Below are 127,762 nucleotides of genomic sequence, written 5' to 3'. Positions count from 1 at the left end.
GGCCTGATGATATCCAAAGTCTCCAAACGAGTGAGCTCCCCTCTATCTTCTCAAGCAAGACGTAAGGCACCGGGCACGCCCGGAAATAGCGCGGCGTGGCTCCTGGTTCGATTTGGATACGGGCTACAGCCCCTTTTATTTTCCCCAAACCGGGCTGGAATACATCTGGGTATCGTCCTAGCCCCTCAGTCAACCCTCCAGAAACTGTTTGGAGGATGTGCTGCCACTGCAACCGCAAATGGCGCAACCAATCCTGACCCAACAGGCTGGGCCCATGGCCGCGCACCACGATAAGTGGGAAACACCCCTCCTGGCATCCATAAACAACAGGGGTCATCATAGTTCCTGCAATGCCCAATGGTTCCCCCGTGTAGGTGGCCAACCTGGCCTGTTGTCGGTTAATGTAAGGGTCTGTATCCCCGCTTGATGCGGTTTAATGTCCTCTGGGCGATCACGGAGACCACTGCGCCAGTGTCCAACTCCATCTCAAGCGGGTGACCATTGACCCGTACTGTCACTTTAATGGGGGCCACACTGGGCGCTGCCACACAATGCAGCTGCAGGCAGTCATCCTCCATCTCCACGTCCTCGGGAGTAGTCGCCGCAGGTTCATCCAAATGAAAGGTACGGCCCCTGGGCTGGCCCCAGTTTCGGTTGGAATGACGGCGCCTCTGGCGCCCCCAGGTCCGGCGTCCGTGACGGGGCCGGCACCTACAAGTCTGACACGGACATGGCTCCTCATCCATTGGTTCTGGAAAAGGCTCCCTTCAAGGAGGAATATCTGATGGCCACTGGCGTCAATCCGGACGTCGCCTCGCCCAAGGTACAGCAGGGGTGCGGGGGGACGTTTTCGGACGGAAGGGGTTGCGCCCCAAGGCATGCACCTCCATTCCCTGTAGCTCCTCCACTCCTCGTTCTGCACTCTCTCGGAACAATACTATTTGAATGGCCTGTTGAAAAGTCAATGTTGGCTTGGCTAACAAATTTCTCTGGGTGGCCGCATTGTTAATACCGCAAACCAAACGGTCGAGTAACATTTCTGACAAGGTCTCACCATAGTCACAGTACTCCGCAATCCTGCGTAGCCTGGATAGAAAGTCGGCAAGGGATTCTCCTGGGGTCCTCTCAGCGGTATTAAACAGTTGGACTATCATGGATGGGGTTGGGTTAAAATGTTGCCCCACTAAGTTCACAAATTCATCAAACGTTTTGGTGTCTGGCGCAGCTGGGTACATAAGGCTCCTAATCACTCCAAAAGTATGCGGGCCGCAGGCGGTGAGCAATATGACCACCTGGCACTCGTTTTCGGTGATGTTGTCTGTCCGGAAATAGTAACGCATCCTTTGTGCGTACTGGTTCCAACTTTCCAGCGCAGCATCAAAAACATCCAAACGTCCATACAGAGGCATGGTGTAATAGAAAACAACTTCCAACCTGTATCCAACAAAAATCCAGGGAGGTGGCTTCAGCAGTGTAGACAGCTATTCACTTTAACCCTCGTCGCCAGTTTTGTGAGGGCCACGAAGAATCCAGCACAAGTTTTCAGGATACAAAGAAATAACATTTATTTACAATAACATATATATATATATATATTATATATATACAACAGCAGCAGCAACTTCCCTTGCTGCCAACTCCTCTCTCTCCCTGGTTCCAAACTGGCCAGCTCTATTTATGCAGGGAGCCTGCTAATGATTTCTCCGCCTCCCTCATTGGGGAAGCTCATACTCCCACAGGATTGTGGGATTGTCATTAGTCCCCAGCCAATGGTAAGCAGGCAGGTTATAACAGTCTCAAAGGGTTTTTTCCGACGGATAGATGAAATGATTATGGCATTTGTGTGTGTGTGTGGGGGGGGGGGGGGGGGGGGGGACAGCCACAGCCGAGAGAATGAGGGGATGGGGAAGGAAGCCAGACAAGGAATGGGTGGAAATGGAGGAGTCCTCCTATATTGGAACGACCCTCCGAGCCGTAGCCACGACAGTGCTTCCATCCCCCGGCAAAGTACACATCCAGCCCAGTGGTGGCTGCTACATTAAAAACCTGGAACCAGATGAGACAGCACTTTGGCTTAACTGAGGTGTCCACCATGGCCCCCATCTGCGGTAACCATAAATTCCCACCAGGCATGCTAGACGCCACTTTTAAGAAGTGGCGACAGGACAAGGACACTCGCTTTAGGGACTTTTACACGGGGGACAGACTTGCATCTCTTAACAAGCTGATAGAGAGACTGGAGCTACTGAACGGACAGGAGCTCTGACATTTACAAATTGGAATCCTTCTCCGCAAGGAGATGACGAAGTATCCTAGGGCCCTGAGTGACACAATGGTGGAGGAACATTATGGAGAAGGAGAACTATGGGGACATTTACAGACGACTGTTAGAAAGGGTGAGGACACCATTAGACGGCGCAAGACAAAAATGGGAGGACAAACTAGGGACGGACGTAGGGTGGGGACTTTGGAGTGAAGCACTGAGCAGGGCCCATGCCACCTCCTCCCATGCAAGGCTAAGCCTCATACAGTTCAAAGTGGTGCACAGAGTGCACCTAACCAGAACTGGAATAAACAGATTATTCCCGGAGGTGGAGGACAAGTGTGAATGGTGCCAGGGCGGCCCGGCCAACCACACCCACATTTTCTGGGCTTGCCCCAGACTTGTCGGGTTCTAGACTGCTTCCTTCGAGACGATGTTGAAGGCTATGAGGGTTCTGGTGGAGCTGTGCCCAGAGTGGTAGTCTTCAGGGTTTTGGATCAGCCAGAACTACATATGGGGAAGAGGACCGACACCCTTTCTTTTACTTCCTTAATCACATAGAGGTGGTGGTGGTGGTGGTGGTGGTGGGGGGGGGGGGGGGGGGGGGGGGGGGGGGACAAAAGGGGAACATGGAAGCCCTTCCATTACCTTTTTAGCTATGCGACCCTTCACCTTTTATTTTATCGCCACACTCCAGTGCCTTTTTGTGTACACTGAGGGAGCATTCAGAATGTCCTTTCGGGATTGTGGGAGGAAACCGTAGCACCCGGAGGAAACACATGCAGACACGGGGAGAACGCGTAGACTCAGCACAGACAGTGACCCAAGCCGGGAATCGAACCTGGGTCCCTGGCGCTGTGAAGCAACGGTGGTAACCACTGTGCATGTTTCAATCTTTTTAACCAAAACACAAAACTTATAGTACATAGAACAAATTCAACAAAGCAAATACAAATAATTTTATAACTGTACCCATATATGCAAAGCCCATGGTCTTACTTCTTACTTGCCCCTTACTCACCCCAAGATTCATCTTACATGATACGATATCTTAAAGTTATTTATTTACATAGGGAACAACCATAAGTCTGCCAAAGTCCTCTGGAGAATTCTCTTCATCACCAGCTATTTACAGAGGTTAAATTTCATGCACCATCCCTCTGTTCCTTGTTCTGGTTACTTTTCAGTACTTTCAAGCTAATTTACAGGATTACTTTATTTTGCAATAAGGTACTGTGTGACCCATTGTAGATTGTTCTACTTGTTTAAAACTAAGCAAGCTTCAAGCTTCCGATTCCTCATAAGATTCAAATTGAGATTATGGCTCATCTGCATTCCAGGTGATCAATGATTACATTAGTTCTTTACTCTGCTTACAGTGCAGGTCTATCTAACGGTCATTTACTTTTAAAAAAAAATAATTTTTATTGAAATTTTTACAAAATATAAACAGCTCAACTCTATTAACAAAATAACCGCGGTAACACCACAAGAACAATTCCCACCCAAATTCAAAAGCAACTACAAACAAGAGAAAAAACAAAACAAATAAATACCCAACGACAAAAGGGAAAGAGATAACACCAGCCACATCCCACAGACCTATGTACACAGTTCTCCCTCCCCCCGATCCAAACCCCCCCCCCCCATCCCTCCCTCCCCCCCCCATCCCCCCCCCCCCCACCCCCCCCCCCCCCCCCCGGGTTGCTGCTGCTGCCGGCCTATTTCCCTACCGTTCTGCCAGGAAGTCCAGGAAAGGCTGCCACCGCCTAAGGAACCCTTGTACTGATCCCCTCAGGGCAAATTTCACCTTCTCCAATTTAATGAACCCCGCCATATCATTGATCCAGGCCTCCACGCTTGGGGGCCTCGCATCCTTCCACTGAAGAAGAATCCTCCGCCGGGCTACTAGGGACGCAAAGGCCAGAACACCGGCCTCTTTCGCCTCCTGCACTCCCGGCTCCACTGCAACCCCAAAAATTGCGAGTCCCCAGCCTGGCTTGACCCTGGATCCCACCACCGTCGACACCGTCCTTGCTACCCCCTTCCAAAACTCCCCCAGCGCTGGGCACGCCCAAAACATATGGCCGTGGTTCGCTGGGCTCCCCGAGCACCTAGCACACCTGTCCTCGCCCCCGAAAAACCTACTCATCCTCGTCCCGGTCATGTGGGCCCTGTGCAGCACCTTGAACTGTATGAGGCTAAGCCTCGCACAGGAAGAGGAGGAATTCACTCTCTCCAGGGCATCCGCCCACGTCCCCTCCTCAATCTCCTCACCCAGCTCCTCTTCCCATTTACCCTTCAGTTCCTCCACCGAGGCCTCGTCTACCTCCTGCATCACCCGGTATATGTCCGAAATCCTCCCTCCTCCGACCCACACCCCCGAGAGCAACCGATCCCGCACCCCTCATGGGGGCAGCAAGGGGAACCCCTCCACCTGCTGCCTGGCAAACGCCCTCACCTGCATGTACCTAAACATGTTCCCCGGGGGGAGCACAAACTTCCCCTCTAACTCCCCCAAGCTCGCAAACCTGCCCCCAAATTTTGATGGTAGCCGCCACCACCGGGCTCGTGGTATACCTTGTTGGAGGGAGCGGCAACGGCGCCGTTACCAGCGCCTCCAGGCTCGTGCCCACACATGACGCCGCCTCCATCCTCTTCCATCCTGCCCCTTCCGCGTCCATTACCCACTTACGCACCATCGCTGCGTTGGCAGCCCAATAGTACCCACAGAGGTTGGGCAACGCCAGCCCCCCCCCATCCCTGCCTTGTTCCAGGAACACTCTTCTCACCCTCGGAGTCCCATGCGCCCACACAAATCCCGTGATACTCCTGTTGACCCTCCTAAAAAAAGGCCTTCGGGATAAGGATGGGGAGGCACTGGAACAGGAACAAAAACCTCGGGAGCACCGTCATCTTAACGGACTGCACCCTCCCCGCCATTGACAGCGGTAACATATCCCACCTCTTAAACTCCTCCTCCATCTGCTCCACCAACCTTGTGAGGTTCAGCTTCTGCAGGGCTCCCCAGCTCCCAGCCACCTGGACCCCTAGGTACCTAAAGCTCTTCCCTGCCCTCTTCAATGGGAGCCTACCAATCCCCTCCTCTTGATCCCCGCACCACAAACAACTCACTCTTGCCCAGGTTCAACTTATACCCCGAGAAACCCCCGAATTCACTAAGAATCCTCATCACCTCCGGCATCCCCCCCACCGGGTCCGCCACATACAGCAACAGGTTGTCCACATACAGCGACACTCGATTCTCCTCCCCACCCCGCACCAGGCCCCTCCAGTTCCCTGACTCCCTCAATGCCATGGCCAGGGGCTCAATCGCCAACGCGAAGAGCAAGGGGGACAGGGGGCACCCCTGTCTCGTCCCCCGGTACAGCCGAAAGTACTCCGACCTCCTCCTATTTGTGGCTACACTCACCATCGGGGCCTCGTAGAGCAGCCTCACCCACCAGATAAACCCCTCCCCAAACCCAAACCTCTTCAACACCTCCCACAAATACTCCCCACTCAACCCTATCAAAGGCCTTCTCCGCATCCATTGCCACCACTATCTCCGCCTCCCCTTCCATGGCCGGCATCATAATGACATTGAGGAGCCTTCGCACGTTCGTATTCAACTGTCTTCCCTTCACAAACCCCGTCTGGTCCTCGTGAATGACTCCGGGTATGCAATCCTCTATTCTAGTGGCCAGGATCTTTGCCAGCAGCTCAGCGTCGGCGTTCAGCAGCGAAATCGGCCTATATGACCCGCACTGCAGAGGGTCCTTGTCCCGCTTCAGGATCAAGGAAATCAGCGCCTGTGACATAGTTGGGGGCAAAGCCCCCCCCCCCCCCCCCCCCCCCCTCCCTTGCCTCATTAAAGGTCCGGACCAACAGGGGGCCCAACAGGTCCAAATACCTTTTATAAAATTCCGCCAGAAACCCATCCGGCCCCGTCGCCTTCCCCGACTGCATGCTCCCTATCCCTTTGACCACCTCCTCCAGCTCGATCGGCGCCCCCAGTTCCCTCCACCTGCTCCTCCTCCACCCTCGGGAATCGCAGCTTTAGCGGTCATTTACTTTGGCTAAGTTTCCTTAGTGAGCTGCAAACTGCACACACCAGGTCCTAGTTTCAACTAAAAATCTTTCCAGCGGGGGTGGCCCAGTGGCACAGTGGATAGCACTGCAGCTTCACGGCACCAAGGTCCCAGGTTTGATCCCAGCTCTGGGCCACTGTCCGTGTGGAATTCACACATCCTCCCCCTGTTTGCATGGGTTCGCCCAGACAGCCCAAAGATGTGCAGGGTAGGTTGATTGGGCATGTTAAATTGCCCATTAATTGGAAAAATGAGTTGGGTACTCTAAATTTATTTTAAAAAAACTTTCCAGCAAATGCACAGATAAATTTAAACCAGAAACCTTCTTAAGCTCCACCCATCTCCTCAATGATATACCATGCTCTGACATTACCTCAAACTGACCTTTAGGTTAATTATTCCTGATTTACAATTTCTTCTTTCATCTGAGAAAGTAAATAGGGGTCCCCTGAATGTTTTAAAATAATTGAGCTCCAACTGCCTAAACAAAAATTCTTTGGACTGCCCTTGTTCTTGCAAGCTTTTCAGACATCATCTCCAGTTCTTTCGTTAAGTAAGTTCACCTGCTGTTTCATAGCTCTTATCTTTCTAGCTGTTGACCCCTTAAGACCCCAAACTACTAAATGGAATAGGCTGTAACATTGCTTTGATTACATTTAGCTGATTTCCTACAGTTAAAGTTAATTTCAAAAATTAAAATTTATATGCTAAAACACATGAACCATGAATTGAATATTTGTACCAATGTGCCCTGCCCTTTGCACCCACCTTAGAGAACACTGGAGAGCTACATTGGAGTTTACAACATGAGGGAATCCTCTAGCTTGGACATTGAAATTCATATTTTTCTCCCCCATCAGGTCACATTAGGTCAAGGTCAGCAGAAAATACCATTGCTTAGCCACTGAACATGAAATCCAGGCCATTTTAGAGATATTTTAAGGGCCATGAGGAAAAGGCAGGTGAATGGAATAACTGAGTTGCTCTGCAGAGAGTCAGCACAGACACGATGAATGGAATGGAGCTGGAGAGCTTGTTAAGGGAAAGAAATGGTTTCTGCAGACTGGCATCAAATGGTTGATTAACATGATGTCACAGGATGGTAAACTTGTCAAATTTGCAAGCCAAGGAGTTTGAGGAAATCAATTTGTTTGTGAAATAAACAGGAGTTTTGAAGAACATAAAACATACAGTGCAGAAGGAGACCATTCGGCCCATCGAGTCTGCACTGACCCACTTAAGCCCTCACCTCAATCCTATCCCCTTACCCCAATAACCGCTCATAACCTTTTTGAGTATTAAGGGAAATTTAACATGGCCAATCCACCTAACCTGCACGTCTTTGGACTGTGGGAGGAAACCGGAGCACCCGGAGGAAACCCACGCTGACAGGCGGAGAACTTGCAGACTCCCCATAGACAGTGACCCAGTAGGTGCTGTGAAGCCACAATGCTAACCGCTATGCTACCATGCTGCCCCAGAAGACTTGGAAGTCAAGGTGATGAGCCCCTGGTTATATGTAATGGGCAAGAAACATGAAGAGGGATGAAACTGACTCAAATGTTTTGCCACATACCTGTCCAATTGAATGGAAATGTCAAAACCATGGCAATTCTCTTTTATTTGATCACAGAGATTTAGTTTCATGTTTGTCCTCAAAATCAAAAGACAGGAGGCTTTCAGGTCAGGGAGAAAGAACTGAATCCCTCAGGACATCCCTGTGGAAAGGAGAGAAAGAGTCAGGAACAAACTTGTAAAAAAAACTAAGGAGTGTTAAGAATTTAAACTGACTGAGTAATCTTATAAAGTGTCTGAAAACTATTTTAATTTCTCACATGAACAAAAGGGATTAGCAAGCCAGAATGAGGAGGTGATCATCAAAGAAGGTATTGGTTATTAACAGCAATCAGCCACAGTCCCACCCAGGAAGAAAACAATATATCAAAGAGGAAGTCAGCCAAGTGATAGCAGGAAGCTCAATCTGTCCCCACATCAAGGGGTAGCCTATATCGTTGTGGTTAATATGTTGTGGTGAATGTGATTCACACCGGATTATAATCTGTATATACATGTGTCTATATTGTAAGTGCAGTTGCACTACCTGTCCTCCAGGGGGAGTAGCTCTGGGAATGCTTGAGTTGTACGGGGCTTCTCCCTTGGCTCTGCCCAGGACTCCTCCCCCGGAAGCTGCTGTATAAAGATCAGTGCCACATGGTCAGCCGGCCAGTTCACCGAAAGTTCAATGGCTAATAGGCTGGCTCTGTTGTGAGTATATTAAAACTGCTATTCTAATCCTACAAGCACGTGTCTGTAGAATTGTTGGTTCCAACATATGTCAATGACAAAATTAGCAGAAACTGCAAACTTACTAACAGCCAAACATTATGTGGCTCAGCGTCAAATTCTATTTCATAATACACCTATGAAGTCCCTGACTGAAATTTGTAACAAAACCAGAAAATTCTGGAAATACTCAGCAGGTCAAACAGCATCTGTGGGAGAGAAAGAGAGAATAAAAGTTAACATTTCTGATTGATTATTTTTCATCAGAAGTTGGTGATTTTATTTCTTTTTTTTTTACAGATGCTGCCTGACTTGCTGAGCATTTCCAGAATCCTCTGTATTTATATACTGCAGAAATACAACTTGCTGTTGTTTTCCTTTTTTCTGTTCTTTAGGGCAGAATTTTCCCTATGGACTTCTGAACCTTCCTGTCTGGGTCAAATGGGGTCAGTCAGAAGCCTGCACTGTGTGGGGGAAGGGTCACTCATCCGTGATTTTCCCCAAGGCAGCTTATCATTTCTGCCAAGGACATGATTCTAGCATAAGGCCCTGGCACAAGACATTCCTGAAGCCTGATAAGATCAGATCTCATGACCTATATCTAAAACCAACTGTCTGAGGAAAGGTTAAGTGAAAGGCCAGAATGTGGCTTACTTCATGGGGTTCGGACGGAAACTGGAGAGATCTACCTTGAATATCTCTCCATTGTAAAGTGAATATCCAAAAGGTGATTGGATCATACCATTCACCAGCCCTAGAAATAAGGCATATAAATGGGCTCCCACAAGAGGAGGGAAAAATATTTTGGGCAGAGGATCCATGCTTCTTGAATTCAATCCGTGCTGATTTTGGATTACACTTACACTTAGTTTAAGAAGACTGAGAGCGGAAGAGACTGCCACCTCCAGAGATTATCGCCATGCCACTTCTTCCCTCTATTTGTCAGATCAGGGACCAGGTTCTGAGAGGGCTACCAATTTATGGAGAACAGCATCTCCTACCTGCTTCCCCCAGCGGCTTATCTGATCTGGGACCGGTGAACCGTTCTCCACTGTTATATTATGTATTTTCTGCCTATCTAGTTTACATAGTGTTTCTTGACTTTTACTTCTTAATGAACTGGTTGGAAAACACTGATGACTTCAACTCCTTTTTTGGGGAAACTGCGACTCCCCGGACTAAATTTTACACCCCCTCCCCCCCCCCCCCCCCCCACACTCCCTCCTCGCCCCAAAACTTTGAGTACTACCCCAATCCCTTGCCCACTACCAGCGCAATTCTCTTCCCACTGACCCTATCCCAAACTCCTGTTCACGAGCCTCTCACCTCAATCCGCTGCCCACTGTTTACTATCCCCTGCTCCCAATAGTTTGTCCACCATCCTCTATGCCCCCCACCCACTGTCACCCCACCTGAATTTGCTGTCCAGTACCTTCCTAACCCAATCCCTGTGCTAAACCCCACTCAAATCTCTTACCCACCATACACTACTCACGCCACAATCCCCAGTTTGCTGTCCTCCTCCCTGCCCCTGTGTCCACTTTTCACTGTTCATTCTCTTCCAACCTTGTCCTGCATCTCTCCTCATGACCTCGCTCTTTTCCTCAAAACCCCTCATTCTCTCCCGCTCACACTACCTGTTTATTTTTCCATCAGCCAGTCCTGTTTCAAGTCTCTTTTAAGTGGGGACTGGCTCTCTGCAGGGACAGCTGGTGACACCGTTTATTGGTGGATGGGGTGGTGTTAGCTGCACCAAAAAATGGAAAAATATTGTGCTCCATTCTAGGAGCATTGACTATCCTTCTTGGCTGACCATGCCTGCAACCATGTCTGTTCCTGGGCCATTTAGGCTGTCAACGCATGCCACAATTAAGAGTATATTAGCCTGAATTTATCAAATGAAAGCGATCTTAATTGTCTTTAGAAAGAAAAGCTGGAGGATGCGGGCATCGATCCCGCTACCTCTCACATGCTAAGCGAGCGCTCTACCATTTGAGCTAATCCCCCGAATGATGATGAGGGCACCAAAATGGCTGAAGAATGAACATTAACTGCAGTCAATCCAATTCTTTAAAGCTAAAGGTGAAGGGTGGAATCTGACACGAAAACAGAAAATGCTGGACACACTCAGGTCTGACAGCTGTCCAGCATGTTCTGTTTTACCTCAGAGCTAACACGAGGAGGCGCTGCTTTGGGACCCGTTAAACCATCGCTCCGGCGCCCTGCGATTCCAGGAGTCCTGATAGGAGGGGTCTGGGGGCACCAGCTTTGATACTTGCCACGGTGGAAGGTCTCACACGTCGTTCACTCCGGCCTGAACTTGACCGTTTGACGGAGGTGCGGGAGCAGCATTTGCTCGGTTCTCATGACCATTTAATTGCCTCCGAGGCTGCCCATGTCGCGATGGATGGAAAAAAAATGATGTCCTTCGAGCCGGAATCGAACCAGCGACCTAAGGATGGCCACGGAACAGCTACAGTCCTCCGCTCTACCATCTGAGCTATCGAAGGCGCTGGTGAGCCAGCTGCCTCGTGCTCTCATGTGTATACGGAGAGGACGAGTCATCTCGTCATTGTGACTCATATTTGTCAATGAACCAAGAAGCGGGCGCAGGCGCTCTCCAGCCTTTCACTGCTGCCCCGTGGGCTCGAGCTTCTGAGTCGGTGTCAAGCGGGTTGCGATGTGCAGTTCATCGAACATCCTCCGCTGCAAATGGTGATTTTAATTAACACGTTGTGCAAATGGAGGAGGAACTTGTAGCTACTCAAAAGTTAGATTTCAGGTACTTGGTCATGGACACACGGGGCGGAAGGAAGGGAATGACTGAAAGCTGTTAAAGCACAGGCTCCATATAGAATGTCCAGGATCATCAATGCAGAGGAGCCTGCAATTGTCAGGCAGCAATGGAGTGAGTGCAAATAACTTTGGAGAAAGAAGAGTTTTCACAGGCTTTTGCTAACAAGTCTATAATGTGATATAAGGTCAGAAGTGGGGATGTTTGTGGATGACTGCACAACGTTCAGCACCATTCGCGCGACTCCTCAGATAATGAAGCAGTCCATGTCCGAATGCAGCAACACCTGGTTGGGCTGACAAGTAGCAATTTATATTCGTGCCACTGTGCCACACAAGTGCCAGGCAATGACCATCTACAAGAGAGGATCTTGGACACCACTCTTGACATTCAATAGTATTACCATCGCTGAATCCCCTACAATCAACATCCTGGGGGTTACCATTGATCAGAAACTGAACTGGACTAGCCAGATTAATACTGTGGCTACCAGGGCAGGTGAAAGGCTAGGAATCCTATGGCGGGTAACTCACCACCTGAACCCCCCCCCCCCCCCCCCCCCAAAGCCTGTCCACCATCTACAAGGTACAAGTCAGGACTGTAATGGAATACTCTCCACTTGTCTGGACGAATGCAGCTCCAACACACTCAAGAAGCTCAACACCATCTAGGACAAAGCAGTTCACTTGATTTCTCCCCTTTCCACAAACATTCAAACTCTCCACCGCTGACGTGTACCATCCACAAGATGCACTGTAGAAACTCACTAAGGTTCCTTAGACAGCCCCTTCCAAACTCACGACCACTACCATCTAGAAGGACAAGAGCAGCAGATTCCTTGGAACTCCACCACCTGAAGGTTCCCCTCCAAGACACTCACCATCCTGACTTGGAAATATATCACCATTCCTTCACTGTCGCTGAGGCAACATCCTGGAGCTCCCTCCCTAACAGCACAGTGGGTGTACCTACAACTTGAGGACTGCAGCGGTTCAAGAGGCAACTCACCACCACCTTCTGAAGGGCAATTAGGGATGGGCAATAAATGCTGGCCTAGCCAGTGATGCCCACACCCAACAAATGAATTTTTAAAATTACTCTATAAAATTCCTTTTTGAAAGTCCATACCGCACTACCCTCACAAATCCTCTTACTCCATAAAATAACTCAATTAAATGGATCATATTCAATGTACTTTTCATGAATCAGTGTTAACTTTTGTTAGTCCATACTTTTCCAAATGCTAATTGATTTTGCCTTGGATAATTGTCTCTAACCATTTTACTACCACCGACATTTGGCTGACTGGCCTGTAGTTACTGGGTTCATTTTGCTCCCTTTCATTTTGAACACGGTGCAACATGTGGAATTCTCCAGTGCTCTAGGCACCATCCCCCATATCCAAGCATAATTGGAAAATTGTGACTTGAGCCTCTATAACTACCACCATTAGTTCCCTCCCTAACCAGGAATGCATCCCAAATAGACTTTTCTACATTGAGGACTGCTAACCTGGTAAATGACTCTGTATCAATTTATATCTGATCCAATATTGCTACTGCTTCCTCCTTGCTCTATTGGCAACATCCTCTTTAGTGAAGACGGTCTTTGTGGTAATGGTATTCTAATGATGGGTAAAATGAAACAATAAAGATTCGGACATTACAAGTGTCATTTTAGAAATTTAGCGTTTATGAAGGAACACTGAGTTAGTTGGACTTGGAGGTAATAAAAGCATGCACATTTCAGTGACAGAGGGCTGAGGTTGAAGCAGGAGAGGACAATTTTCTAAAATTGAAGTAAGCAATCTTATTTGTGGATGGAAATGTCAAAGTTTGAAAACTCAGCTCAATATAATGTCCAGGAAGGATGATTGAATCTGCGGAAAGAAAAGGGGAATATGTTGGTAAAGTCTTCACTCCTCCCATTTGTGCCTTATTCAATATTTGATGTCATTGTGATAATCCAGAAGTAGTTGACTACTTATTATCAGAGCAATGATGTGGAGATGATGTGGACTGAGGTAAGCACAGTAAGAAGTCTTACAACACCAGGTTAAAGTCCAACAGGTTTGTTTCAAACACGAGCTTTCGGAGCACTGCTCCTTCCTCGGGTGAATGGAGAGGTATGTTCCAGAAACATTTATATAGACAAAGTCAGAGATGCCAGACAATGCTTGGAATGCAAGCATTTGCAGGTAATCAATTCATTACAGATTCAGAGATAGGGGTAACCCCAGGTTAAAGAGGTGTGAATTGTCTCAAGCCAGGACAGTTGGTAGGATTTTGCAAGTCCAGGCCAGATGGTGGGGGGTGAATGTAATGCGACATGAATCCAAGATCCCGGTTGAAGCCGCACTCATGCGTGCGGAACTTAGCTATAAGTTTTTGCTCGGCAATTCTGCGTTGTCGCGTGTCCTGAAGAGCGCCTTGGAGAACGCTTACCCGGAGATCAGAGGCTGAATGCCCTTGACTGCTGAAGTGTTCCCCGATTGGAAGGGAACATTCCTGCCTGGTGATTGTCGCACGATGCCCGTTCATTCGTTGTCGCAGTGTCTGCATGGTCTCGCCAATGTACCACGCTTCGGGACATCCTTTCCTGCAGCGTAAGAGGTAGACTACATTGGTCGAGTCGCACTAGTCTGTCCCGCGTACCTGGTAGGTTGTGTTTCCATGTGTAATGGTGGTATCCATGTCGATGATCTGGCATGTCTTGCAGAGATTGCTCTGGCAGGGTTGTGTGGTGTCGTGGTCGCTGTTCTGAAGGCTGGGTAATTTGCTGCAAACAATGGTTTGTTTGACGTTGCACGGTTGTTTGAAGGCAAGTAGTGGGGGTGTGAGGATGACCTTGGCAAGACGTACATCTTCATTGATGATGTGTTGAAGGCTGCGAAGAAGATGTCGTAGTTTCTCCGCCCCAGAAAAGTACTGGACGACGAAGGGTACTCTGTCAGTTGTGTTCCGTGTTTGCCTTCTGAGGAGGTCGGTGCGGTTTTTTGCTGTGGCGCGTTGGAACTGTCAATCGATGAGTCGAGCGCCATATCCCGTTGAACGGCAACAAGTAGATAGATAAGTGACAGTATTGAGGAATGGAGAAATAAAGATAAGCTATTTTTATAGATGCAGTGGCTATGTTCAGATAGATGCGAATTGAACCACAAAGAGCCAACCATACACAGGTACAAGGAACGGAGCGGCAGTGGAAAATCATCAGATGAATATGAGTACTATAAGTGCTGTGGCAGTTCAAGGGAATGGTCTCATCTTAAGGCAGCTGGGCATGGATAATTATTGAAATCTTTCCCACATCTTAAGTACAAATATACACTGTTGGGGGACCGAGGGTTCTGCGACAAAATTGAAAAAGTATTGAGGAATATGTAGGTTTTAACTGCACGGGGAGGTGTCGAAGGCGGTTGTCTGGGAGGTTTTAAAGGCGGTGGTGAGGGGGAGGTGATCTCGTTCAAGGTTAGGCTAGACAAAGAGGAGAGGTCAGAGCATCACAGGGTAATAGATTAGATGCTGGAGGTAGATAGGGGATTTGCAGAAGATGGGGACCCAGCAAAGTTGGAAAAGAGGAAGGAATTCCAGGCAAGCTTTGACCGACTATCTACCAGGAAGGCGGTACGCCAATTGAGGCAAACAAGGGGTGCAGTTTTCGAGCATGGAGAGAAGGCAGGTCAGCTCCATACGAAAGCTGCGGCAAGGGAAATTGTCCAGGTGCGGGACAGGGCAGGGACGTTAGTGGTATCTCCAGATCAGATTAACAAGGTCTTTAAAGAATTCTATGAGAGATTGTACAGGTCAGAGCCACCTTGGGAAAGCCGGGAGATGCAGGAATTTCTAAGTGGACTGGAGTACCCGAGGTTAGGGGAGGGGGACAGGGCTACAGTAGAAGGTGCGATAGTGGAGCAGGAGATAAAGGATGCGATTGGGAGGATACAGTCGGGGAAGGTGGCAGGGCCGGATGGGTTTCCGGTGGAATATTATAAAAAATTCAAAGATAAGCTGGAACCACTGATGGTGGGGATGTTTGAGGAGGCGATAGGGAAGGGGGTGTTACCACAAACATTGGGGCAGACATCGATTACCCTGTTAAGAAAGATAAGGATCCTATGGAGTGTGGGTCGTATAGGCCCATAACACTTTTTAACGTGAACACAAAGATATTGATGAAGGCACTGGCATGTAGGCTAGAGGAGTGCCTCCCGAAGGTGATAGATTATCATAGAATTTACAGTGCAGAAGGAGGCCATTTGGCCCATCGAGCCTGCACCAGCTCCTGGAAAGGGCACTCTACCCAAGGTCAACACCTCCACCCTATCCCCACAACCCAGTAACCCCACCCAATACTAAGGGCAATTTTGGACACTAAGGGCAATCTATTATGGCCAATCCACCCAACCTGCACATCCCCGGACCGTGAGACACATGGATATTAGACTACAGCCAGCTATGCTGGCGATCTACATGACCGTTGCTGTTGTTGCGGATGCACGGCAGTGAGAACACCAGGGTCGGTCTGACAAATTAAGTTCTTTACCCGTCAGTCTGGCCTCAATAAAACTCGAGAGGGATTTGTAGGTATAGTATTATTTATTTTTAAACAACTTGCAAGGCTGACCCGCTCTATAGAGATTCAGAACACATGCAGTCTTCTGAAGCCCCAGAAGCGAGTGAAGTCGGTGACAAAGAGAACTCTGCACATATCATTCAAATGGCATCAAGTTTCACATACAAGATTCCCATAGGTCATCCTATACACCTCCTGACCTGGCCATATATCCTGATTGGCTCACTTCGCATTCCTCAACCCTGGGCCTCTTGTTACCCAGCATCCTTTTCCCCACCCTGCACGAGGCTCCCCCCCACCTCCTAGCCATGCTTTGCTGAATCCCTTTGTTCTTTGTCTGTGAGCTCACTACCATCAGACTGGCTCACATCTACATTATTCTAACTAATAATCCTATGTTATATCACATTCGTTTGTTCAATTCCTCAGGTCCAGGAAGGACCCTGCATAACAGTAACTTGCCCAGAACAACAGGGACCGGCCAGCGAGGCTCTAGTGGTGGCATGGTGGCACAACGGTTAGCACTGCTGCCTCACAGCGCCAGGGACTCAGACTCAACTCCAGCCCGTGTAACTGTCTGTGTCATTCGCCTGGGATAGGTGAAGATCAGACGAGGTTTGTGAGAGGGACGCAACTCTTTTCGAACATTAGGAGGGTATTGAACGTGATTATGGCACCGGCGGAGGGGAAGGAAACAGAGGTGGTTGTGGCATTAGACGCCGAGAAAGCATTTGACAGGGTAGAATGGGAGTACTTGATGGTAGTTCTGGAGCGGTTTGGGATTGGACCAAGATTTGTGGACTGGGTAAAGCTACTATATAAGGAGCCGAGGGTGAGTGTCCGCAGAAATAAGATCAGCTCGGAATACTTTCCTCTCCACCGTGGGACTAGGCAGAGTGTCCTATGTCCCCCTCTGCTGTTTGCATTCGCGATTGAGCCATTGGCCACCGTGTTAAGAAGTTCAGGGGAATGGAAAGGGATAGTGCGGGGGGGGCATAGAGCATAGGGTGTCCTTATATGCCGATGACTTGTTATTATACATGTCGGAACCGAGTGTGTCAATAGGGGGAATACTGGAGCTGCTTCAGGTATTTGGGTCCTTCTCGGGGTACAAGTTAAATCTAGAGAAGAGTGAATATTTTGTAGTGTCTCAGCCAGGGGTGGGGGCAGGGGTGGGGGGGGGTTGAATTCCGTAGGGCAGGGACTCACTTTAGATACTTGGGAGTGCAGATTGCTCGGGATTGTGGGGGGATCCGTAGCTACAACATTTCTAGTTTGGTGGGGAGAGTGAAAGCTGATCTGGCAAGGTGGGATGGTCTCCCTCTGTCATTGGCGGGTCGGGTACAGGCGGTTAAAATGAATGTGTTGCCGCGATTTCTGTTTATATTCAAAACCTGCCGATTTTCCTGCCAAAGGCATTTTTTAGAGATTGAAGGGATGATTACCTCGTTCATATGGAGAGCGGGGCCCAGCCTGCGGCAAGGAGGGCACGGAGGAGCAGCGACCTAGCCACCCCCACCAGGAGAGCGTGGGCTGCGACGAGCGGTGACCCGGACGGAGCAGCGGGGACCGACCCAACCGCCCCCCCCCCAAACCGGTAGCGACCACCACGAGGCAGGAACAAAGAGACTCTGAACCAGAAGCCTCTCTCTCTCTCAATCTACCCTGGGTGAGTGAGGGGAAAGGAAGAAAAAGAGAAGAACTTTTACAAAACCAAAACTTAAAAGAAAACTGTTAAAGAGAGGGGAGGGGGAAATATATACATATATATATATTTTTATTTTTTATTTTATTTTTCTCTCTCTCTTGCACTCTCTTGTCCCATCCAAAACAAGCCCACCTAAGAGGAGTTGTATAAAAGGGGGAAAAATCAAGTAGCAAAGGAAAGGAGGGAGGAGGGAAGGAAAAGGGAATAGACAAAGAATAGACAAAGATAGGGTGCGGAAAAGGGGGGGGGGGGAAGAAAACAAGGGGAGAAGAAAAGAAGAACGCGAAGGGGGAGGAAAAAATGCCAGAAGAGAGCCAGAGCAGAGGGAGAAGGGGCACCAGAGGCAGACGGGGCAAGGTGCCAGCCAGCTCAGGTGAGCGAATCGGCTCACGAAGCGGCGGAATGAAATATCGCCGCATCGAAAAGAGCCGGACCGACAGGTGCACCCCCCCCCCCCCCCCCCCCCGGGCCAGGGGGAGCTGGAACTGGAAGGCAGCCTTTACCGAGGCGCTGAGGGAGCATCAGCAGGTAAACAAGGCAGAGGTGAAGGCAGAAATAGAGGCCACAGTGCAGGCCATGACAGAGGTGCAGCAGGCCCTGACCAGACTAGAGGAGAAATTGGATACCCAAGGGTAGAAACTGGAAGCCCATGAGGCGACCATTAAGGAGCTGGAGAAAGCAGCGACCGACATGAGCGACCGGGTCACGGCCCTGGAGAGGGAGGTGACGAGACTGGGCACAACACAGTGGAGCCTAAAGGGCAGAGTAGATGACCAGGAAAACCGCTCAAGAAGGCAAAATGTCAGGATAGTGGGCCTGCCAGAGGGGAGCGAGGGTAGAAACCCCACAGCATACATGGCCGAGATGCTGGGCAACTTAGTGGGGAGGGAAACCTTTCCCAACCTGCCAGAAATGGACAGAGCTCATCGGTCGCTGCGCCCGAAGCCCAAGGCAGGAGACCACCCGAGAGCAGTCATAGCTAAACTGCACCGGTACCGGGATAGGGAGACAATCCTGCGCTGGGCTAGGAAAAATAGAGCTTGCAAATGGGAAGGGCACGCCATTCGAATCTATGAGGATCTTGGGGCAGATATAACTAGGAGGCGGGCTGAGTTCAATACTGTAGAGCAAAAGCAGCTCTCCACAGGAGCAGAGTGCGTTTTAGAACATAGAACAGTACAGCACAGAACAGGCCCTTCGGCCATCAATGTTGTGCCGAGCAATGATCACCCTACTCAAACCCACGTATCCACCCTATACCCGTAACCCAACAACCCCCCCCCCCCCCCTAACCTAACCCTTTTTAGGACACTAAGGGCAATTTAGCATGGCCAATCCACCTAACCCGCACACCTTTGGACTGTGGGAGGAAACCGGAGCACCCGGAGGAAACCCACGCACACACGGGGAGGACGTGCAGACTCCACACAGACAGTGACCCAGCCGGGAACCGAACCTGGGACCCTGGAGCTGTGAAGCATTTATGCTAACCACCATGCTACCGTGCTACCGCGTTTTGGTATGCTGTACCCAGCGAAACTCTGGGTCACATACCAAAACAGGGAATATTTCTTTACAGCCCCCGCTGAGGCGAATAGGTTCGTCGAGGAGCATGGGCTGGAAAACCACCAGCGAGGGTAGGGACGAAGGGCCCCAACTACACGCCGACGGGGGGGGGTGGGGAGGGGCGAGGCAATGCCAGCCCCCCCTCCCCGGCAAGAACACCCAGAACAAAGAACAACCCACTGCCCGAGGGACCGCTCCAGGTGGCAGGCCAGGCCCCAGCACGAGGGAACGAGAGCAATGGAGAAGGGAGAGCAAGCGAGAGGAGTGCAGGGTAGGATGGGGGAAGAGCGGGCAGAAAACCGTAGAGGCCAGGCAGGGGAGAAGCGAGACAGTAACTCCCGAGAGGGAGGCCACCGTACTAGCAGGGAAGCTAGTGCCGGGGGCACGCAACAAAGCAGGGCCGCAGCGCACCCCCAACAGAGGGGAAGGCGCCAGGCAGGGGAGGGGGGGGGGGGGGGGGAACACCCGTCAAAGTCAGGAGAGCAAACGGGGACAGGAATAGGGGATAGAGGGGCAAAGGAGGGGTATTCGGGGGAGGCGGGAAAAGGGAGAGACCGGGGGGGGGGGGCACACAGGGAGCGAGAGACCGTGGAGGGGGGATGCAGGGAAGGAGGGACAAAAGAGGCCAGAAAAGGAACAGGGCTATAAAGTGTCACAACCAAGGGCTCGAAACAAGGAACCGCTGCAAGCACCCACCCAGTACGGTCTCTGGGCGAAGGGGGCCCCCAGAGTGCAGGGGACTACCCGCGTGGCGGACACACAGTGGACGGCCATGGCGGGTGCCCCCGGGACAAGGGGAAACCCCGGAGCGCAGAGACCCGATCGCATGGGGAGAGCAGCGACAGCGGCCATCATGGACGGCCCCCTGACAAAGGGAAACCCCGGAGGGCAGGGGCGCGTCCACCAGATAAGTATGGTTAATCCCACAGGAACGAGGGGGCAGAAGCCCCCCACCAGGATAATCACCTGCAACGTAAGGGGACTTAACGGCCCAGTGAAGAGATCCAGAGTCCTCACCCACCTCAGAAATATGAGGTCTGACATAGTCTTCCTCCAAAAGACGCATCTGAGGGAGCAGGACCAACTGCGGGTAAGAAAGGGCTGGGTGGGACAAACCTACCATTCCTGCTACGGGACAAGGGCCAGGGGGGTGGCGATCCTGATCGGCAAGAGGACAATGTTTAGGGCGACAAAGACGGTTACAGACCTGGGGCGGCGGTATGTCATGGTCAGCGGGGCCCTGGATGGGGCACCGGTAGTTCTAGTCAACGTGTACCCGCCCAACTGGGACGACACGAGCTTCATCAAAAAGACCATGGCAGAAATCCCGGACATAGCGGCGCATCGACTAATGATGGGGGGGGACTTCAATTGTGTACAGGATCCAAAGACGGACAGATCAAACCCCAAAACGGGGAAAACCTCAAACATGGCAAGGGAACTCAGTCACTTTATGGAGCAGATGGGGGCAGTGGACCCCTGGAGGTTCGCCCACCCAGGGGAGAAAGAATTCTCCTTCTTCTCCCCAGTACACAACGTGTACACCAGAATTGACTTCTTTGTGGTGGGGAAAACAGTGCTTCCAGGGATAGACAGAGTGGAATACTCCGCAATTGTGATATCAGACCACGCTCCACATTACATGGACGTGCAGCTAGAGACAAGAAGGGCCCAGCGCCCCACATGGAGGTTGGACGGTGCCTTACTAGCTGACAAGGCCTTCAGCGAAAGGATAGCGCGGGCCATAGCAGAGTACAAGGAGAACAACCAAAACGGGGAGGTCTCACCCTCCACGTTCTGGGAAGCGCTAAAGGCCGTACTAAGAGGGGAAATCATTGCCTTCAAAGCGCAAAGAGATAGTGTGGCTAGGCAGAGCTGGTCGACTCCATACTGGAGGTAGACCGTAAATACTCCGAGGCCCCGACCGTAGAGCTCCTGGCGGAGAGAAAAGAACTACAAAGGAACTTTGACCTGCTCTCCACCAGGAAAGCAGTGCACCAACTCCGCCAGGCGCGCGGGACCCTGTACGAACACGGAGACAAAGCCAGCCACCTGTTGGCACACCAGCTGAGAAAGCAGGCAGCCACCAGAGAAATTGGGCAAATCAGGGGTACCAGAGGCACGTTGGAAACAGAACCAGAGAGGATTAACAAAACCTTCAAGGCCTTCTACCAAGAGCTGTACACCTCAGAGCCCCCAACGGGGAAGGCTGGGATGAACCGGTTCCTTGATGGACGGACATACCAGTCGGAGAGGGCAGAAAACGGGACCTGGAAGCACCACTAGCAGTGGGAGAGATCATGGACAGCATTAGCTCCATGCAGACGGGGAAGGCGCCGGGACCGGATGGATTCCCGGCGGACTTCTACAAAAAATTTGCGACAGCGCTGGCCCCACACCTGCGGGAGATGTTCACAGACTCGCTAGCTAGGGGCACACTGCCACCCACGTTAGCACAGGCCTCAATCTCGCTGATACCTAAGAAAGACAAAGACCCAACGGAATGTGGGTCTACAGACCCATCTCACTGCTGAACGCAGACGTCAAAATACTGGCCAAAATCCTAGCCCAAAGGCTAGAGGACTGTGTATCCGAGGTGGTCACAGAGGACCAGACGGGCTTCGTCAAAGGTAGACAGCTTACCTCGAACATCAGGCGCCTGCGGAACGTGATAATGACCCCCTCCGGGGAGAGAACACAAGAGGTGATCGTCTCCCTGGACGCAGAAAAGGCCTTCGACAGAGTCGAATGGAAATACCTCATAGAGGTACTGGAGCGGTTCGGGCTTGGAACAGGGTTCACCGCTTGGGTAAAGCTCCTATACAACGCTCCTATGGCGAGTATACAGACAAACAACACCAACTCCCGGTACTTCCAGCTGCACAGGGGCACCAGGCAAGGATGCCCACTGTCCCCGCTGCTGTTCGCACTAGCAATCGAACCGCTAGCAATCGCGCTCAGGGCAGCAAAAAATTGGAGGGGGATCCGTAGGGGAGGCAGAGAGCAGAGAGTCTCACTCTATGCAGATGACTTGCTCCTCTACATCTCGGACCCACAGAGCAGCATGGACGGAATCATTGCGCTCCTGAAAGAGTTTGGAGCCTTCTCGGGCTACAAACTCAACGTGAGCAAAAGCGAGATCTTCCCAGTACACCCACAAGGGGGGGGGGGGGGGGGGGGGGGGGGGGGCAGCACTAAAGGGGCTGCCGTTCAAACAAGCCCAACACAAATTCCGCTACCTGGGGATCCAAATAGCCCATGACTGGAAAGGGATCCACAAATGGAACCTCACCAGTCTGACGGAGGAAGTAAAAAAGGACCTGCAAAGATGGAACACACTCCCACTTTCCCTCGCGGGGAGAGTCCAGATGATCAAAATGAACGTACTGCCCAGGTTCCTCTTCCTGTTTAGATCCATTCCGATCTACTTCCCCAAGGCCTTTTTCAAAGCGCTGGACAAACTAATCATGTCGTTCGTAAGGGGGGGTAAAAATGCTAGCATCCCAAAGAAGGTCCTACAAAAAACAAAATCCAGGGGGGGCTAGCCCTCCGAAACCTACAATTCTACCACTGGGCGGCGACAGCCGAGTGAACATCCAGGAGCCAGAGGCCGAATGGGTGCACGCGGAGGAGGCCTCCTGCGTGGGGGCCTCCCTCCGGGCCCTCGCCACGGCAGCACTCCCATCCCCACCCAAAAAACACTCCAGCAGCCCAGTGGTAACAGCCACCCTCCAATCCTGGAACCAACTGCGGCAGCAATTTGGCCTGACCAAAATGTCGGACAAAGCTCCCATCTGCCAGAACCATAGGTTCACACCAGCACTGACTGACGCCACCTTCAAAAGGTGGAGGCAGGACGGAGGGACACTGACAGTCAGGGACCTATACACGGACGCCAGGATTGCTACACTGGATGAACTGACAGAGAAATTTCGGCTAGCCAGGGGGAACGAGCTACGGTATCTGCAGCTCAAAAACTTCTTACGAAAGGAGACAAGGACGTACCCACAACCTCCACGACCGACACTACTGGAAGACCTACTGGACGCAAGTATCCTAGATAAAGGAAACTGTAGCGACATGTATGACCGACTGGTAGAAAGGGCCGACACCGTACTGGACGCAACAAAAACTAAATGGGAGGAGGACCTGGGGATTGAGATAGGGTGGGGACTCTGGAGCGAAACACTGCATAGGGTCAACTCCACCGCCATGTGCGCAAGGCTCAGCCTGACGCAACTAAAAGTGGTACATAGAGCCCACTTAACAAGAACCCGTATGAGTAGGTTCTTCCCGGAGGTGGAGGACAGATGTGAACGGTGCCAAAGCGGCCCGGCCAACCACGCCCACATGTTCTGGTCTTGCCCCAGACTTGTGGAGTACTGGACAGTCTTCTTCGAGGCTATGTCCAAAGTGGTGGGGGTGAGGGTGGAGCCATGCCCGATAGTGGCGGTCTTCGGGGTTTCAGACCAGCCAGATCTATTCCCGGGGAGGAGGGCGGACACCCTTGCCTTCCAGGGTGTCCTCCCTGATCGCCCGCTGTATGATCCTGTTCGGCTGGCGGTCAGCAGCACCACCCAAAGCTGCAGACTGGCTGTCCAACCTCTTGGAATCTCTCCAAATGAAGAAAATCAAATTCGCCATCCGAGGGTCAGACGACGGCTTCCACAGAACGTGGGAGCCAGTCATGCAACTGTTCCGGGACCTGTTTGTGGCCAACGAACAAGAGGAAGAATAGCCGGATGGCCAAGAATCAGGGGAAAATGGTCGGGAGTCGGGGGAAGGTATCCGGGGCTTGGAGGGGAGAGATGGACTGGGAGGGAGAACGGCTAAACCTGAGGAGGGAGAGGGAGGGGCAAACCACGGGGGGGGGGGGGGGGAGGAAGTCAGCTAAACCTGGGGAGAGGGAGGCGAACCGGGGAGGGGGGGGGGGGGAACGGGAGAGGAGGGCCGGCGGGGGGCAGGGAAGCGGGAGCCGGAGGGAGGACACGGGATGCCAAAACGTGCATGACATATCCAGGAGCGGGGAACGAGGAAACTGGAGATGGAGGATGGGAGGAGAGGCAGAAGCGGGGGCGAGCGTGGGACGGCAGCGAGACCCGTGCGGGAAGGGCGGGCGACAACAACACACAGCGCAGCCAAATATCGCACACTGTGATTTTCTCTCCGGCACCCAAGGGTGTGCTTGCCCCCCCAGTCTCCCCCCCGCGCAGGCAGTCGCCTACTTATGTGGTGTGGGTAATTTTGCCAGATGTACAGAGATGCCGCTGTCGAGCTGGTGCACAATACTCCACCAGTTATTCCATTTCATATGTTATTGTATTTTTTTTTATGTTGGGGTGTGCCCTTCTCTAAATGTGTGTATATATATATATGTGTTTCTTATTCTGTGTACATAACGGTAATTATACCTTGTTCAAAAAAACCCAATAAAAACATTTATTAAAAAAAAGAAGATGGCTGCCCCCACGGACAACACGAGGCAGACTACGCGTCCGGAGGGGGCGGAGCCGGCAGGCACGCAGCCATGCTGCGGGGTCTGTGGGCCTGTGAGTCTGAGAGTCGGGCCTGCGACTTGGAGGATTTGGACCTGGACAGTCAAACTTTGGCGAAGTGTCCTTTCTTGCTGCAGTCGCTACAGGTCGCGTTCCAAGCTGGACAGTGCTGCCTGGGGTGCTGGTGTTGGCTGCAGAAATAGCAGGGTAGCCCCCCCGGGTTGGGCGGGCAGCTGCGCGGCACAGGCCTGGGGTACTCTCTGGTCGGGGGTCCACGAGGGGGTCACGTGATCAGACGGGAACGCGGTGAGGCTTTGGAACGCTACTTCTAGGGAGGTGGCTAGTTTTACCGTCTCTTCTAGGTCGAGGGCGCCTTTCTCGAGCAGGCGCTGTCTGACGTAATTGGACCTGACTCCAACCACATAGGCGTCCCGGACGGCGAGTTCCATATGTTGAGAGGCCGTGACAGCCTGGTAGTTGCAGCTTTGAACGAGGACTTTGAGGTTGCATAGGTACTCCTCCAGCAATTCCCTGGGACATTGGCGGCAAGTGGTGAGGATATGCAGCGCGTACACCTCGTTCACCGGCCTTACGTATAAGTGCTTCACCATCGCGAGGGCGTCCGCGTATGTGGAGGCTTCCTCGAGTTGTACAGAGATTTGATGGCTCTTCGGGCGTGGAGGAGGCTCAGCTTCTGATCGTCAGTGACGGAAGGCGAGGAGAAGGCGGCGAGGTAGGCCTCGAAACCGTGGAGCCAGGGGAAAAAATCCCTTTGGCTTCCGCGGCCTGTGAGTCGAGTTCCAGTCAGTCAGGTTTGAGGGCCGATTCCATTGTGGTGTTGTAGTCGATTAAATTGATACGACCATCAATTCACGCGAGACTGAGAGTTGAAGTGAACAGTGGCTTTAATCGACTAGAACAGTGCCTGCCTGCAACTGATCTGCTAGTGAGAGGCCAGCTGCTCCTTGTACCTCCCATCAAGGGGCGGAGCCAGGGGCGGAGCCCACAAGGGCACCAACATGATACATTCTGTGTAATATTGTACAGTGGTCCATAGGTGGAACCCACATGGGCAACAGCGTGATAGTGTAATACAGTGGTGAATGGGTAGTACATTACGTTCACCACAGTGGAGAAGGTACGGAGCTGGGTCAGAGGGGTTGATTCCCAATGGGTCAGAATGAAGGAGAGTTTGTGTAGAAGGTCGGGATTGAAGGTGCTAGCTATAGCGCCGCTCCCGCCAGCCACGGGGAGACACTCAGGGAGTCCGGTAATAATAGCTTCATTGAGAATCTGGAGGCAGTTTCAACAGCACTTCGGGTTGGTGCAGGCCAAGGGAAATGCCGATTCGGGGGAACCACAGATTTGAGCCAGGGAAGTGGGCTGGAAATTTTCGGAGATGGGAGGAGAAAGGAATTAGGACACTAAAAGATTTGTTTCTTGGGGGTCGGTTTGCAGGATTGAAGGAGCTGGAAGCGAAGTATGGGCTGGAACAGGGGGAAATATTGAGATACATGCAGGATTGAGACTTTGCCAGAAAGGAGATACAGAGCTTCCCAGTAGAGCCGGCTGGCACATTGCTGGAGGAGGTGCTGACAATAGGGGGACTGGAGAAAGGGGTAGTGTCGGCATTTATGGGGCTATTTTGGAAGAGGAGAAGGCACCGCTTGAAGGGATCAAGGCGAAGTGGGTGGGAGAGGGGTTCTGGTGTGAGGTGCTCCAGAGGGTGAACGTCTCCATCTCGTGTGCGAGGTTGGGCCTGATACAGCTGAAGGTGATGTATAGAGAACACCTTAGAAGGGCGAGGATGAGCGGCTCTTTGAGGAGGGAGAAGATGTGTGTGAACATTGGGGGGGGGGGGGGGGGGGGGGCGCAAACCTTGTTCATATGTTTTGGTCCTGTCCAAAGCTGGAGGATTACTGGAAGGAGGTTTTTAAAAAAATAAATTTAGTGTACCCAATTCATGTTTTCCAATTAAAGGGCAATTTCAGTGTGGCCAATCCACCTACCCTGCACATCTTTGGGTTTTGGGGGCGAAACCCACGCAAACACGGGGAGAATGTGCAAACTCCACACGGACAGTGACCCAGAGCCGCTATCGAACCTGGGACCTCGGCACGTGAGGCAGCAGTGCTAACCACTGTGCCACCGTGCTAACCACTGTGCCACCGTGCTGCTCTGGAAGGTGGTTTTTAGGGTAATCTCTAAAGTGGTGCACGTGAAACTGGACCCAAGCCCTCAGGAAGCCATATTCGGGGTGTCGGACCAGCCGGGGTTGGAAACGGGTGCGGAGCCTTCGCCTTGTTGATCACCCGAAGGTGGATCCAGTTAGGGTGGAGATCAACCTCTCCACCCTGTACCCCGGAGGGGAAGGATGGAGGGGTTCTACAATTCCTGGGCGTTGTTCATTATGCACTTCCGAGGATTGGATTACATCGGACATAGGAGTGGGGCGGCTGGGAGGGTTGGGGGGAGGGGACTGTATGTGTTAATGGTGACTATGGGTGATTCCTGATTCCTTTTTGTCATTTATTTATGTTAACATGCGAGCTAGTGTCTGGGGGTTTGGTGGGAGGATGGGATCGTTGTTATTGATATGGGGATTGACATTACATTCATTACTGATTGTTGTTTATTGTTGGGTGTAAATTTGGGAGAAAATATGAAAAAGGAGAATAAAAATATTTTAAAAATAGAACAAACATAAAAAGGTAGATGGTATTATTTACCATGCAAATGCTGCAGATAGATCTCAGAGGTTCAGGGATAAAGTATCATGCTCATCATTATCAAGAGCTTTGGGAAGATCCCAACAACTTCAAAAGAGAAATGACAACAGAAAAATATTACAATTTATTTGGTTTACCTGGCACTTATTTATCTGCTGATACTGCAGTAGATGCACCGTGGTGAGCACTGCTGCCTCACAGCTCCAGGGACCCGGGTTCAAATCTGGCCTTGGGTGACTGCGTGGAGTTTGCACATTCTCCCCGTACTCCGGTTTTCTCCCTCAGTACAAAGTGGGGGGGGGGGGGGGGGGGGGGCGCGGCTGGGAGGGTTGGGGGGAGAGGAACTGTGTGTGTTAATGGTGACTATGGGTGATTCCTGATTCCTTTTTGTCATTTGTTTATGCTAACATGCGGGCTAATGTTTGGGGGTTTGCTGGGAGGATGGGGTCTTTGTTAGTGATATGGGGATTGACATTGCATTTGTTACTGATTGGTGGATTGGCCATGTTAAATTGCCCCTTCGCGTCCAAAAAGTTAGGTGGGGTTACTGGGTTACCGGGACAGGGTGGGGACGTGGGCCGAGATAGGGTGCTCTTTCCAAGGGCCGGTGCAGACTCAATGGGCTCAATGGCCTCCTTCTGCACAGTAAATTCTATTATTTTTTTGTGAGTGGAGAACGTAACAATGAAACTTACTTTATGATGTAGACAGATCTTGCTGTCTTAAACATATGCATTCTAAGATGCACAAAGAAGAGAGAGAAAGAGCCTAATGAAAATGTTTTTGTTGTGCCAGCTTGGCATGCAAATGCGGTACCTGGGCAAATATGCGTGATTTCCAAACTATTTGTCGTATTGGTTCACAGGATGTGGGTTTCACTGGCTAGGCCAACATTTACTGATCATCCATAATTGCCCCTGAGAAGGTTGTGGTGAGCCACTTTGTTAAACTGCTCTAATCCATGTGATGTAGGTAAACCCACAGTGCTGTTAGGGAGAGTGATCCTGGATATTGACACAGCAACAGTAAAGAACAGTTATATTTCTGAGTCAGGATGGCGTTTGACTTGCAAGGGAACTTGCAGGTGAAGGTGTTCTCATGTGATCTCTGCTGTTGTCCTAGGTAGTAGAGGTCATAGTTTTGGAATGTGCTGTCTAAGGAGCCTTGGTGAGTTGCTGCAGTGCATCTTGCACATGGTACAGATTGCTGCCACTTTGCATCAATGGTGGAGGGAGTGACTGCTTAAGTGGTAGACGGGGTGCCATTCAGATGGGCTGCTTTGATGGTGTTGTGCGTCTTGAGTACCGTGGGAGCCGCACCTATCCAGGAAAGTAGAAAGTATTCCATCACACTGCTGACTTATGCCTTGTAGATGATGGACAGGCTTTGGGGAATCATGAGGTGAGTTACTCTCTGCAGAGTTCACACCCTCTCATCTGCTCCTGTAGCCACAATATTTATATGGCTGATCCAGTTCAGTTCCTGGTCAATGGTAGCCCCCAGAATATGATAGTGGGAGATTCAAAAATGGTAATATTCTCTCTTGTGGAGATGGTCATAGCCTGACACTTTTCTGTCACGAATGTTACTTGCCACTTGTCACCCCAAGCCTGAATATTGCCCATGTCTTGCAGTATGTGGCCATAGACTGCTTCAGTATCTGAGGAGTGCAAATGGTGCTGAATATTGTGCAGTCAACTGCAAACATTGCCACTTCTGACCTTAAGATGGTTGAGTTGGACACTACCCTGAGGAACTTCTTCAGTGATGTGCTAGGACTGAGATGATTAACCCCTAACAACCACAACCATCTTTCTTTGTGCCAGGTATGACTCCAAACAGCAAGATTTTCCCCCAATTCCCAATTACTAAAATTTCTTTTAGGGGGTCCTTGATGCCACACGTGGCCAATTGTTGCCCTGATGTCAAGGGTAGTCAGTCTTACCTCACCACTTGAGCTCAGCCTGTGTTTGGGTCAAGGCTGTAATGGGGCCAGATGCTGAGTGGTCCTGGTGAAACCTAAACAGTGTCAGAGAGCAAGTTATTGCTGATAGCACTGTCGATGACCCCTTCCATCACTTTGATGGCGTTCCCACTGCCCCCCTCCCCTCTCTCTCTCTTCTGTTTTGTTTCTCCCCACTCACCCACTTTGCTTATTGGTTGCTGGTCACAAACAGGTCTTGGAACAGGCTGGTGAATAGCCTTCAAGTGTTGTGGAAGCCTTCCTCTGATTCCCAGATGAGGGGCTGAATTCTCCGCCGTCGGGATGCTCCATTCTGCCGGCAGCCCGGGGGTTTCCCATCGGCGTGGGGCTGTCCCACAATGGGAAACCCCATTGACTAGCCGGCGAAATGGAGAATCCCGCTGGCGTGCTGAACCAGAAATCTGGCCCGTCGAGACGGAGAATCCAGCCCAATGTACTTTATTTTCTCCAGTTTAAGAAACTCTGCAACATTAGACAGCCAGACAGCGGCTCTGGGTGGCGCTGTTGATGGACAGTCGAGCAGGAGTCTGAAGTGGGCCATTAGGGAGCCAAAGGCTAGGGCGTCTGCCCATCTCCCCATGGCTGCTCCAATACCCTGAAGACCACCACTAGTGGGCACGGCTCCACCCTCAGCTCCACACCGTGGACATGGCCTGAAAGAAGGTCGTCCAGTACCCGACAAGCCTGGGGCAAGACCAGAACATGTGGATATGGTTGGCCAGGCCTCCTTGGCACCTTTCACATTTTGGATTGGATTGGATTTGTTTATTGTCATGTGTACCAAGGTACAGTGAAAAGTATTTTTCTGCGAGCAGCTCAACAGATCATTAAGTACATGGGAAGAAAAGGGAATAAAAGAAAATACGTAATAGGGCAACACAAGGTATACAATGTTACTACATAAGCACCAGCATCAGATGAAGCATACAGGGTGTAGTGTTAATGAGGTCAGTCCATAAGAGGGTCATTTAGGAGTCTGGTAACAGCGGGGAAGAAGCTGTTTTTAAGTCTGTTCATGCGTGTTCTCTGACATTTGTGCCTACTGCCCGATGGAAGAAGTTGGAAGAGTGAGTGAGCCGGGTGGGAGGAGTGTTTGATTATGCTGCCCGCTTTCCCCAGGCAGCGGGAGGTGTAGATGGAGTCAATGGATGGGAGGCAGGTTCGTGTGATGGACTGGGCTGTGTTCATGACTCTCTGAAGTTCCTTGCGGTCCTGGGTTGAGCAGTTGCCATACCAGGCTGTTTTGCAGCCAGATAGGATGCTTTCTATGGTGCATCTGTAAAAGTTGGTAAGAGTTAATGTGGACATGCCAAATTTCCTTAGTTTCCTGAGGAAGTATAGGTGCTGTTGTGCCTTCTTGGTGGTAGCGTCGACGTAGGTAGCGTCATTTATCCTCCACCTCTGGGAAGAACCCACTCATTCTTGTTTTGATCATGTGTGCCCTGTGAACCTTTCGCTGCAGCAGGCTCAGCCCCACACGTGTGGAGGTGGAGTTCACCCTGTGCAGTGCTTCAATCCACAATCCACCCCCATCCCCAGTTCCTCCTCCCATTTCTCCCTTGTCTCATCAAGGGGAGTACATACAGTTAGAATTACAGTTACAGTACATCTTTAGAAATATCTCTTCTAGTATCAGTCTGTACAATTTTTGATAAACAATTTTATTAAGGCATTTTGGCATAGTAAACAGCAATACAAAAGTGTGCAAAGAACAATCAACATAGTGCAAAAACCAGCTCCCCTCCTCCAAGGACCCGCCTAACTACCCCCCTAATCTACGTTACTCTAACCCCCCACCCCGCTGACGATTCATTTTCCACTAAGAAGTTGATAAATGGTTGCCACCTCCGGGCGACCCTCTGAGTGAACTTAATCCTCTCCAGACTGTGAAAGCTCGCCATATCCGATAGCCAGGCCTCCAACTCCAGGGGCTTTGAGTCCCTCCATGCCAGCAGAATTCGCCGCCTGGTTTCCAGGGAAGCAAATGGCAAAACGTCAGCCTCTCTCTCCTCCTGGACTCCCGGGTCTTCCGAAACCCCATAAATAGCCACCTCTGGTCTCATCACCACCCTTGTTTTTAGTACCCGGGACATAACGTCCGCGAATCCCTGCCAGTAACCCCCGAGTTTTGGATATGCCCAGAACATCTGGACATGGTTTGCTGGTCCTCCGGAACATCTGGCGCACCTGTCCTCCAATCCAAAGAATTTACTCATCCGGGCCACTGTCATGTGGGCCCAGTGGACGACCTTGAATTGAATCAGGCTGAGCCTAGAGCATGTTGCGGTCGTGTTTACCCTATAGAACTCCTCCACCCATAAGCCCTCTTCTATCTCACCTCCGAGCTCCTCTTCACACTTGTGCTTCAGCTCCTCGGTCTGCGTCTCCTATACTCCCATAAGTTCTTTATATATATCCGAGACCCTCCCCTTCCCCACCCATCCACTGGACGCTACCCTGTCCTGGATCCCCCTAAGTGGCAGGCGTGGGAAGGATGGAATCTGTCTGCGTAGAAAGGCCCGCACCTGTAGGTATATCTGTCCATACATGTCCGCGGTCAGAAGTCTGGTCAGTAGTTAGTGCCTTGCTATCTGTGGGATCTTTGCTGTTTGGTTTCGGAGGAAGTTTCTAATTTGTCTGTATCTTGGCTCGTTCCTTTTCGGGAGTTAGAGCTTGTCCGTGAGTTCATCCAGGGTCGCTACTCTGTTGTCTATGTATAGATCCTCTACCGTCAGTGTTTCTTTGTCCTGTCCCCACCTTTTGAAGGAGGCATTCATCGTCGCGGGGATAAATATATGGTTTTTGCAGGTGGGGGCCATTGTGGACATCGTGGTTAGACCGAAGTGGTGCCTAGTTGGTTCCATGTCCTCAGCGTGGCCACTACCACTGGCCAGGGGGACCGAGGAGCAGGTCATCTGTGTAGAGTGAGACTCAATGCTCGCTGTCTCCCCCTTGAATGCCTTCCACCCTTTCGCTGATCTGAGAGCGATGGGCAGTGGGTCGATTGCCAGGGCAATTAGTACCAGGGAGAATAGGCATTGTATCTCTGTGCACCTAGAAGCATCCTGAGCTGGTGGCGTTTGTCCGTATGTTTGCCTTGGGAGCGCTGTGCAGTAGTTTCACCAAAGAGGTGAACCCTGGCCCGAACCCAAACAATTCCAGTATCTCTGTGAGGTACCTCCATTTGAATCTGTCAAAGGCCTTCTCTGCATCTAGCAAGGTGATCACCTCTGGTGTCTCCTCCCCAGCCAGGGTCATGATCACATTAACTGACATGGTACATAATGCTTCATTCCACTCAGTTTTCACGACTTTACCATCAGATATTTTAAACTTTTTGAGGCGAGGACAACATTTATAGCCCATTTCTAATGGCCCTCGAGGTGGTGAGCTACTTTCTTGAACTGTTGGAGTCCATGGGGTGAGGATATTTCCCACAGTGGGCGGTTTTAGGATTTTGACCAAGCAACGTTGAAGGCTAGCAATGCATTTCCAAGTCAGGATTGTGCATGACTCAAAAAGGATAACTTGGAGGTGGTGGTTGTCAATCTCCTCAGTTTAATGGTATCCTATTTTAAAAGAGAAAGTGAAGATGGCATTTTAATTGTCTTTTTATTAATTATCTCCCAAAAATAAGTCAACTCTTATTGTCAATTGACTTTGATTTCTGAATGCTCTATATTGACGACAAAGTGATGCAGTAACACGATAGACCATTAATAAAGGTACTGCCATCGCTTCTCGGCCTTTTGGCTAAGATCAAGCGTAGCGGTACTTGTGGAGACCATGAATTGGATTCAATTTGAATTAGTTTCTAGAGCAGGCAAGGAGCTGGATTAGGGGTTCGCCCCTGTCCACACACTGGCTTTGTAACTCTGCTAAAGGAATTATGAGAGTGCAATATAAATTGGTCAACACAGCTCGATTCATCCCATTATCAGCATTAACTACTACTAGTGTCACTTAAAAGTGCATTTAAAAAAAACTAATTCCTGCATTCGCCTTATAATGATGGCATAACCTTTAGTGTTGGCAAGTCAACAAAATGCTTCAGAATGCTGATGGGCTACTGGTTGCCTACCACTGATCTAACAATTGTTCAATCTGTCCTTCTATAAGCAGCTGAAAATGCTGAGCAAGTAGAATCTCAGATTGAAATCTATTGGCTGATGGTAATTCTTTTTTGTATTGTAGCAATGTGGACGGATAATTACTGAACTAATATTGCATCAGCCAGAAATGATAATTTATTAGAGTACCGATTCCTGTTTTAGCATTCCCTTTCAAGAACAGCTGACGATATCATCAGAATCAAGTGTCGAAATACATGGATCAGCATGGAACCTTTAAGGAGAGTGATAACATCTAAAGGGAGAATCCTCTCCTCTTGAAATGAAAGGAACTCCATTTGTAGTGATTTTTAAAAATTATTTGTGGTTCTTATATATATTTTGTGCAGGTCAGGAAAGTTGTCTGCTTGTCCAGGGTTAATTAAAAGAGAAGTTTTTGGAGTCTTTGTCAGTAGTGTGTAAGGGATGAAAGATGTTATTCTCTTTGCCTTATGGTGGGTTTTAATTTACAAGTAAACAGAATAGATTGTACTTCTGTTTGCAGTGAAAGACAGACAATTTTGTGATTTGGGTAATATTTCCTGGATTTTTCAGTCAAGAAACTAAGGGCTGTTGCCAAAAAGGTGTAAGCATTTCTTGGGGTTTTGTAAGATAATTGTCTGGCTGCATCTTGTGTTTTGAGTTTTCTTTCTTCATTTACTAAACATTTTACTTCTTTACATTTTAAAAGTCAGCACTGGAGTTCTGTGTTTCCGAGTTTAGTAACTAACCCTCCACATTTCTACAATACAAAAAAGAATTACCATCAGCCAAATAGATTTCAATCTGAGATCCAGCTTGCTCAGCATTATCAGCTGCAGTGGTAACAGGACAGAGACTGAACAATTGTTAGATCAGTGGTGGGCAACCAGTGGCCTATCAGCATTCCAAACCATTTTGCTAACTGTTGCACACACAGGGTTGCCAGATTTAACTTGTTTCCATCCATAAAGTGATACATATCATAGAATTTACAGTGCAGGAGGCCATTCGGCCCATCAGGTCTGCACCAGCTCTTGGAAAAAACACCTCCACCCTATCTCCATAACCCCACCCAACACGAACGGCAATTTTGGAAACTAAGGGCAATTTAGCATGGCCAATCCACCTAACCTGCACATCTTTGGACTGTGGGAGGAAACCGGAGCACCTGGAGGAAACCCACGCACACCCGGGGAGGATGTGCAGACTCCGCAAAGACAGTGACCCAAACCGGAATCGAACCTGGGACGCTGGAGCTGTGAAGCAATTGTGCTATCCACAATGCTACCGTGCTGTCCCAAAACAAGAGCACATGATGTGAGATGTGCTGCTTGCACACATTGAGATCCATGTCCTCCTACCACTCCCAAAGTGTACTTGTTTTTAACCATTTGAAATAGTAATATTAAGCCCAACTTCAACACATATGTATTCAATCTTATATAGGTCATTAGTGGACATGCCAAATTTCAATCTTGCAGCCCAGTGAGATGGAGGGCCACTCACTAGCCTAGGTTGCCTATCACCATGTTCGATGCCGCAACCATCTTTACAAAATTTAAAAAAATTATTTCATGGGATGCGAGTGCCATTGGCAAGGTCAGCATTTGTTGCCCCTCCCTAATTGCCATTGAACTGAGTTGCTTGCTATGGTTTTTCAGAGGGGCAGTTAAGAGTCAACCACATTGCTGTAGATCTGGAGTAACACGAAGGCTAAAGGATGGCAACATTTCCTTCACAGTCATCAGCAAACCAGATGGGTTTTTATGACAATGGTAGTTTAATTACAATTTTTTATTAGTTGAATTCAAATTGCACCACTTGCTATGTCCCCAGACTCAGCTTGGATTTCCAGTATCCCACCACCCCTTGCACCCTGTTGCCCTACCCACACTCCAGCAATCCCTTAACAATGGAACGTAGTCCACCTGTCCAGACACGATGGGCCAACAATCTTCAGCTGCTTCATCAATGACCTTCCTCCCATCACAGGGTCAGAAGTGGGTCGCTGATGACTGTACCGTGTTCATATGGCAAGTAACATTTCCACCACACCGCACCATCTCCAACAAGAGAATCTAACCATTATCCTTTGAAATTCAATGGAATTACCATCGCTGAAGCCCCCACAATTAGCATCCTGGAAGTTACCATTGACCAGAAACTGAACTGGATCAGCCATACACTGTGGCTACCAGTGCAGTTTAAAGGTTAGGAATCATGCAGCAATTAACTGACCTCCTGACTCCCCAAAGCCTATCCACCATCTACAAAGGCACAAGTCAGTAGTGTAATAGAATACTCTCCACTTGCCTGGATGAGTGCAGCTCCACCGAAACAAGAAGCTCGACACCATCAAGTACAAAGCTGAATTACAATCCCTCCCACACTGAAACAGTGGCAGCAGTGTATCCCATCAATGAAATTCACTGCAGGAACTCACCAAGATTCCTTAGACAGCATCTTCCACACCCACAACAAACTAGAAGGGCAAGAGCAGCAGATACATGGGAACCCCACCACCTGGAGGTTCTTCCCAAGTCACTCACCATCCTGGCCTGGAAATATATCACAGTTCAGTCACTACATCAAAATTCTGGAATTCCCTCCCTAACAGTAGTGGATGTACCTGGCTGCACCTCAGGGGCTGCAGGAGAAGGCAGATCACCTCCACCTCAAGAGGGTAATAAAAATGCTGGTCTAGCCAGCAATGCCCACTTGCGTACAAATGAATAAAAAGAATGTATAGTATCCTGTATTGGAAATCTGCTTTGCAAAATAATTCCACATTGTTACAAGGATTAGTGAAGCTAGAAAAGTAGCGTTTACAAACATAAATAAGATAACATTGATTAAATATCCTTTTTATTTTCACCAGAAATAAATTCATGATTGAAATTTACAATGAGACAACACACTTGTTCTGCAGCAGAATTAACATGTATGGTCAATCTGCATATAACATTCACCACTCATCACACTGGTCCCATAATTAATATGTACATACAGAATCTTGAGTCAAAACTACCCTTTAATAAATTAGTCAATGAACAAGGTAACAGTATTTCACATCAAAAATCAATTAAAATGGAGGCAGGTGATAGGCCAAATAATTTTGATTATGCAAAATGGATTATAAACAAGAAATTTGTTTTTAGTACTTTGGTTGGAAGAGAAAGTGGAAGTAGAAGCAAACAACGACTGCGAAACAACCTCAATTTTATATAACTGCCAATGTAATGTACAAAATGAACTTTAAACTATATTCTAACTAATCTGTTCCAATTAGTTAAACAGTACAAATGTTGGCTACATTTTCATAAAGACTGTTGCAATCTTCAGTGCATTACTTTCCAATAATTTGTACATCATTTGAAGAACATGTTGCTACAGTGAGGCTAGTTGACATTGGAAAAACTCTAATGGAAGAATGACACTTAAAGGGAGCAAAAATATTTCTGCAAGTACCTCCACATCACTTTGGTCTTCTGAAAAAAGTTGATGAAGCATTTGACAACAAAATAATGCATGCTTTTAAATGAAGTCAAGTACAATTGGACATTGCATGCATTTTATAAATGTATTTTATATGAAAGGTTCGCTAGGTTAAGATAGTACTCCCTTTCAAACACAAAAATCAACTGCAAATTTTCAAAGAACAGGGTGCCATTTCAAGCAATTTCCTTTCAATCATGCAATTACCCAGATGTGAGCAACTGGGCAGGCATAGAACATAGACCTAGCGATACAGAGGCCTAGTGATAATCTGGAACTTTCTTTACACATTACCAAATAATTTTACACATTACTGGACACCAATGTGATCCAACATATACATAATATATATTTAGTCATCCAAAAACTGAGCCACAATATACTTATTTTTTTGATGCAAAGTTTATTATAAATTTTCTTCAGTTTACCAGATAGAATGCAGCAGCTATGATCTGCGGAATCCTCATGCATGCAGATCAAATACATTGACTTGACCTGGGCATTGATTAATCACGAGTAATTTGAATGTTATACAAAAAAAAAAGTGTGTCAGTGTCAATATGCAAGATATAGAACAATTAGAATTTCTGCATGTAAAGTCTTGTACTTTGTGCAAGTCAATACATTACAAAGTTCGGATATTAGATGCGAAAGAATAAGTTAGAATGGGATAACAGCATCCCTATCACTAGTAGGGCAACTGACAAGACGTCATCTGGAAATTTGCTCTTTTGGAATGTGCAGTCAAGTCAGACAGTTACCTTAATTACATGGATTGATGGACTGGTAACTGTTACAATACAGCAATATAAAAACAGCAGAAAGAGAGGGGTACTTGCTTTAAAATACCTCTGCCACACCATGACGGAGGACATTTAAAAATGTTTAGTGGAACCCTAGTTATGCCTTTAAAATGGACATTGTTGAAATGATCCTGGTTACATGGTCATTGTTTCAGTACTATTGAAGAACATGAAATTTTAGGCCATTTGGTAAGAGGATGCATGTCTGATGTAAAGGTATAATAACCACTACAGGCAATTCAAGAAGTGCTGATTTCAGGTCATTGATCAGTATTTACAATATTAATGAATAGAAGCAACTAGAAATTAGAAATGCTTGATTGCCGAGAGGACTATTTTACCAAATTAAAAATTACCAGACAAAATATGGTTGGAACCCATTTCAAATATCATCATTGCCAAAGTTAATGAGTACTGTTCAACTAAAATGCCAAATCTGATAGCATGACAAAATATTTTTCCATAGAACCTTGACAGATATCATGCAGCGTGAATGGCTTTAATAATTTACTACAAATGGAAACAAACCACTGCAACTCTACTAAACAAATGTCATCAGTTATTACTGTTGCAGTTACTTAAAAATACAAGCTGCCCCATTAAATTTTAAGCATACCTGGCCTGCATGGCAATGGATTTAGTTTATAAAATACTGTAATCTTATCAAACCATGTTGAAATCAAAATCTAATTACTGCGGCAATGTATGATTGGCTGTGTTCTTACACCACGTGAAACATTTCTGAACATTGCAGCTTTAAATTAATGTTTAAACAATGTTGTAATGTGCAGAAAAGAATGTGAAAAGTCAATAGAAGATACAACAATCAACACCTTTAACAATTTTGAAAAAAGTGGGTACAAAATACATGCACTTGCTAGGTAAAAAGTGTCTTAACAAAAGCAAAGAATTAAGTGGCATTTATACTTTTAGTTCAAATAGATTTCAAATCCTCTCCACAGCAGGTAACAAGGTTAATTCTCTTCAAGAATGCTCCAACTGAACTGCTACTCCCAAAATGGTGTATGCTTCTTGTCATTTAGTGATTGGAGATCATGGAGGAGGCCCAGTTTTTGACAGCTGTTGTCATGTTCTGTAGATAACTCCATGTTAAATGTGTAGTGTTCACACAATGTGTCTTCATACAGTCCCAGCTGATTTCACCCCTGAAGTTTAGCAAACAGGCAAGATGTAGCATAAACATTAAGTATTGAAGGTTTGTGGATTTTAATAGTGTACACAGAATAGCGTCCTGTTTCAGTATTGTTCAACACTTTAATCCTACACAGGAGACATTATAGAAATCTCTTTCAAAGGACAGGCATAAAAAGATGGAATTGTTCTTAACAGGGAGAAAATTATCAACCGATACCACAGTAAATGAATTTAGGGTAAATAGCACAATGTTCTGGCTAGTTTCACAGAACGATATTTGAATTTTGAAATCAGAATAGCGCAGGAGGTTGCCATTTGGGTAGCAGGGCAGCAGTGGTTAGTACAGTTGCTTCACAGCTCCAAGGTCTCAGGTTTGATTCCCGGCTTGGCTCACTGTCTGTATGGAGTCTGCACGTTCTCCCCATGTCTGCGTGGGTTTCCTCCGGGTGCTCTGGTTTCCTCCCACAGTCCAAAGCTGTGCAGGTTAGGTGGATTGGCCATGCTAAATTACCCTTAGGGTCCAAAAAGGTTGGGTGGAGTTACAGGGCTTGGATGGAGGTGTGGGCTTGGGTAGGGTGCTCTTTCCAGGGGCTGGTGCAGACTCGATGGGTCAAATGTCCTCCTTCTACCCTGTAAATTCTATAATTCAGTTCATAGAGTCTACACTGGCTCTTTCAAAGAACAATCTATTTAGTCCCACTGCTACCATCTCTATATCCCCACAATTTGTTTCCTATCCAACAAGGCGAATTAGATAAATATCTGAAATGTCTGTTTCATGGAGATTGAGTTTGTGTCTGAAAACAAAGTGGTTCAAATAGGTTTTGAAAGACCACAAAGCATGGCCATTGCGTATTGAAGCCAGCCAGGCTACTCTGGATTCATAACTGCTAAAATAATAGCGACAATTCTCCAGTCTCATGGCCGTTAGCCAAGATGGTCACATTCCTGGAGGACAGGTATCCATTTTAAGATCACAAAGGACATCATAGAGGGAAAGAGGAAGATGAATCTGATAAAGCATAGTGTAAAATCATTTTGCTATAGACACCTGGGAGACCCTTGCAATCAAGTTTAGAACAAGAAATGTCAAGGTCTGTACCCAGGAGCAAAATAATGCAGGTGGTTTGTAAAATGTGGTGTTAAAATGATAGCCCTCAGAAGGAACAAGGCACATAGTTTATTAATATCCCTCCCGCATTTAAGGAAAAAAAAAGAAGTGTTCAGCCAAATATAAGGAAGTCTGTGAAATTAAGTAGCTCAGCAATTCACATCTACACTCCTATCACTAAATGCTTTTTAAATCCGTCTGGAGAGATCATAGCAGCACAACCAAAAGGTGCATACCAAAAGTGGAGACTGCTGTGCAGTATTATTGCTGCACCACAGTTTAGCAATCATTATGGAGTACCGGCAATTGATAAGTGTTCACATCTATTGTATGACCAGCATAACTGTACCCAAGAGAAGAGCCAAGGTACACCTATATATGCCACAGTAGTCAGGTAGGCATCTTAGAAAACCTAGGCTTTGTGAGCAGTCGGAATGGGTTCAAAAGTACACAGATCAGAGATACTTACTTGCAAGAATTGGCAAGCTGTTTCCACCACTGTTTCATTACCATTTCCATATATTCCAAAGCTGGAAATAGGTAATTCTGATGTACAAAGAGAAGCAATTCCTTGATATACTGTACAAATTGCAACACTGCATCTGGGAGATTAGAATGAAGCTGTAAAAAAAAAAAAAGTTAATCATGGTAGTCAGAAACAAAAAAAAAAATCAAAATTTTGGGGGGCATGGTGGCATAGTGGTGAGCACTGCCACCTCACAGCTCCAAGGACTCGGGTTCAATTCCTGCCTCGGGCGACTGTTTATGTGGAGTTTTCACTTTCTCCCCGTGTCTGTGTGGGTTTCCTCCCACAGTCCAAAGATGTGCAGGTTAGATAGATTTGCTATGCTACTTAGTGTCCAAAAAGGTTAGGTGGGGTTACAGGTGTAGAACATAGAACATACAGTGCAGGAGGCCATTCGGCCCATCGAGTCTGCACTGACCCACTTAAGCCCTCACTTCAATCCTATCCCCATAACCCAATAACCCCTCTTAACCTTTTTGGTCACTAAGGGCAATTTAGCATGTCCCATCCACCTAACCTGCACGTCTTTGGACAGTGGGAGGAAACCGGAGCACCCAGAGGAAACCCACGCAGAGAGAACGTGCAGACTCCGCACAGTGACCCAGCTGGGAATCGAACCTGGGGCCCTGGCTCTGTGAAGCCACAGTGCTATCCACTTCTGCTACCGTGCTGCCTCTCTAGGGGTAGGAGGCGTGGGCTTAAGGAGGCATTGGCTTAAGTAGGATGCTCTTTCCAAGGGCCGGTGCAGACTCTCGATGAGCTGAATGGCCTCCTTCTGCACTGTCGGGATTCTATGAAATTAAGTTTAATCCATGCTTCAGACTTTTTCCAAGTCCCTGTATGTCAAAAATCCACAAAAAGCAGGAGTCAAAAACAAGTTATACAAGACAGCCAGGAGTGAACTGAAGAAAGGGATTAGGATAGCTAAGAGGGCATGAAAAATCTTTGGCGGGTAGGATCAAGGAAAACCCCAAGGCCTTTTACACATATGTAAGAAATATGAGAATGACTAGAGCGAGGATAGGTCCAACCAAGGACAGTAGCCGGAGATTGTGTATAGAGTCTGAAGAGATAGGAGGGGTCTTGAACGACTACTTTTCTTCAGTATTTACAAACGAGAGGGGCCATATTGTTGGAGAGGACAGTGTGAAACAGACTGGTAAGCTCAAGGAGATACTTGTTAGGAAGGAAGATGTGTTGGGCATTTTGAAAAGCTTGAGGATAGACAAGTCCCCCGGGGCTGACGGTATATATCCAAGGATTCTATGGGAAGCAAGAAATGAAATTGCAGAGCCGTTGGCAATGATCTTTTTGTCCTCACTGTCAACAGGGGTGGTACCAGGGGATTGGAGAGTGGCGAATGTCGTGCCACTGTTCAAAAAAGGGAATAGGGATAACCCTGGGAATTACAGGCCAGTTAGTCTTACTTCGATGGTAGGCAAAGTAATGGAAAGGGTACTGAGGGATAGGATTTCTAAGCATCTGGAAAAACACTGCTTGATTAGGGATAGTCAGCACGGATTCGAGAGGGGTAGGTCTTGCCTTAAAAGTCTTATTGAATTCTTTGAGGAGGTGACCAAGCATGTGGATGAAGATAAAGCAGTGGATGTACATGGATTTTAGTAAGGCATTTGACAAAGTTCCCCATGGTAGGCTTATGCAGAAAGTAAGGAGGCATGGGATAGTGGGAAATTTGGCCAGTTGGATAACGAACTGGCTAACCAATAGAAGTCAGAGTGTGGTGGTGGATGACAAATATTCAGCCTGGAGCCCAGTTATCAGTGGCGTGCCGCAGGGATCAGTTCTGGGTCCTCTGCTGTTTGTGATTTTCATTAATGACTTGGATGAGGGAGTTGAAGGGTGGATCAGTAAATTTGCAGATGATACGAAGATTGGTGAAGTTGTGGATAGTGAGGAGGGCTGTTGTCGGCTGCAAAGAGACATCGATAGGATGCAGAGCTGGGCTGAGAAGTGACAGATGGAGTTTAACCCTGACAAGTGTGAGGTTGTCCATTTTGGAAGGACAAATATGAATGCGCAAGACAGGGTTAACGGTAGGGTTCTTGGCAATGTGCAGGAGCAGAGATATCTTGGGGTCTATGTTCATAGATCTTTGAAAGTTGCCACTCGAGTGGATAGAGCTGTGAAGAAGGTCTATGGTGTGCTAGCGTTCATTAGCAGAGGGATTGAATTTAAGAGCCGTGAGGTGATGATGCAGCTGTACAAAACCTTGGTACGGCCACATTTGGAGTACTGTGTGCATTTCTGGTCACCTCATTTTAGGAAGGATGTGGAAGCTTTGGAAAAGGATGTTGCCTGGAATGGAGAGTAGGTCTTACGAGGAAAGGTTGAGGGTGCTAGGCCTTTTCTCATTAGAACGGAGAAGGATGAGGGGCGATTTGAGGTTTATAAGATGATCAGGGGAATAGATAGAGTAGACAGTCGGAGACTTTTTCCCCGGGTGGAACAAACCATTACAAGGGGACATAAATTTAAGGTGAATGGTGAAAGATATAGGGGGGATGTCAGAGGTAGGTTCTTTACCCAGAGAGTAGTGGGGGCATGGAATGCACTGCCTGTGAAAGTAGTTGAGTCGGAAACGTTAGGGACCTTCAAGCAGCTATTGGATAGGTACATGGATTAGGGTAGAATAATGGAGTGTACATTAATTTGTTCTTAAGGGCTGCACGGTAGTATTGTGGATAGCACAATTGATTCACAGCTCCAGGGTCCCAGGTTCGATTCCGACTTGGGTCACTGTCTGTGCGGAGTCTGCACATCCTCCCCGTGTGTGCGTGGGTTTCCTCCGGGTGCTCCGGTTTCCTCCCACAGTCCAAAGATGTGCAGGTTAGGTGGATTGGCCATGATAAATTGTCTTTAGTGACCAAAATTGCCCTTAGTGTTGGGTGGGGTTACTGGGTTATAGGGATAGGGTGGAGGTGTTGACCTCGGGTAGGGTGCTCTTTCCAAGAGCCGGTGCAGACTCGATGGGCCGAGTGGCCTCCTTCTGCACTGTAAATTCTATGATAATCTATGATTAATCTAGGACAAAGGTTCGGCAGAACACCGTGGGCCGAAGGGCCTGTTCTGTGCTGTATTTTTCTATGTTCTATGTTCTAAATACCTCGGAAGTCATGACTTCCAATTCAGAATTACTCTCCTGAGCCCCGGGATTGTAAAAAAGGAGAGCAGTGCAAAATTATTAGGATATGTAGCTACCATGGACCCAAGCTGAACCAGCCTGGTTCCAGCGTGAAGAATCACTTGTGTAAGTCACTGACATTTCATGTAGAACAATCAAAACTCAAGGAGAGAAACCAGTGAATTTATCAATTTACCAGTGCAAAAGTGGGGATTAGAATTCTAGAAAGAACTGGAAGGAAAGCCAAGGAAATCTGTCCCAAATCTCATTTAATTGATTGGTCAGAATCTACAAGTGATATAATGCAATATTCCCTCAAAACCTGTTACATATATAGAATTATTGTAAAGCACTGTACTTACCCACTCAATAAGCTTGGGTAGATTTTCAGTGATCCATGCAATATGACTTGACAACATTTCCTTTGTATATACAACTAATTCAGTCAGCCTTCTCCAAACCAGATCAAGGTTTGGTCCAAACATAGTTACTGCCTCTGAATAGTAATAAGGGGTATTTGTTTCTATCCAACTGCAAAAATAACAGGAGCACAAGGACAGATCAGAAATGATGGTGTATGTTGCGTCAGAAGGGAGGAACACAGTAAATTAAGGGCCTTCAAAGATAGCAAGTTATTTGGTGGGAGAGGTAGTGCAAAAAAAGGTCTAAAATCCACAGTACATTATATGTACATAATCATGCAAAATGTGGTTTAAAAAAAGGTTGGTGGATTGCAGCCACAGCAGAATATAATGAGACAATAAAAAAAAAGATGGCAGGACTGTGTACTAAGTATTTATGGATAGAAGGTGTTTAAGGAAGAAAGGAACAATGATGGTGGGATGGTAGTATTGATTGAGAATACTGCAGTGCCAGAGAGGATGTCCTGGAGGAATCAAGGGAATAATTTATTTGTTTAGAATTAAGAACAATATAGGTGCCATTACACTATTGTATGTATTCTATGGACCAATAACTCATGGGACAGATGAGAGAAAAAAATTCAAGAGGTGCAAAAACTACAGTCCAAGGTCTACAGCACGGAAGGGCCTTCGCGTCTACGCCAGTCAAAAACAACTAGAGTACTCTAATCCCATCTTCCAGCACTTGACTCATAGCCTTGTATGCCTTGGCATTGCAAACGCGCATCTAAATACCTTGAATGTTATGAGGGTCTCTGCCCCCACCACCTTGTCAAGACGCGAGTTCCAGACTCCCACCACCCCTCTGGGTGAAAAAAAGTGTTTCCTCACACTGCTCTAAACAGCCTGCCCTTTACCTTAAATCCATGCCTCCTTATCATTAATCCTTCCAAGGGGAAACATTTCTTCCTGCCTACTCGCTCCATGCCCCTCAAATTTTATATATCTCAATCATGTTGCCCCGCAGTCTCCTCTGCTCCAAGGAAACAAAGTTTATCCAATCACTCGTCATAACTAAAACTCTCCACCCAAGGCAATGTCCCAGTAAATCTCCTCTGCACCCTTTCCTGCTATCACATCCCTCCTGTAATCCCTCTAGCTGTGGCCTCACCAGCATTTTATATAGTTGCAACATAACCTCCCTGCTTTTATAATCTATGCCTCGGCCAGTAAGTATACTTGCCTTTCAGCATTTTATACACTCGCCTTGCTATAAAGGTACATGCACACCAAGGTCCCTCTCATCTTCGGTGCTTAACAGGGTCCTGCCATTCATCATACATTCCATGATGACTCATGGAGAGATCCGTTCAGTCCATAAGAGGGTCATTCAGGAGTCTGGTAACAGTGGGAAGAAGCTGTTTTTGAATCTGTCAGTGAGTGTTCAGACTTTTGAAAGGTTGAAACGTTTCTTGACAGGCAAAAGTGCAAGGAATAATGGTCAGCCTTCAAAAGGAGATTGTTCGGCTAGAAGCTAGAGTTGTCCGAAGCTAGAGTTGCCCTCCTTAGGAGGTGGATGAGAGGTCAGGCCATTTGGCAAGAGGTTAAAATGAGTAGATGAGTAGACTGTTCCGGCTGGCATAAAAGGTCAAGAACTAGAAAGCACACATTTAAGGTGAATGGTGAAATAACATAGCCAAAGGAACTTGAGTGGTGGAGTGAAACATACAGTTTCAAGTTCGAGATCAGTCATTTCCATCAAAGTAATAAAAGCACTCCACTGAACAAAATTTGTACATAGCGAATCTTAATTGTCTGTCAGTGTAATGTCTGTATTATTTTGGACTATGGAAATTTAAGTTCCTGAAGAAAAATGGTGCTCTGTAACATCTCAGAATTAAGTGTGACAAACAGCTAACAAGGAGACAATATAATAGATAATGGAAGTCAAGTGTACTTGTTCAGATTTATTTTGTTCTGGTTTATTTTGTATTAAAGGAACAGCTGAAAAAAAAAGTGGCAAGGGCAATCTTGATCAAACACACACTTTGCACGAACCTGTATCCTTGTTTGGAATAATGAGATATTTTATTCCATGCCTGCTGAGACACAGACATCATTCCAGACTGCCGTAGTACATGAGCAGAAGATGACGCTAAGGAGAAAAAAAAGTGTTTGAATAGATCAGTCAGTAACAATGGGATTCACATATTTCACCATCACAGGCATCAGCTGTTTCAGCCAGTTCAGGCCGGTTTAGCACAGTGGGCCAAACAGCTGACTTGTAATGCAGGACAAGGCCAACAGTGCGGGTTCGATTCCTGTACCAGCCTCCCCGAACAGAAGCCAGAATGTGGCGACTACAGGCTTTTCACAGTAACTTCATTGAAGCCTACTTGTGAAAAGAAGCGATTATTATCATAGTAAGTGGAGAGCTTATGAAATGCCCCAGCGTCCAGTTTAGAATTCAATTTAACTATATCTCATATTATGTTTCCAGTTAGAGTTTTTGTTGTTTACAATTTCCCAGATAACTAATATGCAGAACAACTTTGGCAGTTGATGGGATTGACCAACAAGGTCAAAGAACAGCAACGTATAATGTCAGCCCCAGGAACCACTACACAGTATGCAAAGCTAATGGCAATTTATGTTGGTGGATAGTCCTCCCACAATAGGACCACCATAAATAGTGTCTAATGGGCAATGCTTAGGCGGCCAGTAAAAATATGCGTTGCTGTTCAGCTATTCTTGTTTCATCATTGGACAATCCTGCCAGCTACTGAAATTGGTTCTGCATTTTAGCTCAATGGCTGTGGCCAATGTTGGATGTTCATAATTTCTCCATTTTCAAGTGGAGGAACAACATCATTTTAGATATGCTCCATTAAGACACTTGTGCATATATAGGGAGTGTATCTATCTGGATGGACCTGAAGACTGCCAGCACAATTTACTTTCAGTAGGAGCCATCACCAAACTCTGCACACTCCTGCAGCCAAATTTGTAGACAATTTCTGATCGAGGGATGCACACATGATTAAGTAGTTTTCAAATTTAGATGGGGTCCGTTATAAATCTTCATTGTATCCCCAATTTTTTAAATTTATCAAGCAGGCATGTGGAACAATTTGAAGATTTCATTGAATGTTTTGTGAAAAATAACCAGCATTAAAGTAAGCTAGGTAACTACAAGTTCTCAAAACAAGAGTATAATTGATTGCGCTTATGGCAATGTGCATCCAATTTAATGCAACATAATTCATGATTATCACAGATAAAATAAATTAAGTATGCCAACTCAAGTCATTTCCACACATTTAAATAACTGCTTAATCAATCTTAAATCTTTTTCAGCGAAAAGCTAAAAGATCAACAAATGTTCAGTCAGACTCTTGATAGCAAATGCTGGCAGTATGCCAAAGTGACAGTATGCTAATAAGTTGGTGGAAGAGTTTGATCAACAGAAGGCATCTGAAGCCAGAAATTTCTCAAAGATCAAAAGATGAAGAAACAACTCCACAAGCCCAATTCACAAGACTCATTACTAAAACACAGGTTGGTGCCTCCATAGAATTATGGACGATACAGGTGGCCATTCAGCTTAGTGTCTACGCTGGATCTTTGATAAAACAAACCATTAATGCTACTCTCCCCTTTCCCCAAAGTCCTGCAAAATTTTTCCCCCATCAAGTATTTCTTCAATTCTTTTTTGAATGTTACTATGGAATCTGTTTCCACCACCTTTTCAGGGAGCACATTCCAGATTGCAAAAAAAAAAACACTGCAAAAAAAGTGTCTAACACCTTTGTTTTACCGACCAAGATCGTGGCCAGGGAAAGGATTGGATCACTTAAGAACAGTTGGACGAATCAATGTGTTGAGCCAGAGGAAATGGGCGAAGTACTATACGAGTACTTTGCATCAATGTTCAAAGAAAGGGACTTTGTGGAAGATGATTCTTGGGTAGGTTTCGTGGACCATCTGGACCAAGTTATCAAAAAGGTGGTATTGGGTCTTTTAAAAGATATTAAGATAGATAAGTCTCCTGAGCCAGAAGAGATTTACCCCAGAATATTGAGGGAAGCAAGGGAGGAAATTGCTGGGGCCTTGACTGACATCTTTGTATCCTCATTGGCTTACAGGTGCGATCCCAGAGGACAGGAGAATAGCTAATGTGGTACCGCTATTTAAGAAAAGGTAGCAGGGATAATCCTGGAAACTATATGCTGGTGAGCCTTACGCCAGTAGCAGGTAAACTATTGGAGGGCATTATACCCATTTGGAAACAAATTGACTCATTAGCGATAGGCAGCATGGTTTTGTGAAGAGGAGGTCATGCCTCACTAACTTGATAGAGGTTTTTGAGGAGGTGACAAAGGTGATTGAGGAGGAGAGAGCGGTGGATGCAGTTTACATGGACTTCAGTAAAGGTATGGCAGACTGGTACAAAAAAGGTGAAGGCACACAGGATCAGAGGTAAGATGGATACAGAACTGGCTCAGTCACAGAAGGCAAAGGGCAGCAGTAGAAGGGTGTTTTTCTGAACGGATGTTGTGACCAGTGGTGTTCCACAGGGATTGGTGCTGCCTCTGTTGTTTGTAGTATGCATAAACGATTTGGAGGAAAATGTAGCTGGTCTGATTAGTAAGTTCGCGGATGACACCAAGGTTGGTGGAGTGGCAGATAATGTTGAGGATTGTCATCAGGAGATACAGCAGGACATAGGTAGGTTGGATACTTGGGCAGAGAAATGGAGTTTAATTCAGACAAACGTGGGGTAATGCATTTTGGTAGGCTGAGAATAGAGGGGAAATGGGGTGTGATACATGCGTTGATATGGTCTTGGGGGTATTACAGTTATTATGGTGTTTTATTGTTGCTTTTCATTGTTTGTTGTTATATTTTCTGTAAAAAATTTCAATAAAAATTATTTTTAAAAAAAGAGAAGAGAGGGGAAATATAGCGTAAATGGTAAAACTGAGAAATATAGAAAGTCGAGATCTGGGCATGCAGGTCCACAGATCTTTGAAGGTGGTAACACAAGTGGACAATGTAGTCAAGAAATCATACGGAATGCTTACCTTCATTGGACGGGGTGGACGGGGCATTGAGTATAAAAACTGGCAAGCACCTTAAGGTAGAGTTTCTGCTAGATTGCACGGCTTTTTGCACAATTCATTCAAAAATCAGCATAATACGTGCAAACTATTACACAAATTTTAAGCACAAGCATAATTTGGGATCTTTTACATCAGTTCAAGAAAAGGGCACACCAGCAGTTAGCCCTGCTCATACTCCTGAATGAATTAACAGCTATCTGTTGATGATCACTGGTCCGTGCTTGCATGGAAAACCAGTGATGTCACTCTGCTGTGTCCAGCCCGCCAGTTCACTGTGTGCATGAGACAATGATATCAGCTTGGAGGCAGGGTTATACGCTCTTGCATAACTATATGTCAGTAATGGCTCCAAAGAGTTGCTGTATAATGGAATTTCATTTGCCATTTCACCCGTTTGAAAACAATCATGAAGAAGTCTGGTCAAATCTCTGCCTCAAACAACTTGCATTAGTACTGTCTCTACTAATTGGCTTTGGTTGAATACATATTCTTATCGTTTAATATTTCAAACAGTCGTGTTAACTTTATGGATGCCTCAAAGACAGATCAAACAGACCAAAACAGAGCTGTGATGATTTGAGCAGTGCCATTTTTGGTCCTGTCCACTGTCCATTCAGTCACTCACAATTACGTCACAGAGTAACCAACTGCACATGCACAGCATTGGCAGCCATGAATCAACCACTATTGGAGGTTTCTGCTAATTACATTCATTCACAGGCCATCTAGGAGGCTCCACAATTATCACTCATTAGTAAAGGGGACAACGGTTTTAAAAGATTCTGGAAGCGTTTTAATTTCACTCAGAAAGTTATGACTTCAGCCTTATTAATAATAATAATATTTATTATTGTCACAAGTAGACTTACATTAACACTGCAATGAAGTTACTGTGAAAATTCCCCAGTCGCCATACTCTGGCGCCTGTTCGGGTACACAGAGGGAGAAGTCAGAATGTCTAATTCACTTATCAGCATGTCTTTTGGGAGGAAACCGGAGCACCCAGAGGAAACCAACGCAGACACGGGGAGAACGTGCAGACTCCACAGACAGTGACCCAAGCTGGGAATTGAACCTGGGGCCCTGGCGCTGTGAAGCAACAGTGCTAACCACCGCTCTGTGCTACCATTTCAATAAAAATGTATTATTTATTATTTTTTCAATAATAAATGTGTACAAGTAAAACAATCCCTCATAAGGAATATTTCAGATTTTTGTTTTTATAAACTACACTTTTAAAAAACATTCCCCAATTTCTCGAATTTATGCTTAAACTAACTTGCACCCATCAATTTGCAAGTGAGTTTAAGCATAAACGAGAAAAAAAACCTACCAGGCACTACTCACCCAGATTGACAAGTTGTGCCCAAAGCTTAAAAAAAACTTTACCCAGTCCTCTTATTTATTTTTATTCTATCCAATAATGCTACTGCCAAATTTCACCCTTCACAAGAAAAGAATGCTGCTAAAAGTATCTGGAATCAAAGAATTGTAACAGCACAGGATGCCATTCAGCTCACCGTCTGCACTGGCTCTGAATAAGCATACGCTTTGAAGGCCTCCCAAAATGCAATTACTCAGCCACATTCTCTGCCTCCACAAGAATATTTCCTTTTAAATTCATAATTAGCACCTTTCTTCCTCTGAATATTTATATAAAAACAAGCCGCAGGGTTCTCTGTTAACAATTGATCAGTTCTGATATTCTCTTCGCTCCTTTCTATTCCTTTTGTAACGAATAGCATACTTGTCATGATTTTTTCAGTCTCAGGTTGGTTTAGAATCTTTATATATTCATGTACTCTAGCTTTGAATGTTTCCATTCTCCCTCAAAACGAATGCATCAACTCTATACCCAAACATCCTCCTCTTGAAGCTTTCCCTTCATCCAGGTACTACTTTGCCTAAATTTTTCATTCCAACCTTCTTGGATGAGAGAGAATTTTACCATCTTCCCACAACAATAAATGGCATGACCATCACCAAATCTCCCACTAGTAGCCACCTTGAGATTACCATTGACCAGAAATTGAACTAGTAAGAACTAGAGGATGGCAATTCTGAATAACTCAAACTCCCAAAAGCCTGTCCACCATCTAAAAGTCATAAATCACAAGTGAGATGGCATACTCTCCACTTGCCTGGAGCAGTGCAGCTCCAACACAAGTGCGACATCATCCAGCAGAAACCAACCGTCTTGAATGGCCCCCAATTCACTCCATCCAATTATAGTTAAGATGCATCGCAGCAATTATAGCTCCTTCAACAGCACCTAAGCCCATCGTCAACAACCAAGCCCATCATCTCCATTACCTCAAAGGACAAGGGCAACAGATGCATGGGAACACCACCACCAGCAAGTTCTCCTCCAAACCACACACCAGCCTGACCAGGAAATATATCCCCCATTCCTTCACTGTCGCTGGGTCAAAATCATCCTGGAACTCCATTCCCAACAGCACAGTGGACGTACCTACACCATATGGACTGCAGCAGTTCAAGGATGAAGCTTACCACCATCAAGAGCAGTTAGGAATGGGCAATAAATGCTCACCTAGTCAGAAACCCACATTCCACAAAGAGGCAAGACTTCAAAAACAAGCAGAGAGAGAGGGAGAGGCACGAGACTTCAATAACTTGCGGGCTAGTCAGATGGGCAAAAGAAATTTATCCCCAAAACATGGGAGGTGATGCTTTGGGAAGAACTAACATGGCAAGAGAATACACAGTGAACAGAAGGACGCTAGGAAAGAGAGGACCAGAAAGACCTTGGGGTGCATATTCATATGTCCCTGATGGCAGCAGAACAGGTAGATATGGTCATTAGGAAGGCATATGGAATACTTGCCTTTATTAACCGAGACACAGAATATAAGAGCAGGGAGGTTATGATGGACCTGCATAAAATACTTGTTACCGTACTGTGTGCAGTTCTGGTTGCCACGATACAGGAAAGATCTGATTGCACTGGAAAGGGTGAAGAGGAGATTCACCAGAATGTTACCTGGCTGAAGCTACGAGAGGCTGGTGAGGCAAGGGAGGCCCTGCTTAGAGCAGAGAAGGTTGGCGGGGGGGGGGGGGGGGGGGGGGGGGACCTGATTGAGGTGTACAAAATTGTGAAGGACAGAGATGGGAAGAAAATTTTCCCTTTAGTTGAGGGGTCAACAACCAGGGGGCATGGTTTTACAGTAAGGGGCAGGAGGTTCAGAGGGGATGCAAGGAAAAACATTTTCACCCAGAGAGTAGTTGGAATCTGGAACTCATTAAGGATGGTAGAGTTTAGAACCTAAACAACATTTAAGAAGCATTTAGATGAGCACTTCAAAATACCATAGCACGCAAGGCTACGGACCAAGTGCTGGAAAACGGGATTAGAATAGAGAGGTGACAGAACCAGAGAAGATTAACAAAACCTTCAAGGCCTTCTACCAAGAGCTGTACACCTCAGAGCCCCCAACGGGGAAGGCTGGGATGAACCGGTTTCTTGACGGACTGAACATACCAGTTGTGGGAGAGGGCAGAAAACGGGATCTGGAAGCACCACTAGCACTGGGAGAGATCATGGAGAGCATTAGCTCCATGCAGGCGGGGAAGGCGCCGGGACCGGACGGATTCCCGGCGGACTTCTACAAAAAATTTGCGACAGCGCTGGCCCCGCACATGCGGGAGATGTTCACAGACTCGCTAGCTAGGGGCACGTTGCCACCCACGTTAGCACAGGCCTCAATCTCGCTGATACCTAAGAAAGACAAAGACCCAACGGAATGTGGGTCATACAGACCCATATCTCTGCTGAATGCAGACGCCAAAATACTGGCCAAAATCCTAGCCAAAAGGCTAGAAGACTGTGTACCTGAGGTGGTCACAGAGGACCAGACGGGCTTTGTCAAAGGTAGACAGCTGACCGCGAACATCAGGCGCCTGCTGAACGTGATAATGACCCCCTCCGGGGAGAGAACACAAGAGGTGATCGTCTCCCTGGACGCAGAAAAGGCCTTCGACAGAGTCGAATGGATATACCTCAGAGGTACTGGAGCGGTTCGGGCTTGGAACAGGGTTCACCGCTTGGGTAAAGCTCCTGGACAACGCTCCCATGGCGAGTGTACAGACCAACAATACCAACTCCCAATACTTCCAGCTGCACAGGGGCACCAGACAAGGATGCCCACTGTCCCCGCTGCTGTTCGCACTAGCAATCGAACCGCTAGCAATCGCGCTCAGGGCAGCAAAAAATTGGAGGGGGATCCGAAGGGGAGGTAGAGAGCACAGAGTCTCACTCTATGCGGATGATCTGCTCCTCTATATCTCGGACCCACAAAGCAGCATGGACGGAATCATCGCGCTCCTGAAAGAGTTTGGAGCCTTCTCGGGCTACAAACTCAACATGAGCAAAAGTGAGATCTTCCCATTACACCCGCAAGGGGGGGGGGGGGGGCAGCACTAAAGGGGCTGCCGTTCAAAAAAGCCCGACATAAATTCCGCTACCTGGGGATCCAAATAGCCCATGACTGGAAAGGGATCCACAAATGGAACCTCACCAGCCTGACGGAGGAAGTTAAAAAGGACCTGCAAAGATGGAACACACTCCCGCTCTCCCTCGCGGGGAGAGTTCAGACGATCAAAATGAACGTACTGCCCAGGTTCCTCTTTCTGTTTAGATCCATTCCGATCTACATCCCCAAGGCCTTTTTCAAAGCGCTGGACAAACTCATCATGGCGTTCGTATGGGGGGGTAAAAATGCTAGGATCCCAAAGAAGGTCTTACAAAAACAAAAACCAGGGGAGGGTTAGCCCTCCCGAATCTACAATTCTACCACTGGGCAGCAACAGCCGAGCGAGTAAGGGGATGGATCCAGGAGCCAGAAGCTGAGTGGGTGCGTGCGGAGGAGGCCTCCTGCATGGGAACCTCGCCACGGCAGCACTCCCATCCCCACCCAAAAAACACTCCAGCAGCCCAGTGGTGACAGCCACCCTCCAATCCTGGAACCAACTGCGGCAGCAACTTGGCCTGACCAAAATGTCGAACAGGGCTCCCATCTGCAACAACCATAGGTTCAAACCAGCACTGACCGACGCCACCTTCAAAAGGTGGAGGCAGGACGGGGGGACACTGACAGTCAGGGACCTATACACGGACGACAGGATCGCAACACTGGACGAACTGACAGAGAAATTTCAGCTAGCTGGGGGGAACGAGCTACGGTACCTGCAGCTCAAAAACTTCCTACGAAAGGAGACAAGGACGTACCCACAACCGCCACGACAGACACTACTGGAAGACCTACTGGACGCAAGTATCCTAGAGAAAGGGAACTGTAGTGACATGTATGACCGACTGGTAGATAGGGACGACACCGTACTGGACGCAACAAGGAGGAAATGGGAGGACGACCTGGGGATGGAGATCGGGTGGGGACTCTGGAGCGAAGCACTGCATAGGGTCAACTCCACCTCCACGTGCGCAAGGCTCAGCCTGACGCAACTAAAAGTGGTACATAGAGCCCACTTAACAAGAACCCGTATGAGTAGGTTCTTCCCGGAGGTGGAAGACAGATGTGAACGGTGCCAAAGAGGCCCGGCCAACCACGCCCACATGTTCTGGTCTTGCCCCAGACTCGTGGAGTACTGGACAGCCTTCTTCGAGGTAATGTCCAAAGTGGTGGGAGTGAGGGTGGAGCCATGCCCGATAGTGGCGGTCTTCGGGGTTTCAGAACAGCCAGATCTATTCCTGGGGAGGAGGGCGGATGCCCTTGCCTTTGCCTCCCTGATCGCCCGCCGTAGAATCCTGTTTGGCTGGCGGTCAGCAGCACCGCCCAGAGCTGCGGACTGGCTGTCCGACCTCTCGGAATCTCTCCAAATGGAGAAAATCAAATTTGCCATCCGAGGGTCGGACGACAGCTTTCACAGAACGTGGGAGCCATTCATGCAACTGTTCCGGGACCTATTTGTGGCCAATGTACAAGAGGAAGAATAGTCGGGGGAAGGTAGCGGGAGGGGGGGGGGGGGGCTACAGGTTCGTTACGGGGGTTCGATGGCTAGCTAAGGCCCAAAACCAAGCTAAATAAACATGTTGAGGGGGGGGGGGGGGGGGGGGGGGCGCAGTTACTACTACGAAGATGCTTACCTGTAAATATGTATGTTAATTTTTGCGTGTTTGTTTTTGTTTGTTTTTTTTTGTTTCTCTCTCCTAACAATTTGTAATTTGTTCAATATAAAATACGAAAACTGAATAAAAACATTTATAAAAAAAAAAAGAATAGAGAGGTGCTTGATGGCTGAAACAGACCGTAGAGTCTCTTTCTGTGCTTCAAAACTAAGAATAGTTCATGCAGGTTAGCCGTTCTCCAGTTAAGCATTTTATGCTTGATTGTACATCATTTTCCATAACTATTCTAAACCTTTTATTACTGTTCACTTATCGAATCATGCTTCACAAATTCAGAACCAGTTCCAAAATTATTTCCACCCTTGTTGTACTAGAAACACTAATCAAGAAATTCTCTTGTACACTTTCAGAATACCTCCCTTTCTATGCTCTTTCCACTATTACTAGCTCGGTTTGTATCAGGATAGAATTTACCGTGCAGAAGGAGGCCACCCAGCCTATCGTGTCTACACCGACCCCTGAAAAAGAGCACCCTACCCAAGCCCACACCTCCACCCCATCACCGCAACCCAGCAACTCCACCTAATTTTTGGACCCTACGGGGCAATTTAGCTTGACCAATCCACCTAACCTGCACATCTTTGGACTGTGGAAGGACCCAGAGAAAACCCACGCAGACATGGGGAGAACGTGCAGACTCCGCACAGAGTGACCCAAGCCGGGAATCGATCCTGGGTCCCTGGTGCTGTGAAGCAACACTGCACTACGATGCCGCCCCTCATAATTGAAGTTCATCATTACTACTCAGTAGTTGGTGCATCTGTAATTTAGCTGCAAATTTCCCGCTCTCTCCCTTCTACAAATGGTGCCCAAGATTATACACAGAGTAGCCGAATGGTAACTCTTTAAAAAAAATTCTAAGCAAATAGCCATGGTAAGAACTGCAGACCAACGGTTGGGTGAGTTTCACCTTCCGACTCACTATGATCAATTCCATCTGCTACTTTTTGTCCAATCATTTAACCTATATCCATTTTACAGCTCACGTTTCCACAATAGTCAGTAAACTTGAAGAAGTTATACTTGGTCCCCTCATCCAAGTCAATTCTAAATACCGAGACCCAAGCAATGACTCTTAAAGGCACTCCATGGGTTACACCCTTCCATATTGAAAACGGCCAGGTGTTTCCTGTTTGTTATTAAATCCATGCTAATCTATTACCCCAACACCATGGACCCAAACATTTGCTACCTTCCAATCCACAGAGGCCGCTCCTGGACTCTGACGTCTTTCCTCACTGCAGCCATCTCATCTGACCCTATGCCGAAGACCATCAGGTCTGGGGATTTGTCAGCTTTTGGTCCCATTAATTCCTCCAGTGCCATTTCTTCAATAATATTTATTATTTTAAATTCCATTCATTTTCAGCCAGGTTCTATGCCTTCATCAGTGAAGGCAGGCAAAATATTTAACTTCAGTCATCCCATCTATAATGTCTCCTCCATTTGACTGAGGGATTCGCATCATAGAATCCCCAACAGTGCAGAAGGAGGCCATTCAGCCCTTCACTAACCCCTTCTGTATTACATGTACGAGTTTGTACAATCTGTTCTTGTATTTCGTCACTTTCCTGTTTATTTTCTTCAATTGTTTGGACATCCTTCGCTGATTTTGAAAAGCTTCAGTCCTTGAGCTCAATGTTCTTTTTTTTTGTTGAAATATTGAAGCCATTTTAAAACAAAATACTGTCTTTGCCGCACTTCAATCACTTTCCCGGTGCAGAATGCTTGTTAGTTGAGAATTATTTTAAAAAGGTTTTTATTGAATCATCGTATCTTTTAATCTCCATCATCTAGTTCTGCTCTCATCTCTAATTGGCTTTGTTTTAAGTAAAAACAAATTTACGACTACCTTTATAATCATTCATCTGAAATTCCTTTACAAGATTATCTAACCACGTCTCATTACACAATACAAAGTCAAAAAAACTAGTTCAACATATTGTTCTATTTAACATTTGAGAAATCAGTACACTGTATGCAAATTTTCCTTCTACGAAAGGTCCAAACTACTCCAGCCATAGGCAACATAGTAAATCACCGTAGAGATTTAAAATATCAAAACAAAAATCTATGGAAGCACAACAGCCTCAAGGCTACAGATGCTCAATTTTGAAGTCAGTGCTATATTTCAGTATTTGTTTAAAAACAAACTTTTTTAAACCTCAGAACTCAATTCTTGATTAATGTTCTCACATTTTTCTCATCCTTCGAGTTTGGAGGAAACATGAACCATAATTGCGAATATCGTATATTGATTATTGCAACAAAAACTGTCAAAAGTAGTAATATCCAATGTTGACAATACATAGATTTACGAACCATTGAAGGATCCATGTGTTCGGATATCATGCATCACAAAGCCTGCAGCAAAAATCATTAGCACAAGTAACAGGCGAAACCATGGGAAGCCACCACCTTTCAACTTCTGCAGGAGGTTCTTGAAAATGAAGCGAGAGAGAGTTAATAACCATCACAAATCTTTTGTAAATTAGGGTGAAGAGCAGAAACCACTAGCTGTAACAACTTGAACTTATGTAATGCTTATAATGTTATTGCAAAACATTCCAGGATGCTTCATAGAAGCATGACACCAAGTCAAAGTAGGAGATTTTAGGATGGGTGACTAAAAAGGTTGGTCAGAGTTTGGTTTAAAAAAGTTCCTTGAAAAGAGAATTGCAGAACTTAGGGCCAAGACACCTGAAGGCACAACAAACAACAGTGGGGTGAAAGAAATGGGGATTGCACAAGACACCAGATTTGGAGGAACACTAGTACCAACATTGAGGAAGTCGCAAAGAGGCGAGTTAAACTCAGGGATTTGAACACAAGGTTTTTATTTTACAAAAACGAGTTGACGGATCAGAGAGCACAAAACAGTGAGGGTGAAGAGGACGCAAATGACAGTTAAGTTACAGGCAACAGTTTCAGATGAACTCCAGTTTAAGGGAGGGTGAAAATTAAAGCATTAGTATAGATAAATCTGGGGTTAACAAAAGCATCACAGGCATTCATCAGTTTTTCTTCTATTTATCAGTATGTCAAGGCTTGTGCAGATACTACGAATATTAATGGTGGAAGTAGATTACCATTGTGCTGTAAAAAGACGCAAGGTTAGAAGCTCAGTTTAGAATCAATTAAGGATGTCGGGATTGCAAACAATCTGGTCCAGCCTGAGACAATGGCCAGGGTACAAAATTTATGGTGGGAATCAAGGGTTTCAATCTTCAGGTGTTTTAATTGAAGGAAATTTCAGCTCACAAGAGTGCTGGTGTCAGACCATAAGCCTCACTGCAGCATTGGAGGTGGTGTAGGAGTTGGACGTTGTCAGTGCACGTCAGAGGGCAAGGACCCCAGAGTATTGTAGAGGCAAAACAAAAAAATTAGGGCAGGAAGAAATGCCATTGCTGGAGATTCTGCGGCTACAACTGGATAAGCCAAGTATACATAGGAACAGGAGTCAGCCGTTCAGCCCCTCGAGCCCATCCCACCATTCAATGAGATCATGGTTAATCTGTGACCCAACTCGTATACCCACCATTGGCCCATATCCCTTAATTATCTTTGCTTAACAAAAATCTATCCATCTCAGGTTTAAAATCAACTGATCTACTTCAACTGCTGTTTGTGGGAGAGTTCCAAACTTCCACGACCGTTTGAGCAAAGAAGCTCTCACATCTCTCCTGAACTAGCCCTAATTTTTAGACCATGACCCCTGGTTTTAGAGTCTTTCACTGTTAATATCTTTAATACGGCGATCAGATCATCCCTTAACCTTTTAAAGTAAAGCAAAAACAGGTCCAATTTGAGTAATCTCTTCTCGTAACGCAACCCCTGTAATCCAGGTTATCATTTTTGTAAACAAGCAAGGGCAATCCAACTCAACTAAACAAAAAATTTTTGGCAGTTCCCCCTTGACACTAAACAGCAAGAATTAAATTTAACTTCTTACATTACAAGCAGTATTGCAGGAACGTATTTCTTGTGAATTTGTGGCACCTTGCCTGCCAAACAGTTCTTCATTTGTAACTTTAAATGAACGAACAGTTTCTTGCAGAGCTTTCTGCACCTGCAATTAAGAAAATTCGATATTAAAAGTTCACTTTTCAAACTTGTAAAATATAAGCTACACAGAAATATAGTCATCTACGTAGAGGTTTTACATCCAGTACACATTTGTCATGATCCACATTTTCGGTCACTTTAGGGCCTTATTTTCACTACTTAGGGAAATCTGCGCGTGGGATGGCATCAAGCCCATGAACACTAGAAGCATAGCGCAAATGTTACTGGATGGGCAAGTTTCACGGCAAGCTAGTTACAAAAACTTCCACTGTATGAGACTTCACCTATGTTGTTTCAGAAGCTGCTAGGCCGCCTAACGCCCACACCCCTAAACCCTTTCATCTCTAAACCCGACCCACCCCATAGCCCTTCATACCCTCCATGCTAACATGCCCATCACCCAATCCCCATGGTCCCTTACATCCACTCACCTAGTATCGACCATGGGCAGACCAATGTAAAAGCTAACTATCTAATACAGTTCTCACTCTGATTAATGATCATAAAAGCTCCCATTAAAGAAAAGCAAAGCTGTTCAATCTCAAATGGTTAATCTCTTTCAAAATAACACAAAATTCCATTCAGACGTCAAGTCCAGGACAGTTCATCCTTTGATATTCTGGAGGGCAGCACAGTGGCGCAGTGGTTAGCACCTCTACCTCACGGTGCCAAGGATCCGGGTTCGATCCTGGCCCTGTGTTACTATCTGTGTGAAGTTTGCCCGTTCTACCAGTGTCTACATGTGTCTCACCCCCACAGCCCAAAAGATGTGCAGGGTAGATGGATTGGCCACACTAAAATTGGCCCTTAAATTGGAAAAATAATAAATGTCCTCTTTAAATTGTTAATTCAACTGTAACCTCAGAACCCCTGCTGAGATAAATACAGGTTTTGAAATTCAGCTAAGCATTCAATAGCCCTTAGGAAAGTGAACAAAGAATTCTATTGAAACTACACGGCTAGATGAAACTGTTTTATTCTAACTTGTAGCACAAAGCAGCCCAACAGAGTTTTTTTTAAAACTCTACACAGCATGGCAGTTTACAGTAGGCCTTATCTGACTCAACAGGATTTACATCTACTCCCTCTATTTGACTCCCCAGGCTCCAGGTTAAGGCCCTTGAAACAGCCAGAATGGAATCGGTTTGAGCTCCGTACTGAGTTTAAACGGCCCTGCTGAGTTGTTTCTCTCCTGTGAGAATCATGCTCTCCCCTTTCCCTCACAAGGAAGCTGGCCATTTTTAAAAGATCCATGGGAGTCTTCTTGACTGAAAATCCATAATTTCCCACCATGACGAGCAATTTTTTTCTTCATGAACATATATTTCATAATGCACTATTTGGGGTTTTCACTTTTTCTTTCAAAAATAGTAGGTTATCAAAAAAAATAAATGACTATTATACCAAAATAAAATTCAACAGGATCGTTCATTTAGTCACATTTCCCCAATGGTCCAAAAATTTGCTTTATAAACAATAATTCCATTTTACTTCCAAATGGAAGTGTTCCTTTCGCTATTTATAACGTTGTTTAGTGGAAGAAAACAGTAATTACTCCATTCTCACCATGTTAAGCGGTAGATGGTTAAAGGTGGGACTGGTGTGGGGAGGCCTGTGGAGGCAGCGTAGGAACAAAGCAGGTACAAGGCATTAGAACCATTGCACACATGGCGGCTAAATACAGAGTGTTTCAATTTGAAATCCATATAAAATAGGTTAAATAGAGATACTTAAACACAATTGCAGCCAACCCTTTCCAACAGGTAGGTAAAGTATGCTCAAGGACAGAGTCAATTTGAACTGGCTTCAATTCCTCATCCTGCGGAGGCAGCTTTCTCCATGGGAAGATGCACATGGAACAGCAGTGCACATAACATGGCTGTTGAAAAATCCGACTGCACCATTTAACTTCAACAGATAGTCTGGTTGTTTGACTGGCGCAGATGCGATGGGATGGAGGGCTTTTTCTGTGCTGTAGAACTCGGACTACGTTCAAAATGAGTTTTTCATGCATTAAAAATGATGTGAACACCGTAAAAATTTACTACTCAATAATTTAAAATTGCAACAAGAAAATACCATCAAGAAAACAAATTTTAGACTCATTCACCAGAAAATTGGAAGCATTTGTATTTAAAACATTTTATTTTACATATTAGTTCAGGGGACGTGGGCATCGCTGGTTGGGCCACCATTTATTGACCATCCCCAATTACCCTTGAGGGGATAGTTAGGAGTCAACCATATTGCTGTGGGTCTGGAGTCACATGTAAGGACAGCAGATTTCCTTCCCTAAAAGGACATTAGTGAACCAGATGCGTTTTTACAACAAAGATTTTTATTGAATTCACGATTTCACTATCTGCAGTGGCGGAATTTGATCCTGGATTCCCCAGCACATTACTCAGTCTCTGGTTTACTAACCTAGGGACAATATCACTATGCCACCACATTCCCCCTTGGAAGATAGAGATATTAAAATAGTATAATAGTTAAGAAAAAGTGAAAAGCAAATCATATATGGAGCAGTGGCAGAAGACTGTCAGGATTTTTCAAAGTACGGGTTATGACCTGTGGGCGGGTGCCAGGAAAGTCACGGAGCGATCGGGAGAAGCACCCAACAAGCACATTCTGCATTTTTATTGAGAATGGTGGACGCTGCCTCCTTTTAATAACAGTAACAACTTTTTATTGTCACAAGTATGAAGTTACTGGGAAAAGCACCTAGTCGCCACATTCCAGCACCTGTTTGGGTAAGCAGGTACGGGAATTCTGCATCACAAACCAGCTGTCTTGCCCACTGAACTAAACCAGCCAAACCAATGAGAAAGAAATGAGACCAGAGGTGGCAATATTTGGAGTGTTAGAAGAACTGGGAGCTTGGGTTGGGGGGGGGGAAAGAGAAGAGAAGAGAGTGTGACACAGCAGGGTTTCTTAGGCTAGAGAAGATTAAGTTCGCCTCACGGGGTACATTACAGGGGTTCGCACGGGAGGTGGCAGCCTTTCATCGACTTCTTTAAGGAAAACTGACCGTCAGCAGGAGGGGATTGTTGGCCGGGGGGGGGGGGGGGGGGGGGGGGGGGGCATGGAAGGTGAAGAATAAAGGCAGGGAATCTAATACGTGGGTAGCTAGGAGATAGGGCGGTGGGAAGTTGGGTAGGTTATTGTGGGTTTTTTGCATGTGCGGGACCGCTCTGTTGTTTAGAATGTTAAAATGATAAATACCTCAATAAAATATTTTGAGAGAAAGAACCTGATTGGAGTGAGATAGTGAGGACCAAGCAGGCTCCCTTTTCGGATTAAAGGTGAGCAAATGTGGCGTGTTTACGAAGGTCAGCCGGCGTGGGTTGCGGGGGCGCTGGTCTATACAAAACAGCACAACTCCATGCACAATGAAAGATCAGTTGTTACGGCAGAAACACATTTAGTACATTAAATGCAATGGCATCTTATCTTGGTAACTTTGCAAAATCTCAAGTTAAAGAAAAGTGCAAAGGGTTATTATGTCTGAACATCAACCTGCCTGCAAGAAATTTCCCTTTCCAATCCAATCAATATTCAGCCTGGTAGAATTAAGTTTTCCAATCAATGCAAAATAATAAATACATAATGATAGCTACATTTGAAGACAAAACACTTACTTGAACCAAAAAAATGGCTCCAACATAATTTTTTGGATGTACAGATTAAAGCAACAGCTGCAATTGAAAATAACCAAAAACTAAATTACCTTGACTGGTGTGTTGTCCCAGGTTTCCAACAGATTATGGAGCAGAAGACTGAAAGAAAAGAATCACTTAAGAATGGACAGTGCACTATTCACCTCAAAATTGTTTTAAGTGCACTTCTGATGTTCCAGTTAAAAACAAATTTTTTTATTGATATTGATGCTACAACCAGAAACAAAGAACAATAATGTGCTTATGCTATGCCCAAAAAAATGAAACAAGACAGTAAATCAGGACCAGAAAACCTAACCATGGAAAAATGCAACACGGCACAGATAACGTGAGCGATTTTCCCAAAACGTTGCTCCCGGCTCCAATCTCATTATGTCGGGTAGATAGCGAGAGGGCCAAAATGGGTTTTGCATCAAGTGTCAAGCACAACCTGACCCACTACACCTGATGCGATCTGGGTCGGATCCAGTGAGGAAGTGATCCAGATCAGTGTATTTAAATGAGTCATTTAAATATGCACAACCCGTTTGAGGCAACAGTCTTCTGGCTCCCTTAATTCACTCACCAGCCCCATCCCGGTCAGACTTTTCTCTTCCGCCCTCCCTGTCAGACCTTTCTCTCTTTCTTCTTCTTCTCCCCCTCCCCCCCCCCCCAAAAGTGAGACCTCTCTCTCTCTTTTCCTCCCCCCCACCTCACAGTGAGAGTTTTCTCTTTCCCTACACCTCCCATCCGGTGAGACCTTTCTCTCTTTCCCTAACCCCCTCCCCCTTCCCAGTGAGACCTTTCTCTCTTTCCCTACCCCCCTTCCCAGTGAGACCTTTCTCTCTTTTTCCTACCCCCCCCCCCCCCTTTCCTAGTAAGACCTTTCTCTCTTTCCCTACCCCCCACCCCTCCCGGTGAGACCTTTCTTTCTTTCCTCTCCCCCACCACCCCCCTCCTCCTCCTCCTCTCCCGGTGAGACCTTTCTCTCTCCTCCTCTTCTCTGTCCTTCCCCCCGCAGTGGTCATCCAAAATAGTCCTGCTGCTCATTGGTTGCCTGAACCTATTTAGCACAATGCGGAAAAGATGCATTGCCAAGGCAGTGAAAAAATGATTGAGAACCATATCAAAACATACATTTAAACCTAAAAAAACCAACGCATTTATAAGCTACAACAGAAATTCTAACCACAATAGATCAGCTCACTCAAAATAGATTTTGGTTTGACAATCAGCTGGTTCTGCCAATTACAAATCTATGTATAGATGCAGTTTGAAAACTCTGGATTACAATTACTTCATAGCATCTCTTTGCAAGTTTTTGCATTAATCACCTGGACTGAGGGAGATGTTTGGTATACAGCTGTCTCCAAACGCTGAAGCTGTTGGAGTCCATGGTCAAGCATTCAACCATACATCTTAAGAGCTGAAAGAATTTTTTTTAAAAAAGGGACATTAGCTTCACAGTATTCCAATTCGTAAAATATATGCCATTCAGGCTACTTAACAGCTGGTGGCAGAGACTGCATCATCAATGACTTGGCTGAATACAACAATAGGCTACGTTCTCAGCTGGCACAACTGGGAAACCCAGTAAACAGATAATGCAAAATAAATTAGTTGCATGCAAACAATTTCTTCTTGCTCTTAATTATGACACTTCAACCAAGAGTTCTGGCCCCTCAGATTAATTTACATGGACAATTGCCCAATTGCATATTATTCACATAAGCAAATACAGATGAACATGCACAAGCTATGGGGGGGGGGGGGGGGGGGGGGGAAGAGGATGGTGGAGACTAACATTGACATGTGTAATTGCAACAGAGCAGTTTATGAGTAACTGAATTCATTTAGGACCTTGTGATCTTCCTGACTTGTGCAGCTCAGCTATTTTGTTAGTTGGGTAAAGTCATTAGAGAAGATCAATTACTTGCTTTCAAATTACACAGTTACTATTCTCAATACATTTGTTAATGTGGTGTATCTAGAAGTCATGGAAAATTAAGAATTAAATATCTCCATTCTGAAAGCTGAGATTTCTTTAAATTTCAGGTGGTTGGGAAGTTAGTGAAAAATTTAAATTCTTGAAAGTGTTGGATATAATTTTAAAAATTCTTCCCTCAACTTGTAATCACCAAAATCCGCAATAAGCTTGGAAAAGTTATGCTATTTTGCGAATGCATTAATCAAAACAAAACTGGTTCGTTTCACACAAAATTCCATTTTATTATATCAAAAATAGAGTTTCATCACTTACCTCTTTCTTCATTTCTGGAGGACAGTTGGGAGTTGCTCTTGATAAAAACGAGGGAAAGTAAGTGTGCAGCGTAGAGTCAGGTTTGGCACCAAATGCCAACACTTTCAGCCTCGGATAAAGATGGCGCAACTGATCCTGTAAACTGAAAGCAAGAGTTAGGATGTGGCAGAAGACACTCTTCTGTAATTTGTCATTATATAATTAAAATTTTAGGAAGTTAGGCCTTCAACTTTTGAGAAAGACACTGAACTAAACTTTCTTTTAAAAAAAAAGTGTTAAAATTTTAAATACTGAAGGCACAATAAATGTAAATATTTAGAAAGGCTCCCACGGGCAAAATGAGATGAGATGGTTGAATATAAGTGCCACTAGCCTAACACGTTGAATTGCTCCCCAGATCCAGAAAAGGGTAGAGAAAAACAAGAAAAAGAGCGGTTAAGACATGATTTAAAACAGTTAAATAAATATGGTTGAAGATTCTCAGGAAAGTGTAAGCCATAATGATTAAACACTATTAATTTGTGTTACTCTTATGGTGGTGCCAAAACTCATCAATTAAATAGAATGAGACTGGCTTAAATTGCGTGCATATGGAGGTCCATATTTGTACTTTTCTAGAGTAATTGGAAGTTTGGCAAAAATATAATTACATTTTTTCAATGCACAATAACCGCAACATTCTTGTTGTAGATTTAATCTGTGCCCATATGTAGTTGGGAAAAAAATCTAATGCACTGTCAAGAAATGAAACAGGTGTCACGATGGTTAGCACTGCTGCCTCACAGCACCAGACACCCAGGTTCAATTACAACCTGGGGTGCCTCCGTGTGGAGTTTGTACATTCTCCTCGTGTCTGTGTGGTTTTCCTCTTGGTGCTCTGGTTTTCTCCCACAGTCCAAAGCAGCCTCCCCGAACAGGCGCCAGAATGTGGCGACTAGGGGCTTCTCACAGTAACTTCATTGAAGCCTACTTGTGACAATAAGCGATTATTATCATCATTATGTGCAGGTTAGGTTGATTGACCATGTTAAATTGCCCCCTTGTGTCCAAAAGGTTAGGTGGCATTATGTGGTTACAGGGATAGGGCACTCTTGAAGGTTGGAATAGACACAATGGGCCAAATGGCCTCCTTCTGCACTATAGGTATTCTATGATTCAAGCACAAACTGGAACAATCTCAGTAACTTGCAGCTTTCTTAAACAAGGATCAATTTAAATTCCAACTTACTTGGGTGAAAGTGAGTTATTAGGCATGTAAGCAAAGTCCAGCAATGGGAAAAAGTCTTTGGGTCCAACAGTTCCAAATCCCTTGGATAAATTGGAATGCATCCTGAAAAATGGTAAATAGATACAAAGGAAGAGTTATAATCAGAAAGGTTTAATTACAGATACTAAGAGATTAACCAAGAGATTTAACTTTGAAACCTGTATCTTAAAGTCAAGGCATTGTCTACCATTCTAGACAAAGAGTTACTGAGCTTTGTTTACAATCTTCAGTGGAGGCATGGGCATACTTAAGGTCTCCCATGATTAGTGTATTTTCTATTTGTACAAAGAATGCAGATGCGATTAAGGGGAGATCATATAGGGCACAAGTGCCATTTGATGTTTTACTGGAATGAAGTAGCCGTCCATTCCAGAGGAGTATTATTATTGATTAGTATGGCCACTCCTACTTGCGGGCAAGTATTAGCAAATAACTTTTACAGAGAAAGCAGGCAGTTAACATCTCTACTAAAATTGCTGTTATATAATGCATACATGGTGGATTTTGATACAGGCTTTCCATATATTGAAAATTTATTTTAGAAGGTCTGCATTTACTCACATTAGTAATCTGTCCAAGTAGCTAATTGCATAGGCAGACAGAGCTTTAACACCCAGTACAGGAAGCATGATGTTAAGCCAAACTAAAATGGAAAGAAAAGAACAGCTTTGTTAGATCACAATATATTGCAAGTGGATAAAGAATGCCTTGGATTATTAAAATTCAACAATCTAAACATGAATGTTGCTCAAATTCTCAAGATCATCTAGTTTCAATTAAGGAGTTACGACTGTTTACTATTGAAACAATTAAAAAGGTGTGCAACAGTTCAAAAGCCCAATGAGAAATATGAATAAATAGGATAGTATTAACCAACACAAAATAATTCAAGCTATTTCCAAATATCCCGAGTTCATTATTGATTTCTTACCCTTTAATCCTTCTGCCAAATCTGTCCCAGCCTGTCCCAGGGCCCACATGATGCTGAGGCATTTAATTGGTTTGTTATGTTGGGATCTCAGCAATTCCAGGTACTGAAAAACAATTACCACCAAGTAAAATTTGCAAAATGAAATTTAAAATGGCACAAGTGACAGAAGCTTAAATTTAACAAGAGAAAGTATTTTTTGCTTTGTAACTAACAAAAACTGAATTCTCAGGTGCAGGACATTTGCATGGAATATAACATAGGAAAATGTGTGAAGTTATGCACTATGTAGGAAAAAAAACAGCTGAATATTATTTAAATGGAGAAAGACTGCAGAAAGCTGTAGCACTGGGGATTTAGGGGTCCTTATGCACGAATCACCAAATGCTAACAACCATGTTCAGCAAATAATAGGGAAGGCAAATGGAATGTTGGCCTTTATTTAAAAGGGTATGGAGTATAAAAATAGGGATGTCTTGCTAAAACTATACCAGGCACCAGTTAGGCACACCTGGAATACTGAACGTTTTGGTCCCCTTATCCAAGGGACGATATACTGGCATTGGAGGCAGAAGGTTCACAGGTTGATCCCAGGTATGGAGGGACTTTGAGAGGTTGAGTAGATCGGAGTTTAAAAGAATGAGAGGCAGTCCTTACTGAAACAGAAGATTCTCAGGGGGCTTGACAGGATAGATGCGGAGAGGTTGTTTCCCCTTGTGGGAGAGTCTAGGACCACAGTGAGTAGTCTCAGACTACGCAGTCACCTATTTAAGAGAGAGGAGGAATTTCTTCTCGGGGTACTGAATCTGAAGAACTTTCCCTCAAGAGGGCTGTAGAGGCTGGATCATTCTGTTCAAGGTGGAGATAGACATATTTTTACATCAGTAAGGGAATCGAGGGCTATGGGCAGAGCAGACACAATGGGCCAATGGCCGATTTCTGCTCCTATGTCAATGTGTGCAGGCAACTTTTAAGAATATAAATTTTAAATATCAAATACATTTTTTGGAGGTAGTGAGGGAAGGGTTAAATGGAATACACTCTGGCAGTAAAGAACTTCAGCCATTGGGAGCACACAAAACATTTGCAGGCAGTAGCCAAGATTCCCCATCACCAACCCACTTAAACCATCCCTTACCAGTATACTCAAAAATAAAAAATTCCTAAAAGTCAAATCCTGCAGATGAAATTGCTTAATTACACTTGGCTTAAGGAGCAATTCTCCTACCTGCATCTTAAATTTGCCCAACTGACTTTAAAAAAAAAGTATTTTGTTACAAACATGTATCAAAAAAGGTTACAGCACATAAACACCACAGGAAACATCCTTCCCAACAATCAACTATACAGTTTGTACAACGTTTTCCCCTTTTCACTTCACCCCCCCCTCATTACTGGCTGGCAATTGTCGCATAATGTCTGTTTGGAATGCTCCCTTCCAGTTGGGGAACACTTGCCAGCCTCTGATCATCTGGTAAGAGGTTTCCAAAGCAGCCTTCAGGATGCGCAACAACGCAGAATCGCCAAGCAGAAACTTGTAGCCAAGTTCCACACCCGAATGCGGCCTCATCCGGGACCTTGGATTCATGTTGCATTACATTCACCACCCCCAACCAGTAGGCCTCGGCTTGCGAAATCCTACCAAATGTCCTGGCTTGAGAAAATTCACAACTCTTTAACCTGTGATTATCTCTCTTCAGTTGCTCTGTCTGGACCTGTAAAGACTTAATTACCTGTAAAAACTCGCATTCAAAGTATCGTCTTGCATATTCGATATACATATATTTTGGGACCCACCTCTTCATTCACCCAAGGAAGGAGCAGTGCTCCGAAAGCTAGTGATTCAACCTGTTGGACTTTAACCTGGTGTTGTAAGACTTCTTATTGAACCCTGTGCGCTGTTTTGCCAACTCAACTCCAATATCCTGACCAGGTGCACTTCTCCCTGGCCCAATGCAAGATCTTCTATTTCCCCATGAATTTTTGGAGTCTCATGGTCACCGCCCGTGGCATTTCCCTAGCTCTAGGCTTCTGCCTCAGGGACCTGTGTGCTCTGTCTACTTCAGGGGCCCTATCTAGCACCCCCTCCGCCACCAGCTTTGCCAGCATCTGCGAGGCGTATCTCATGGCACTCACAACTTCCTCTCCTTCAGCCAGGCATACTATTCGCAAGTTCTGCCTTAGGGGTGTTCTCCTGCTCCTCCACTTTTGCCCCCAACTTTTTGCAAAGGTCTCCCAAGAGCCCCACCTCCGCCTTCAGTACCACAATATGATCACTGTGGTCGGAGATCATTGCTTCGATCTCTTGGCTTTGTGACCCTGCACCTCTAAGCACTTCTCCACCCATGCCATCGAGCTCTTCAGGGGTGTCACAGCTCCTTCTATGGCCTTCGAGCAATCCTCCCGCATCTCCTTCCTCTGCTGGCAGTATTCCTCCCAAATGAAAGCCATCAATTGCTCCATCTGGGGCTTTCCACCTTGCACCAGCCCTTCCCCCTCCGCCATCCTTATACCGGCTGCTGCGCCACAGGTTTCCTCCAACTCTCTGGCCAGGTCTTGCACCGTCTTCTGCTGGGTTTGGTAGCCAGCAGACATACCACTCCTGGGGGAAACTACTTCTCCAACCTTCAAGTCAACCTTTTTGTCAAAATTACACCCAAAAACAGGTAAAGAGAGCTTTTTCTATGCCTTCGAGCAGGAGCTGCCCTGTGTGCGACCAATCACACCATGGCCGCCACCGGGAGGTCTGCCCAATTGACATTAATGGACTGCCTACAACTTCTTCCCCCCCATAGTTTCCAGCCCCAGCACCGACTGTGTACTGAATTAGGACTGTTGCGCTGAAAGATATTCTTGTAAACCAAGCATTATTGTTTGCCCAGGAATGTTTTTATGTTTTATACCTGTAGCAGGATGTCACAGTAGTAAAAAAAAAAGCATTTTGCCCTGCATTAAGTAGGACCAATTCTGTAGGGGAATAGCACATTTAAAGTTAATTTCAACCAAAACCAGATGTTTACTTTCTTTTATCTCAAAAGTATGGCCAGCCTTTGTCTCATTGCACATACTTCCAAACTGATTACACCAGACTGTTTCAGTACAGAGACTTTTGAAGTAGACCAAAAATAAATAAATCATCTCCAGTGGGAGCAGAGCTTGGATAAAAGTGTCAAAAGAAAGTGAGCCATCAGGTGATTAAAAGACTACAGTCTATATTATCAGCATCAAATGGTTAAAATTTCAATTCTGACCGAAATGACAAGAAAAGTAATTGGAGGAGCAGCCCACTGGTATCCCCAGTTACCGGTTACACATTGCCTCACCCAGCCTCACTCACAAGATCAGTAAAAGGTTTTGTATGTTTAGAAGCATCTCAAGTACAAGCTATCAGCTGCCACTTGTACATACATACATCACAAAATATAAAACCAAGCTGTAATATTTTGTACAGTGTGCCTACCTTTCCAAGATTCATTGTTCCAATTTTAGGTTTGTCTAGCAATATAGCCTGAATACAAATTCTGTAGCCATGCAGGGATTCACCTGAAAATAAAAACATAATGTTTGATATACATTTGAACATGCCTTCCTTTGGCCATATACATTACCAGGTTTCTCATCAGTGCTGAAGTCTGTGGAACAATACGTTTTCACCTTCCAAACCCACTACCACCTAGAAGAGTAGCAGATACCTGGAAACACCACCACTTGGAGGTTCCCTTCAAAGGTACTCACCACCCAGACTTGGAAATATACCACCGTCCCTTCACTGTCACTGGATCAAAATGCTGGAACTCCCTCCCTACCAGCAGACGGTACCTACCCCTCAGGGACTACCGTGGTTGAAGAAAGTAGCTCACCACCAGCTTCTGAAGGGCACTAGGGGTGGCAAATAAATACTGGCCGAGCTGACGACACCCACATCCCATAAATTAATTCATCCCATAAATTCATTCAAAAAAAAAAATAAACAGGCCCTGCTTCATTATTTATTAGTAAAACAGAATCAATAAATGGCTACAAATTCTTACAGGAGGGGAACAAGACAAATACCCTGCCAACTTGAATTTACAGAAGACAAATTAAGCAGCGTAACATGATGCTTACAATCTATAAGCTACCCTACAGCTAATGAATTGGGTGAAAGTAAAAGGTAGTATGATGTGGAGATGCCGGCGTTGGACTGGGGTGGGCACAATAAGAAGTCTTACAACACCAGGTTAAAGTCCAACATGTTTGTTTCAAACACTAGCTTTTGGAGCACTGCTCCTTCCTCAGGTGAATGAAGAGGTATGTTCCAGAAACATATATATAGACAAATTCAAAGATGCCAGACAATGCATAGAATGCGAGCATTTGCAGGCAATTAAATCTTTACAGATCCAGAGATAGGGGTAACCCCAGGTTAAAGAGGTGTGAATTGTCTCAAGCCAGGACAGTTGGTAGGATTTCACAAGCCCAGGCCAGATGGCGGGGGGTGAATGTAATGCGTCATGAATCCCAAGTCCCAGTTGAGGCCGCACTCACGTGTGCGGAACTTGGCTATAAGTTTCTGCTCGGCGATTCTGCGTTGTCGCACGTCCTGAAGGCCACCTTGGAGAACGCTTACCTGGAGATCAGAGGCTGAATGCCCTTGACTGAAGTGTTCCGACTGGAAAGGAACATTTCTGCCTGGTGATTGTCGCGCGATGTCCGTTCATTCGTTGTCGCAGCGTCTGCATGGTCTCGCCAATGTATCACGCTTCAGGCCATCCTTTCCTGCAGCGTATGAGGTAGACAACGTTGGCCTAGTCGCACGAGTATGTACTGAATATCTGGTGGGTGGTGTTCTCACATGTAATGGTGGTATCCATGTCGATGATCTGGCACGTCTTGCAGAGATTGCCATGGCAGGGTGTGGTATAATGGTCGCTGTTCTGAAGGCTGGGTAGTTTGCTGCAAACAATGGTTTGTTTGAGGTTGCGTGGTTGTTTGAAGGGAAGTAGTGGGGGTGTGGGGATGACCGTGGCAAGATGTTCACCTTCATCGATGATGTGTTGAAGGCTGCGGAGAAGATGTCGTAGTTTCTCCGCTCTGGGAAAGTACTGGACGAGGAAGGGTACTCTGTCGGTTGCGTCCAGTGTTTGTCTTCCGAGGTCGGTGCGGTTTTTTGCTGTGGCGCGTCGGAACTGTCAATCGATGAGTCGAGCGCCATATCCCGTTCGTACGAGGGCATCCTTCAGCATCTGTAGATGTTTGTTACGCTCCTCCTCGTCTGAGCAGATCCTGTGTATACGGAGGGCTTGTCCATAGGGGATGGCTTCTTTAATGAGATTAAGGTGGAAGCTAGAGAAGTGGAGCATCGTGAGGTTATCCATGGGCTTGCGGTAAAGCGAAGTGCTGAGGTGACCGTCCTTGATGGAGACTAGTGTGTCCAAGAATGCAACTGATTTTGGAGAGTAGTCCATGGTGAGTCTGATGGTGGGATGGAACTTATTGATGTCATCGTGTAGTTGTTTCAGTGATTCTTCACCGTGGGTCCAAAGGAAGAAAATGTCATCGATCTATCTGGTGTATAACGTCGGTTGAAGGTCCTGTGCGGTGAGGAGGTCTTGTTCAAACTTGTGCATGAAGATGTTGGCGTATTGAGGTGCGAATTTGGACCCCATGGCTGTTCCGTGCGTCTGGATGAAGAACTTGTGTTGAAGGCGAAAACGTTGTGATCCAGAATAAAGCGGATGAGTTGCCGAATTGCATCTGGAGATCAGCAGTTGTCGGTGTTGAGTACTGAGGCTGTTGCAGCAATGCCGTTGTCATGGGGGATGCTGGTGCAGAGTGCCGAGACGTCCATTGTGACGAGGAATGTTCCTGGCTCAACTGGTCCATGGGTGCTGAGTTTCTGTAGAAAGTCCGTCGTGTCGCGACAGAAGCTGGGCGTACCTTGTACGATGGGTTTCAAGATGCCCTCGATATAGCCAGAGAAGTTGTCACACAGGGTCCCATTGCTTGAAACGATAGGACGGCCATTGCCTGAAACGATAGGACGGCCTGGTGTGTTGGCCTTGTGTATTTTCGGGAGGCAGTAGAGATCTCCAATGCAGGGAGTACGTGGGATGAGAGCACGTAGGGTGCTCTGAAGGTCTGGATCCAAGGTCTTGATCAGTCTGTTGAGTTGGCGGATGTGTTTCTTGGTCGGATCTGCGGGTAACTGTCTGTAGTGTTCCTGGTTGTTGAGTTGTCGGTATACTTCTTTGCAGTAGTCCGTTCTGTTCAATATGACAGTGGCCCCTACTTTATCTGCTGGTTTGATAACGATGTTGTGGATGGTCTTGAGAGTGCGGATGGCATTGCGTTGTGCTTGGGTGACGTTCGGGGCTGTCTTGTGAATGATGAATCTGGACCCCAAAACCACCCAGCTGCAATATCAAGGACCTGTGATTCAGAACTCGGCACTCTTCCTGCTACAGCTACAACATTGATCAGAGCCTTTTGGCCAATGGTGCTTGTGACAGGTCATTGAAAAAGCAATCAGATTAGCCCCATGTCCCTCTCCCATCAGCTTGCTTTTAAAAAAATGTGGAGATGCTGGCATTGGACTGGGGTGAGCACATTAAGAAGTCTTACAACACCAGGTTAAAGTCCAATTCCCAGCAGGGTCACTGACTGTGTGGAGTTTGCACATTCTCCCCGTGTCTGCGTGGGTTTCCTCCGGGTGCTCCGGTTTCCTTCCACAGGCCAAAGATGTGCAGATTAGGTGGATTGGTCATGCTAAATTGCCATTAGTGTCCAAAAAGATGTTAAGTGGGGGTTATTGGGTTACGGGGATAGAGTAGATATGTGGGCTTCAGTAGGGTGCTCTTTTTAAGGGCCGGTGCAGACTCCATGGGCTGAATGGCCTCCTTCTGCACTGTAGATTCTATGATTAAGTCTTTACAGGTCCAGATGGAGCAACTGGAGAGAGGGATAGTCATAGGTTAAAGAGGTGGGAATTGTCAAGCCAGGACAGTTTGTAAGATTTCGCAAGCCCAGGCCAGATGGTGGTGGGTGGGGGGGTGGGGCAAATGTAATGCGACATGAATCCAAGGTCCCGGTTGAGGTCGTACTTATGTGTGCGGAACATGGCTATAAGTTTCTGCCCGGCGATTCTGCGTTGTCGCGCATCCTGAAGACCGCCTTGGAAAACGCTTACCCGAAGATGAGAGGCTATCAAGCAGCACCTGCTCACTGACGCTTAGATTTGGCCAGAACCATGCAGCCCCAGACTTCATTAATGACCTTGGTTCAAACATTTATATGTGCAGGAGGTGAAAGTAGCTGCCCTAAGAAGCCAGAGTAAAATAAAAGCCCTACACTGACCGAGCTAAACGTTTCCCCAAAGCAAGATAGAAAAAAGTCAATCATCTCAGCAGAAGTTGCTCAAAACAGTGTGCCACATCCAACTATCTTCAATTGCTTTACCAATGCCCTTCCCTTCTATCACAAGGACAAAAGTGGAGCGTTTCACTTTTTAATTACACAGCATTCAGCTCCATTTGCAATTCCTTAGGTAATGAAACAGTACATTGAAGCAAGTCTTGGACAATATCCAAACTTACGCTGAAAAACGACAAGTAATATTTGCACAACACAAACTCCAGGAACGACCCGCTCCAATTCGAGCTGAACTACCACATCTCGACATTCAGTGTCATTACCAATGTAGAGTTTCACATTAACTTATGGGGTTGATCATTGACCAGAAACTCAACGGAATCAGGTACATCAATGAACAAGCTACGAGAGCATATTGGAGACTCTCCACCATCTGCAAGCATAGTAAGGATGACAACAGTACACTCTCTACTCGTACAGATGTGTAATTGCAACTATACTCAAACTGCAAGCTAAATTCAGCTTTAGCATGGGCGGTACATGCAAATAATTCATTGCAGATGGTTGGGGACTATAGTCACTATCAATTAGTGTTTGGTAGAAATCTTAAAATTCCGTCCATTTTAGATGACCAGCCTCCAGCTTGGGAGGGGACTACAATTAGCTCTGTCTTTGCTGAGCATTTAAATTCATTACATAGCAGTAGAAAAGCTTTTTTGGAAGGAGTCTCTGAAAGAATTCGCAGAGCTTCAAGACATAATGTACGGCCATTAAATACAGTTTTTCAGCAAGGAGACAAAGTATACTATAAGAGAGACGATTTTAATGAATATAAAGGCCCAGGGAAGATCATGGGCACAAATGGCAAAACAATTATTTTGCAACATGACAATCAAACTGTACATTCATCAAGATATGGATACAGATTACAAATTTTCAAATTTAGACAGCAGACAGACATGACGAAGAACCAGAGTCATCTGGTGCGCATGTGTTACAGAACTATTATGATCAGTTAACTGATATAGACAGGGTTTTTGCAGAGGAACACAACACTTCTGATGAATTAGAACAGGCCATTTTTCCGAAAGGACAACGAATTCAGGGTTGCAAGTCAAGCTTCTGGTGAATTTAAATATATTGGACTGGAAATCGGACAGACTAAGTTAGGGGAAACTTTACGTCAGCAATCTTATTTGGAAAGCATCAGCCCAATAGAAATTAGTCATGGCCGAGTTTCACAAAAAGACGTAATGGTTTCAAAGATGGAAAAACAGCAACTGCAAAGTTTAATTGGGCAACTGAATTGGTTAGGTCGACAGACTAGACCGGACGTGGAGTTTTGATGTCTTAGAGTTGAGTACAAAAATGAATGATCCCAAAGTGGAAGACATATAATAAGAACAAATAAAAAGTGTTGGTCAAACTAAAAATGCAGGTGTGTGTTTTGGGGTTCCAGGTTTTAGGTGACCGCCGGCACTTGAAACTCAGTTTATAGTGATGCATCCTATGCAAATTTATGTGATGGGGTTCCAAGCGCAAGAGGTTTTATAATTTTCTTTTTGGGGAACAATGGTAAACATTGCCCTCTTGTGTGGGGAAACAAACAAAATAAGGAAAGTGGTCAAAAGCACTTTGGCTGCTGAGACATTAAGCCTTGTAGAGGTGGTGGATATGGTCTTTTATATATCTCAGATATTGACAGAAATTTTGGGATTAGGGGATTTGGGTCATACCTATTGAATGCCACATTGGCAATAAATCCCTATTGGAAAATGTGCACTCTACAAAAAGTGTCAATGGAAAAAAGGTTAAGGATAGACATCGCAAGTTTGAAGCAGATGTTGGACAGAGGGGAGAAAGCAAAAATTAAATGGGTCGACAGTAGCTATCAATTGTCAGACTGTTTTACAAAAAGAGGGGCTAGTTCACAGAAACCTTTGGATATTGTTAATGAAGGGCGCCTGTTTCTGTGACTTTTTTTACTTTAAAAAAATGGAAGAAAAGAGAAGGGGAGAAATTGCGTGTGTTGTTTTCACTTAATTATCTTTTTTCGCCAAGGAAGGAGAAGACTGTTAAGTATTGGGTTAAGAGACATTCCAATTAGTTGTCTCGTTTATGTTAAGTATTCAATAATTGAAACTGATATGCAAGAGGCTTCAGGTGGCCTTTGTCAGGTGATGTGAAGATAGAGTTTTGTGCAAGTCTGTTGAAGTGAAATAAATGTGTTTGTAAAAATGAGCAGTACCTCTGACTCTTTATACAACAGCATCTAAACGTCTAACAATGTGCAGCACCTACAGGATACATCATAGCAAATCATCAAGTCTGCTTCAATAGGACTTCCGGTTGCGGCTATGCCTAGATAGGTCGTACGGTCGGCAGCTCCCACCGATAACGGACTTTTGGGCACTTTCACGGAGCTCCAGCGGCACATGGACGGCGATTCGCGGTGTGGGAAGGAAACAGTGAGGGTCCCCCAGCGCTGTAAGGAGTGGGGCGATCATAAAAGCAGCTTTGGAGAGGAGAGGATAACGGGTGCGCAAAAACAAGATGGCGGCCAGCGGGGATCAGGCAGCGTGGGCCCAGTGGTCACGGGAGCAGCAGGAGTTTCTCAGAAGCTGCTTTGCCGAGTTAAAGGCGGAGATGTTGGCCCCTAGGAAGGCTTCTATTGAAAGGTTGGTGGAGACCCAGAAGATGCAGGGGATGGCGATCAAGGAGGTGCAGCAGAAGGCCTCTGATAACAAGGATGAGATTTTGGGCCTGGCGGTTAGAGTGGAGGCGCACGAGGCTCTGCACAAAAGATGGCAGGAGAGGCTGGAAGACCTTGAAAACAGGTCAAGGAGGCAGAACGTGCGGATTCAGGGTCTCCCTGAAGGAGTGGAGGGGTCGGATGCTGGTGCGTATGTGACCATGATGCTGGGAACGCTGATGGGTGCAGGGACTTTCCCGCGGCCCCTGGAGCTGGATGGGGCGCACAGAGTCCTGGCAAGGAGGCCTAGGGCGAACGAGCCACCGAGAGCTATGATGGTAAGATTCCACCACTTCACCGATAAGGAGTGTGTGTCCTGCGATGGGCGAAGTAGCAGGTGGGAGAACTGTGAGATCCGTATTTACCAGGACTAGGGTGCAGAGCTGGCCAAGAGGCGTGCGGGATTCAACTGGGCCAAAGCAGTCCTCCACAGCAAAGGGGTGAAGTTCGGGCTGTTACAACCGGCGAGGCTGTGGGTTACATATCAGGACCGGAACCACTATTTCGATACACCGGATGAGGTGTGGACTTTTATAAAGAACGAGAAGCTGCACTCGAACTAATGGACTGCAGTATGTTGTTGGGGCATGGTGGTGGGGGCGGTGTTATGTTATGTTGGGTTTTCTCCCCGTGTTCTCTTTTGTTTATGTTGCTCCCTGTGCGCTGGGTCCTTGGGGTTCTGGGTTGGGTCGCAGTTGGGAAGAGCTGCATCACAGGTGATGGGGTCAGGCCAGACAGCGAGAGCAGTTTATTCGCTCAACGTTGGGGGGTAGCACCCGAAGCTTGTTTGTGAGTTGTGTTTTTATTTGTACACACGGGATTTAGGGGGAGGACTCTCTCAACCTCACTTAGTTTGGGGGGGGGGGGGGGGGGGGAGGCGAGGTTGGAGACCCGTAGAGGGAGCCAACAAGGGCATTGGAGGTAGAGGTGGGAGCGGCCAGGGTCAGTATGAGTCAGCTGACTTGCGGGAGTGCAATGGGGGAGGGGGGGGGGGGGGGGGGAGGGAAAGAGCGAGGGCTGGGATGCTGCTTTGCTGACTGGAGGGATCAATTTTCCCTCCAGTCATCCTGCTTGTAATTTTGTTTTCACTTAATTATCTTTTTTCGCCAAGGAGCAAAGGGGAGAGTCGGGACGGGGAGCCTCCGGCTGGGGGGCTGGAGTATGCGGGAGGCGCGAGCACGTGGCTGGCTGAAAAAAGGAGATGGCTAGTCGGCAGGGGAGGGGGGGGGGAAAGAGGGGGTAATTAACCCCCCGACCAGGCTGATCACATGGAACGTGAGGGGCCTGAATGGGCCCGTCAAGAGGGTCCGTGTGTTTTCGCACTTAAGGGGGTTAAAGGCAGACGTAGCCATGCTGCAAGAAACGCACCTGAAGGTCGCAGATCAAACTAGGCCGAGGACGGGATGGGTGGGGCAGTTCTTCCACTCAGGGCTGGATGTGAAGACCAGTGGGTCACAATCTTGGTGAGCAAGCGGGTGGCATTTGAGGCAGGGGTATTGTGGCGGATAAAGGGGGTAGATATATTATGGTGAGTGGCAAACTGCAGGGGGGGCCAGGGTGGTGATAGTGAATGTGTATGCTCCGAACTCGGATGATGCAGGATTCATGAAGCGGATGTTGAGTAGGATTCCGGATTTGGAGTTAAGCAGTCTGGTAATTGGGGGACGGGAGAACGGGACGACTTCAACACGGTCCTGGACCCAGCACTGGATCGGTCTAGGTCTAGATTGGGTAAGAGACGGGCAGCGGCCAAGGTCCTGAGGGGGTTCATGGACCAAATGGGGGGAGTGGACCCGTGGAGATTCGCCAAGCCAAGGGCGAAAGAGTTTTCCTTCTTCTCCCATGTTCACAAGGCGTACTCGCGGATTGACTTTTTCGTGGTGAGTAGGGCGCTAATCCCGAGAATGGAGGGGGTAGAGTACTCAGCCATTGCGATTTCAGACCACGCCCCGCACTGGGTGCAGTTGGGGGAGGAGAGAGGCCAACGCCCTCTGTGGAGACTGGACGTAGGACTATTGGCGGATGAGAAGGTCTGTGGGTGGATTCGGAGGAGTATCCAAAGCTATGTGGCGACCAACGATACTGGGGAGGTTTCAGTGAGTGTGGTCTGGGAGGCGCTGAGGGCAGTTATCATGGTTGGGGGGGGGGGGAAGAGTTACTTTCAGTCAGGGCCCACAGGGAGAAGAGGGATAGGATGGAGAGGGAGAGGTTGGTGGGGGAGATACTTAGGGTGGAATCCTCCGAGGAGGGGTTGTTAAAAAAGAGCGCCGAGTCTGCAGGTGGAGTTTGACTTGCTTACCACAGGGAAGGAAGAGGCTCAGTGGAGGAAGGTACAAGGAGGGGTGTACAAGTATGGGGAAAAAGGCAAGCAGGATTGCTGGCGCACCAACTACTGAAGAGAGAGGCAGCCAGGGAAATTGAGGGTATTAGGGACGGGGAGGGGGGGGACACTGTGCTGAGTTCAGCAAGGATCAATGAGGTCTTCAAGGACTTTTATGGTAAACTGTACGAGTCAGAACCCCTGGAAGGGGAGGGGAGGTGGTGAAGCGATTCTTGGACCAACTGAGGTTCCCCAAGGTGGAGGAGGGGCGGGTAGAGGGATTGGGGGCCCCGATTGAGTTGGAGGAATTGGTTAAGGGTTTGGAGGATATGCAGTCGGGCAAGGACCCGGGACCGGACGGATATCCGGTCGAATTTTACAGGAAATTCTCAGAGCTGTTGGGCCCGTTATTGTTGAGAACCTTCAACGAGGCTAAGGAGAAGGGAATCCTTCCCCCGACAATGTCACAGGCTCTGATCTTGCTCATCCTTAAGCAAGATAAGGACCCGTTGCAATGTGGCTCCTACAGGCCGATATCGCTCCTTAATGTAGATGCCAAACTGTTGGCCAAGATCCTGGCCACCAGAATTAAGGACTGTGTCCCGGGAGTGATCAATGAGGATCAGACGGGGTTTGTGAAGGGCAGGCAGCTGAACACGAATGTGTGGAGGCTCCTGAATGTGATTATGATGCCCTCGGAAGGAGGGGATGCAGAAGTGGTGGCAGCAATGGACGCGGAAAAAGCCTTCAATCGGGAGGAGTGGGAGTACCTGTGGGAAGTGTCAGGCAGATTTGGATTTGGCAAGGAATTTATAGGGTGGGTTAAATAGCTGTATCAGGCCCCTGTAGCGAGTGTGTCAATGAACCGGCTGCGGTCGGAGTACTTTAGGCTACATCAAGGAACGAGGCAGGGGTGCCCCCTGTCCCCCCTGCTGTTTGCCCTGGCAATTGAGCCGCTGACCATGGCGCTGAGGAAGTCTAGAAACTGGAGGAGATGGGGTTGGGGGGGATTCACTGGATGCGGATGACCTACTCCTGTACATTTTGGATCCGGTGGAGGGGATGGGGGAGGTCTTGCAGATCCTTAAAGATTTTGGGGACTTTTCGGGGTATAGGTTGAATGTCAGGAAAAGCGAGCTTTTCGTGATACATGCGAGGGGCCAGGAAAAGAGATTGGGAGAGCTACTGCTTAAGATGGTGGAGAGGAGCTTTCGTTATTTGGGCATACAGGTGGCTAAGAGTTGGGATGCCCTGCACAAGCTCAATCTAGCACGGCTGGTGGATCAGATGGAAGAGGTGGAACATGCTGCCGCTTTCCCAGGTGGGCAGGGTGCAATCCGTGAAGATGACGGTCGACCCCAGGTTCTTGTTAGTCTTCCAGTGCCTTCCCATCCTCATCCCCAAGTCCTTCTTCAGGAGGGTGAACAGGATTATTACGGGATTTGTGTGGGCAAACAAGACCCTTGTTAAGAGACTGTTCTTTGAGCGCAGTCAAGGGGGGTGTCTGGCAGTGCCGAACTTCTGCAGCTATTACTGGGCAGCGAATTTATCCATGATTCGGAAATGGGTAGTGGGGGGGGGGGGGGGTTAAGAGTGGCGTGGAAGCGGTTGGAGGAGGTGACTTGCAGGGATACTAGCCTGGGGGCATTGATAATGGCACCGCTGCCACTCCTACCGACATGGTACACCGCGAGCCTGGTGGTGATGGCGAGTGAGAATCTGGGGTCAGTGGAGACGGCACGGGGGGGGGGCCTCAGTTTGGACCCCGATACGGAACAATCACAGGTTTGTTTCCAGGTACAATAGACGGTGGGTTCCTAAGCTGGCACAGAGCGGGTATCAAAAGGATGGGGGACTTGTTTATTGACGGGACCGTTGCTGGTCTGAGGGCGCTGGAAGAGAAATTTGAGTTGCCCCCAGGGAATACCTTTAGGTACCTGCAGGTCCGGGCTTTCGTGAGGAAGCAGGTGGGGGAATTTCTGCTGCTACCGGCCCGGAGGATACAGGACAGGGTGGTCTCGGGCAAGTGGGTAGGGGACGGAAAGGTATCGGACACATACCAGGAGCTGCATGAGGCCTCGGTGGAAGAGCTGAAGGGCAAGTGGGAGGAGGAGCTGGGCGAGGAGCTGGATAAGGGCAGTTGCCTTGGGCGGGGTCAATTCCTCCTCATCTTGTGCCAGGCTTAGCCTGGTTTAGTTTAAGGTGGTGCACCGGGCACATATGACAGTGGCGAGAATGAGCACGTTCTTTGGGGTGGAGGACAGGTGTGTGAGATGTTCAGGGAGCCCAGCAAACCATGCCCATATGTTTTGGGCATGCCCGGCACTCTCAGAATTTTGGAGAGGCTTTGCAAAGGCTATGTCCCAGGTCTTGGACACTCGGGTAAAGCCGAGCTGGGGGATAGAGATATTTGGGGTGTCAGAAGATCCGGGAGTGCAGAGTCGAAAGAGGCCGAAGTCTTGGTCTTTGCCTCCTTGGTAGCCCGGAGATGGCTCTTGGTAATGTGGAGGGACGCAAAACCCCCAAGTGTGGAGACTTGGGTTAGTGACATGGCTGGGTTTCTAAGTTTGGAAAGGATAAAGTTTGCCTTAAGAGGGTCCTTGCAGGGGCTCTCCAGGCGGTGGCAACCGTTCTTTGACTCTCTCGCAGAACATTAAGTGGAGGTCAGCAGCAGCAAACCAGGAGAGAGAGAAGGGGGGGGGGGGGGGGGGGGGGGGGGGAGAGCGGTATGGGTGGTGGATTGATTTTACTTGTAAAAGGCAGATACCCCACCTTTCTTTGTTAAGTTGTTAATTTGTTTTTCTTTATTATTACTATTATGTTTTTGGTTGTTTTCTTTCTGTAGTGGTTTGTAAAATTTTGAATAAAAATAATTTTTTTTAAAAAGTCTGCTTCAACAGCACTTCCCAAACCCATAAGGGCAGTAGATACGTGGGAACACCATCATCTCCCATGTCCTCTGCCAAACCATATACCATCTTAAACTAGTATATTAGGCATTCTTTCAATGCTGCTGGATGGGAACTCCCCATCTGCATCAGAAACAAGTACCGCAGTTCGAGGTGGCATCATCACTTTCTCAGGCAACTAGAGATTAGCAATAAATACCAACTTTACAAACACTAGCAAGTTGGTAAAGTATATTGTTAAATGTTTAGGAAGTTTGTCTGTGAGTCAACATATTTATTAATTCTCAAATAAGAGCAGTGAATAATTTTGAAAATCAACACTTTTCACGAGACAGCTGTCCAACCTGGTTGGTGATCTAGTATATAATGCTATGTTGTTTATGGATTTATACAGATTAAAAAACTCCTGTTATGGACATTAAAAATGGGAGATTTACTTCATTGTTTAGTTTAGAAATTCAAAATTGGAATTAATATAGTAACCCAAATTGAAGGATTATATACTATGCAAGACCACAGTTCACAAGAGATTCAATAAATGGTCAGAGAAAAAAAATAAGTTGGTATCAACTAAAACAATGCTTTCAAGCTGAATTGAAATGCATGCCAAGAGATTTTGATTGAACTTCACACTCAATATTAAGGCACTTATGGTCTTATTACCTGCAGCCTTATCTTGCTCACGCAACATAGTGTAGATGCAGTGGTCAAAGAAGTGTTCCAGGTTGTCTGATGTTTTTGCCAGCAGCGATTTGATAGTATTCCGAAGCTCCTTATTAGCAAGGCTATATGGATAGTCTAAAAAGATTTGTAAAGATTTTAAAAACAAGGTAAGAATTCTTGACTGTTGGAAGTAGAGTTTTAAATATTTGTAAAAGGAAGCATGGTCAACATTTAGAATTGGCACAAGATTGCAAGTCTAGGCATCACGAAACATCAGCAGAAATACAAGATATTTATTATTCCTTGAGGATCTTATTGGTGTCTGATCATCGATGCCTTTCACGGCTTTGATCATAAATGGTGTAGCTTCGATACTCTTCTACCACACAAGGTCACACAGGGTAAGTTACCTGAAAGCTCCTAATATTCATGGAGCTTTCCCCAAAATCAGACCAACAGCTTCAAGGTGGTCAAAAAATTGGAAGTTATCTCCATCAGCCCCATAGATTTACCAGGAGATATATGTTTACACTACAGCGTTAAGCTAGACACCACTCGGGTCAAGAAGTAATTGGTCAGTGTCAGTAAGAGAGCTGCGTTCCGAAAGCTAGTGATTCGAAACAAACCTGATGTTGTAAAACTTCTTACTATTGAGAGAGATGTTGCCTGAGAACTGGTATTAATAAGGAATACAACACATCTTCATAGAATTCTCCTGTACAATAGGATGTTAGCTCTTTAAGTTTTTTTAAAATAAATTTAGAGTACCCAATAATTTTTTCCAATTAAGGGGCAATTTAATGTGGCCAATCCACCTAACCTGCATATCTTTGGGTTGTGGGGGCAAAACCCACGCAAACACGGGGAGAATGTGCAAACTCCACACGGACAGTGACCAAGAGCCAGGATCGAACCTGGGACCTCAGCGCCGTGAGGCAGCAGGGCTAATCCTCGGCGCCACCGTGCTGCCCTGAGATAATATCCACTGTAACATGCAACTTGTGAAGTTATACGTAAAATAGCACCATGCCTACAATTCACAACAAACCCCTGTTGCTGCTCTCAAGTGATAGACAGGCAAATGCAAGTGACAACTTTATTTGCAAGGATTTTGACATTGTCAGTGTCAGCTTGAGGTTTTTCTCAAGAAGAGTTACTATTTTCAATAAAAAGAAACCTTGCATTGCCCTTCAACAAATGACAAGAGTAAGAGATTAGGAAAAAAAGCAGGTCATTCCGGAATCAAGCCCATGTCACCATTATATTAGACCATGGTCATTTTGTATCTTAACTCGATCTGCTTGCCGTATCCTAATATGCTTGGCCAAAAATCAATCTTTGAAAGTTTTCAACTGAATTTTTGCAAAGTACCAGCACATTCCCACTACCCTTTGTGGGCCCCTGAATAATCTAGTCGCATTTTAAGGTTATGGCCCCACCAAAAGAAATATAATTTCTCTCCATCCACCCTATCAATAACTTAGATTATCCGGAGTTCCTCAATGTTCTATATTCAAGAGAATGCAAGTCTATCTATGCATTATCCTCGTAACTTAACCCCTTTATCATCAGTCTGGTGAATCTGCATTGCATTCCCCCCAAAGCCATTATCAACTTCCAAGATGCATTTCCAGATCTGAATGCAATGCTCCAAAAAAAAGTGTCAATACTGTGCTAGTCACACATATCAACCAATCATGAAGCCCATTGTGTTACTCCCAAAGACATTTGTCTGGGTAAAAGGATAATGGTTTATCAAATTGGTTAAACTTCAATCAACAAGTTGGTCAAAAATAAAGATAACAAAGATGATACAATATAAACCTTTAACACAAACTATTGTTTAGCAAATCACATTGCCAAAAACATAATCCCAATTTACTACATTGTGATTGTTACTGAAACCATGGAATATACTTGAAAAGAACGTTGCTTCCATGAAATATACCTCCTGCTCCATTTTAAGCTGACCACCAGTAAACCATGAGTACGTTAGTAGGTATGCCCATTCTTGCCTTATTGTTCTCATGTTTAAAAACCACAACGGACCATACATGTTTGCTCATTGTGGCTCATTTGCAATACCAAAAAAGATAAATACTGGTCCACTAATTGTCAGGAATTGTTTTTAACTATTTTTAATCCTAGTGGAACTTTTTTCCTCCTCTTTGCAGGTGCCAAGTGCACACCTACAATACATAAACTGTGTCCATACAATATTATTATGTTAAATCCAACTGACCAAAGGAATATTGACTGAGGGTAGGATCTGTCTCTGGTGCTTGCAGCTTATAATTCAAGTATCCAGCCAAATCCTTCACCCAGACAGATGGATTTCCAGGAAACAAGTTCTGGCTTTTATCCAGCTGCTCCTGAAGTTCTTTTAAATCAAGCTGTGGAGAAAATATCTACATTTTAGATTTTATTGTAACAACAATTTCTCGGCAACATGGATATTTTCTAGCATTTCCAAAGAGTTTTTCACTAGAAGGCAAAGGAGGTTAGGCAATGCTTCAGCAGAAGCTTAGCGTTCCAAACGGGGCCAACTCGGAGCAAAATAGTGGGGCAATTTCAAAACTGAAATCAAAATCACTTTATTCAACTTACCAGAAAACAAAAATCAAAACATAATAGCTCATTAGCACAACACACAGCTTAGTAACGTGGTTCAGAGGTTGAACTGAAATGTGACTGAATGCCCAAAGATAGAACCAATACCTGATGTTACACAAGATGGATTATAGCATGGGATGCTGAAATTGCATTCTTAAAAATGTTATTAAATGAGAGTTATGCAAGTGAATGGAGTAAATAGTGAATTTGGTCAATAAAAATTTCAAGAATTTTCCTTAAACTTTAATTTTGCCAACCAACTAAAATTAGTTTAGTACTGCAAGAGAAAGCTGCAAAATTGAAAGGCCTGAAAATACTTGTGCACTCACAGCTTTAACAGCAGCCTCCAAAGAAGGAAATTTTTTGCGCTTCAGTCCTAAATCATCGCTGGGTTTCTTGATCATCTTTCCTCCAGAGGAAGACTTTGGTTGCTGGTAATCAGGAGCTGATATTGGCGGAACTTGCTCTTTATTTTGCTTCTTCCCCATTTTCTCGAACCCAAGCTCAAAGAGGGTTTCAGAAGGTTTCAAAGGAGCTACAAAAAGGGGGGGGGGGGGGGGGGGGGGGGGGGAAGAAAAAAAAAAACAAACATTCTCCATCACGTGCATTTATATTTGACATTCATTTCTCGGTCACCAAACATTACTGAAATCCATTTTTCAGGATCAAGTAAACATTTCTGATAAGTTTGTTTGAGCAATAAACTTAAGACATCTGCATGGCATTAAAAACTAAACTCCAGGGGAACTGCAGTCCCAAGCACAGGATGACCAAGTATTGTTTTTCTTTTGCCATATTATAAACAGAAAGTTGGCAAAAACAGCAAACCACTTACCAAGAAGTAACCTACATTTGCTAGAAGTTCCAGAGAGCTCTAATAGCAGAGTTTCTTCACAATACCACAAATGTCAAAGAAAGCAAGAGGGCCATAACTATGAGGAAAGTGACTAGAAAATCATGCACTTGTCTTATCCAAACATTTGTTCAGACCTGCAATCTCAGATATCATAAACTGAATCCAGTGAAGACGATGCCACAAGAGCTGAAACCAGAAGAGTGGGAAGAAACCAAATTGTCAGATGATCTAGCATCCGAAACCAAATGTGGTTGATGAATACTCATCTCAGGAAACAGCAAATCTTCAATAAAGGCAAAAAAGGGATTTATTTAATATTGGAAAAAAACCCTAACCTTCATGACAAAATTTAAAAAGTGAATTTCTCATCTTGTGTAGTGCTTGCTTTAAGTTTACCCCAATTATTGTTCAATTTATCCCTCAAATGGCAAGAACTGCTGGAACAGGAGTGTCTTTGCGGCCCGCCACAGGATAAGGTGGCGGAGGGCAAAGGGGCTGTTCTGCCAACCCAGTGGTTAACAGAGAAGCAAGTGGAGTTTCTGAACGCAAAGTTCAGTCAGCAGAAGGAGGTCCCGGAAGACCTGGCCAAAATGGTGGACCGATTATGTCAGGGATCGAGAGAGTGAAGCAGAGGCCGGAGTCCCAGGGCAAGGCATTCCAGAAAGTGGAGGAGGTGGTGGGGGAGCACGTAGAGCAGTTGGCCTAATTTGTGGCCGAGATTTGGGTTGTGCGGGAGACCCAAAAGTGGCTGAAGGAGAAGGTGGAGGATCGGGAGAATCCTTCATAAGACAAAACCTGAGAATCATGGAGATGCCCGAAGGCATCGACGATGCATAGGCCAGCACGTACTTAGCCAACATGTTGGAGAAGCTGATGGGGGTCTTTGACCAGTCCCTGGAGGTCGACCGATCAAAATCTTACCATGAACCATTGTGGGAACCCAATCACCAAAGACCGCAAAAGGCAGAGTTCCACACCTCAAGAGTTTACTTGGGTGGACAATAAATGCAGCCAGAGAAAAAAATGATTTTGGGGAGGAGAAACATTTGTAAAAATAAGAGGAAAGTGAACTTATGAAATTAAACAGCTGAGGAACACAAAACTGTTAATATTGGAAATATATAGCAGGTGCATTAACACCCAAATAAAATAAAACCAAAATATTTTGAGTATAGACTGAAATGCACAACCACATTCGAAACACGGATCTAACTTTGCACAGTTGCTGCCAGAAATATTATACATTTCCAATTAAGAGGCAATTTAGCGTGGCCAATCCACCTACCTTGCATATCTTTCGGTTGTGGAGGTGAGACCAATGCAATCACAGGAAGAATGTGAAAACTGCACATGGACAGTGACCTGTGGCCGGAATCGAACCCGAGTCCTCAGTGATCTGAGGCAGCAGTGCTAACCATCGTGTTGCCCTGCTGCCAGAATCTTTTGATGAGCAATAGAGTATGATGCTGCACAATATATCAATATCTAATTCAGGGCAATTAGTATGTCTGCAGAACACTTTAAAATGTTCAATAGTTAAAAAGTTCAACAGGGACTGGGTGAAGAGGAAGCATGAAGAAAATAGAAGATAGAACATACAGTGCTGAAGGAGGCCATTCAGCCCATCAAGTCTGGACCGAACCACTTAAGCCCTCACTTCCACCCTATCCCCATAACCCAATAACCCCATCTAACCTTTTTGGTCACCAAGGACAATTTATCATGGCCAATGCACGTAACCTGCACATCTTTGGACTGTGGAACGAAACCAGTGCACCCGGAGGAAACCCACGCAGTCACGGGGAGAACATGCAGACTCTGCACAGACAGTGACCCAGCGGGGAACCGAACCTGGGACCCTGGCACTGTGAAGCCACAGTGCTATCCACTTGTGCTCCCATGCTGACCACTGCTCAAATCCCACTAGCCATTTGTTCTCGGTGAAGTTTCAGTCCTAGAGATAGCAAAGCACTTCTGCATCAAGCCAATGCATTCAGAATCTATAACCTTTGATGAAAAAAAAAGCCTATCGAGACAAAACTGCTCCTAAGCAGTGTTCACAAAGGAGTCTATGCAATGGGAGGCGTGTGGAGTTACTTGCAGGAAGAGTAAATTGATTGCTTAGGTTATGGGATCACTCCTTTCAGTAAGCCGAACCCCCAAAAAACTGTAAATAGACACTTGTAAATATGTGCTCTGGACATTCTGAGGATTGTAACAGATGTCTGTCGAATAAGGGGGGGGGGGGGCTATGGCCACAACGGGAGGGACGACAATTGCCTTTTATGTGTTGTTTTATAACTTGAGTCATGAAATACAAGATGTGAAAACATAATTTAAAATTTTTTTGGATCGCAATTTTTTTTAAATACAAAAATGGGATGTGGGCATCGCTGGTTAGGCCAGCATTTATTGCCCTTTAGAAGGTGGTAGGGAGCTGCCTTCTTGAACCACTGCAGTTCATGTGGTGTAGGTACAACTACTGTGCTATTCAGGAGGAGTTCCATGATTTTGACCCAGCAAAAGTGAAGGAATGGTGATATATTTCCACGTCAGGGTGGTGAGCGACTTGGAGAGGAACCTCCAGATGGTGGGGTTCCTTAGTATATGCTGCTCTTGTCTTTCTAGATGGTAGTGGTTGTGTGTTTGGATGGTGCTGCCTAAGAGGGGTAGCAATCAAGCAGGTTGCATTGTCCTTGATGGTGTCAAGGTAGACAGGCTTTTTGCAGGGTGGGGTTCAGGTGGTGAGTGACCCCATCGACTCTGGTATCCGTAGGATTAATATGGCTAGTCCAGTTTCTGATGAATGATAACTCTGGATGTTGATAGCGGGCGATTCAGCAATACTAATGCCATTGAATGTGATGGAGTGATGGTTAGACCATGGTGAACATCTATGAACATCCCCATTTCTGACCTCATGATGGAAGAACGATCATTGATGAAGCAACTGAAGATGAAAATCGCTTGTCATGAGTAGGCTTCAATTAAGTTACTGTGAAAAGCCCCTAGTCGCCACATTCCGGCACCTGTTCGGGGAGGCTGGTATGGGAATTGAACCGTGCTGCTGGCCTGCCTTGGTCTGCTTTAAAAGCCAGTGATTTAGCCCAGTGTGCTAAACCAGTCCCCAAGACACTACCATGAGGAACTCCTGCAGTGATGCTCTGAGACAGAGATGATTGACTCCCAACCACCACACCATCTTCCTTTGTGCCAGGTATGACTTCCAACCACCACAATCATCTTCCTTTGTGCCAGATATGACTCCAATCAGCGGAGAGTTTCCCCCGATTCCCACTGACTCTAGTATAGCTAGGGCCCCTCGATGCCATACTCGGTCAAATGTTGCCTTGATGTCAAGGGCAGTCACTCATCTCTGGTACACAGCTCTTTGTTCCATGTTTGAACCAAGAATGTAATGAGGTCAAAAGCTGATGGAGAATAGACTGATAGGGCGGTAACCGACTGTGTTCGATTTGTCCTGTTTCTTGTGTACAGGATACACCTGGTCAAGTTTTCACATTGTCGCGTAGATGCCAGTGTTGTAGCTGTACTGGAACAGCTTTGCTGAGGGTGCAGCAAGCTCTGGAGCACAAGTCTTCAGTACTATTGTGCCAGATCCACAAATGGTTGTCCAACTTGTGATTTCTGCTTTTCAAAACTGTGCCTCACTGAGGATAATTTAATTCTGGCTGTAGAAAAACTATTCCATGTACTTTTGATAGGCAGAATCTTTCAACAATGTTGTAAGCATGTCATAGGTGGGAGAAAGCAAAACAGAAGATGATCAAGGACATGATACATTAACAGAGGCAGTTCTACTGGAACCAAAATTCTGGTATGCATCATATGACATCTGGTCCTTTTAAAATCATTGTACTGGACAGTGAAATTCACCATCAAACATTCTAAGTACTTGGCAAGTTGCTTAAAAAAAAGGCGGAACTATATAAAGTTGCAGCCATGAATACAGGCTCTTGGAGGTAGGCTTTTGTGAAATGTGCTTGGGGGGGGGGGGGGGGGGGGCAAATGGCAAGAATTTAAATACAAGGCATGAGGAGTTAAATTATTTGTTGGCTTCAATTTTAGAGTAATCTCTGCACTAATTTCAACTGGTATATAGTGGCTCCTGAAGACATTTCCCCATCTCGTGGCCTTATGGGCTCAATTTACACCACCAGTGTTAACTCAGAACCATTTTTTCTATAAGTGGAAGTAGTTATTTTCTTTATAAAACCAAATACCCCAGCAAAGTAATTATCCAAATCAATAAGTTAAACTTAGCTAAAATCACAGATCATTAAGGTTTCAAGCCTGATTCCCCTGTCCGTGCCGAGTGAACCTTTTTCGATCTGGGCAACAGTATTAAAACGGTACAACTTATAGCTCTTCTCAATTGGAATTCACACTGCAGATCACCTAACCAGCATCATTGGTGGAGATACTCACTGTGAACATCAAACCAAACTCAATTGCAAAGATGCCTGCAGCCAAGTACCCTAGCAACATTTGCAGGATGAACAGTCAACTGGGCAAATATACATGATGATCAATGAATCGTTGTTTGCCAACAAGGAATCCCGATTTTTAGAAGAAATAAAACTGACAAAAGAAAATCACAGAAGCCAAAGAAGAGCCGTATCCACTCTCCAATCAATGGCAAGTGTTTGAAGGGGATGAAGAGAAGAATTGTTTTGCAGAACACCGAAAGTGATCCATGTCGTTTTAACACACCACTACAAAATTAATGGCAAGGTTAACATCTAAATGCACACTGGGCTAAATCACTGGCTTTTAAAGCAGACCCAGCAGCACGGTTCAATTCCCATTCCAGCCTCCCCGAACAGGTGCCAGAATGTGGCGACTAGGGGCTTTTCATAGTAACTTCATTTAAAGCTTAGTTGTAACAATAAGCGATTTTCATTTCATTTCATAAATAACAATTCTCAAAAGTCATCTTTGCTTCAGCCTTGGAAAGTTCCTTATGGATTCATTGCAACCTGAATTTAATTCCCTCATAACGATTTGCAAACATCATGTTAGTCGTCAATTCACCCAATAGAATCAAAACATTTTGATGCAAAGCGAGTCCAACAAGACGACTGTACAACAGCCTAAATGAAGGGGACAAGGGTTAGACTTAAAAGCAACGTCATACTTTAGCAGCATTGATACTTCGCCAAAAAAAATGGTCAACACTGTTGGTTACAAGCATACTGTAAAAGGAAATAACTAATGCTACCTACAGTGCTGCTACTACAGAAACCAGCACTCGCTGAAACACATAAAAAGATTCACACTACCTCCAGAAGCAACAGGACAACCCTTATTCAAATCAAAATGTCAGGCAGAGTATCCCGAGTGACACTTCCGACACAAGATGCTCCGTGTCAGCACAGAACATGTGAGCTAACCGGTAACGCGCACGGTAAGGCCGCGGACGCCCACCATTCCCAGGCAGTGCTGTGTGCGGGGGTCTAACCGGCACAAGGGCCCTCTCTCCCCCCCCCCCCCCCCCGGGGACCCGCTGGGAAGGCCGCTGGCTCATGGTGGGGGGGTTGGGGAGAGAGAGAGTGCTTTTACTCACGGACTGGGTCGATCCGTGGCATGTTCTCAGACAGAGCTTTCCGGGCCGACTTCTTTTCATTTCTAGTCAAAGTGATCTTCTTGTTTTTCTTATTGACGATTTCCCACTTGCCAGCAGCAGACGCCATTCCGGCCGAGCAGGCCCAGGTGCCGGTTCCTGGCGGGGGAGGGGTCGGTTGCTAGGGACCGGGTACGAGCACCGGGCTCGAAACCGCCACCCAAAACGGCTCCAAGAGTTTCTCAATCGGCCGCCTTTCAAACTCAGCCTTCCGCCCAATCAGAGCGGCCCGCGGCTGCCAGCTCCGCACGCAGCGCGCCACGTCGCGTGAATTCCTTGTGAGGTCACACGGCGCCGCGCTTTCCGCGCGCGTGCTCGCCCTCGCCCCTGCCCCGCGAAGGGGTGGGATGAAATTGTGTTGGAATGTGAGCCGGGGTGACACGTTCCAGTCTCAAGCCGGAGCCCTCATTGGTGAAGATTGACAGTCACTCCGCTTGAATTTATTTTTCAAATATACGGCATGCTGATACAAGTTCTCACAATAAACACTGCTCCGTATGTTTAAATGGGCCTGGCGATCGTGTTTTCCTGTGCCCCTCCGCACACGTTCGTTTGACAGCCCTGCCATTTCGTCCCCATTCAATGATCTACAGCAGGCTACACAGGAGTTCTTCATTTCTTTGGGATTCGAATTGCATGAATTCACCCCCCCCCCCCCCCCCCCCCCCCCCAGAACACCAGCAGGGTCTTCATTTTGCAAGCTGTTATCAGGATAAATTACTTCTATTTAAATTATACCCTTTTGAGGAAAGTATGCAAGCCTGTGATTAGTGGTGTGCCTCAGGGGTCTGTGCTGGGACCACAACTTTTTACAATATACATTAATGATCTGGAAGAAAGTACTGAAGGCACTGTTGCCAAGTTTGCAGATGATACAAAGATCTGTATAGGGACAGGTAGTATTGAGGAAGCAAGGGGGCTGCAGAAGGACTTGGACATGGTAGGACAGTGGGCAATAAAGTGGCAAATGAAATACAATGGGCGCGATTCTCCGCCCCCCACGCCGGGTGGGAGAATAGCGGGAGGGCCTCCCGGCATTTTTCACGTCCTCCCGCTATTCTCTGCCCGACCCACACCACGAATCACCGCTCGCCGTTTTCTCCGAGGCCGAGCGGCCGGGCCTTCGCGCCCGTTTCAACACGGCAGCAAACACACCTGCTCGCTGCCATCGTGAAACGGGTGCCAGATGCCTGTTTGGGGCATCTGGGGGCCCGATTGGCACGGCAGTACCACGGCCGTGCCAAGGGTGGCATAGACCCGCGATCAGAGGCCACCGATCGCGGGCCGTGCGTCCGTAATGGGCGCACTCTTTTCCCTCCGCCGCCCCGCACGATCAAGCCGCCACGTCTTGCGGGGCGGCTGAGGGAAAAGACGCCAACTGCGCATGCGCGGGTTGGCGTTGTCCAACCTGCGCGTCCGCGTCATCAGCCGGTGTGACGCATGACATGCGGCCTTGACGACGGTCGTCAAGGCCGTGACGCACGGGGCCGTGCTCCTAGCCCCGCCCGGGGGGGAGAATCGGCCCCGGAAGTGGGCGTGAAGTCTGCCGTGGGTCACAGCCTGTCCCACGGCAGCCTTTACGATTCTCCGCATTTGCGGAGAATCTCGCCCAATGTGGGAAAATGTGAGGTTATGCACTTTGGAAGGAGGAATCTAGGCATAGACTGTTTTCTAAATGGGGAAATGCTTTGGAAAGCAGAAGCACAAAGGGACTTGGGAGACCTTGTTCACGATCTCTTAAGATTAATGTGCAGGTTCAGTCAGCAGTTAAGAAGGCATATGCAATGTTAGCATTCATCACAAGATCATACAAAATCAGGGATGTACTTCTGAGGCTGTATAAGGCTCTGGTCAGACCCCATTTGAAGTATTGTGAGCAGTTTTCGGCCCCATCTAAGGAAGGATGTGCTGGCCTTGGAAAAGGTCCAGAGGAGGTTCACAAGAATGATTCCTAGAATGAAGAACTTGTATGAGGAACGTTTGAGGACTCTAGGTCTGTACTCATTGGAATTTAGAAGGATAAGAGGGGATATTATTGAAAGGTACAAGATACTGCGAGGCCTGGATAGAGTGGACAGGATGTTTCCACTTGTAGGAAAAACTAGAACTAGAGGACACCATTTCAGATTAAAGGGATGATCCTTTGAAACAGAGATGAACAAAAAACAAAAAAAAGTACAGCACAGGAACAGGCCCTTCGGCCGTCCCAGCCTGCGCCGATCCAGATCCTTTATCTAAACCTGTTGCCTATTTTCCAAGGATCTACTTCCCTCTGTTCCCCGTCCATTCATATACCTGTCCAGATGCATCTTAAATAATGCTATCGTACCTGCCTCTACCACCTCCACTGGCAAAGTGTTCCAGGCACCCACCACCCTCTGCGTAAAAAACTTTCCACGCACATCTCCCTTAAACTTTCTTCCTCTCACCTTGAAATTGTGACCCCTTGTAATTGACACCCCCACTCTTGGAAAAAGCTTGTTGCTATCCACCCTGTCCATACCTCTCATAATTTTGCAGACCTCAATCAGGTCCCCCCTCAACCTCCGTCTTTCCAACGAAAACAATCCTAATCTACTCAACCCTTCTTCATAACTAGCACCCTCCATACCAGGCAACATCCTGGTGAACCTCCTCTGCACCCTCTCTAAAGCATCCACATCCTTCTGGTAATGTGGCGATCAGAACTGCACGCAGTATTCCAAATGTGGCCTAACCAAAGTCCTATACAACTGTAACATGACCTGTCGACTCTTGTACTCAATACCCCGTCCGATGAAGGCAAGCATGCTGTATGCCTTCTTGACCACTCTATCGACCTGCGTTGTCACCTTCAGGGTACAATGGACCTGAACTCCCAGATCTCTCTGTACATCAATTTTCCCCAGGACTCTTCCATTGACCATATAGTCCGCTCTTGAATTAGATCTTCCAAAATGCATCACCTCGCATTTGCCTGGATTGAACTCCATCTGCAATTTCTCTACTGAACTCTCCAATCTATCTATATTTTTCTGTATTCTCTGACAGTCCTCCTCACTATCTGCAACTCCACCAATCTTAGTATCATCTGCAAACTTGCTCATCAGACCACCTTTACCTACGTCCAGATCATTTATGTATATCACAAACAACAGTGGTCCGAGCACGGATCCCTGTGGAACACCACTAGTCACCTTTCTCCATTTTGAGACACTCCCTTCCACCACTACTCTCTGTCTCCTGTTGCCCAGCCAGTTCTTTATCCATCCAGCTCGTACTCCCTGAACCCCATACGACTTCACTTTTTCCATCAACTTGCCATGTGAAACTTTATCAAACGCCTTACTTAAGTCCATGTATATGACATCTACAGCCCTTCCCTCATCAAATAACTTTGTCACTTCCTCAAAGAATTCTATTAGGTTTGTAAGACATGACCTTCCCTGCACAAAACCATGCTGCCTATCACTGATAAGTCTATTTTCTTCCAAATGTGAATAGATCCTATCCCTCAGTATCTTCTCCAACAGTTTGCCTACCACTGACGTCAAGCTCTCCGGTCTATAATTCCCTGGATTATCCCTGCTACCCTTCTTAAACAAAGGGACAACATTAACAATTCTCCAGTCCTCCGGGACCTCACCCGTGCTCAAGGATGTTGCAAAGATATCTGTTAAGGCCCCAGCTATTTTGTCCCTTGCTTCCCTCAGTAACCTGGGATAGATGCCATCCGGACCTGGGGACTTGTTCACCTTAATGCCTTTTAGCATACCCAAACCTTCCCCCTTCCTTATGCCGACTTGACCTAGAGTATTTAAACATCCATCCCCAGCCTCAACATCCGTCATGCCCCTCTCCTTGGTGAATACCGATGCAAAGTACTCATTAAGAATCTCACTCATTTCCTCTGACTCCTACTTTCCCAATATTCCTCCAAAGCTTCATCAGTTTTGAGTTGCCTCGATCTTATGTATGCTTCCTTTTTCATCTTAGCTAGTCTCACAATTCCACCCGTCATCCATGGTTCCCTAAACTTGCCATTTCTATCTCTCATTTTCACAGGGACATGTCTGTCCTGCACTCTAATCAACCTTTCCTTAAAAGACTCCCACATTTCAAATGTGGATTTACCCTTAAACAGCTGCTCCCAATCCACATTCCCTAGCTCCTGCCAAATTTTGTTATACTTGGCCTTTCCCCAATTTAGCACCAGGGCCGGCTCAAGGCACCGGCAACTCGGGCAGTCACCCGGGGCGCCATGCGCTGGGGGGCGCCAGAGACTCGGGTCCGGCGCATGCGCAGTTGGGCCGGTGCCAACCAGCGCATGCGCGGTGGCCACCCTCCCCAAGGCGCCCCCCCCCCGGTCCGCCCCGCTCGGTCCGCCCCCCCGCTCGGTCCGCTTCCCCCGCCCCCCCCCTCGGGTCCGCACCCCCGCGGGTCCGCCCCCCCTCGGGTCCGCCCCCCCCCTCGGGCCCGGCCCCCCCCCCCCTCGGGTCTGCTCCCCCTCGGGTCCGCCCCCCCCTCGGCCCCCCCCGCCCCTCGGCCCCGCCCCCCCGCCCCTCGGCCCCGCCCCTCGCCCCCCCCCCCCCCAAGGGCGCCGAAGTTCAGCTTGCCCGGGGCGCCAGCAACCCTAGGGCCGGCGCTGTTTAGCACTCTTCCTTTAGGACCACTCTCACCGTTGTCCATGTGTATTCTAAAACTTACGGAATTGTGATCGCTATTCCCAAAATAATCACCAACTGAAACTTCAACCACCTGGCCGGAATCATTCCCCAATACCAGGTCCAGTATGGCCCCTTCCCGAGTTGGACTATTTACATACTGCTCTAAAAAATTCTCCTGGATGCACCTTACAAATTCTGCTCCATCTACACCTCCAACACTACATGAGTCCCGTTCAATGTTGGGGAAGTCAAAATTTCCCATCACAACCACCCTATTGTTCCTACATTGTTCTATAATCTGTCTACATATTTGTACCTCTACTTCACGCTCGCTTTTGGGAGGCCTGTAGTAAAGTCCCAACAATGTTACTGCACCCTTCCTATGAGGAGGATTTTTTTCAGGCAGAGGGTGGTGAATCTGTGGAACTCTTTGCCACAGAAGGCTGTGGAGGCCAATTCACTGAGTGTCTTTAAGACAGAGCTAGATAGGTTCTTGATTAATAAGGGGATCGGGGTTATGGGGAGAAGGCAGGAGAATGGGGATTAGAAAATATTAGCCATGATTGAATGGCGGAGCAGACTCGATGGGCCAACTGGCCTAATTCTGCTCCTATGTCTTGTGGTCTTGTGGTGTTTCTAATTTATTTCTTAGTTTCTGCCTCATTTGTCTGGAATCCATTTTCAGTATAAATTTTGGTTCGTTTTATTTTATTTTGTCTTTTTCTCATGTGGCATTCTGTGGAGATGAACACAAAAGGAGAAAATAAAACCCAGTTTGGAAATTTATAAGCAAATTGAAGCATAAGGCTGAAAAGTAGAGTTAGGATCCAGATGTTCTTTCAATAATAATGACACTGTCACAGGGTTGTTTCCATAAGGGAATTGAGTCTCCTGTGAAGCAAAATCTACACCTCTGTGCATGCCATGAATGGGGATAGCGTGGGGACTAAAAATTATCCCCTAAATATAATGCATCATCAACCACATGAAATGTCTACCAAGTTCTTCAGTCTATTCTAAAGGTGGTAAATACCACTTAAAATATTGGTCATACCTTTGTTTTCCAATTAAAAGTTATAGCCAGATGTATTTAAAACTAAGGTAACAGAAAAATAGCAAGATATTAGTCCTTTCTTACTAACAATAAAGATAAAATCAGAAACAAAAAGGGTTACAACAGTCTTATTTAGAAAGTATTTTTGCATAACTCATCTTGTGATAAGTTTTTTCGATCAAACAGTCTTTCATACACTTTCAACGGTGTGATGTACATCAATGATGATTCCTTTGTTAGCCCATGACAAATCCTCAAACAACTTAATTCCAGTTTATAATTCCAGCAACAAATTACTACAGATGTTGGAATTCTGAAGTAACAACAGAGCTGCGAACATGCAGTAGGTCAAGTAATATCTTACGTGCTCTCCAGTGTGAATTTGACAATGAGTGGGAATAATTGTTAGATTTGTGTTATAAGTGGAGAAGAGAATAAAAACTGCAGAGTCAGTTCATAAGGGACACTATTGTCTGCTTGTAGAATCTGTCATTTAGGCAGGAAAAACAAGTGTTGAAGAAAGTATACTATAACAACTCTGAAAATATCCATACTGGGCAGCATGTAAAAAAAAAACTACTGCACTAAACCACTTGTTAATCCAGAAAATAGAATGTGTCACAGCATAAAATTACTTTGTGCAGCCTACTCTGTTGCTTAAAAACATATTTACAATCAAAGGAAGATAGACCTTAACCATTTCAATATTTGTCTTGGAGAGCCAGAAAACATCTATAACAAGTTAATCTCACCTTTTCATAAAATGTCTTCCAGTTTTTTTTTTGTTGCAATCAAAAAGTGCAGCAGTGTCACGAATGCTGCATACCTTAATAGTTTAATCACCCTGTTCTCCAATGTATTGGTTATTGATCATTTTTTATCAACAGCCCTCTGGTTCTCACAGACTTGGCCCCAGATTTCTGCTGGCCTTCTGGTGCATTCCCACTGAGGCTCTGACAAGTGTGTGAAGGCCTAGAACTTAGAACAGGACACAATATATCAATTTCCAGCCTTCCCATCCTCCATAACTTTCGTCAATTCAATTATATCACTTCCCACTAAAGTAAAAATACAATGTTTGTCTCATTATCCTCCCCACCTTGAAACAGGTTCCCAATGAGTATTGCTGGCATTTCACCCATGAGAACTGAAAGTGTTCTTTCAAGTAACATGTCTGTTAATTGTGATAATCCATTGCAACAGATGACAATTCTCATCACATCTTTGTATTAACAGAACTAAGGGACTGTAGTTAGAGAATCTGGTAATCTGGATGCTCTAACCTACAGCCCAAATTGTGGTAGTCCCAAACAACACTAACAATCTCCTTTTCAATTGTTGATGTGTGATTTTTCAAAGCTTACAGGTCAATGGGAGAACCAGGTGTTTGGGCAATAAATTCTCAGATAAAGTTAGGACTATTTTACACTGGTTCGGGACATGGGTATGTCTTTGAACCTGGCTAGCACAATCTCAAATCACCTGATCCGTCGTCACCATTTGTGTAATTTGTAACATAGTTGTGCTATTAATATGTCTGATCCAAGAGTTTATCCCATGATAATAACCAGCCACCCCAAGGAATATCAAAACCTGTAACTTCATTACCAACATCTGAATAGATCTTTGTGAACTCATATCCTCTCAGTCACTTAGATACAATGAGATGGTTACAGTATTTGCCATGTCTGTTAATCCAATCTTCTAGAACTGAGTCAGTAAATCTGTGATACAAGCATAAACCTTGTATTGAACTAAAAAAACAGATGTTTCAACTTTTGCATTTGCCTCATATATTCACTTGGGCATAGAGGTGCCCATAAGCAGTCTTATGTCTTATGTTCAAGATCTGTAATGTATCAATATTTAATTCGACAATACAAACATCACTCAGGCGTATAACAGTAGAACTGCCACATGTTTTATGCTGGTTCAAGATTAAATTTACTCACATCAGACCCAAGCACAAAACTGGACACACCCTCCAGGTCTACCTTGTGAGATTGTGTCGATTGTGCTCTTAAAATTATGCTAATTCTTTTTGGTGAACAGTTGCTCAGAGGCACATTTTTTACTTTTGCTTTTTCATATCAAAATATATTTAACTTACTAACAAACTGATTATTATTTACACTAATTAAACAAACAAACCTGTTGAGTACAATTCTTTTTAAAGTCCCTTTCAGAGAGTTTAATTCATATTACGTACATGTGGAGGACTGGATACCATTATGAAAAATGCTTTCTTTTGGTATATAAATTTATTTACAGCTGGATTAATAAAAATGCATCAGGTTACCACATATAGATTAAGACTGTGCAAAGGCAGGGGAAATAAAAGAACAAAGTGCATTCTATTACGCTGCTTGATTAGACTTTCCCATGGAAGACTGGACCTTTCTGATTATGCAAATTAGTTTTAGTGGAAACATAGTCTACCCAGTGTAATTTTGAGTGCCTATTACATGCACTTTCTCGATTGTCCCAAAGCAGAAATTCTATCCATAAGCCTATCTAATTTTTCACAGTGTGGTGCAAACTTTATCACAACACTCCCACTACCATACATTATAAATAAAGAGACATCTTTCTTACAGTATGGTGACTTTTTAAATTATGTCTGTGAAGTAAGGGAAAAGCTTTTTCTCTGCTCTTCCCCAAACATATGGGTATGGGTGATCAGCTGCATGTTTACAATCCTCACTAATCATGTACTATTCAATCTTCCCTGCAGAGCCAGATTAAGAATTTTTGGGCCTTTTAATGCCAAGAGCATTTGAAGCTCTGAAGCACACAATGGGTCTCTGCTCTATCCTCTCTGCGGTGCTGGGAGACCAATAATTCCCCTGGTACTATTGGCGAAATAGCAGGGAGTATGGCTGTTAAATTCATAAGTGTAAGTTCTTGCTTTTTATGTCAGGACATATACTGCAAATCTGTGACTACAAGAGCAGGTCAGAGGCGAGCAATCCTGTGGTGTGTAATTCACCACCTGACTCCCCAAAGTCTGTCCACCAACAGTGGTTAACACTGTTGCTTCACAGCACCAGAGACCCGGGTTTGATTCCCAGCTTGGGTCACTGTCTGTGCAGAGTCTGCACGTTCTCCCCTTGTCTGCGAGGATTTACTCTGGGTGCTCCAGTTTCCTCCCACAAGTCCCGAAAGATGTGCTTGTTAGGTGAATTGGACATTCTGAATTCTCTGTCAGTGTACCCAAGCAGGCGCCGGAATGTGGCGACTCGGGGATTTTCACAGTAACTTCACTGCAATGTTAATGTAAGCCTACTTGTGACACTAATAAAGATTATTATTACAATGCACAAGTCAGCAGTGTAATGAATACTCTTCACTTGCCTGGGTGAGTGCAGTTCCAACAACACTCAAGAGGTTCAATACCATCCAGGAGAAAGCAGCCCGCTTGACTTGCACCCCGTCCACAAACAGTCACTCCCTCCACCATCGAATCACAGTAGCAGCCATGTGTACTACCTATAAGATGCATTACCGGAACTTATCAAGGCTCCTTAAACAACACCTTCTAAACCCATGCTACCATCTAGAAGGTTAAGGACGGCAGCTACATGGGAACACCACCACCTAGCACAGCATCCTAACTTGAAAATATATTGCCGTTCCTTCACTTTCACTGGGTCAAAACTCCCTCCCTAACAGTGTACCTACTACACCACATGGAATGCAGTGGTTTAAGAAAGCAGCTCTCCACCACCTTCTCAAGGGTAATTGGGGATGGTCAATAAATGCTGGCCAGCCAGCAACGCCCACATTACATGAATGAATAAAGCAAGGTGAACTTACAATGTTATTCTTGTCTTTTCTTACTGCTGTTGAAGATCTCCTTCCAGGTCCATGAAATAATCAAATTAGAGCTGACTCTGTTACTTGTCTACTGACACACACTACAGTTCCTTAAAGTGCCATCTTGATATTCAGTTGAAAATTGCAGCAGAACTTTTAGATTCCAATCATTAGACCAGGCCTTCAAAATATTGCATGTAATCATTTAAAAATGCTCCAACTATTGCTGACAACACAGCTGGATTGACTACATTTGCGTCTTTTACCTTTGTTAACTGGCTCATTCGTCTTTTTACTAGAGCAAAATGAGTGCTACCGCTGTGCTACAATTGGATATTTAGCTATAATTCCTGTTATTTAAATCATATTGCAACATAGCTACCAGTGAAACAGGAGCACCTGACACTTAGATTGGCTGCTGTTCAACATGATTAAATACAGGGTTAAGCTTTTATAAATAAAGAAAGAAAAATATTCCCTTAAGAGATCAAATTCTGCTAGGGTGGTTCATGTTTTTTTCAGCTGCAACCCATATTAAATGTGTGGCCGATATTCTGTGGTTAAAATAAAGGAGCTTGAATACAGATAACAACAAAGAATCTTTTTAGACGCTGGGGACGAGATTGCTATAATTATCTATTGCTGAACTCTGGGGAGAAAAGCAAAAATATGGCTGAGCACACATACTTTGAGTCTTCAAAATGCAGAGAAAAAAGGTAACTGAGATGATGAGTACAATGTTTGGACCTTCTTTGAGAAAGTTTAGCACAGGCTGGATTTTGTAGCCCCTCCACCACTTGGCATATTTTGGCAGGGCATGTGAAATAGGATGGGTGGCTAGTCCACCGCCTTCCACCCACCCCCGACTTGGTTCCTATAATTTGGTAGGTGGGCAGGTGCCAAAACTGACAGACCGCCCACCACTAATTAACAGGCATTTGAGCTTGTTACCAGGCCAATTGACCTGAATATTACCCTGCCCACACCATAAAACGGTTGGCGTAGGCCAGGAGGCGGGACAGGAAAGGGCTATTTCTTCAAGCAAACTGCTTAAAAGGTAGGAAAGATTAAGATGTTACCCTGCCTTTGTTCCTTCCCGCCTGACTTCGAAAACTGCCCCATCCCTTTGCCCCTTCCCCAGGGTACCCAGTCCCTCCCCAACACTGCAGTACAGAATCCATGTTATCTTCACCCTACTGACTACTGCTGGGACTGCTAGAGATGCCAACACTTCAGAGCGGGAACCTCCTCCCACTGAGGGGTGAGATGTCCCACTCACTATAAGAGAGTTGAGGGAGCATCGATTTCGACCCCGATTTATAACAACCACAGGTTTGTATCGGGTGGGCTAGATGGCGGGTTCCGGAGTTGGCAGAGGGCAGGAATTAGAAGGATGAGGTATCTATTTATAGATGGGAGCTTTCACAGCTTGAAAGCTTTGGAGGATAAATTTGAATTGCCAGCAGGGAATGGTTTTAGGTATTTGCAGGTGCGAGACTGCCTGAGAAAACAGGTGCCGGCCTTTCTGCTGCTGCCACCACGGGCGATACAGGATAGAGTAGTTTCCAGTACCGGGATGGGAGAGGGGAAGGCATTGGATATTTACAGGAGCTCTTGGAGGTGGAGGAAACTCCGGTGGAGGAGCTTAAGGGCAAGTGGGAGGATGAGCTAGGAGGAGAGATAGAGGCGGGTCTATGGGCGGATGCCCTAAGAAGGGTTAATACCTCCTCATCATGCGCCAGGCTTAGCCTGATGCAATTTAAGGTAGTCCACCGGGCACACATGACAGAGGCCTGGATGAGCACGTTTTTCGGAGTAGAGGATAGGTGTGCGAGGTGCGCGGGAAGCCCAGCAAATCATGCCCACATGTTTTGGACATGCCCGAAGCTTAGAGGGTTTTGGTAGGATTTTGCTGGGGCAATGTCCACGGTACTAAAAACACGGGTGGTGCCGAGTCCGGAGGTAGCGATCTTTGGAATGTCTGAAGATCCGGGAGTTCAGGGGCCGAAAGAGGCCGACGTCCTGACCTTTGCCTCCCTGGTAGCCTGGAGACGGATCTTATTAAAGTGGAGGGACTCAAAGCCCCCAAGTGTGGAGACCTGGGTTAGTGACAGGGCTGGGTTTCTCAGTCATGAGAAAATAAAGTTTGCCTTAAGAGGGTCAATGTGACTTCTGGTGACGGCGGCTGGGAGGCAGCCGCACATTGGAGGGCTCCCACTCGGGAACGGCATTTTCAGGGTTTAACGCTCGGTCCCAGGGGTAACAGAGGGGGCAAAAGCAGGGAGAAGGCACAGTGAAGGGAGATGTCGAGAAAGCGTAAAAAACGGCCGTGCAAAAAGCAGCTGAAAGTCCGGCGTGGAGTGGAAAGGTCACCGCGGGGATGGCAAGAAAAATGGAAGCTGGGACACAAGGGGAGGCCGCATTATTTAACGGATGAAGAAATGACTAAGGTGATGGCTGCGGAACTCCAAAGGCAGTTCACAAAATACATGGAGGTGATGAGGAAGGAGATGGGGACGGTATTGAAAGTGCTGGTGGAGAAGGTGATTGCCCCGGTGAGGGCGGCGGTATTGAGCGCAGTGGCGGAGGTGCGGGAGCAAGGTTAGACACTGAAGGAAGTGGAAGAGACATTCTTGCAGCACAGCAATCAACTTACCTCGATGGGGAAGGAGATGTGGAAGGTGATAGAGATCAACGAGGGTCTGCGAGCCAAAATGGACAACTTGGAAAACAGATCCAGGTGGCAGAATCTGAGGATTGTGGGTCTTCCCGAAGGAGTGGAAGGCCCAAGGCTGACTGAGTATTTTGCCACGATGTTGGCGAAGCTATTGGGGGAGGGGGAATGACCCCTCCCGATATGAACTGGATCGGGCTCATCGGTTGTGGAGGCCTGTACCAAAGGAGAGTGAGCCGCCAAGAGTAGTGACTCGGTGTTTTCGTAGGTACAGTGTGAAGGAGAAGGTCCTGTGTTGGGCAAAGAAGAAGCGGGTGGTGCAGTGGGCTGGAGCTGGTATACACATATATCAGGACTTTACGGTGGAGCTGGCGAGGAGGCAGGCTGCCTTCAGCTGGGTGAAGAAGGTGCTGTACATCGGTAAGGTGCGGTGCGGCATAGTATACCCAGCTAAGTTGAGGGTGACCTACAAATCCAAGGACTTTTATTTCGGGAAGGCGGAAGCAGCGGAGGAGTTTGGGAAGGCAGAAGGACTGTGGTTGAATTGAGAAGTGGTCATGTACTGATGTAGCCTTATGTAGCTGTATTTTTTCACTGCATGCTGGTGTATGTGCTAAATGAGCCAACGTTGTATATACTTGGACAAGAGAAGAGAGGGGACTTTCACTTGCAATGATGGTTCTTTGGAGCTTGGGTGTGAATGTGAGTTTGTGTGCTAAAGGGGATTTCTTGGTTTTCCTGGGGCCGGGCAAGGAGGGAAGAGACCCGGGCGGGAGCCTCCACGCTGGCCAGTTTAAGCCGGCCAGTGAACAGGAGTGAGGTGGGGGGAGGGGCTGCGGCCATCGGAGACTGGCAGGACAGGTTCCGGTGAGTCTAGCCGGGGTGGAAAGATGGGGGTAGGAACAGAAGTTGGGGGGAGGAGTTTTGTAAGAGGAAGTGGAGGGGAGGAGTTGGGGAGGGGGAGCTTGCAATGCATGGGTGTCATCTACGGTATTCTTTTGGGGATTGGATGGCATTGAATGTTAGGGGGAGGGGGGGAGGGAGGGACTCTATAGGTTAATGGTGACCATAGATGATTCCTGATTCCTTTTTCTTTTATTTCCCCTTTGTCTGTCTCCCCGTGGGAGGGTTTGCTGCTGATATTGTCAGGTGGGTCGTTGCTTGGGGTGGTGGGAGGATGGGATCATTGTTGTTGATAAGGGAATTGACTTTGTATTTGTTACCGTTTACTGTTTGTGGGTGGGGTGTAAATTCTGGAGAAATTGTGTAAATGGAGAATAAAAATATTTTACAAACAAAAAGAAGGTCAATGATAAGGTTCTCCCGGAGGTGGCAGCCGTTCGTCGACTTTCTCAGGGAAAATAAAAAATGTCAGCACATGCAGTATTCCAAGGGGGTGAGAGGATTGGTATTGTTGTTGTATGGTTGAGGTGCATGAAGATTGGGCTGGGGGAGGAAATATTTATTTTACCATGTTGATGTCATTGTTTTTGTTACTGTTATAAAAAATTTCAAATACCTTAACAAAATATTATTAAAAAAGAAAGATATGCCACTCACACCTTGTTAATGCTGCTGGCAGTAGATTATCACTGCAGGTTGGCCTTGTTGAGCATCCATCGACTTTCCTTCATGGGGGGGGGAGAAACAATACACTTACCCCCACCACTACACCCTGCCCCAAAAATTCAGCTCAGCACAGATTGATTCTTGATCACTTTGCATTGATTGAACAAAGATTTTTACACAATGGAAAAAAGGAAACAAAACACCTTATGCTGAAATTAAACAAAAATAAAGTTAATGGGCGGAATTCCCCGCTCCCACGCAGAATCGGGAAGGCCGTCGTGAACTCGGCCGAGTTTCAAGACGGCCTCGGAGGCCGCTCCTTGCACCTTATTCACCCCCAGCCGGGCGGCTAGGAGCGGCACTCCGTAACTCTCGGCCGCCGGGCCTTGACGCTTGCGTCAAGGCGGTGCGTCGAGAATGACGCAACAGCGGTGCCTAAGTGATGTCAGCCGCGCATGCGCAGGTTGGCCAGCTCCAACCCGCGCATGCGCGGCTGATGTCACGACGGCTGACGGTTCCAACCCGCGCATGCACGGTTGCCGTCTTCCCTTCCGCTGCCCTGCAAGACGTGACGGCTTGATCTTGCGGGGTGGCGGAGGGGAAAGAGTGCGTCGCTTGGAGACGCCGGCCTGACGATCGGTGGGCACCAATCGCGGGCCAGTTCCCTCCCGAGCACGGCCGTGGTGCTCACTCCCCTCTCCGCCCCCCCCCCCCCTACCGTCCCCCCCCCCCCCCCACAAGCCACAAACGAGCATTTGCCGCCCATGTTCACAACGGCCGCAACCAGATGTGGTTGCCGCCATCGTGAACCGGTCGGAAATGTCAGGCCGCTCGGCCCATCCGGGCCGGAGAATCGCCGGTCGCCGTGAAAAACGACGGGGGGTGGGAGAATCACGGGGGTGCCAGGGGGGGGGGGGCGTGTTGTGAGTCACCCGGCCCTCCCACGATTCTCCCACCCGGCGTGGGGAGCAGAGAATCGCTGCCACTGTCTCTGCTGTCACCCTTTCACAGAACTACCCAGAATCAGCAAAAGGCTTGCTTGATTCCTGCTGCCTATCAATTGTTTCAGTTAAAACAGGATACCTTTTCACTGCACAAACATGAGTTAATAATTTGTCTGGTATTCATTTGAATGCCACCTAATGTCATGCAATTGATGTCTCACTTGACTGCAGAGTGCTGTTGGGCAACAACAAAGACTTTTCACATTTTCTCCTGTGTGTTTAACAGGGAAATAAAGTTTTAATCACAACAGAGGAAAATCGGCAGCTAATTCATTAATTGCAACTTCAATTAACTTTAGCCAAGCAGTAATATCCAAATTGTAATACGTGGATATGTATTTTTGATCACTTCCATGACCCGCTGTTATGTTATGTTAGTCAGTGTAATGGCCATGATAACACAAGAAAGTTCTTAAACAAAGAAAACTGTGAACACTGGAAGCTTGCAACGATAACAGAAATTGCTAGAATACCCAGAGATTTGTTTAAGGTTCAAATAAGAAACCCACTGAGATTGCGGTACTTCTGCACGAGAAGATAGGTATCATTACGGAGTGGTCACAAACATTTAATTGAAAATTGTTTCATGCACAACATACTCACTTCGCATCATGTTAGAGCATTATTCTGAATGTAAGTGCTTCCAATATACATGACGGTTATACCAGTAACTGCTCTTGTATAACAAGTGCCAGGCAGGGGCTCTATCCATATAAATAAAATATCAGGATCCCAGGAGACACATGCCACCAAAACAGAAAACGATGGAAATACTCAGCAGGTTTTGCCACATCTGTGAAGAGAGAAACAGAGATAATGCTTCAGGTTGATAGCTTTTCATCATTAGCTGTTATATTAGACAGAATATCACAGAAATAGAGTTCCACAAGGAATATGATTTGCCAAGGTTCCAGGTGCATGTCAATTTAGACAATGAACAAAAGCTGACCATCAGTTTCAAAAGCAAGCTTGAATGTAGACAAATGGGGCGGCACCGTGGCACCGTAGTTAGCGCTGCTGCCTCAGGGTGCTGAGGACCCAGGTTCGATCCCAGCCCCAGGTCACTGTCCATGTGGAGTTCTCACATTCTTCCCATGCCTGTGTGGGTCTCACCCCCACAACCCAAAAATGTGCAGGGTAGGTGGATTGGCCACGCTGAATTGCTCCTTACTTGGGAAAAAATATAATTGGGTACTCTAAATTTAAAGAAAAAAAATGAATGTAGACCAACGATATATAGTTATACTGAAACTGTGAGGCATAGGTCTGTTGGAACTTAAATGGCAGATACACTGAAGTGAGTCTTACACTATTTTGAGACTTGTTTAATAGAAATACTCCTCCATGAGTTCATGCTGGTATTTTTAGCCCTTATTTTCATTCACAGCGACACTCTTCTCCTAAGTGTTTTTTAGTATGTTTCTCTCTTCCTGCGTCATTCTAAGCTGTTACCCTTCTCCTGTCTCACTCCTTTAGTTCAAGCATTACTGAATGACAAAGCAGTTTCAAAGAGCCAAGTGGCTGACTCCTGCTCCTATTTCTTAAATCCTTACTTACACCTCTTCCCCTTTCCTGTGTACACTGACATCCCCAACAAATATGCCAATGTTTATTCTGAAGTTTGTCTCTTTTATTTGCAGTATATGTTTTTATTATATTTTAATTTAATACCTTGGTTTCTAGGTATGTAAAATCAACTTATATAAGAAGTTATAAAACTTGCAATTTTGTAACTGGCGTACTTGTGTGTTGACTAAGGTGGCGAAGGAAACTTACATTGGTTTTCATTTTACCAGTAATAATAAAGAGGAGGATCCTGCAGTGTAGGGGATAGTTTTTGACATCTGTGAGTTTATCTAAAGTATTTCTTGGCTTGAGATTATACTTCTTTGGATAGAGGTAACCAGAACATCTTTGTGATCTAAGTGACTTGAAGATCACTAATCAAGTTCATTAGGAAAGGAATTCTACCATCCTTAACTGGTCTGACCTACATTTGAATCCAGACAGACCTGCAGCAATGTGATTGATTCCTAACTGACATTTGAAATGGTCTAACACACCATTCAATTGTATCAAAACTGTTACAGAACAGTCAAATAAGGCAAATTACCATGTACCGATCTAGGCATACCCTGTCCAACCAATCGTGTAAAATCCTTTTTCTTAATATCTGGGGACTTGTGCCAAACTGGGAGAGCTGCCCCACAGACCTGTCAAGCAACAGCTAATAATAATAATAATAAGGCAGTAAGGGGGAAAGTGTAAGGCAGAGAAGACATAGTCAAAAATCAAAAAGGGCGACAGTACAGGGTACAGTGACTGAGGGGAGCTCAGTGAATAGGCCCAGTAATACTAAAAGGAATAAAATGGGAAGTAAAAACATAAATTGTAAGCAACGCGGCAGGTTGTTACATGAAGATATGGGTTCAACGACAAGGAAAATTAGGAGAAAAGTTAAGAGGAAATATAACTTAGGAAAGGTTACTGATCGAGGTGTTAAGATTCAAAACAGAGGTATAAAAGCCAACAGAAGTGTACTTTACCTGAATGCTCGTAGTATTCGGAATAAGGTAAATGAGTTGATGCCGCAAATCATCGTGAATGACTATGATTTAGTGGCCATTACTGAAACATGGTTAAAGGATGGTCATGACTGGGAGTTAAATATCCAAGGGTATCAAACTATTTGGAAGGACAAAGTGGATGGTAAGGGAGGTGGTGTAGCTCTGTTATTTAAGGATGACATCCGGGCAATAGTAAGGGATGACATCGGTGCTATGGAGGGTAAGGTTGAATCCATTTGGGTGGAAATCAGGAATAGTAAGGCGAAAAAGTCACTGATAGGAGTAGTCTATAGGCCACCAAATAGTAACGTTATGGTAGGGCAGGAAATAAACAAAGAAATAACTGATGCATGTAGAAATAGTACAGCAGCTATCATGGGGGATTTTAATCTACATGTTGATTGGTTTAACCAGGTCGGTCAAGGCAGACCTGAGGAGCAGTTTATAGAATGTATCCGCGATAATTTCCTAGAACAGTATGTAATGGAACCTATGAGGCAACAAGCGGTCCTAGATCTGGTCCTGTGTAATGAGACAGGATTGATTAATAACCTCATAGTTAGGGATCCTCTCGGAAGGAGCGATCACAATATGGTGGAATTTAAAATAGAGATGGAGGGTGAGAAGGTAAAATCAAACACTAGTGTTTTGTGCTTAAACAAAGGAGATTACAATAGGATGAGAGAAGAACTGGCTAAGGCAGTCTGGGAGCAAAGACTTTATGGTGAAACAGTTGAGGAACAGTGGAGAACCTTCCAAGCCATTTTTCACAGTGCTCAGCAAAGGTTTATATCAACAAAAAGGAAGGACAGTAGAAAGAGGGAAAATCAACTGTGGATATCTAAGGAAATAAGGGAGAGTATCAAATTGAAGGAAAAAGCATACAAAGATTAGTGGGAGACTAGAGGATTGGGAAATCTTTAGGGGCAACAGAAAGCTACTAAAAAGCTATAAAGAAGAGTAAGATAGATTATGAGAGTAAACTTGCTCAGAATATAAAAACAGATAGTAAAAGTTTCTACAAATATATAAAACAAAAAAGAGTAGCTAAGGTAAATATTGGTCCTTTAGAGGATGAGAAGGGAGTTTTAATAATGGGAGATGAGGAAATGGCTGAGGAACTGAACAGGTTTTTTGGGTCAGTCTTCACAGTGGAAGACACAAATAAAATGCCAGTGACTGATAGAAATGAGGCTATGGCAGATGAGGACCTTGAGAGGATTGTTATCACTAAAGAGGTAGTGGTGGGCAAGCTAATGGGGCTAAAGGTTGACAAGTCTCCTGGCCCTGATGGAATGCATCCCAGAGTGCTAAAAGAGATGGCTAGGGAAATTGCAAATGCACTCGTGATAATTTACCAAAATTCACTAGACTCTGGGGTGGTCCCGGCGGATTGGAAATTAGCAAACGTGACACCACTGTTTAAGAAAGGAGGTTGGCAGAAAGCGGGTAATTATAGGCCAGTGAGCTTAACTTCGGTAGTAGGGAAGATGCTGGAATCTATCATCAAGGAAGAAATAACGAGGCATCTGGATGGAAATTGTCCCATTCGGCAGACCCAGCATGGGTTCATAAAGGGCAGGTCATGCCAAACTAATTTAGTGGTATTTTTTGAGGACATTACCAGTGTGGTAAATAATGGGGAACAATGGATGTGGTATATCTGGATTTCCAGAAAGTCTTTGACAAGGTGCCACACAAAAGGTTGCTGCATAAGATAAAGATGCATGGCATTAAGGGTAAAGTAATAGCATGGATAGAGGATTGGTTAATTAATAGAAAGCAAAGAGTAGGGATTAATGGGTGTTTCTCTGGTTGGCAATCAGTAGCTAGTGCTGTCCCTCAGGGATCAGTGTTGGGCCCACAATTGTTCACAATTTACATAGATGATTTGGAGTTGGGGACCAAGGTCAATGTGTCCAAGTTTGCAGACAACACTAAGATGAGTGGTAAAGCAAAAAGTGCAGAGGATATTGGAAGTCTGCAGAGGGATTTGTGTAGGTTAAGTGAATGGGCTAGGAGGGTCTGCAGATGGAATACAATATTGACAAATGTGAGGTTATCCATTTTGTTAGGAATAACAGCAAAAGGGATTATTATTTAAATGGCAAAATATTAAAACATGCTGCTGTGCAGAGAGACCTGGATGTGCTAGTGCATGAGTCACAAAAGGTTGGTTTACAGGTGCAACAGGTGATTAAGAAGGCAAATGGAATGTTTTGCTTCATTGCTAGAGGGATGGAGTTTAAGACTAGGGAGGTTATGCTGCAATTGTATAAGGTGTTCGTGAGGCCACACCTAGAGTATTGTGTTCAGTTTTGGTCTTCCTACCTGAGAAAGGACGTACTGGCACTGGAGGGTGTGCAGAGGTGATTCACGAGGTTAATCCCAGAGCTGAAGGGGTTGGATTACGAGAAGAGGTTGAGTAGACTGGGACTGTACTCATTGGAATTTAGAAGGATGAGGGGGGATCTTATAGAAACATATAAAATTATGAAGGGAATAGATAGCATAGACGCGGGCAGGTTGTTTCCACTGGTGGGTGAAAGCAGAACTAGGGGGCATAGCCTCAAAATAAGGGGAAGTAGATTTAGGACTGAGTTTAGGAGGAATGTTTTCACCCAAAGGGTTGTGAATCTATGGAATTCCTTCCCCAGTGAAGCAGTTGAGGCTCCTTCATTACATGTTTTTAAGGTAAAGATAGATAGTTTTTTGAAGAATAAAGGGATTAAGGGTTATGGTGTTCGGGCCGGAAAGTGGAGCTGAGTCCACAAAAGATCAGCCATGATCTCATTGAATGGCGGAGCAGGCTCGAGGGGCCAGATGGCCTACTCCTGCTCCTAGTTCTTATGTTCTTATGTTCTTATAATAATCTTTATTAGTGTCACAAGTAGGCTTACATTAATCTGCAATGAAGTTACTGTGAAAATCCCCTATTCGCCAGACAATGGCACCTGTTCGGATCCACTAAGGGAGAATTCACAATGTCCAATTCACCTAACAAGCACGTCTTTTGGGACTTGTGGGACGAAACCGGAGCACCCGGAGGAAGTCCACGCAGACACGGGGAGAACTTGCAGACTCCGCACAGACAATGACCCAAGCCAGGAATCGAACCCAGGTCCCTTGCGCTGTGAAGCAACAGTGCTACTGTGTCGCCTTTACATAGCTTTATGCTCAAAACCATACATTACAGCCAATGTCCCAGACTCAGTATCACAACCCCTGGGCATGTACTGGCAGGATAGACCCACCAGACATGTTCACAGTTAGGAGGGAGTGGATCTGCATGTCCTCAACATAGACCCATAAACCCAATGAAGTCAGATTAAATATTGACTTGGAAACCTCCTGCTGATTACCATCTACTGCCCTGCCCCATGTTGAACACCACTTGGAAAAGTACAACAATATCAAATATACCCTGGCTGGGGCATGTCAATGCCAATCGCCAACAGTGGCTTGGTAGCCCGCTATTGACCAAACTGGCCAATGCATATCTGCTAGATGGGGCCTTTGAGAGATGGTGAAAAAACTAACAAGAGAAAAAAAAACACTTGACCTCACCTTCACCAATCTATCTGTTGCAGATGCATTGTATTGGCAGGCTTAATCTACAATATAGAACTACATGCATGCTAAACATGGAAGCAATACATAATACACAGAGTCAAAGAGATCCCGCACGTAACAGATTAGATAAAAGCTTTGCAGTCCTCCCACATTGGAAGTGAATAATGGTGGACAATTAAACTATTGTTCCCCAATAGGAAACCATGGTTCAATCAGGAGATTCACTCTCTACTGAAGTCCAGGTCTGAGGCATTCAAGACAGGTGACCCTGACCTATACTAGAAATCTAGATACTACCTCTGCAAAGCCATCAGGGATGCCAAGAGATAATACCAGATTTAGTTAGAGTTCCAGGCTAACAACACGGATTCTCGTCGGCTGTGGAAAGACTTAAACAATATAACAGGCTACAATGCAAAGCCGTGTAGAATCTCTGGCAGCAGATTACCCCTCCCGATGAACTCATTGCATTCTGTGCTCATTTTGAACACAAAGGCAACGCACCGATGTCACCTGCCCCAATAACTTGAGACAAACCCATACCTACCATCACAGCCTCAGAAGTTGGATTGGCCTTCTTGACACCCATGGAAAGCAACAGGTCCTGACGGAGTCCCTGGTCGTGCACTTAGACCCTGTGTGGACTAACTGGCGGGTGTGTTTGCAGACATATTTAATCTTTCCCTACTCTGTATCGAGGTTCCCACCTGCTTCAAGAATACTACTATCATACCAGTGCCAAGGAAGAACAAGGCAATGTACCTCAAGGACTATCGACCAGTGGCCCATCTATTGTCATGAAGTGGTTTGAGGAGACTTCCAGTGATGGGGTTATGCTGAGAGGGCGCACATCAGGTGGCTCTCCACACACAAACCTGAAAAATAGGCTCTTTTTGCCCGAAAAAACCCACTGACACCAAAACAAATCATCCCCACACCACCACCACAACACGACAAGAGGAAAACATGCCAAACAGTAGCCATTCCAGAGGATGTGTGGAAACCAAGAGCGGAAAACACCTGGCCAAAAAACAACCGAGCTGGCCAACGCACGAGGCAGTGAAACGAGGGCCTTGCCAGTGCGAGAGGGATCAGCCTGCTGCACGAGAAGCCCCTCCCACACCAGGGGATGGATGGAGGATGTTTCTCAAGAGAATTGAGAGAACATCGGGAAGAGACAAAGTTGGACATTCACGCTGCAGTGAAAGGTGCAGTTGCCAAAGTTCTGGCAACCATGCAGGTGGCCCTGGATCAGGCGGAAAGGTAACTGGAAGGCCAGGAGGAAACAATCAAAGAGCTGGAAATAGCTGCAACAGACCAGGGTGTGGTAGTCACCACTGATGTATATATTGTATATAGAGGATGTCGATGAAGGTGCTTTATGGTAAGGCCCTGTATTACAGGTACGGGGGTAGTTCCCTGCCTGCTGGCTCCGCCCAGTAGGCGGAGTATAAATATGTGTGCACCCCATACAGCAGCCATTTCGTCAGCTGCTGTAGGAGGCCACACATCTTAGTGTAATAAAGCCTCGATTACATTCTACTCTCGTCTTTGTGTAATTGATCGTGCATCACAGGGCGACCAGATCATCGCCCTGGAGAAGGAGATGGCAAGGCTGGCCGCAATGCAAGGGAATTTGAAAGGGAAAATCGAGGACCGGGAGAACCGGTCGAGGCGCCAAAACCAAGAAACGTGGGCATATCAGAACGGATCGAAGGTAGGAACCCTGCAGACTATCCTGGGAAGGGGATAGCTTCCCCAAGCCCCAGAAATCGACAGAGCACAACGGTCGCTTTGCCCAAAGCCAGAGAACAGCCGAGGGCGATAATCACCAAAATGCACCTGTCCCAGGACCAGGAACGAATCCTGCGCTTGGTGAGACAAACCAAAAATTGTAACTGGGAAAGCCATCGGATTCGGATTTATCAGGACATTGGGGCTGACCTGGCTAATCGCCAGGCAGAATTTAATAGGGCGAAGGCTGCGCTGTACAAAAACGGTGTAGAGTTTGGGATGCTGCACCCAGCCACACTCTGGGTCACATTCCAAGGCAGGAGCACTATTTCACGGCCCATTCGGACGCGGACAAGTTTGCCTCGGAGAACAGACTCGAGAAACAGCAGCAAGGACAGTGATGAGAAGTCCACAGGAAGAGACTCTTAATGTTTACTTTCTACTTTCTGAACTGCCAACTGTGAACCACCATTTTGATCACTCTGTGCGGAATTGTACTGCCTCGTTCTGGCGATGAGAGTGGAAAGAGAGGAAGGTAGGAAGAGGGCAGCAAAGCATAGAAGAAGGTAAGGGGAATGGTGGACAAGTTCAGGGATCAGGCGATGGGAGGATGCACAACTAGCCCGGGAGAAGGGGTCACCACATGAGCGGGGTAGCTCGCACCGGGAAGGGTGCATCACCCACAAGGAGGAAATCACCTGGCGAGGGGGGGACAGACATCGGGAATAGGGGGACAGCTAGGAGAAGAAACGTGGGGAACGGAGAAGAGGGGGGCCAGCTACAGGATAGAGGGGGAAAGAAGATAGCATGGGGGGGGGGAAGAAACACCACAAGAGAAATATGGGTAAAGAAGGATTGAGGGCATTACGGTGGATACAACAGGCCACACATGGTGACTTGGAACAAAACGGCACCGCAAGCAACCACGATGGAGGGTCCCTGAACAAAGGGAAACCCCAAAGTGCAGAGGCTCCCCACCTGGTGTACTCACAGTTGGCGGCCATGTTGGGTGCCCCCTAGACAAAGGGAAACCCTGGAGTGCAGGGGCACATCCACAAGATAAGTATGGTTGATCCTGCAGGAGCGGGGGGGACAAAAAACCCCCATCTGATTAGTCACCTGGAACATCAGGGGACTTAACAGCCCAGTGAAAAGATCCAGTCTTCGCCCATCTGAAAGGTATGAAAGCCGACATAGTCTTCCCTCCAAGAGATGCACCTGAGGGAGAAGGATCGACTGTGTAAGGAAGGGCTGGGTGGGACAGATCTATCATTCCTGTAAATAAGAGGATGGTGTTCACGGTGCCGAGGACGGTTATGGGGTATGGACCCAGGGGTACAATACTACATAGTCAGCGGTGTCCTGGACAGTGGCACCGGTAGTCTGGTGAACGTGTACGCTCCCAACTGGGGTGACACAGAGTTTATAAGAGGACTATGGCGGAGATCCCTGACATAGATACACATCGATTGATCATGAGGGAGACTTTAACTGTGTACAGGACCCACGAATGGACAGGTCAAACCCAGTGGCGTGCAGGGGGGGGGGGGGGGGGGGGGCGACGGTGCGTTGGCCCCGGGCATCCATTGGATGGGGGCATCCAATCATGCCCGGGCATCACCAGACCTCTGCACGCCACTGCTTTTGACACTTCATTTATCAAACCCTTTAGCGTCGGCTAACCCCGAAGTGGTTAGCCTTCATTGACATTCAAAGAAGAGAATTGTTTTTTAAAAGTCCTCCACCCTGTAGCTGGTGCAGGAGTTCCTGGAGATGTCCACGGCTCTGACTAACCTACTCTCTCTGTTAAAGGTGCAGAACACTCGAAAAAAGTGCTTGTAAAATAAACACTGTTGATTTGGAACTACCACAAAAGGGATACATTGACCTAAATACTTCAGTAATAGGATGGAAAATGTACAAATGGGGTTTTAAAAATGCAAACAACACCTCCACAAATCGCTAAGTCTGTTAAGACACCGAATTTCTCAAATATTTGACCTGTCCCATTCTGCAGAATAGTGAATTTCCCAAACTCAGTCTCGGCATTAGGACAGGTTTTTGAAAGTCAGGCACTAAGGGCGAAATTCTCCGCACCCGCGGAAAGTCGGCAAACGGTCGTAAAAATCGGGACCGTTTTACGACGGTCGCGAAGGCTTCATTTCCCGACCGATTCACTTCCTGGAAATGGGCTAGCAGCGCGGCCGCGTCAATTACGTGCGTGATGACGACGGAACGCGACGACAACACGAACCCGCCCATGTGACGCCGCCCGACGCTGTAAAAAGGCGCGGGCGACCACAGAATCTGTCGGGCAGGATGTCGGAGCCTAGGCGAGCTGCACCTCGCTTTATTGATGCAGACGTCGAGGCGCTGCTCGATGCCGTGGAGCAGAGGAGGGGCATCATCCGCCCGCGGAGAGGGCATCGCCAACCTGCCAGCACGGTACGCCAGGCCTGGCGTGACGTGGCTGCTGCCGTCAGTGCTGTGGGGCAGACCCCTCGCTCAGCAGAGCAGTGCCGAAAGAAGCTACACGACCTCACCAGGTCTGCCAGGGTAAGTGCCATGAGGGTGCCCCCTAGTCACAACCATCCCTCCCCCTTAACTGCCCGGGGGGGGGGGGGGGAGGGGGATTGGGGCAGAGTTATTTGAGGGTGGTTCACAAAGTTGTCACAGACCCAGCGCTCTGGCCCCGAGGAGAGATGCAATCATCTGATGACAACTTGCCGCCCCCAAACTGTGCCAGTATCAGAACGGACTTCTGATACCTACCGTTTTGTAATGATCTACCTATGTTTCCTCCCCCAACAGGCCAAGGCCGGTCATAACCACCGTGAGCGGCACAAGACTGGAGGGGGTTCGCCCAACATGCACCCCCTCAGCACCTTTGAACAGAGGGCACTGGACCTTGTTGGGGGGTCTGCCACCCGCGATATCGCGCAATGCGAGGTTGGCGGAACTGCAGCAAGTGAGACAACCCTCCCTGACAAACACCCTCCCCCCCCCCCATCCTCTGTCCCTTCACACACCCTGCCCACTGGGACACCTCCCCATCCTCTGTCCCTTCACACACCCTGCCCACTGGGACACCTCCCCATCTCTGTCCCTTCACACACCCTGCCCACTGGGACCGTCCAGCGGCCTGCCGAGCAAATCGAAATAACCCGTCTCATTCTCTTCCCTAGGACGTGATGCCGAACGACCAGGGCCGTCTGGCTGCAGACGGAGACAGGAATCTGCCGCACCTCACCCGGGGCCTCACAACAGAGGGTGCCCGATCAGCGGGCAGCCCTATCTGCCCCAACCCAATCTGCGGACCAGGACGCACAGAGGGTTCGAAGTCCACCACCACCACCAGAAATGGCCAGGGACAACCCTCCTGTCGCTGAGCGGCCCCACACCCTGGACGAGGACCCTAACCATTGAGAGCGTCGGGCTTGCGGCACTGCTTTCTCCCACCACTTCCATCATCCCAGAGATACACACCCCGGCGGGCCTATTTAGTGATGAGTCTCCTGGGGCACAGTCTGGTTGGCACATCACAGATGAGCAGGTACAGCAGGTGGAGGTCGGAGCAACAGAGGGCCCGGACTCGCGGAGGCCAGACCAGGCCCAGGATGCAGCTGGCTCCCAGACGTTTTCGGAGTTCCTGGAGTTTCTCAACCCACCCGCACAGCCGATGCCTCAGGAAACCCAGGGAAACAATGACGGGATGAGGGCTTCCTTCCAGACTCTGCAGACGCTGTTAGAGGAGTCGATCCGCGTCCAAGAGCAGGGAGTGGTGCCGCTCATGGCAGAGACCCAGTCCGACACCGCACGGGTGGCATCCGCGGTGGAGGCAATGGGTCAGGTTATGCAAGACGTTGGGATTAATGTGCACGCGTCATCCTCGGCCCTGGACAGGGTTGCCCTCTCACAGGCAGCAATGTGCCAGAGCCAAACCGACATTGCCGGCGCCCTGCGGGCCATGGCCGAGTCTCAGCAGGTCATTGGCCAGTCGCAGCAGTCAGTCGCCGAGAGCATCAACCGCCTGACTCATGTGCTGGATGGCGTCGTGCACAATCAGGTTGAGATCGCACAGTCCCTGGCGGGAATGTCTAACTCCCTGGACTCCGTCTCTGCAAACCTTCGGATCCTGGTGGATACCGTTGCAGGCCTCCAGGACTGGCAGCGCCAGGTGTCGGTGGTGCGACGGGGAACCTCCCCGCTCGCACCTCTGTCCCAAAGTGAGGCCCGGGGGCCACCGGGCTCCCCGAGGGAGGAGGAGGTTTCGGGGCCCGTCCCATTAACTCCATCACGGGACGTCCCGGAATTCTCGGCCTCCCCCCGTCCCATCCCTGGTGCATCGGGTGGGCAGCAGGCAGAGCAGGGTGGCACAATGTCACCCGAGACGCCCGCAGAACAGCCTGGCCCATCAAGGCCGGGTCGCCCCAGCAAACGCTTGGCCAAGGAGAAACGAGTCGAGGGTGGCGATTCGCAGCAATCCTCCTCCACTCCTGCTGTATCATCTGGGGATTCACTTAGACGTAGTGGTAGGGCCCGTAAGGCAACTAAGATAGACACTGAGTAAGTTGGCACGGGTGAAGGGCACAGTTTAGTTGTAGGGGCTAGGGCACCTGTAAATAATTGTTAATATTAAACGCACTGTCCACCTTACTTGTAATACCGTGTGATTGTTCCACAGCCACAGGAATCGTGATGGTGACCGAGTGTCGCTGGGGGTGACGGGTGGTGAAACCTCGGTGCCGGGTGTGCAGTCCCTGCCCCTACCCCCCTCCCACAGCTAGCCCACGCGGGCACGTGATGGAGTGTCAGTGACGAACTCAGCGGCCACCAAGGTGGATGGTTCAGCTATTGCCATGGGTCAGACTCTCTCTAACGATTCTGAGCTCACAGCTCTTCGCAGAGCGGGCTGTCATCATTCCACATGGGACTGATCACACCCGCTGACACAGCCATCAATGTTGTGCCATTCCGTCTGGACCCAGTGATAAGCGTCATGTCGAAGTGGAGCAGTGTACACTGAGGGGGGGGGGGGGGGGTTGTGGTGGTGGCAGTTGTGTGGTGACCCTCTGCATGACTAGCGATGCAGGTGGTGGTTTGGTGTTCATCGGGGATGTCACATGCGATGCGTGAACCGTGCTGCCACCATGGCGTCGCGTGCCCGCCGTCCTTGCCGGGTCCGTCGTGCCGCCTCCTGGACATCACCAGCACCTGGGTCGTGTCTGCGTGCTGCGCCCGCCACTCCGCCAGCGTCCCTCCTCCTCCTCCTCCTCCTCCTCCTCCTCCTCCTCCTCTGTGCTGGCACCACTGCCACTAGCTTCTCCCTCCGCCTCCTGCAACAGGTCATCTCCCCTCTGCATCGCGATGTTGTGCAGCGCACAGCAGCCACTACAATGCGAGCGACCCTGTCGGCCTGGTACTGCAGGGCCCCTCCGGAGCGGTCCAGGCACCTGAATCTCATCTTCAGGAGGCCAAGGCAGCGCTCCACCACACCCCTGGTTGCTGCATGGGCCTCGTTGTATCGTGTTTCCGCATTGGTCTGAGGCCTCCGTATCGGCGTCATCAGCCAAGACCTCAGCGGATAACCCCTGTCACCTAGCAAACCAGCCCCTCAGCCGGGGGGGGACGTCCCTCAAACATCGCAGGGATGAACGACTGCGCTAGTATGTAGGAGTCATGCACCACTCCCTGGGAACCTTGCACAGACGTTCATGAACCTCATGTGGGGGTCGCATACCACCTGGACATTAATGGAGTATGTCCCCCTCCGTTTGTGAACACTTCCTTGTCCACAGCAGGCGGGCGCATGGGGATGTGAACACAGTCGATTGACCCCTGAACCCTCGGTATCCCGGCCACACTGGCAAATCCACGGGCTCGTGAGTCTTGACTTGCTCGGTCCTCGGGAAAGGTGATGTAGCGATCGGCGATGGCATAGAGGGCGTCGGTCACATCCCGGATGCACCTGTGCACCAATGACTGGGAGATCCCGGAGACGTCCCCGCTCGGAGACTGGAAGGAGCCGGTAGCATAGAAGTTCAGAGCGACCGTCACCTTGATGGCTATCGGGATCGCGTGTCCTCCCCCCGTTCCACGTGGGGCGAGGTGCGACAGGAGTTCGCAGATATGTATCACCGTCTGCCTACTCAGCCGGAGTCTTCTCCTGCAGGTGATGTCCGGCATTGTTAGGAAAGAGACCCGGACACGGTACACCCTCGGCTTTGGTCGTCGCCTCTGACGCCGTGGCTGCACCCTCACTCTCTCCTCTTCCTCTTCCTCCTCCCCCCCCCCCCCCATGCTGCTCGACGACTGGCAACTCCTCGGCCCTTCCCTCTGCTGCTGCAGCTGGCCCTGCAGCCACTGCGGGTTGTGGGTGTGGATGCTGCTGCATCTCCAAATCCAGTAGAGCGGCCCCAACCACTGCGCAGAACATAGCCGTTCTGTTCCCATGCATCGTGCTAACCTACAGAAGGGTGGTGGGGGGCAGAGAAACGGGACATGTTAGACGGACGTTAGTCGACACCTCGGCAGCCGCCAGCCATGGGATACCAGTGTGTCCCGGTGGCCTGGTCGCGCTCCTGACACGCGGTCAGCCTAACCCCTGGTCACTTTCTGCATCCAACGGCCAGTAAACTATGGCCTCCTCACGGGGTGCATCAGTGGCCTGTGGCCGGAAGCCACAGGGGAACCAGCGGCCGTGTCCTGTCACCTGCACACCATGGCATGGTGGCAGACATTTTGTTACGGGGTTGGACGGCTCACTCTCTACCTAACCCCCCCCCTCCGTCGCCCCCCACTGCCCCCTCCGTCTCCACCACTGCCTCCCCCGTTCTTCCCCCACTGCCCCCTCCGTCTCCCCCACTGCCCCCTCCGTCTCCCCCACCTGCCCCCTCCGTCTCCCCCACTGCCTCCCCCGTCTTCCCCCATGCCCCCATCCGGTCTCCCCACTCCTGCCCCTCTTCCCTCGTCTCACCCCCCCCCCAACTCTGCCTGCCTCCCCGTCTTCCCCCATCTGCCCCCTCCGGTCTCCCCCACTCTGCCTCCCCGTCTTTCCCCCACTGCCCCCTCCGTCTCCCCACTGCCCACCTCCGTCTCCCCCACTGCCCCCTCCGTCTCTCCCCACCTGCCAACCTCCGTCTCCCCCACTGCCCCCTCCGTCTCCCCCACTGCCACCTCCGTCTCCCCCACTGCCTCCCACGTCTTCCCCCCACTGCCCCCTCCGTTCTCCCCACTGCCCCCTCCGTCTCCCCCACTGCCCCCTCCGTCTCCCCCACTGCCACCTCCGTCTCCCCACTGCCTCCCCCGTCTCCCCCCCACTGCCCCCGCTCTGGACCCCCTCCCGTTCCCAGGGATGCCTTCCCCGTTGTGGCCAGACTCGAGCGGTGCGCTGAACGGTGCGTGAGCGGGTGCGCAGAGTGGTGCCCTGACCTCCTCCAAGCAGTCGTCAGCCAGGCCGACTGGTTGACGAATTTAAAAAGCAGGTGTGTTTCACGACATCCAAACAGGGCGCCATGACGTCGGGACTTCGGCCCATCCGGGCCGGTGAATAGCGGGGGGGCTCTCAGTGGCGATTTCTGGTAGTGTCAGGGGCGGGGAAGGAGGCGTTTGTCGGGAAACGCGACTCCGACAATTTGCGGGTTCGGAGAATAGCGGGAGGGCGTCGGAACAGCGTCGCCGTAAAAATTTCCGACGCCCGCTATTCTCCGACCCGTCGTGAGTCCGGAGAATCTCGCCCTTAATTCCCCTTCGGTTGGGAAGGAAACTGGAGGCAGTGACCTGAGCCTGCTCGTGTACGCCTCCTGGTGGCTGCTTCATGAGAAGCTGATGTGGACCAGGTATTGGCTGCCTGACCTGTTTTCTGCAGCAATATTCTGTCCTCAATGTTCACAGTAGTTTTTGGTCAGAAAGTAAAAGATTGTTGACTAAACGCTGACAGATATCTTATGGTTAATTATATTCTATCTGAGCTGTGCAAACTCTTTATTTATTTATGACAACTTGTCAGAATGGTTCAAAGTCAATTGTCGGATGTTTACTTGACACATTCTGTGGACACTGCTTTAATTTTAGGTCAGGCAGTTCAGCAGAGGTTAGGTGTGATTTTAAATTTACAAGTGAGCATGCACTCGGTGCTGGAGGCCTCATTAATGTTCAGTACAGTGTGTCGAAAGGAACTGCTCACTGAACCCTCCCAGCTGCCTGACGTGGCTTATCATCAAAAGTATTTTCTGACCATTTCTCTTTAAATTGACTGTCTCCGGCAACTGCCTGGTCATGATCTCGGTGTGTTTCGTCAAGAAGCTGCGGCAGCCCTCCAACTACCTGATCGTGTCTCTCGCCCTGGCTGACCTGTCCGTGGCTCTGGCCGTCATGCCCTTTGATTTATATTAAAATCGAATAAAGCGTTTATTTCATGTTTCATCTGTGTTTATATATTCAAAATGTTTTCCTTTCTCATAATATTTCTCAGTATATTAGGCCTTATACTTGAGTCTTTGGGGCATACAATCAAGATTTGCCCCGGGCATCACCAGACCTCTGCACGCCACTGGTCAAACCCCAAAAGAGGGAAGACCTCCAACATGCTGAAAGAACTCAGCACATTCATGGAGCAGATGGGGGCAGTGGACCCATGGCGGTTCACCAATCCAGGGGAAAAGGAGTTCTCCTCCTTCTCCCAAGTGCACAATGTATATTCACGGATCAACTTCTTTTTATTGGGGATATCGGTGCTTCCAGGGCTAGTGTGAGCGAAGTATTCCGCGATTGTAATCTCCGGCCACGCTCCACACTACATGGATGTTAGGTTGGAGATGGGCCGTGGCCAACGCCCCCCCCATGGAGGTTGGATACAGCCCTCCTGGCCGACAAGACCTTCTGCGACAAAATATCACAGGCCATAGATACGAACATGGAGACAAAGTCAGCCACCTGCTGGCTCACCAACTGGGAAGGCAGCCAGCCACAAGGGAAATAGTCCAGATTAGGGACAGCAAAGGCAACTTTGTAGCGGAGCCGGAAAAGGTCAACAAAGCATTCGAGAATCCTATTTGATGGCAGTCAGCAGCTCCACATAAAGTTGTAGACTGGCTGTGCGACTGATCAGAATTTCTCCAAATGGAGAAAATTAAGTTCACTATCCGAGGGTCAGAAGAGGCTTCCACAGAATGTGGGAGTCATTCACCTGGCTGTTCCAAGACCTGTTTGTAGCCAACAGTGAAGAAGTCAAAGAACAGCAAGGGGTGATGCGACCATCAATTCACACGAAACAAAGAGTAGATGTAAACTGTGGCTTTCATCGACTAGAACCGAGTCTGCCTGCGACTGATCTGCTAGTGAGAGCCGCCTACTGAGCTGCTGCTCTTTATACCTCCCCTCAAGGGGCAGAGCCAGGGGCGGAGCCCACAAGGGCACCAACATGATACATTCTGTGTAATATCGTACAATGGTCCATAGGTGGATTCCACATGGGCAACAGCGTGGTACAGAGTAATACATGGTGAATGGTTAATACAATACGTTCACCACATTCACCACCTGTTAAAAAATTGAAGGCCGGCAGGGGTGAAGGGCTCACAGGTTCAGCCTGTCTGGCGCCCTGATCGTGCACTGTGATCGCCGCAGCTCTGGTATCGCAGCTGGCCCGGGTGTTGAATTCATCCGTGAGGGCATGGGTGGTGAAGCTGCCGGTGCGGGCAGAGACGTGGACTCCGGGAGCGTCTCTTCAGGAGCTTTGTTCCTGTGGGTCGGTGAAGGGGGAGGGGGGGACATGAGGGGGTGCGGGTGCCATGTAGGGGCAGGGGCGCTGGTCGGCGTAGGTTGGGGGGGGTAGGTTGGGATGGCGGTGGTAGTGGAACCTGCGGGTGCCACGTCCCAGAGGGAAACTGTATCCTGTCGGCCGTCGGGGTGTTCTATGTATGCGTACTGGGGGTTGGTGTGAAGGAGCTGGACCCTCCCGACCAGGGGGTCGAACTTATGACTCCTGATGTTTTTGCGGAGTAGGACGGGCCCCGGTGTCTTCAGCCAGGATGGAAGCGAGACCCCGGAGGTGGATTTCCTGGGGAAAACAAACAGGCGGTCATGAGGGGTCTCGTTCGTGGCCATGCAAAGAGGGGGCCTAATGGAGTGGAGCGCGTTGGGGAGGACCTCTTGCCAGAGGGAAACTGGGAGATTCCTGGAACGCAGGGCCAGGAGGACGGCCTTCCAGACCGTCGCGTTCTCCCTCTCCACCTGCCCGTTTCCCTGGCGGTTATAACTGGTAGTCCTGCTCGAGGCAATGCCCTTACCGAGCACGTACTGATGCAGTTCGTCGCTCATAAATAACGAGCCCGGTCACTGTGGACATAAGTGGGGAAATCAAACAGGGTGAAGACACGATGCAGGGCCTTAATGACGGTGGTCGCAGTCATGTCGGGGCAGGGGATTGCAAATGGGAAGCGGGAGAACTCGTCAACGACGTTGAGGAAATAGGTGTTGCGGTTTGTTGAGGGGAGGGGCCCTTTGAAGTCGATACTGAGGTGCTCAAAGGGCCGGGATGCCTTCACCAGGTCGGCCTTAACCGGTCGATAGAAGTGCGGCTTGCACTCTGCACAGTCCCTGGTCATGGCCCTGACCTCCTCGGTGGAGTAGGGCAGGTTGAGGGCCTTGATGTAGTGGAGGAGCCGGGTGACCCCCGGGTGGCAGAGGTCATCGTGTATGGCCCGGAGTTGATCATCTTGCGCGCTGGCGTACCTGCCGTGGGACAGGGCACCTGGGGGCTCGTTGATATTCCCAGCACAGTACACTGTATTGTAATTATAGGTGGAGAGTTCGATCCTCCACCTCAAGATATTATTGTTCTTGATCTTGCCCCGCTGTGTATTATCAAACATGAAGGCTACCGACCATTGGTCGGTGACGTGGGTAAACCTCTTACCAGCGAGGTAGTGCCTCCAGTGCCGCACAGCTTCCACGATGGCTTGGGCTTCTTTTTTGACCGAGGAGTGTCGAATTCCGGGGGCGTTGAGGGTACGGGAAAAAAATCCTACTGGCCTGCCCGCCTGGTTAAGGGTGGCGGCGAGGGCGACCTCTGAAGCGTCGCTCTCCACCTGGAAGGGGATGGTCTTGTCCACCGCACGCATCGCAGCTTTGGCGATGTCCGCCTTGATGCAGTTGAAGGCCTTGCGGCCTCGGCCGCCAGTGAGAAGATGATGGGCGGGCTTTGTCCACATACTGGGGGACCTACTGGGCGTAATAGGAAAAGAACCCGAGGCACCTCTTCAGGGTCTTAGGGGCAGTGGGGGAGGGATTTGCAGGAGGGGGCGCATACGGTCGGGCTCGGCCCCTAGAACTCCGTTTTCCATGACGCAGCCGAGGATGGCTAGTCTGGTTGTGCGCAATACGCATTTCTCTTTGTTATAAGTGAGGTTGAGGGTTTTGGGTGGTTTGGAGAAATCTCTGGAGGTTGGCGTTGTGGTCCTGCTGGTCATGGCCGCAGATGGTGACATTGTCCAAGTACGGAAACGTGGCCCGCAGCCCGTACTGGTCCACCATTCGGTCCATCGTTCTTTGGAAGACCGAGACCCTGTTTGTGATGGCGAAGGGGACCTGGAGGAAGTGGAAGAGGTGGCTGTCAGCCTCAAAGGCCGTGCAGTGGCGGTCCTCTGGGCGGATTGGGAGCTGATGGTATGCAGACTTCAGATCCACCGTGGAGAACACGCGGTAGTGTGCGATCTGGTTAACCATGTCTGCGATCCGGGGAAGGGGGTATGCATTGAGGCGCGTGTACCGGTTTATGGTCTGGCTGTAATCTACAGCCATCCGGTTCTTTTCCCCGGTCCTGACAACCACCACCTGAGCTCTCCAGGGGCTATTACTGACCTCGATGATTCCCTCCCGCAAGAGTCGCTGGACGTCGGACTGGATAAAATTCATGTCCTGGATACTGTACCACCTGCTTTTGGTGGCGATTGGCTTACAGTCGGCGGTGAGATTTGTGACGGACGGGGGAGGGTTGACCTAGGACTTGGCTCCTCCCTCTGGATCCTCGACTTCCTGACACATAGACCAGAATTAGTAAGGATAAACAACAACACTTCCTCTATAATAGTCTTCAATACCGGGACCCTGCATGGTTGCGTACCTAGCCTCCTGCTATACTCCTTATACACACACGACTGTGTGGCAAAATTCAGCTCCAACTCCATCTGCAAGTTTTCTGATGACACAATCGTAGTGGGTGAGATCTCAAACACCGACGAGTCAGACTACAGGAGGGAGATAGCGAATTTAGTGGCATGGTGTAACAACAACAATCTCTCCCTCAATGTCAGCAAAACTAAGAAGCTGGTCATTGACTTCAGGAAGCAAAGAAGAACAAAGAAATGTACAGCACAGGA

At 47.2% G+C, this 127,762-nt stretch overlaps 1 protein-coding gene, 1 long non-coding RNA gene and 2 other non-coding genes across 4 annotated transcripts; all 4 read right to left on the bottom strand.

Moving 5' to 3' along the window:
• Positions 1 to 10,571: 10,571 nt before the first annotated feature.
• On the bottom strand, positions 10,572 to 10,644 carry trnaa-agc. Its single transcript has one exon. It is a non-coding gene; the product is annotated as a tRNA-Ala (tRNA).
• Positions 10,645 to 11,061: 417 nt separating this feature from the next.
• trnay-gua lies at positions 11,062 to 11,147 on the bottom strand. The gene is given in 2 exon segments: positions 11,062 to 11,097; positions 11,111 to 11,147. It is a non-coding gene; the product is annotated as a tRNA-Tyr (tRNA).
• A 25,277-nt stretch (positions 11,148 to 36,424) lies between these two features.
• tmem214 (transmembrane protein 214) lies at positions 36,425 to 92,989 on the bottom strand. Its single transcript, XM_038800109.1, has 17 exons — positions 92,689 to 92,989; positions 86,575 to 86,780; positions 85,875 to 86,025; positions 83,633 to 83,767; positions 71,099 to 71,181; positions 67,642 to 67,744; positions 67,272 to 67,353; positions 66,672 to 66,773; positions 65,444 to 65,585; positions 64,518 to 64,609; positions 63,255 to 63,303; positions 59,412 to 59,528; positions 57,782 to 57,899; positions 46,229 to 46,325; positions 44,171 to 44,339; positions 40,610 to 40,761; positions 36,425 to 39,040 (listed from the first exon to the last, which is right to left on the bottom strand). Exons 1-17 carry the CDS (start codon positions 92,813 to 92,815, stop codon positions 38,914 to 38,916), a joined length of 2,052 nt encoding a protein of 683 aa, XP_038656037.1. The 5' UTR covers positions 92,816 to 92,989; the 3' UTR covers positions 36,425 to 38,913.
• A 6,242-nt stretch (positions 92,990 to 99,231) lies between these two features.
• Positions 99,232 to 102,594, bottom strand: LOC119966830. Its single transcript, XR_005460847.1, has 2 exons — positions 102,262 to 102,594; positions 99,232 to 99,423 (listed from the first exon to the last, which is right to left on the bottom strand). It is a non-coding gene; the product is annotated as an uncharacterized LOC119966830 (long non-coding RNA).
• Positions 102,595 to 127,762: the final 25,168 nt, after the last annotated feature.

Source organism: Scyliorhinus canicula, chromosome 6 (genome assembly GCF_902713615.1).
Source record: "Scyliorhinus canicula chromosome 6, sScyCan1.1, whole genome shotgun sequence".
Classification (NCBI taxonomy): Eukaryota; Metazoa; Chordata; class Chondrichthyes; order Carcharhiniformes; family Scyliorhinidae; genus Scyliorhinus; species Scyliorhinus canicula.
This window is presented reverse-complemented; position numbering and strand designations above follow the sequence as displayed.

Coding starts and splice junctions, on each gene's coding strand:
- tmem214 (XM_038800109.1), bottom strand. CDS start 92,815: ATGGCGTCTGCTGCTGGCAAGTGGGAAATCGTCAATAAGAAAAACAAG. Junction 86,781..92,688: donor GCCACGGATCGACCCAGTCC/GTGAGTAAAAGC, acceptor CCCTTTTTGTAG/CTCCTTTGAAACCTTCTGAA. Junction 64,610..65,443: donor CTCCAGAAATGAAGAAAGAG/GTAAGTGATGAA, acceptor AAATTCTTTCAG/CTCTTAAGATGTATGGTTGA.